The sequence below is a fragment of the Amphiura filiformis genome, chromosome 14 (genome assembly GCF_039555335.1).
Source record: "Amphiura filiformis chromosome 14, Afil_fr2py, whole genome shotgun sequence".
NCBI classification, from domain to species: Eukaryota; Metazoa; Echinodermata; class Ophiuroidea; order Amphilepidida; family Amphiuridae; genus Amphiura; species Amphiura filiformis.
Genome location: NC_092641.1, coordinates 23,715,384 through 23,847,483, shown reverse-complemented (window position 1 = coordinate 23,847,483; position 132,100 = coordinate 23,715,384). Strand labels below are relative to the sequence as shown.

At 37.0% G+C, this 132,100-nt stretch overlaps 1 protein-coding gene and 7 non-coding genes across 8 annotated transcripts; 7 read left to right on the top strand and 1 right to left on the bottom strand.

The window, feature by feature from the left end:
- Positions 1-11,011: 11,011 nt before the first annotated feature.
- LOC140169292 (ankyrin repeat and MYND domain-containing protein 1-like) lies at positions 11,012-74,358 on the top strand. The gene is given in 25 exon segments (XM_072192548.1): positions 11,012-11,091; positions 16,577-16,732; positions 16,734-16,904; positions 17,364-17,510; positions 18,527-19,064; positions 20,491-20,660; positions 21,397-21,642; positions 22,138-22,327; positions 23,309-23,531; positions 24,456-24,475; positions 24,478-24,585; positions 24,588-24,625; positions 25,716-25,803; positions 25,806-25,846; positions 26,526-26,610; positions 26,613-26,680; positions 27,231-27,338; positions 30,384-30,515; positions 31,071-31,178; positions 31,808-31,973; positions 32,890-33,103; positions 38,628-38,639; positions 41,681-41,835; positions 47,592-47,930; positions 74,117-74,358. Coding segments are annotated over 24 exon segments (3,744 nt in total). The 5' UTR covers positions 11,012-11,091; positions 16,577-16,597.
- A 37,560-nt stretch (positions 74,359-111,918) lies between these two features.
- Trnat-ugu (transfer RNA threonine (anticodon UGU)) lies at positions 111,919-111,991 on the top strand. Its single transcript has one exon. It is a non-coding gene; the product is annotated as a tRNA-Thr (tRNA).
- A 65-nt stretch (positions 111,992-112,056) lies between these two features.
- Trnat-ugu (transfer RNA threonine (anticodon UGU)) lies at positions 112,057-112,129 on the top strand. The gene has a single exon. It is a non-coding gene; the product is annotated as a tRNA-Thr (tRNA).
- Positions 112,130-112,194: 65 nt separating this feature from the next.
- On the top strand, positions 112,195-112,267 carry Trnat-ugu (transfer RNA threonine (anticodon UGU)). The gene has a single exon. It is a non-coding gene; the product is annotated as a tRNA-Thr (tRNA).
- Positions 112,268-112,347: 80 nt separating this feature from the next.
- Positions 112,348-112,420, top strand: Trnat-ugu (transfer RNA threonine (anticodon UGU)). The gene has a single exon. It is a non-coding gene; the product is annotated as a tRNA-Thr (tRNA).
- An 83-nt stretch (positions 112,421-112,503) lies between these two features.
- Trnat-ugu (transfer RNA threonine (anticodon UGU)) lies at positions 112,504-112,576 on the top strand. Its single transcript has one exon. It is a non-coding gene; the product is annotated as a tRNA-Thr (tRNA).
- Positions 112,577-112,655: 79 nt separating this feature from the next.
- On the top strand, positions 112,656-112,728 carry Trnat-ugu (transfer RNA threonine (anticodon UGU)). Its single transcript has one exon. It is a non-coding gene; the product is annotated as a tRNA-Thr (tRNA).
- Positions 112,729-117,138: 4,410 nt separating this feature from the next.
- On the bottom strand, positions 117,139-117,211 carry Trnat-ugu (transfer RNA threonine (anticodon UGU)). Its single transcript has one exon. It is a non-coding gene; the product is annotated as a tRNA-Thr (tRNA).
- Between the last annotated feature and the right edge of the window lie 14,889 nt (positions 117,212-132,100).

Below are 132,100 nucleotides of genomic sequence, written 5' to 3'. Positions count from 1 at the left end.
TTCTAACCCACTAACCCTAACCCTAACCCTAACCCTAATCCTAACCCTAACCCTAATCCTAACCCTAACCCTAATAATCCTAACCCTAACCCTAACCCTAACCCCCTAACCCTAACCCTAACCCTAACCCTAACCCTAACCCTAACCCTAACCCTAACCGTAATCCTAACCCTAACCCTAACCCTAACCCTAACCCTAACCCTAACCCTAACCCTAACCCTAACCCTAATCCTAACCCTAATCCTAACCCTAACCCAAACCCTAATCCTAATCCTAACCCTAACCCTAACCCTAACCCTAACCCTAACCCTAACCCTAACCCTAACCCTAACCCTAACCCTAACCCTAACCGTAACCCTAACCCTAATCCTAATCCTAACCCTAACCCTAATCCTCACACTAACCCTAACCCTAACCCTAACCCTAACCCTAACCCTAACCATAATCCTAACCCTAACCCAAACCCAAACCCAAACCCAAACCCAAACCCAAACCCAAACCCAAACCCTAACCCTAACCCTAACCCTAATCCTAACCCTAACCCTAACCCTAACCCTAACCCCTAATCTTAACCCTAATCCTAACCCTAACCCTAACCCTAACCCTAAGCCTAATCCTAACCCTAACCCTAACCCTAACCCTAAGCCTAACCCTAACCCTAACCCTAACCCTAACCCTAACCCTAACCCTAACCCTCACCCTAACCCTAACCCTAACCCTAACCCTAACCCTAACCCTAACCCTAACCCTAAACCTAATCCTAACCCTAACCCTAACCCTAACCCTAACCCTAACCCTAACCCTAACCCTAACCCTAACCCTAACCCTAACCCTAATCCTAACCCTAACCCTAACCCTAACCCTAACCCTCACCCTAATCCTAATCCTAATCCTAACCCTAACCCTAACCCCTAACCCTAACTAACCTAACCCCTAACCCCTAACCCTAATCCTAACCCCTAACCCTAACCCTAACCCCTAACCGGACTAACCCTAACCCTAACCCTAACCCTAACCCTAACCCTAACCCTAACCCTAATCCTAACCCTAACCCTAACCCTAACCCTAACCCTAACCCTAACCCTAACCCTAATCCTAATCCTAACCCTAACCCTAACCCTAATCCTTCAGCTTTTATGAATTCCCGCACTTTTCTTTATTTAAAGCCCATTTTGGAGGCTTTTGTTCAGTGTGCGATTTAGAAAAAGAACAATGAGAAAATTGCATGCACATGTAAATCAGAAAATCTACATGCACATGTAAATCAGAAAATCTACATGCACACCAATATTTTACATGCACCAAATTCATGAATTTTTATCAAGTTTTATGTCAAAATAAAACTTAAAGATATTGAGAAATATAACAAGTTTTACTCACCCATTGAATATGCCAGCGCCACGCCAGTGGGATATGATATTAGTTCCAGTAACTGTAACTCGTCGTACCTAGAGTTACAGTTCACTCTATTATTATCTTTTCCACAAAATAAGAAACATCACAATATGTGGGCTCATTTTGGGCTCTAAGGATGCAGCTGAGCTGAGGAACTCTCTCAAGGACAGTTTGGGCATGCACTGACGATTTTAATCCCATTGTACCAGGGTTTGGGCGTGCTTGGATGATTTTTAATCCCACTGTACTAGTCTATATACTCCCAAAGTTGAGGTAATTGATCAACATTGATCAACATTGATTACATGTACGAGGAGGTATCCAAAAGTTTTTGACATCACCCAGAAGGAAAAGAGCTATATTGATGCAATTTTGACAGTGTAATCACTGGTCCTTATGTACATTATGGTCCAAAAATGGTCTCATTAGTAAGTTTACTTTCTTTACAGGTGGCGCTAGATGGGCAGTAGGCGCATAACCTACAAGATGGAGAAAATTGAGGCATGCAGCATGATTCAGTTCCTGCATATGAAGGGTTAGGCCTGCAATACTCAGAAAATTTATGATGAAATGAAAGCTATCTTTGGTGATGATTGCCCATCATATGGCACTGTTACTTTTTGAAGTGACTACACTGGCAAAATTTCATCAATATAGCTCTTTTCCTTCTGGATGATGTCAAAAACTTTTGGATACCCCCTCGTATGTATTCTGTTGTTTAAATTTGGATGAAAGTTTTTCTGATGAGTCAAATTACTTAGAGGTTAATGACTGTGCATCAGTTGTTTTGAGGGTACCATAATTGTGAAAACTCTAACATTTTACATTTGGAACTGAATATCCTGACCGGCACCTCTCTGGACATTCCAATGTCCAAGCAAAATATTTGGCTTTGTCACAATACGTTACCGTACCTGAAAAATAACTGATGCAAAGTCATTTAAAACCTCATTCACATCCTTCGATTCCATCTGCCATCTGTATGCATATTTAAAAAAAATACAATTTTAACTTTATCTTTTATTGTCCATTTAAAAATTAAATAATTGATAGCGCTTAATCATGCAATATGTAAAAATATGGTATGGTACGGTAGTGGCATCAGTGTGTACATAAATGGTCTGTTCACGTAGATCATGCACCCACAGGCCTCTAGCCTTCATTCGGAGTGGAGAAGGCTAGAGAACAGTGCTCGAAAAAATTTTAATTTCCTGGGAAGCATGCTAAATTTCCCACAATTTATAGCATGTTTTTATATATACAAAAAAGACACAATTTCCCTCCAAGGCTCCAAATACCAGAATTTCCCTCCAAACACCAACATTTCCTGGGAACGAGCTTCCCAAATTCCCCACTTCTAACCCACTAACCCTAACCCTAACCCTAATCCTAACCCTAACCCTAACCCTAACCCTAACCCTAACCCTAACCCTAATCTTAACCCTAATCCTAACCCTAACCCTAACCCTAAGCCTAATCCTAACCCTAACCCTAACCCTAACCCTAAGCCTAATCCTAACCCTAACCCTAACCCTAACCCTAACCCTAATCCTAACCCTAAACCTAATCCTAACCCTAACCCTAACCCTAACCCACTAACCCTAACCCTAACCCTAACCCTAACCCTAACCCTAACCCTAACCTAACCCTAACCCTAACTAACCCTAACCCTAACCGGACCCTAACCCTAACCCTAACCCTAACCCTAACCCTAACCCTAACCCTAACCCTAATCCTAACCCTAACCCTAACCCTAACCCTAACCCTAACCCTAACCCTAATCCTAACCCTAACCCTAACCCTAATCCCCTAACCCTAACCCTAACCCTAACCCTAACCCTAACCCTAACCCTAACCATAACCCTAATCCTAACCCTAACCCTAACCCCTAACCCTAACCCTAACCCTAATCCTAACCCTAACCCTAACCCTAACCCTAATCCTAACCCTAACCCTAACCCTAATCCTAACCCTAACCCTAACCCTAATCCTAACACTAATCCTAACCCTAACTCTAATCCTAACCCTAACCCTAACCCTAACCCTAACCCTAACCCTAATCCTAACAATAACCCTAATCCTAACCCTAACCCTAACCATAACCATAACCATAACCATAACCATAACCATAACCCCTAACCCTAACCCTAACCCTAACCCTAACCCTAACCCTAACCCTAACCCTAACCCTAACCCTAACCCTAACCCTAACCCTAACCCTAACCCCAACCCTAACCCTAACCCTAACCCTAATCCTAACCCTAACCCTAACCCTAACCCTAATCCTAATCCTAACCCTAACCCTAACCCTAACCCTAACCCTAACCATAATCCTAACCCTAACCCTAACCCCTAACCCTAAGGCCCTTTACAATTGATTCTTAGTTTCCTGTTTCCCGCCCGCGTCCAAAGTAGAGAATTGCAAAATATTTAATTATTTTATTTATATTTTGGATTTTCTCTTTTAAAATAACTTTTAATAACTCCCATTTGCTACTTTCTGACTTTGATTATATCAACTATAATGATGAATAAACAAAGAACATAACTGTACCATTACTTATGTATAAAATCAAACATAGTTGTAAAATAATTAAATGCACGCTCCTTGTCAAAACGGGTTGATGTAGGTTGCGACCACTTGTTTTAAAATAAAGAAAATAATAGATAATTAATAATTAATAATTAAAAGTCGCCTCATCCCTTGTTTTCAACCATGAAACAGGAAACTAAGAATTAATTGTTAAGGGCCTAACCCTAACCCTAACCCTAACCCTAACCCTAACCCTAACCCTAACCCTAACCCTAACCCTAACCCTAATCCTAATCCTAACCCTAACCCTAACCCTAACCCTCACTTTCAGGTTCAAAGTACATCGGAGTACATCCTCCTTCTTTTCGTAAACATGACAAAGTGCGATGAACTTCCGTACTTGGCAACGAGAAGCTGTGGCTGGATCGATTATTTTTGATATAGGGGAAAACAGAAGTGCACACTAAATATATTTTTTTTCATAATTCTAAAAATAGGTTAATTTTTTGAATTATATAATTCTGTTGCTACATAAATAAATAGGCAATGACCTATTTTATATTTATATTTAAAATTCTGATAGATTAAAATTGTATTTGAAAATAAAATCTGTATAATTTGGAAAAGTACAAACACACCCCTAAAACAACTATTGGATCAGTCTGCAACGATTCTGTAATGGCGGATCCCTGTGAATGATTTTTGAGACAGTGACAGTCAGCAAATGGGTGTCAGGACGTTTCGCCCCACACCAGTACATACCACTACCAGTTCGCCCCAATACACGTACATACCACTACCACTTCGCCCCAATACACGTACATACCGCGACCAGTTCGCCCCAATACACGTACATACTGCGACCAGTTCGCCCCAATTGACTCACTGTGTAAACTGTAAAGTGCCGTGAATGCAGTGCATGGCATGATGCGGTCATATGGCCAATCAATACAACTTCCAATTGTTTGCATTTATATTCATGTATTTATGGAATAATCAATACGACCTATTCATATACCGGGAAATAATAATTAATACGGTATTATAGTAAAAATTATAGTATTATCATTATTTTCTTCTTATGATAACAATAAAAAATAACTATCATTATTATTAATAGTACTATAAGTATATATTAATCATATCTTAATTATTATTATATTATTGAATCACTTTACATTGTGTTGTTTAATTTGTTTATTTACTGTATAGGCCTATATCTTTAAGCTTTGTAAACAAATTTGACGGTGTTCTATGAATTTTATGCCATTAAAATGTATTTATGTATTTTATGAATTTGTCATGTTTTTACAATCCATTGTTCGTAACTAATACAATTTGTATTTTCGGTAGACAGTATGCAGTGCTGTTTTTAAATAAATGTTGAGTATTTGTAACAATTTGGCTGGTGCTATTAGAAACCCATGTGATTCAGCCCCGAGATTCAGTTGAGCTGACTATGTTTATGTTATGAAAACATTTTATTTTTGATCATGTACTTTTCCATCCATATGGGTTTTTTTTATCGATTATGTTTTTACGACCCCAAGAATTACGGGCCGTGTTTTGAAATTGTGACGTAGGCCTATATCGGGAGGCACGCGAAGAAGAAAAAGTTTGGATTTTGTTTGCAAAACTGATTAAAGCCCAGTAGGCCTATTAATACGATTTCGGTCAAATTTTAATTTGGTTATCCTTTGGCAAAATACCGGGGCAAAATATTATTAGTAACGCGCTCCTTTACCCACATCCAAAGACCCGTCCTTCTTTTTTTTTCACGCAAAAGGCAAATGTTTGCTCCCAAGACAATTTTGTGGGAAAAGTCCTATATGTTCAGATCTGCAGGCAGCCAAAAGATTTTTGGTGTCTTGCAGTGCATGCAACATGCGTTTGAACGTACATACATTATTATATCATCATGCATGGTACTGTATACTTTTAATGTAGGAGTGTGATTTTTGACGCCCTAGGCCTATAAACGTTTAACAATAACACCCCTCCACACCCCGCCCCCCCCACACGCACCCCCACCTACTGAAGCTCACCTTCATTCAGCAGTATAAACACACATGACATACTAGAAGAATTGAGCGCGGAAATGGAAAATGACACTTTTGCGCACATGAATCTGAATTTGAGTTTTCTTTCTCCAATAATTCGAAATGGAAAATCTTTCCCAAATAATTTTGTTTCTTTACTTGGTTAGTTATTCTCTATACAACCACACCCGGTATACCCCCACACACACACACCCCACCACCCCCTCCACCCCACACCCCCACACACCTCGGCACAACACACATCGTCATGATCGGTCACCCATATACTGAAACTTGAAATTTGGCGCAGAAATGGAAAATCACTTTGACACTATGCATATATAAATGTTATTGAAATCTAAAACCAAAGAAAACAACAAGATATTTATTTTAATTTAAGACCAGAGGAAAAAGCTGAAGATGGTATGGAAGAATGGAGTTTCCAACATTAGGCCTACTCATGATAATGGTGTCTTCCATGCATGCAGCATGTATTATAGACATTATTATATCTTCATGCATGGTAATGTATCCGGTAATGTATACTTTTCATGCAAGAATGGGATTTCTGACGTTGTAGGCATACTAAACCTTTTAAAAACAACTATTTTTACACCCCTCCACCCCAAGTTACACAACGCACACCTTCATGAACAGTATTGAACAGAATAAAAGAATTGAGCGCGGAATTGGAAAATGTTACTTTTGCGCGCATAAATCCGAATTTGTGTTTTCTTTCCGCTATATTTCCGTGATTTTCCGTTTTCCAATCATTATGAAGCACTGAAAATTGAAAACAAACATGTTTTATAAGTGTATTTTGTACTATTACCCTTTACTGTAGTAGGCCTAGAATTAATGCTAAAATGGGTTGTTTAATAGTTGATTACTGCCAAATAATCACGTTTCTTTGTTTTATTTTGCAAATCAACACAACAGTTAGACAGTTTACACAGTTTTTTACTATTTTGTGGCATTTTCAAATTTCCGTGGGCAAACCCCGAAGTCCGTGATTTTTTCCGTTTTTCCGTATCACGGAGAAATCGTGGCTTTAATATAGGCCTAATACAATATTTCACACGAGAGATATTCAATTTATTTATTCTCTGAGAACAAACTTTTTCTTCTTCAATTTTGTTTTTACTTTAAAAAAAAGGGCGATAGCCTATTTAATGTTTAAAAATGTCAAAGCTTACATTGAACATACTGCAGTTACTGTCCGTTTTCCTATACACAATACACAGTGCTCTTTCCCATTGACGCGTGACCCCTACAAATAGCCCTACGTTAACAGTATGGGGATATGACTAGTTAACGTCGCTGTGTGAAAAATAACCGGCCAATATTAAAAGTACTCTTCTAAAGTTCTAGAAAATATAGTTTTTAACATGTCCTAAATTTTTAGCTAATTTAGATGTTTGGAAATATTCGTACTTTGGTGTTTTAGTTAATGTTATAGGTAATAGTACATTGCCTAGTTAACGTCGCTGTGTGAAAAATAACCGGCCAATATTAAAAGTACTCTTCTAAAATTCTAGACAATATAGTTTTGTAACATGTCCTAAAAGGGTCGTACTTTTGTGTTTTAGGAAGGACATGTAAACGACAGATAACACCAAAAATATGAAGAAATTATTTCCAAACCGTGTTAAGTCAAAAATCATAAATAATAATGATAATGATAATAATAATGATGATGATAATAATGATAATGCTTATAACCCTACTAGCTATGTAATTATAATAATAACAATATTGCTTTGGAATTAAATCATCAATATATTTTTATATTACTTTTTTTAATCAACATTTATAGTAAATGTTATCAATATTTACAGTAAATTTGATCAATATTCCTAAAAAGATGCACTTTGGCAGGTTTAGACATGAAAGTATAGGTTATATTAACTTAAACACTTGTTCAACTATATAATCCCAGTTAGCTCAATTGGTAGAGCATCAGGCTTGTAAGCAGAAGGTTCCTGGTTCGAATCCCGGTAGGTACTAAGGTAAGTGACTTGTGTAAAATTAAGGTAGTTTGTCTTCGTTGTAAAATAGAGAACCAGGTAATTTAAGACATAAAGTAAGCACAGTATACACAAGTAACTAATCTTTTTTGTTTTTCTCATTGGTATGGTTTCCTCTATACTCCTTTGGGGGGTTGAGCATTTGTCCGAGATGACTCCCAATGAGAGGCATGCATGTTAAGACTCCTGGAGGGGTCAAGTGGGTAGACTCCAATGAGGTGTCATCTAAACTCCCTATGCTAGACTCCTGTAGGGGTCAAGTAAGCAAGACTCCAATGAGGTGTCGTCTAAACTCAGGTTTAGGGGGGTCGAACGTTTGTCCCTGAGATGACACTCAAGAGAGTCTAGCATGTTTGATTCTAGTCGGAGTCAAGAAGGTAGACTCCAATAAGGTGTCAGTTATACTCAAATTAAAGAGTCTGCTTTAACCGATTTAAGTGTCATCTCAGGGACAGAGCTGGACTCTTGTAAAAGGGTCACTTGGACACTTATGCTCGTCGAGTCACCGGCACTAGCTTTGAAGTTCAGCGTGTTCTGCATTAGCTTAGCGTTACTTATAATTTTATTTTTGAAAGTTATTTCATCATGCCGATAGATTATGCTACTGTGCAGCAGTGCGCTGCAATGCGCCGGTGCTCCTTTGTTAAAAGGGAAATCCCTGATTGGACACAGTCAAAGAGCTTTTAAAATCCATTGATAATGACTATTATCATTAACAACCGGAGGGACCTTAAATCAAATTTAAATAATCAAATTTAAATACCGTAATAAGTAATGTGCACACCCGTCTTCCAAATCTAGGTATATCAAACACCCAGATTTGGAAGTTAGGCCTATACGAAGTGGTCCTTTGTTACCAAAAATAAATAGATGTTTGAATTGGTGAATTGGCGCAAGGTATGGTACCTTCGTTGTCTGTGTCATGTGTTTTCTCATATTTTAGTATGAATTCAATACAATAAGTAACCACTCGATGAACAATTATTACGGGTATACTCGACTGACAAATTACATTATTTGATTAACAGTTTGAGCAAGTTTGAATGGCATGAAACTGAGTTTGTCTTACTTTCAGAAAATTAATCTAGAAAATTAGATTAGAGGAATCAATTATTTGCGGTCATGGATATTTCGGGGACAAAATTGTGATATAAAGTGAAATAAGTATTAAAATATTGGTATAGCGAGAGCAATAAATATTTTGCGTAAAGCATCCAATTTTATCATTATTATGTTTTGGATCCAATATTTTCACACATCAAGCTCCCAGATTTGGAAGTTATACGAAGTGGTCCTTTGTTACCAAAAATAAATAGATGTTTGAATTGGTGCCTTCGTTGCATATTTTAGTATGAATTCAATAAAATAAATACCGTAATCACTCGATGAACAATTAAGACAGGTATACTCGACTGACAAATTACATTGATTTTAATTTTAAACAAGTTTGAATGGGGTGAAACTGAGTTCGTCTTACTTTCAGAAAATCTAGAAAATTAAATTAGAGGAATTAATTATTTGCGGTTATGGGTATTTCGGGGGTAAAATTGTGATATAAAATTGGATCGATTGAGCCCATTGGTCGAGCATGGTACCAAGATTTTCAAATTTTGCGTATTCGCCACTCTGCCGTATTCATAACGATATAATCTTGATATTCCGGGAATAATTATGCCAGCTTATGTATTAGCGTATGATATAAATCAATAAATATAGGCCGACATTTGTATTAACATCATCGCCTTAAAATTGTTGGCATATTGAGAGGATTAGGACACATCGTACAATGTAAGATGTGCCGTGGTGTTTAAATCAATCATAATTAGTCCGTGATTGACAGGCAAGTTACAGAAATTAAGAACACAATGAATCATGATAACTGTCAATTACAATGTACAATATATCTGAAACATTATAAAATTATGATTATATAATTAAAATAATAGCATTTCAATTAAAGATATATATCTAATAAGTTATTGTAGAGAGTTGTAACGCGCATATCAAGCTATATGAGGATGAATATATAATTATCTGAGACTAATATTTAAAAATTGTTATATCTTTGATTATTTTAGAACATCACAGTTTAGAATGACCAGAAAACTTTCCTGACAGTTGTTACTATAATAATATTTGGCAAAGAATAACCAAATTAAAATTTGACAGAAATCGTATTAATACTGGACTTTAACTAGTTTTGCAAACAAATTATTGCATTTTTCTTCTTCGCGGCACTACCTCCGGGTCTTAATCAAATTGAGAGCATACTAGGCCTACTTGTCAAGCAATCGATCGTACATCAGTGTGTAAGGCACACGGCCGCGGGCCCGGGGACTTGTCAAGCAAGGTACGCCGTCGGTGTGTTCTGGCACTTTTGCGTGCTTTGGTCATGGTACCATTGATTGAACCAGGATTGAACACATATCACACCCGGCGTTTTCGTGGAAGTGGCAGCAAATATCCGCCGCTTACACGCGGTGCAAAAAGCGGGCAAAAGTCAGTGCACAGCACGGAACCCACAAAACATCTCAAGCTGCTGCTGCCGTTTGTTTTGCTAGTTGTGCACAAAATTGCCAAATATATTTTTTCCAGTCCTTTTAATAGTTTCATTATGTCAAAGAAGATCTTCTCTGATTTAATATGTTTATAGGACTGCAAGTTTTGAAAGTTTTGAACATCAAACTTATTTTAACTGAGTCTGAATCGGTAAAATAAAAATACACAAAACTCGCAAGAGTAAGAGTTTTTTGTTGTTTTTATTTTCTTTTATATAATGTTTTGTTTTGCCATATATTATATAAATTATTACATAGCTATACTGGCGATTTATAAGTAATTTACATCATGTTTAACACTACTAGTACTATGCACGCTACGGCAACGTTATACACGGTGAGTCAATTGGGGCGAACTGGTCGTGGTATGTACGTGTATTGGGGCGAACTGGTCGTGGTATGTAATGTGTATTGGGTGAACTTTTTTGGGGCGAATAGGTTTCGGGGTGAGACGTCTCGCATTCAGCATATGATAGTAAAATTTGTGTTTTCGTCTACAAAATGTGTTTGAAGTGAGGTGATATTTGTGCGATCTCTAGGTTAGTGTTGGAAATTTATGATAAATATGTTGGAAAAGTATATTATGTTGAAATAAAGCCGAAGCCGAAGTAAGCTTAAGCCCCGGGCTTAAGCCTAATTTCCATTGTTTCCCTAAACTTAAAAAAAAAGCAAAGTAAAGCAAAGTAAACTTTGCTATTTCACACATCGCATGATGAAGCCATGTCCATGATCGTCATCAGATCATGAAAATTGAAATTGTAAGCAGGCGGCAGGCCAAGTAAAAAATAAATTCAAAGTAAAAGTAAAAAATAAGTAAAAGGCCAAGTAAAAGATAAATTCAAAAAATAAATTCAAACTTCAAGATCACGGTACCAGGTCCAGAACATAGTTCACCACGTAAACTTATGGCTCAAAATTCGGACCGCTCGCCAATAAGTTTACTGCTTTCTATGTTTTGAAATTTGTTGACGTTTTAACGATCCCCGATTCCCGGTCGCTTATTTTAGCGTGTCACGTCACATGCATGACGCTGGTGGGTACCAACCAAACTTCAGAAAAAAACAAAAAACCTCGATCGCCGATAACGATGTGATATGGGACTTACATAGGATTACACAGAGATATTTCTTGCCAAAATTTGACCATTTCTAGGCAAGTTGGCCCTACTTTGTCTGCGTTATATGAAAAAGGACAGTCTTAAGTAAGTATAAGTGCAACGCTTTTGATGTTTTGATGTTTTGGGAGACTGGGAGGGTTCAGAACAAAAAATGATGGAGCCTATTCTTGACTGTGTAATATTCCTTCAACCAGTTGCCGTGCGGTAACAGTCTTATACGATGGACAGATAGTATCAGCTTGTGAATGAGGACATCGTATAAGTTCCTTGTACTAACCAGGACAGGAGTGGAGAAGTTGCTCTCTGAGCTCAATCCTTCAAAAGCCGCTGGGCCAGATGGAATTCCGAGTCGTATTTTGAAGACGCTTGCTCCTCAACTGGCACCAGTGTTGACATTCATATACAACCAATCTCTTCAATCAGGAGTTTTACCGCAAGATTGGAAATTGGCCAACATTACACCAATCTTCAAGAAGGGAGATAGAGCGGACGCTAAAAACTACAGACCTGTGTCGTTGACGAGTATTTCCTGTAAAACCATGGAACATGCCATCCACAGCCAAATCATGAATCATCTTGACCACCATCGTATCTTATCTGATCAGCAACATGGATTTCGGAAACGGCGTTCATGTGATACACAGCCAAAGTGACAGCTGCTAATCACACATCATGATCTCAGCAGTGCCTTGGACAAGAGAAAGAGCGTGGATGTCATCATACTCGACTTCACAAAGGCATTTGACACCGTGCCTCATCTCCGCCTCCTCTCCAAACTCAAGTACTATGGCATAAACAATCAGTTGCTGTCCTGGATATCTTCCTTTCTTCAAGACCGATCCCAGAGTGTAGTGCTAGAAGGTAGAACTTCATCTGCAGTTTCCGTCGACTCTGGAGTTCCACAGGGAACGGTCCTTGGACCGCTCCTTTTTCTTCTCTACATCAACGACTTACCAGAGGTGTTAACATCAACAGCACGTCTATTTGCAGATAATGCCCTTGTATACCAAACCATTTCTTCACCAACCGATGCTGAAGCTCTCCAAGCTGACCTAGACCATCTTACCAAGTGGCAACACGACTGGCTGGCAGATGCAATTTAATCCAAGCAAGTGTTATGTGATGCATGTATCCAACGCTAGAAGTCAAGTACACCATGACTACAAGCTGAGCAACCAGACACTCGCTGTCGTGAAGTCACATCCATACTTGGGAATCCATCTTCAGGATGATCTAGGATGGAATACTCAGATTGGCTCTGCAACATCCAAAGCAAGCAGAATGCTCGGTGTGGTTCGTCGAAACCTTGAAATTGTCCAGAGAAGTTGAAGGAGACAGCCTACCTCAGCCTTGTTAGACCCCACGTTGAGTACGGCTCCGTGATCTGGGATCCTCACCAGAAGAACAACAAGGCGAAAGTGGAGAAGATCCAGAGAAGTGCTGCTCGCTTTGTCAAATCAAACTATGAACGCACCAAGGGGACGGTAACAACTCTCTTGAAAGACCTTGGGTGGCAGTCGCTGGAGGACCGCAGAAGATCTGCAAGTCTGACCCTGTTGTATAAGATCATCAACGATGAGGTGGACATCCCCAGTGACCGTTACCTAACGCCAGTTACCCGACCTTCTCGCCGCTGCAACTCCAGAAGTTTTATCCAACATCAGACCAGACTCCAAAGTCACAAGTATTCATTCTTCCCACGAACAATACCCCAGTGGAATAACCTCAAAGAAAACATAATCCAAGCTCAAAGTAACCAAGCATTCAAAGCACACCTACAGGCTCAGTAATCACGCTTAATCCCCGCACAAGCTTGGCTGTCATACCCAGACGTTCTGGGTCCTGCCAATATCAGAGTTGAAGTTGAAGTTGAAAAATAAATTCAATTTCAATGACCTTTTACATGTCATGATGATGATGTATTACCTATATCGTCCAAACTTTCTCAAAATTTTTCTCAAAATTTTATCAAAATTTTATCATCACTGCCACTGGCAAATGCATTTTAAACCGGAGAAGTGTTTTGTTATGAGACTCACACATAAAAGATCTGTGTTTCATTTTGACTACACACTGGGTAATTCTATCTTGCAGACAACAAATAGCCATCCAGATCTCGGCGTACCTTAGTCCGAATATTAATCAGACCCAGAACAAAATATTAATTTCTGACATGATCCTGTTCTGGGTCTGAACTGTTTCCATATGAAATCTTGATGGCAAATTGGACAATAGAAGCACATGGTTCTACGTGACAGCTTTTTAATCCCTATTCATGTTACGTGAATCACGCTATTGTGGACCATCCTTCTGATACTTGAGTGTTTGGACAAGCGGGCGGTCTTTTGTCTACCTCTCTGTTTGTAAACAAACCAGGGGTCGAAATCGTCCTCCTCGCTGAATACGAAATTCAGCGTAATAGTACGGCACTAGGCGTACCTAACAATCACTGATAAACTCACCTGGAATAAACACATTGATAATATAACAGCATCCGCAAATCGCACTTTGGGCTTTATACGACTACGTAGAAATTTATATTCATGTCCCCAACATGTGAAAGAGTCAGCATACAAGACACTGGTTCGACCTTTGGTAGAATATTCATCCTCTACATGGGATCCGTATACGCAAGTTCTCAACAACAAGCTTGAAATGGTCCAAAAACGAGCGGCCCGTTTTGTAAGTGGGGATTACAAGTCAAGATCACCGGATTGCATGACAGAGTTACTACGGCAGCTCGATTGGGAGTCACTGCAGTCCAGAAGGAAGTGTAGAAGACTGACCCTACTTCAAAAAGCCATCACTGGTCACCTATCACTACCTGTCGGAAAACTCCTTCAGCCCGCCCCACGTGCGTCACGGCATACCAATTCACAAGCCTTTGAAACATTAGCAGCCACGAAAGACTGCTACAAGAACTCCTATTTCCCACGAACAATAAGAGACTGGAACTCTATACCAGAATCAATAGCCAGTATACAGAACCCAACAGTTTCAAAACAGCCACAGCAAGCCACATTTACAAGCAAGACTAACAAGCATATCATCAGGCGCACACTTCCTGACCGTGTGATTCCCGCAGGGAACGTTGGCCAGTATCAAGTCAAAGTCAAAGTCAAATGTTGCTCGAGAAACACTAGCTCAAGCCTCAACGAATTTGCGTTATATGCTCGAACAACACAACAGGGAGGTGGGAGGCCCTTATAACTCTAGCCTAGAATGTGAAGCTATCGGTGAGCAAATTCTTGGCTAGACTTCTCGAGCAACTTACTATTTGTTATTTTGTTACAAATTTACTATTCACTTCTCTGTGAAAAATTATTTTGCAAAACATGAAAAGGGTTTGTCAACATCATAAAAACGGGGCAGGCCCATTGCCTAGCAATAGCATGCTAGCCGAGTTTCTCTAGCATGGCTCGAAAAAGTGGGGAATTTGGGAAGCTCGTTCCCAGGAAATGTTGGTGTTTGGAGGGAAATTCTGGTATTTGGAGCCTTGGAGGGGAATCGTGTCTTTTTTGTGTATATAAAAACATGCTATTATATCTTGAATTTCATAAAATGAAAATTATTTGATATCAGAAAGACATTCTTCAGTATTCAGAATGCAATTCGATAGGTCTGATGTGCTCTCATGTCCCACAAAAAACGCTGTCGAAAACGCTACTTCCAGTTCCCTTAAGCGCTATCATTTATTTAATTTTTAAATGGACAATAAAAGATAAAGTTAAAATTGTATTTTTGCATACAGATGGATGGAATCGAAGGGATGTGAATGAGGTTTTAAATGACTTTGCATCAGTTATTTTTCAGGTACGGTAACGTATTGTGACAAAGCCAAATATTTTGCTTGGACATTGGAATGTCCAGAGAGGCTGTGCCGGTCAGGATATTCAGTTCCAAATGTAAAATGTTAGAGTTTTCACAATATGGTACCCTTAAAACAACTGATGCACAGTCATTAACCTCTAAGTAATTTGACTCATCAGAAAAACTTTCATCCAAATTTAAACAACAGAATACATGTATGTATTTAACATGGGTTGCAAAGACTCGCTGCTGATCTACCGTACCAAAAAACATTGAGAGCTTGAGATTAGCCTCGAATGCATAACTATGGTACGTACATGGTGTGCAAATATGAAGCTTGGCTTGTCAATCAAAGCCATATTATAACATTTGCTGAGGAGAACGCCCTCAAAAAAAATGTGTAATTCAGGTTTTTACACGATTGTAATGTACTTTAGTAAACAAAGATTCTCTGCAAAAATCAAGACTTTCCAAGGTGCTGTAGTTTTGTCAAAATCCGAAATTTTGAATAAACCGCCTGAATCAGCGTTTTATTATTACGATAGAAATATTAGTCGAACGCGTATGCGATGTCAGCACAGTACTACGTACACGGCGTGCGGGACACACACACACACACGCCAGAGGGTACCATATTACAACCGGGCATGGCGTGACATGCATTGGCGCTAGTTGTAAATTCCGATTTTCTTTGCTTTACCTCACTTGTTCGGCTCAAAATTAAAAGGGGACATATCTGACAGCTAGTAAATGCTAATATTTTATTGAAAATTAATACTAATCTATTTTTAAAGAAATGTTATAATATGGCTTTAATTACCCATTATCATATGCTTTTATCTTATTTAATTTTCTTGTCTTTGAGGAGAATGAAATATTAATCAGTAATGTTCTGCATGGTAGGCATGTATGCTTCAACATAAAAAGTTCAAGTTTTGAAATATTTATTTTCTCAAAATATCGAACCACTGAACCAATACTAGGCTTGTTTGTACTCATTTTGATGCATTTTTCATGCTGATTCCAAATATAGTCATTTTGAATTTAACAAAAATTTTTTTTAACTTGTGGTTGATTTTGTAACTGTTTTTCAATAGGCGAGCATTCCAGTTATCAGGATGCCTTCCAGAGTGGACAGCTGTACCTTCCCACGTTTAAAATCCGCCAGCCAAACCAACATTGATTCATCTCATCATGGCTACAAAAGTGGGGCAACTTTCAGCGGCCATCTCGATGGAATGAAACGCAGCGTGAGGTCAAGGGTCATTCTACTGGCCCAATGGTGACCGCTACACTGGACAGTATGCTGATAATATGAGGCATGGTAAAGGGGAGCAGGTTTGGGGTGATGGAGCTCAGTTTGATGGGGAGTTTGTGCGGGATGCGAGACATGGGAAAGGGAAGCACTCATGGCCTAATGGTGAGGTAAGTTAAACACTTTGTGGTTTGAAAGTATGTGTTGTTGGATTAGAACTTAGCTGTAATTAGAGCCACATCAAAACACCAAGTATAGCCAGTAGTAACCAGCCTGTCCCGAGCCTTATGCTCAATATGCTGACACACTTAGATTTGGACATTGCAAACGGACACGGAGGGAATGGGGTGGCTCTAACTAGAAATGGGAAGTTGGGACGCTACTCACATGCACATGCTCACATGGTCTTATTGTGTGGCCCTTATTAATGCCTTTGATTTTTCCAACATCAGCTTTTGCAGACAATAATTTGTGGCCAGTTGCAATCATAAACAAATGCCTGATGATTGATAATATATTATATTGCAAGTCTATAAAAAATAATAGTAAGCAAAGTTATAGTTAAATGCTTTCTTTTAGTTCCACAGACTGTTTTAACTTTATAGCGCCAAATATTTTGTTCATTACAGAGTTATGAAGGTGATTTCTTCAAGGACCATCGGCATGGTCATGGCGTATACACGTGGCCGGATGGCTCGACATTTCAAGGCACCTTCTATAAAGACTGTCAGGAGGGTTATGGTGTCTTCCAGTTTGCCAATGGAAGCAAGTTTGAGGTTGGTAAACTTCTTATTTTATATGTGTATGTGCCCCAGTTTTGGGGTGAAATTTCAGCAATTTTGGTATTATATAATTTTCACGCCTTCCTTGTCCATTTTGTTTGCAACAAACACAAATGCATCCAACATACATGAATTGGATGCATTTTGGTCATTATTCCCTCAAAAAGCCCCAATTTTGAGAAAATCATCTGTATGAAGAAACCACAATAACTCATATATCCAATATTACTATATTTAGGGTTCTAAACGTTTCCCCACAATGGAAATTGGTTGCCACTATGGTTTCCTAAACACCATTAAGAACACCACTTTCAACTTTAAAAGTCAAGAATTAGATTACCACTCTTGGAAATACTTGCAAAGTAGAAAAACTTGTATCTAGATCTGTTGGATATAACGAACCACCTACAAGGCCAAACTACACCATTTTGCTGTCTTAAGTGCAACTAACCAACAATTACTAAGGGGGCTATCATTTTCTTTGGAAGAGGGGGTCTCAAATATACTGGGGTTCATAAATTTTTGGAAAGAAAAATAGGGGGGTCATAAAATTTTGACCAAATGTAGGGAGTCACTAGGTGACCACAGATAGTGTGATAACTTTATCCAAAAAGATTGATTTCAATACAATTTTAGCCTGTTTAGGGGTAAGGTGTATCGGTGGGAGGGGTGGGTCATACAATTTTAGTTGCCGAAATTGGGGGGGGGTCACAATTTTATTGATGCCAACTTATTGACCCCCCTCTTCCAAAGAAAATGATAGCCCAACACTCTTACAGGACTCAAAGAATATGGTGGTGATAGGGTGGTTCATGCTTTTGTCTAAAATAGCCCCCATGGAATGAGCAACACTTAATGGAGGGGGCAATTTTCTGAGAGAAAATTGATAAAATAGCCCCCATAAAAATACCAATTCTCTGTGACCTCTACTCTTGCCTAAAGTTGCAGATACTGTTTTTCTAGATTTGAATATAAACTAGAGCAAAATGTTTTGTTTTATTAATCAACAGGGTCTCTACAAATCCGGGGAAAGATTCGGTCCAGGGGTCATGACCTACCCAGACGGTCACCAAGACGTAGGCCTATGGTACAAAGAACGCCTTCTCAAACTCTGCACACCCATAGAGGGCGCTTTTACCATGCAAGATCACACAGATTTTGACTACGACCAACAAGAACACGTTTTATCACTAGACCAATCATCACCACCAACTCAAAACCTATTTCTGAACTCGGATCCGGACGGATCTGGGGATGCCGGCAGCAATCTCCGGGAAGCCATGGAAATGTTATCAAGGACTAGATTCTCAACCAACTTTGACAGTTTCCAATCAAGTCAGCAGGATAGTTTTGATCGTGACACTTTGGAATACGATGCCGACGAATATGATAAAGCATTTTTTCCACAACAAAATGGAGACAGTGGTCCAAATAATGTTATTTTTGCTTATAATAACACTCCTTTTCTAATGAACATGCAGAAGCATGCAAAAGACCATAAATATGGAGAAAGTATGGTGGCGTTATCTGCTGAGAAACTTTTTCAAGGTAAAGTTATACGTACCGGTACATAGATTTATGAAAAGGAACTTTGTTCAGGAAGGATTTAAATACAAGAAACAATGGGCTATTCCATTTGAAATCTACACCTTTATGGAAGACATGCCATTAATCTCACACACAGTGGGTGTAGATTTCATATGGAGTCACTCATTCAAGCAATCCCATTTGAAACCCATACTCCATGTCATGTCTTCCATAGGGTGTAACCGTGTATGGATTTGAACTGGAATAGCCCATTGACCATAAACATTGTATCCAAATAACTGACCCATATGTATGCTGATACGGATTCTGCGCCTGCATCGAGGTTGCATAGCTGATTGATTCAGCATGCTAAATGAGGTGTGTCTTAGGCCAAAGTGGTCACCAACTTTCAGTAAAGCACAATGATGTAATTGCTATTTAAATGAGGGCAAGATAGCCGAGCGGTTTATAAGGCGTTGTGCTGTCGGTCAGAAGAATACAATCAGCGAGGGTACAAGCCTTTGGCTTGCCTTAGGTATAAAGAATTCTCTTCCTCTCCCAAAATGTTCCTATTCAGAAATCATACAATTGTGTTCAGTTACTCCACAGAATATAATTGTAGAATTTCTTCTCACCCTCATACACTGCTTAGCACGTGCAAATATTGGTAGTGTATGTGCGACACCTCGTGGTTCGGAAACCACATAAAGCTCTTGGTCCTGTGTACAGGAAGAGTCACCCTGTGCATGTTAATTGTCGGAGCTATTCAAAAAGAAAAGGGGGACCATCCCCAGTTCTGATATATCTGTAATCAATAGGCTCCAGGATCGTTATCCCATGCAACAATACTCAAAATTGAGCTACAGCACGTATATAGGAAGAAAAAAGAAGAAGACTCTGTGACACACAAGAGCCCTACAGCATTTGTCAAGAATTAAGGTAGCAATTGCAAATGAGTGTTAGATTATATTCTTGCAAACATGATCAAACTGAAGTCCTGTTTTAAGGATATCCAAACTATTGACTCAAAATTTTTGAAAAACTCAACCCCTGATCTGTATGACTGTTTTACAATAAGCCCCCAAAAAAGTTTGTTTGCTTGTCCTCCACAACTAGCCAAAACATGACTGTATGCCTTTAATTAGCCTTTAAAATAAATAGCCCATAGTTATGAATTGGGATATTTCTCTACTGTATACCACTTCGTTCATGTTTTTAACAGTTTAGAAGTGTGTAGAAACTGTAAAAAAACTTTGTTGAAAGGAAAAAAAGCAACTTTTTTGGGAATCTCCAAGGTTATGGTCGGTATTCATTTGTACAGTAAAACAAAAAAAAAACACTTTTGTCCAGATTTTCCAGATTAGGGTCAGTTGTTGGAGGACAAGCAAACAATTTTTTTTTTTTTTTTTTAACTAAACATTTAATTGTATGTTTTTACTTGATGAAGGTGATAGATGTCAACATAAAGACAAAGGTCCCATAGAGTTAGCATCAGAAAGACTGATAGAGAACTCGGCCTCGGGTGACTGGACTAGTGTACATGCATCTTTAATGAATGCTGAGGTGAATGTGAATGTAGCAGATAGCACAGGGCATACATCACTCATAGGAGCTTCGGTAAGTAGGGCATAACACTTATAGAAGTTGCATGTATATTTTGATGATTACAAAGACTAACACATGTCCTTATCATTAACTCTACCCTTTTATATCTTAATGGAGTAATTTCCGGGGAGGGGAGTGGGGGAGGGGATACTCCAGGGCTGTTAAGAGTCCCTTTTTCAGCACCTCTGTCACCCAAAGACCCCATATTTTTTTTTAACATTATGCTCTGTCAACCAAAGAACCATTATTTTTTCCATTTGATTATGTCACCCAAAGGCCCTTGTTTTTTCAATTTCAACTGCAGTAACTTTCATTTATCACTGATTTTCTTCCTTAATTTGAAAACACAAAGCCAGTTCAAGCCATTTAGAACTAAAAAGTCAATGTTTCGAGGCATCTGTGAGACTGTTTTGGCACTCACCCAAAGACATTATTTTTAAAAATGGTCATATTTTCACCCAATGCTGCCCTAATTTATGAGCCGTCTCTCACCCAATGACCCAACTTACATTTTTCTCTCACCGAATGCTCCAAATCATACTCCCACCCAATGACCCCTAATTTTTATATCTTTTGCTCTCACCAAAAGCCCTTAGTGTGAAAGTGTCAGCCCTGCACCTAGATCCATTTCATATTGATGTGCCCCCTCCCAGATTCCAGGGCTAAATCTTAAAGGAGATAACACATATTTAGTGCTTCTTAGTATTAAACTTTCTCTTTCTCTGTTTACTAACATTCAATATTACAGGTTAATATGCATGGTAAAATCATCAACTGTCTCCTTGACAATGGCGCCGATGTCAACAAACTCAACAACGAAGGTCTATCAGCCTTAGCAGCCTGTCATGTCCTATTCTATCCGATAGAAGCTTTCCAATACAATATTGCTGAGAGGTATTTGCCTCAACTACCAGGGGAGGAAGGGAAGAGTCTAACGCTATTGGGAGTGAGAGGAGGGAAGGAAAGAGATGGGGCAACAACGGAGAGGAGTATGGTAAGTTGATTCTTGAATGGGCTATTCCAGTTGGGCTATTCCAGTTGATATCCATACACCCCTGTGGAAGACGTGACCTTAATCTTCCACACAGGGAGTGTAGATATCAAATGGAATCCGCCATTCAGGTAAGCCCATTTGAAATCTACACTCTCTGTGTGGAAGATTAAGGTCATGTCTTCCATAGGGGGTATATGTATTTCAACTGGAATAACCCAATGCACCATGCACTGCACATGCCACGTGCATGAAATTATCAGCCAGTCCAAACCCCAGGGATACTCTGCTGTCATGGTCACTCATGTTCCCTGTCCAATATAAACTTTGTAATCTTGATTCATGAGCAGTACAACTCCAGAGAAACACGGCTCAAGACTACTGGGAGACGAAGAGAAGGTCCTATTGATTATTATGCAAGAAGGCAATTGGGGAGAAATCTGTAAGAAAATTAGTAGTAGATGAATCATCATTTTGTAATATATTTTCTTTGTGCAGCCATGGCCTGAAGATGAGGAAGCTGATTTACAAACACCTTGTAGTTCCAGACAAAGTCAACCAGATGGGGATCTCAATGGTGATGATGATGAGGGACAACATCCGGAAGAAGATGAGGAATTGGGAGAGGTTGATCTGGAAGGGGAAGATGAAGATGTTGATGAAGGAGGAGCAGAAATATATGATGAAGGTATGCAGATTTTTTAAGTTAAATTGTTGGTTTATCTGTTGTGTACTAAATAGATTGGGATATTAAAATTGAAAGGAATGGAGGTGGCGCTATCTCAGGAATAGGGACTTTACGTTCTATGCTATTAGGTCAATCAGGCAGTCAGGATTATATCTATGATGTTATGATGGGTTGAATTTTAGGAGATTTAAGATTGTGATGCACTGTAAGAAGGATTTCATGGATACAGGTTGCTCATAAATTTGTGACCAGTTATTACTGGTCAATGGGTTAAAAACTGTGAAAACCATCTCTGTTTCACAAAATTTGAACTGAGCTGGAAGCATTTTCTTTGAAAGAATTGGATCAAATCCAATATTGATTTCCAGAAGTGTTGAGCATCAAAATGTTCAGCAATTTTGGCATGATCAACTTGATGAGATGATTCATGTTATATATCATAGATAAGTTACCATCTGCTAGGCTGATAAGGTCACCTTCCATTCTGGAATATAATCTTGTTGGGGGCCTTTTATGCAGTGGCATAGCTAGCACTTTCAGAGGGTGGGTAAAGGGGGGTTGATGGGGAAGGCAAACTATGAGGAAAATGGCTACTATCCCACAAGGGGTAGGAGGGGTCAAGACTTTTCACAGGAAGGGGCAGCCACTGTGGTTTTGGTCAGTGGTGCCCTGGGTGCTACCTTTAGGGGGCACAGCATCGATTCTGAGCCCCTTCAAGTGATGAAAGCCAAAATTTTTGTGCGCATTTCAGCACGAAATCATTTGAAAGATTATTTTAAGACAGATATTCAACTTCATTATAACCAAAATTAATTAGAGGTATGCCCTATTTGTGTAAATTTTCTCGCACTCTGTACGCAATTGTTCGAGAATTAGGGGGGGGGGCATTATGTATCCTTACCCCTAGTTATGCCACTTCCACTTGTGTTGGTAGTGTAAAATATAAGTAATAAAATCATATTTAAATTTAATTTTAAATAGATGAGGAAGAGCTAAAAGCCAGCCCGGATATACAAAGTACGGTACCACAAGAATTTGAATCAACTGTTAGCATAGAGAATTATGGGATACAGGTCACCGAGGATATGGTAGAGAGAAGCGCCACCGTGATGAGTAAGAACGCCAGGATTGTGAGTGGGAGGACATCCAAATGTAGCGAGCCTAACCTGGATCCGGCAAGGAAGAGAGCTATCCAGAAAGCAGAGTAAGTGGTGTAATACTATTCCAGTTGAAATCCATATATCCCCCTATGGAAGACATGACCTTGATCTCCCTCACAGGGAATATGAATTTCAAATTCACCTGATAATGGATGACTCCATTTGAAGTCTATACCCCCCTGTGAGAGATTAAGATTTATGTCTTCCATAGGGGGTGTGGATTTCAACTGCAATAGCCCAAATGTTATGTATTATGATCTGTGCAATAATTAAATTGGGGATAACAAGAAATTTCAATTTCATACACTAAAAAGATGTGGAAAAGAGCTATGAAAATATATTAAAGTAAGCAAAATTTCCTGCTCAATACATCATATATTTAGACCAATTAAGGTTTAAAAATGGGGTTTCAAAAATATTTTGCATGTGCTGGAGAGTGGGACACATTTTTGAAGGGGGGAACAAGAAGGGGGGAGCAAACAATTTTTCTCACAATAAGGAAAAAGGGGGACAGGCGATTGTTGGTGTACTATTTTGGAAAGTTTACCCTTATCCGGACAAAAAATAGGCAATTTGGCAATCTTCTTGCCGGGATATTTGGTCATTTGGAGGGAAATTTTGCTTTTCTGGATAAAGAAATACATAAGAAATATGGGAAATCCTGCTAAGTTGGAGGGAAATTTATCTCACTTGCCGGGAAATAAACATTTTTTTTCCAGACCTGCACAATTGATTCATGTGTCTTTGATTTTACCAGTTTATCTGCTGTTTGAGCTTTGCATTTGTTCAGAATATATCAACAATATAATTCCTAATTTCCCATTGATGGTTATAACTTATCCATCAGACATGCAAATTTGGAGGCGACTATCCATTTACTAAGCATGAAGTTATCCTTGATGCATTCAGTGTACCCAGCCATCTTCTTTGCCATCAAACATTCGCTTTGCTCCTTAATTATCCATCAGACATGTGAATATGGAGGCAACTATCGTCTACTACTCAAGCGTGGAGCTAATCCCAATGCATCCAGTGTACCCATGCCAGTCATATTCTTTGCCATCAAGGCTGCTGATGTTGATGCTGTGCAGATCTTGTTAGAAAAGGAGCAGCTACTAATGCAAGACTTTCACCTAAGGTAGGAGTTACTATTGGTAATTTTTAAATGCAATCACAGATTAACTTCAAACTTGGTACAGTGATGGTATATGATGGTCTAATGTTCTGTATACTATTGTGTCATGTTAATTACATATTTATGAATATTAATGAGCTCATTTGCATATTTGGCCTGCATTTTCATTAATCCACTCTGTAGCTAAAACACAATCACCGATCAACTTCATTATTATGTTTTCAGGGTTATTAGGAGTTAAGAAAACCTAATAATGATAATATTGATGAAAGCTTATTTCAAGCATGATACCATAACATATCGGATTCGTCATACAAATATCGAACTCGCCGTTGGCTCGTCCGATATTTTTATGACTCATCCGATATGTTATGGTATCATGCTCAGCCATCCAATATTATGTCAAACTTGGTATGATGATAGGATATGGTGACTGGCCTGAAGTGCTGAATAGTTTTGCGTCATTTTATTTGCATTTTATGAATATTAATGAGCTCATTTGCATATTTTGCCTACATTTTCATAAATCTACTCCCCAACTTCAAACTTGGTCTTGTGATAGTATTCTTTATATTTACCAACCTTTGTTGTGGGGGCCACCTTAATAGTTATTACACATGATTGGACGTCAAACACATGCACATTTTGTGTACCACCCCCTCTCCGTATTAAAGTAATAATAATATCCTCATATCGACGGCCTCATTTTTCCTAGAATTTCTACTTTTTGCATAATTGTATTTCCCAATGGTGTACTGAAATACCCTGTGAAAGGCTAAGCCTGAAGTGTTTTTAATTGCAGAAAATATTAAGAGTTGTTTTAAAACCCAGGGATCCCTGGGTTATAAAACCATGTTTAACAATCAAAATATTGGACAAACTAGACGGCTGAAATACCGTGTTGCTTGCTCGACTCAATGATGTATAAACTATGCGTATATCATTTTGTGTCTTTTATGGCGTATTTATACGGCCCTGTGTGCAGCTATAACCGGGGCCCTAGCTATTTTACTATTTATGCTTAGTTTAGAGTCGGTGGGAAAAGGCAATACAAATTTTACATAATCATTAATACTCTCATTTTTTGATACAGAAAGAAGGGCTAGTCCCTCTACACATCGCAAGTGCAATACGAGGACAAGAAGGAGTCCAGATCACCAAGCTTGTCTTAGAAGCAGAGGCGACCCAAATGTCAGAGCTCAGGATATGGATATACAGCATAGTGTAAGTCTTTAATTGTAACACTCAGTTGCTAAAGTTCTATAGATGAGTTGGCTTCTGACGCCAATGCCTGGCAGTATGCGCACGCATCATTACAATTTCTATTGTTTTTTGCCTGGCAGTATGCACGCGCATTGAATTTTGATCAGGGCTTGTGTTTTAAAAAACCAGCCACATCACAGTAAGGCTATTGAACAGTGTAGTGGTTGTATGCGGTGTTCTCAAGCATATCGATATACCAGTCCCTTGCCTTTGTTGATAAACATTGAGGTCAACTTATCTATAAAACATATCCATGTACAAAGTAGTCACTTGTTTTGGAGACTCGACGTTTGAAACCTACTTATCTGGTTTCTTAGTCACAGTGATGACTTGATTCAGCAGCATTGGTGGTGTTTCTTGAAGATGAGGTTTATTTTTGTCAATTTGTTTTAGTTTTGAATACTTATATTGGGCTATTCCCATTGAAATCAATCGCCCCTGTGGAAGACATGACCTTAATTCTTACACGCAGGGGGGTATAGATTTCATATATATTCACCCATTTAGTAACCTCATTTGAAATTCACACTCCCTGTGTGGAAGATTAAGGTCATCTTCCATAGGGGGTGTATGGATTTCAACTGGAATATTCTATTCTATCAAAGTACAGGAAAGTAAACTTGTATCCTCTCTCATACAGGAGACTCCCAAATCCCTAGCATCCAGCCCTAGCAAGCCAAGACCCGGATTAGATGATAGTGTTACAGCTATACTAAGGGAATTAGAGGGCGAGGTGAACATATGGGTGGTAGGACACCGCTCCACATAGCCTGTGATAGGGATGATGACCATGAGGTAGGTACATCTATGTTATTATTGAAGAGATTCATTACAGAAATCAGATTTGAAATCAGTTTTAAAAACTCACTTGTTTTCCATACAGTTTTGGCAATCCTATCTGTTGCCTTTCTCAGTGGTGAATGCCAGTTGAGCCTTTGTTGGATGGATCATAACCAATTGTGAAAGAGAGCCTAATGAATGGTGACAAGACGAGGGGCTTTCCACCTTAGTCACATTTATGACCAATTGATCCAGAGGTCAACTGATGGTTGGGTTTTGAAGCGATCCCTATCTATACTTGCATTTGTCTGTCTTTCATGAATCCACTTTCTTGTTTTCTTAGTTCTTATATTTTCTTTTCGCATTCAAACAGGGTTGAGCACCAAGGGTGCATTTGGATTTTTTTTTGATGATGCAAGCTGCTGAATCTCTCTCTTCCCCTTAACAACAGTATAGGAAATTGTAATTTTATTGTAAACTTTTGAAATATATTTGATTATGAATGCAAAATGAGCATTCATCTCTGGAAATTGTAACAATTCCTACATCTGTGTTTTGTTTTCAGTTGGCAAGACAAGTGGTGCACCTGTTACTAGACAATGGAGCTAATCCTAATGTGTTATGTAATGGACAGTCACCTCTCTCATTGGCCATTGCTAGTGGAAATGATCCGGTAAGTGAAGTATGACAAGACAAGTGGTGCACCTGTTACTAGACAATGGAGCTAATCCTAATGTGTTATGTAATGGACAGTCACCTCTCTCATTGGCCATTGCTAGTGGAAATGATCCGTAAGTGAAGTATGACAAGACAAGTGGTGCACCTGTTACTAGACAATGGAGCTAATCCTAATGTGTTATGTAATGGACAGTCACCTCTCTCATTGGCCATTGCTAGTGGAAATGATCCGTAAGTGAAGTATGACAAGACAAGTGGTGCACCTGTTACTAGACAATGGAGCTAATCCTAATGTGTTATGTAATGGACAGTCACCTCTCTCATTGGCCATTGCTAGTGGAAATGATCCGGTAAGTGAAGTATGACAAGACAAGTGGTGTACCTGTTACTAGACAATGGAGCTAATCCTAATGTGTTATGTAATGGACAGTCACCTCTCTCATTGGCCATTGCTAGTGGAAATGATCCGGTAAGTGAAGTATGACAAGACAAGTGGCGCACCTGTTACTAGAAAATGGAGCGAATCCTAATGTGTTATGTAATGGACAGTCACCTCTCTCATTAGCCATTGCTAGTGGAAATGATCCGGTAAGTGAAGTATGACAAGACAAGTGGTGTACCTGTTACTAGACAATGGAGCTAATCCTAATGTGTTATGTAATGGACAATCACCTCTCTCATTGGCCATTGCTAGTGGAAATGATCCGTAAGTGAAGTATGACAAGACAAGTGGTGCACCTGTTACTAGACAATGGAGCTAATCCTAATGTGTTATGTAATGGACAATCACCTCTCTCATTAGCCATTGCTAGTGGAAATGATCCGGTAAGTGAAGTATGACAAGACAAGTGGTGTACCTGTTACTAGACAATGGAGCTAATCCTAATGTGTTATGTAATGGACAATCACCTCTCTCATTGGCCATTGCTAGTGGAAATGATCCGTAAGTGAAGTATGACAAGACAAGTGGTGCACCTGTTACTAGACAATGGAGCTAATCCTAATGTGTTATGTAATGGACAATCACCTCTCTCATTGGCCATTGCTAGTGGAAATGATCCGGTAAGTGAAGTATGACAAGACAAGTGGTGTACCTGTTACTAGACAATGGAGCTAATCCTAATGTGTTATGTAATGGACAATCACCTCTCTCATTAGCCATTGCTAGTGGAAATGATCCGGTAAGTGAAGTATGACAAGACAAGTGGTGTACCTGTTACTAGACAATGGAGCTAATCCTAATGTGTTATGTAATGGACAATCACCTCTCTCATTGGCCATTGCTAGTGGAAATGATCCGTAAGTGAAGTATGACAAGACAAGTGGTGCACCTGTTACTAGACAATGGAGCTAATCCTAATGTGTTATGTAATGGACAATCACCTCTCTCATTGGCCATTGCTAGTGGAAATGATCCGGTAAGTGAAGTATGACAAGACAAGTGGTGTACCTGTTACTAGACAATGGAGCTAATCCTAATGTGTTATGTAATGGACAATCACCTCTCTCATTGGCCATTGCTAGTGGAAATGATCCGGTAAGTGAAGTATGACAAGACAAGTGGTGCACCTGTTACTAGACAATGGAGCTAATCCTAATGTGTTATGTAATGGACAATCACCTCTCTCATTGGCCATTGCTAGTGGAAATGATCCGGTAAGTGCTGTCATATTCCAAAACGAAATAAGGCAAAAAAAAAGATAGTTTGCTTGTACATAGGCCACTTCACTTTTCTTAGATGAATCGTTCAGTCAGTAACAATTATTTTTTACCCAAAAAATGACCAGCTTGCCAACATTCATGCGTTCTCACTCTGGTCTGCAACTCGCAGAGGACCAGAGACACGATCTGTCACTTCAATACTTGTCAACAACACTTTTGTTTGTACAAACTCCTTGAGGTCTATTGCATGCCACTACAGTGCAGTCTACAGGAACAATCCATTAGTCCGAAAAGGGTTCAAGTTAGGAATAGGGTTGGGGATAAGTTTAAGGTTGAGTTAGCATTAGGGTTAGGGTAAATGTAAGGATTAGAGTTATGGTTATGTTTTGGGTTAGGGTTAGGGTTATGTTTCACATTATGATTATGGCTTAGGTTAGGGTGAAGTTTAGGGTTAGGGTGTATAACTAAGTTATTGGGTTTTCAGACTAATGACCCTTTGGGGCCAGAGCCAAAAATGGTCATCACTCAACCTAAAATTTAGAAATTGTTACAGGAGTGAATTTCACCTCTGGTTTAATAAACCACTTACCAAAGATTATGAATCGGCAAAAAAAAAGTAAAATTTGCCCGTCAATTTTGGAATACAAGCAATAAAATACACACGTAGCGCCCTCTCGGTGTGGCGGGACGGAATTGTTAAATTTAATGTTACTGCATATTTAAAAAGATAGATTTTTTTTGTTTATGGTATTATAAAGGTCTTCTGTATAGACAATTTCAGCACTAAAAAAAATGTCAGTGGACTTTGCAAAAATAAAGAAATAAATTAAAATATGTGTAAAATTCCGTCCCGCCACATTTTGAGGTGATTTTTTTACGTTCCGGAAGGGACGAAAAAAAATTTTTAGTAAAAACTGTCCAAAATATCAACTATTATGGTTATAAACATTCCTGAGTACATAAAAATTGAATTCATCAACTTTGCTAGACTCAAAACCATTTTAACTTCTTCTATTTCAGGCCTTTTGTGGTAGGATGCCAGCAATAATGCTATTTTCAGGGTCTTTGGTGTAAAACACGGCGCCGTCACATTTTGAGATGATTTTTTTTTTTGAGGACTAATTTTCTTGTGTGTGAATGTAGTCTGTAACTTACTTGTTTATATTAAGAACATAAAGAATCCATAAAATAAACAGGCACAGAGCTACAATTTAAAAGGCCTATCAAAATTCCGTCCCGCCACAAACGGGAATTTTGGCTCTGGCCCTTTGGACTATCAACCTGTAATAACATAACCCAGCTTACAGTACACCCTTGGTAAAAACATTGTAGACATTTCAACTTGTACATCTTGATTCTTGCTCTTTACACTCTACAGGCTATAGATGAATTACTATCCTATGGATCCAACCCAAGTTTACCATTGAGTGCAGGTATAGGCAGTGCATTATGTGTAGCTACTAATACAGCATATGAATTCAGAAGAAACTCACAACAAAGGATAGCACTGGTATGTATATAGGTCATATTAGACTAGGAGCTAGCAGCACTGGATTTGCCCCCCCCCCCTGGACTTAACCAAATCAAATTCTTAGGTTCCTTAGATTGTCCCAAACACATTCAAGATGTTCTCAAAATTGAAAAGTGGCTCTCTAAGTGCTTACGGATGAATCAAAGATCAATACAGGGGTCAAATTTCAAACTTGCACAAATTAATTGTGTTACCTACCATACCAAAGTATTCCACTCATCTCAAGGATTCAGAAAAAGTATAGTTTGACCTATAATCTGTGACATACCGCTCTTAACAAAAATGTAAAAAAGAAATTCTAATGTTTTATACTCAAGGCATTGATCTACAAACAATACAGACCTTTTGACCACACCATTTTTAATATTCAATTGGACTTATGGTCAACCAGCAAATAATCTAGGTGGTCGGAAGTGATTTTAAGAAAAGTTTCTTGGGACTCTGTAAATAACTTTTTACTCACAAGTTTAAATCAAGCAACAAAACAGGTGATTTTGTTAACATTATAACTAATTTTTCATTTTTACTTGTTAGATCGACAAGTTAGTGAGAGCAGGAGCAAATATTCTAGCACCAGTTCCAGTGGGGAGCAAGAAGCAGATGGGAACAGCTGTAGATTATGCTTATTGGATGTTCAATCAGGTAAACTTACATGCACATCCTGAATATTAAAGCAGGGAACAACATGTATAACAGCTATAGATTATATTAGGTCATATTTCTTATTAAAAGTTGCCCAGAAGAAGGCAAAACAACAACTGACTAGGATTTTATGTTTTTTGCTGTATAAATGTATAAATCAGCCATTTTTTGGAAAATAGTGTATAAAGAGTACAATGTATAGTCATGACAGAGTCTTCCTCATTGAGATAAAATTCTGTCCTCCATAAGGTTTCATGGGCCAATTCGCATGATAATACAATAAACAGGTGATAGGTATGAATGGTTATGGAATCGATATAGAGACCTATCCCACTGTCATATAAGCTACCTTAGAACTGTCTTCCAACATGGCTGCCATTTCAATTGTTATAATGTTCCAGTTGGTTTATTGCATAGAGTCTATTGATTTTCACTGAAATAAACTGGCATAATGAGCAAGTGAAAAAATGTGGCTTCTTATGATCGTTTGCAAAAAAAAAAAAATTACATAAATATACTTGCCGTCCAACCCTACTTAAAAGTTTGCCCTTAGAAATGCAAAACCCTTGCAATTAATTGTCATATCCTCTGAACGGTTCCAAATGTTCACACTCTGTTTTGCGTTGCAGGATCGTCGGATAGCTCACATGCCATATCACGCCCTCACACATGCCGAGCGTGATACATACAATGCAAGACGAAAGCTGCTTGCTCACTTGGGAGATATTCTGAGGGGATCGGCAGTCAGAAGAGAAAAGGAAAGATTGGATAGAGAGGTGCTGACTGGAGCCAGAAGTAAGTACAATATTGTGAAGTACTTATCGTATCAGTTAAAGGTGAAAAGGTTATTCATAGTATCTACATTGTTGGTATAAGCATCAGAAGATCCATGTTGCTTATCATCATTTAGCAGGAAAAATCTCCTATGTGTTTGTGGCCCCTGAACATGTTAAAAACATAACTGCCAAGCAGTTACATATGAAGTTTTGTTTTAAACATGTTCAGGAGCCAATTACACATAGGAGGTTTTTCCTGCCCAACGACGTTATGGGATCATTCCTTGTTGATGTGAGTTTGTTTTGAGTCACCAGCATTGTCTTTTTCCAGTTTTATTTGTAAGTTTAGAAAGGGAGCTGCATATGTATGTCGGGCCATAGCAATTAATAAAGGTTGAAAAATGAGGCGTGGCCATCATGTGGGGCAGCCAAAATACAAAAATGTGCCTAAATTGAAATAAAGTATAGCAGTTCTTGGGAAGCACGGTGGCCCAATGGTTAGGGCGCGAGCTTCATAATCGAAAGGTTGCGGGTTCGAGCCCCACCACCGCCAGTGTGTTGCGTCCTTGAGCAAGATAGCTTAATTCCCAATTGCTTCACTCCTGCCAGGTGTAAAATGGGGAGCTGCTGGGGGTAATTACAATCGTAAGTCGCTGAGAGTACCTGCGCATCAGTTGCGGACTTGATGAAGCGGAAATGATTCTGATATATCCTAATGGCAGCGGAATAATTGTTGAAGTGTGCTGATAATTAGGTCATGCCTAGCTGAAGCGCACATGGAATCAAACAACAGTTTGTTTTATTTATTTATAATGAAAAAAATTTAAAAAATCAATTCAAATACAAAATTTTAAAAATCAACAACCCTGTGTAGAGGCCATATATTATATACCGTGTATTTTACTAATATACTTGTTATTCATTTAATATACCAGGTGTGAGCCCAAGCCAAGATTTCCTGTACACAGGCGCAGGTGCTAAACCAGATGACATGGATGGGGACAAGCCACTAGTCTTCCATCCAGGCACCCATATTAGTTCCACACCCAAGCCTGATATAGATTCCAAGCAGGTTGCATTCCATGGTGTGACTAAAGACAACCGTGGAGGAGAAGAACCATTGGTTGATAAGGAAGGGGAGGTTATCAGGTGAGTTATGCATAGGGCATTGAATTATATGTATGCTGTGCCAAAAAATTATCCTTATAAATAATTATACTTGGAAAAAAAATTATAATTTTAAAACTAAATCATATTTGGGTACATTATTTTTTTAATAGATTCACTATCTAATCCTGCACATTATGACACCCCATTGAATCCAATGTGACCTCAAGAAGTAAAGTTACAAGCATTTGATTAGACGAAGGTCCAGTTTTCAAGGTGACAAACTGGCCTATAGACGCCTGATTGGGAGCATGCCAAGACGCTGCACAGCTGTGCAATTACGGTGGACACACAAGATATTGATGGGATCAAAAGAACTTAAACAAAAGAAAACTGATTGGTTTCTGCGACAACGCAGCCATCTACCGTTTAACCAATGAAATTCAGCGCTTACAAGCTGAACCACAGCCACTGACTAAGAATGCTTCACTGCCATTTCATCAAATAAACCACAAAATACATGCCTGATAATGCAGTCTTAGCTTGACATTAATCATTTGTATATTTTATTTCATATAATTAATGTTAGCATCCATATGTCTTTTCATTCCATGTCACCAATGCATGCATACTGTGACATTTTGAACTATTACCGTATATTGCTTTTCTGTCGAATTTTGCACCATTCGTTGAACTTACGTATTTTATGCTATGAATCGAATTATATATAGTAGAGACTTGCTCATGAACATTGGAAAAGGTGTGATAAACAATCATTATCCTCGTATACTCCCTCAGGCGTGGCATAAACTTCGTGCCCTTAACATACTCGCTAACTTGAAACCAAGCGAGGGTGTCGAGGTGGTATAAACAAGAAACGATCTATAAGTGTAATTATGATCAGTGCCAGAACTCAAAACATAAAGTTTCAAAGAAATGCACGCTGGGAAGAAAAAAAGACACTTCACGCTTCGTCAACAAACATAATTTGGTTAAAATCAAGCCTATTAGCACTCAATCCCAGAATGCACCTCGCATCAGGCTAGCGCATTGGAATGCCCGTTCGCTTAACGCTAAGCACAAAAAAGGGCACAAATCAGCCTCTTTCTGTGATTTTGCTATTAATCATAAACTGGACATTTTTGCTGTAACCGAGACATGGTTTACTGGAGGAGTAAAGACCATCGCACTCTTGCCGACATCGGCAATACCCTTCCAAATTTTAAGCTGCACCATGTTCCACGGACTTTTAAGCGAGCTGGTGGAGTTGGTGTTCTTATCCGTGATGGGGTGTCTTTTAACATCAATGATAGCCCCACATACAAAGCGTTTGAACACATGGATGTAACTGTTCAATCAAATTCCACCTCGATGCGTCTTGTTGTTATTTATCGACCACCAGAAAACAGCGAAAATCAACTCACTTTCCGCATGTTTCTGGATGAATTCTCCACACTTCTTGAGTCGTTGGTTGTAATTCAAAATCTCCTGATCATTGGTGATCTTAACGTCCATGTTGACGATCCAGATGATCGCGAAGCTGCCTCGTTTTCCAATCTACTCGAGCTATCAGGTCTTCAACAACATATCACTGGACCTACCCATGAGAAAGGACATACGTTGGATCTAATCATATCAAGAAAGGATGACGATCTCGTGATGTCCCCTCAACGCACCATGATTTGCCATCGGATCACTCTGCAATTAAATGCTTTGTCAACATGTTACGACCAGCGCCAAGTGTTAAGCGTGTTGAAACCCGAAGAATTCGTGAGTATCGATACTGAAACATTCACCAAAGACATACACGAGTCAGTTTTGTTAACCTCTCCGTCCGGTGAACTGGAAGATCTTGCACATCAGTTTTCTACAACTCTGTCAGATATTTTGGACATACATGCCCCGTTACTTCAGCGTTCTATAATACTCAGACCTCATGCTCCATGGTACACGGACACTCTCCGTGCTGCTAAACAAGAGAGACGTCGTCTTGAGCGAAAGTGGTTGAAATCGAAACTGGTTGTTGATAAAGAACAGTTTAAGCAACAATGTGTTCAATACAAAGACCTTCTGAATAAAGCGAAGAATGAATTTCATCGTTCTCAGATAACTGACTCAGAGCCTAAAGATCTGTTCAGAGTCGTCGACAAGCTATCTAGTCCTAAGCCCGAAGAAACCTTGCCGTCATATGATTGTCCGAAGGCACTTGCTGACAGCTTTGCACAGTTCTTCGTTGACAAGGTGAAAAACTTCGTGATAGCTTAGACAATAATGTTGACCTGCCAATTTCGACTGAAATCCCGGAAATCTGCTCTCATTCATTCTCCGAAGTTTTTGACTGTTTCAGAGGAAGATGTGCTAAAGATCATAATGTCTGCTTCAATTACATCATGTCGCCTAGATCCCCTTCCAGCTTCGCTCTTAAAGTTGTGCTTACATGACCTGCTGTCGACCATTACTACCATCGTTAATGAATCTCTTTCCACTGGAGTCGCACCCTCGTCCTTTAAGCATGCTTGCATCCGTCCGCTGCTAAAGAAACCTGGCCTGGACAGAGACGTGTACGCCAACTATCGTCCTATCTCCAATTTGCCATATTTAGGCAAAGTTATTGAGAGAGTTGCCGTTCTGCAGCTACAATCTTATCTTACCGACAACCACTTACATTCCCGCATTCAATCCGCTTACAGACGCCATCATAGTACGGAAACCGCCTTATTACGTGTCCAGAATGACATCTTAAGCGCCCTTGATCAGCGCCAAGAGGCTTTTCTAGTCCTCTTGGATTTCTCGGTGCATTTGATACAATTGATCATGGTCTCCTGTTTCGCCGCCTTGCCACACGCTATGGAATACAAGATACTGCCTTAAGCTGGATCCAGTCGTACATGAGTGAACGTACTCAGTCTGTTAGCATCAAAAATGTTCTCTCTGATGCACTGCCATTAATCTCACGGTGTCCCCAGGGATCGGTTGCTGGGCGCTGTTATTTACACTCTATAGTGCGCCTTCATGACCTCATACAATCGCATGGTGTCAGTAGCATAGTATCGCAGATGACACTCAGCTATACTTGACATTCAATCCTGAAGATCGAGAGTCCGCAATAAAGAAGATTGAAACCTGCATTGCTGATATACGTTTTTGGTGTTCAACTAATAAGTTGGTTCTCAATGATAAGAAGACTGAGTTTATCCATTTCTCCTCTCAGTTCAGCAAGTCACCTGCAGTGCATTCCCAATTATCCATCGGTGAAACCGTGATTCAATCTTCACCACGAGCTCGTAATCTCGGAGCTGTTATGGATTCTTCACTCGTATGACAAATCACGTGGATAATCTGTGTAGATCTCCTATGTGTGCCATCAGAAAAATCGATCAGATACGACAATATCTGGATAACAACACGACTTGCAGGCTAGTACATGCTTTTCGTGACATCGCGGCTGGACTCGTCAATTCCCTCTTGTATGGTTTATCTCAATCTGAAATCGCGAAGATCCAACGTGTTCAAAACACCGCCGCTCGTCTTGTTTTGTGTGCATCTCGCCGTGAGCACATTACACCTTTGCTCTGTCAACTGCATTGGTTACCTGTTGAATACAGATCTATGTTTAAGATCCTGTTACTCACATACAAAGCCATGAATGAAATGGCGCCTGCGTTTATTTGTGATCTTGTTAATCTGTATGTTCCTACAAGACCGTTACGATCGTCATGTGCAACACGTCTCCAACTCTTTCGCTCAAACACGAAATTCTACGGTGATAGATCCTTTGTAGTCGCTGCAGCAACTCTGTGGAATCGCCTGCCCGCAGATGTCCGTCAAGCTACATCTCTGCCAATGTTCAAGTCACGATTAAAGACACATCTGTTTCGCCAATGTTTTCATGTTTGATATGTTTTTGCTTTTCGCGAATTTATAAATGGAGCTCTTTTATGCATTATTTAGTGTATCACACCAGGGTGAAGTGCTAGTAACCTCTCCCTGGTGGTTTTTGTCTATGATTTCGTCATCTACTATGTTTGCTCACAGTTTTGCGTGGATTAACCATCACCACAACACTTGGGTGACGTGCTAGCAACCCTCCCCTTGTGTCACTTATCGCTTCATTTTGCATACAGTATATCATTCCATCTGCTTCTGATTAATTTTCATAATATTATTCTGATTTAACTAGAGTGAAGTGCTAGTAACCTCTCCTCTAGTTAATAACGTCATTGTTCTGCATCATGTTAGCATTGCCATCATTTTCTGTGCTTCGTGTATCTTCGTGTCACTCGCATAAATTTTTTCATCATTTGGATCTTGTATACTCATTGTCTGAACTATTACATTGTATTTTGATATTATTGTATTATGAATTATTATGCAAGTTTTGTTATTAATTATGTTTAAAAAAGTGTGCAATATATTTCGCATATTTTGTCTACACCTCGTATAACTCAAGTTCTTCTTGGTTGCTCTCGTGTCGTGTCTTGCTCTTTTTTATTTGAGCATTATACCTGGTGTAGATAATTATGTTTGCTTCGACACTTTGCTATTGTTTGTTGATATTTTGATATTATTGTATTATTAATTATTATGAAAATATTTGTTATCAATTATGTTTTTAAAAAATGTGCATTAATATGTTTCACATAATATTTTGTCTACAAATCGTAATAGTTATTTTTTTTCTTGGTTGCTCTCGTGATGTGTCTTGCTCTTTTCATTTGAGCATTTACCTGGTGTAGATATGTTTGCTTCGCCACTTTGGTATTGTTTGTTGATATTTTGATATTATTGCATTATTAATATTTGTGCAATTTTGGTTATTAATTATGTTTAAAAAAGTGTGCAATATGTTTCGCATAATATTTTGCCTACACCTCGTATAACTCAAGTTATTTTCTTGGTTGTTCTCGTGATTGCTCTGTTCATTTGAGTATTATACCTGGTGTAAATATGTTTGCTTACCACTTTTGGTATTGTTTGCGTTAAAAGTATCCATTTGTTTGGAATTTTTCATATTCAATTTGATTTGTGTTTTGCCATTTTTGATATTGCATTGAATCGATCATGTGTTTAATTGCTTCGCTGTATACTTCATTTTCATTTTGTTGTTTTCTACTCTCGTGTTATCAATGTAGTGTACAGCTTGGCGTTTTTTAAAAGAAAAAATGTGTTTTATGATTCTAATTTCATCTCTGATATTTGTTTGCAGTATATTGCCGTTGTTTATATAAAATTGTTGTTTGGTTAAACTTATTTTGCTTTATTGCTTATGCCGTCACTTTGAACATTTCACTTAGTTGTTTCTCTGCTCATTTTGCATGCATTTTTTCCGTGCAATCCCTTTTGTGCAATGTTCATCGTGTGCCTATTTCATTTTTATTATTTCTTAATGATGTATATTTATAATTCATTGGGTATTTTGTTTTTATGTACACATGTTTTAATTGTAAAGCGCCTTGTGGTCTTTGATGTAATGCGCTATATAAGAATAAATTATTATATATTATTATTATTATACTTGATGTCCTCATCCTGAACATTACATCCACTTCTGATGCAACATATACAGCAAGAGAAAAAGGTAAATTATATGTGTGTGTTTGTGGGGGTGTCTGTTAGTGTCACCAAACAAAGACATTACTGTAAATACTTGATAGTTAGCTTATGTGCTTACTATCAAGCGCTTTTGAAAACATGAAATAGCACACAAATTCCGGCTCTTTACCAACTGAGCTAATGGGGTTGAGACACACATTTGCAGGTTTAATTGTTAAGTATATAACTATGTGTATCGATGATTTGCTCACAACCCTTTACACTTTTGTAGATGGGGCTCTTCGTGTTTGCATGTTTTAAAAGCACTTGATAGTAAGCACTTATGCTAACTGTAAAGTTTTTACGGTATGTGACATTTCATTTACAACCATGGAGAGACACCAAATGAAGATGTTCACAGTTCCCTAATACATTAACAGATTCCTATTACTGTCTCCCCCAGAGAAATACTGCTGCCCAGCTAAAAAAAAAAAAAAAAAAAAAAAGCGCAGTGATTTATAGTGCGCTACGCACAGGCACAACGCCTAGACGTTGATCCACAAGCCTCAGCACACTTTACAGGTTGTCGCTGACCACTATGGCCCACACTCATTGGCTACCTCATTGGTACTCTATAGACACATCGGAATCACATATACACTGGTACTGGACTGGTGCTGTACTAGTAGCCACATAGTAGCTGGGCAGTAGTTTACCTCTAGGGTTGACAGCAATAGGGATCTGGTAGTGTAAGTGCATATGTGTAAAATGTTATTAAGATCTGACCTCATTTGGGGGGGGGTATAGAATCGATGCCATGGTAAGCTAGAATCAAGGTTAGGTGATTAGGTATCTGTGCGTAGCACTATGCCAAGTGTTGTTGAGATGGTTCTCAGTTTAAACTAGAGAGCTCTTATGCTTAGAGAATAAACAATAGCCGGTATCCACTACGATAAAAATATTGGACCTGCCTGTCGTCTATCATAGGTAGAGGATAGGCAAAATAAAAATTCCTATCGTTTATTCTCATTCTTAGTCAGTTAAATATTATTTTAATAACTGTAAACTATTTTTTAAAGCAAAAATTAAGTTACCGTCATAAAAACTCCCCTTTTCTAAAATGAACGAAACTTGTTTACAACTTCACATCTTTTGTTGCGCGTACTGCTAGCGCGTGCGAGTATTCCGCACTGCGTCTACACATACAACGCGATACATACTCGCACCTCTATGAGCGTGTTACGCGTTATCAACACTCATGATGACGTGGGGTCGTCTACAGCCTGATAGACGACACCCAAAATTATGCGATTGTCCAATCAGATTATGTGTCTACTAATAGACCACTCCCACTGACTAAGAATTATTGATAAACTGAGAACCAATTGTTGCTGTAACTGTATCGTTTCGAAGTTACCCTAGAAATGGGTTAGGATTCGGAAGCTCCAGCCATACATCCCTGTCGAAAATTAACCCAAGTAACCTCCCACCCGGCACAGAAAACTTAAGTTTAATTTGATATTTGGGTTTCATAATATGCTGAATGCAAGGAGAAGAACATGGGAGGGGGTGTCTACGTTGAGCGGGGTGTATTTGTGTTCACATTATTCGGTCCTTGCTATATCATATAAGCATGCAAGAAAGGTAGAAATGTGGGAAAAAATCTTGCTTAGACAGTGTGAAGTCCAACTATATTGTTATGTGGTATATCTTTGTGTAATATAAAAAATAAAATGTCCAAGTTACATTTGATTTGACATTGTTGCTTTGGCCTACCACTTTAGCACCGATGACTGCGAGAGTACGGTTATGACCCTTTCTCAAGCAGAGTTGAAAAATAATCCCACTGCCTATAGATGTGTACAAGGGAAGAAAATCAGAATAAGGTTTGCACTAGTGTGCTGTGTGTTTGTATATATAGCATGTAGCCAAAATTTGACATATAGTTTTTGTATGATGTTTGCGAGAAGTCTTGTAACTCTACTGCCTATACATATAGATGTATACTGTGCCAGGGGAAAACAGAATAAGGATTTCTCCGGGAATTTCTCTGGCATGCTGTGTGTTTGTAGATGACATGTGGTCAACATGTATTTAATATGGTTTGTGTGTATAGGATAGCTTGTTTGAGCTAACAAATGTGTGAAATATTTTCCATGATTTCATATAATATTCGCTTCTTAACAATAGAAATAATGATACATGTGTTGGTATTTAGATCTTTGCTGTTCACATTATATGCATAGACAAACATCAAAATAAAATTCTGACACAATGGGCTATTACAAACAGAGTCACCCATTTAGGTAACCCCATTTGAAATTCACACTCCCTGTGTAGAAGATTAATGTCATGTCTTCCATAGGGGTTGTATGGATTTCAACTGGAATAGCCCAATGGGGTTATAAAATAAATGTGATCAAGTCCCTATTACTTGATCGTATTAAACTTGAATCTCAGATTCATTGCCGCCAACATTGGACAAAATTTAAAGTAGAGTTCTAACAGATCTCATAAACACTTGGCATGTATCACAAGCCCCAAACATAATGTTAGTGACAAAATCTCCCACAGAAGATGCTTATAATGCAATATATATGTGTATGGGGGTGGGGTATGGGTGAATGTAATCAAATTGCTTGCCCCCTTGGCCCCTCCCCTTTTATGGCTTTGAAGAAGACAAAATCCTTTTCCCTTTCCTCTCCATGTGCTTATGGTCTTTTCCTTCACCCCCAACTGTTGGGGAACCCAAATTTCAAAACCTTAATTATGTGATAATATGATGTGATCAGGAAATTTATTTGAAATGTTTTTGTATTGTTTTTCTATGACTTACGTTTTTCTATGCCCCAGAAATCTGTCGAAGATTGATGTTCCTTTTGATCTGCTAAAATTACCCCCCCTTCAAAAAAAAAAAAAAAAACCCACCAGGGGGTGAGTTACTACTTGCGATGTGTTTAAAGTTGGGTATAAAATCTGATTTGCTTCACATTATGGAATTATCACATTAAACATTACCCTGCAACATTTTCTCATTTACACATTAAAAAAGATAACACTATCATATATTCTTTGTATCCATCACAGAAAACCACTTTTCAAGTACTGCTATGAGTGTGGCAGGTCATTGGGAGTACGCCTGTCTGCTTGTACCAGATGCAAAGAAGTATACTACTGCAGTAAAGCATGCAAGATTCGAGCTTGGAATGCCCGCCATAAGGAGGAGTGTATCCGTGTTGGAGGTTGGTATTATACTTTTACTGTCTGATTCTACCCAAAATCTGAAAAAGCAACATCAGCATTACAAATTCCTAAAGCATTGTTAAACGGTTTCTGCAGTTTTGGGACACTTTGAACTCTGACCTATCAGGGAAATTGCTTTTATTATTATTCATTAATTTATTATTGGAATAACGTTATCATTAAAATTATTTTAAACAATTAATTTATGAACTAACCATGTTTAAAAAAAATATATTCTAGTAAAACATTTTAAACAATATTTTGTGTGCACAAAAAATCCTTTTCCTGATAGGTCAGAGTGCAAATTGTCCCGCTGCAAAAACTGTCCCAAAAAACATTGCAAATTTTAATACTGATTTGGCTTATAGTCACCCACAAGACCCTCTTGAAAGAAATGGAAAACTGAGATAAATTATCTTGGAGAATAGAAAATAAGAATTTTGTTCAGATTCAGATTTATCATTATTTTGTGTTTTTAGTATTTAGAAGGGGTTGTCAACTCAGGTCCATTAGGCTAAAGATGGTTGGCTGTCCAACATAACTTTTCTGGAGTATGTTTTTTAATCAAAAGTAATATAGTCAAACACTGCTTAATGTTATTACCCACCATTTCATAAAGACCACAGCGGGATGATACAGCAACAACAATATTTCAACAAGCATAAAAAACAATGAAGGAGCAAACTAATAATATATAAATACAACAATTACAAACTCATTTTGGAAACAGGTATGATTTCAAGATATGAAGAGATCTGGCTGTGTGCAGAGCTATTGGGAGTTTGTTCCACAATCTTGGTGCAAAGAAATAAAATAATCTATCAGCAGTGGATTGGAGCTTGATTGAATGTTGTGTTCCACGAGCCAAATAGTATCAGAGGAGCGCAAGCCAGTACGAAATTTACCTTACCAATAAGAAGATACGAATGGGAGCTATGTTATATTACATCCCTTCTTTATGTTTAAACCAAGTTTATTAGAAGTATAAATTAACTGCTATAGGTGCTAAAAACAAAAATATTTATTCTTTAAAAAATAATCTTATCTCAGTTTTATATTTCTTTCATATATACTACTTCATTGCAGTGAAGTGTCTTATTTATTTTCGTTCCTTATTTCAGTTGACACGGTTTTAGATATGCTGCATGCCTACATGTAGCTTCCCTCTGTCGGTTATTGAAGTGGACGAGAGCCCTCACTGTTCTGTTTGTGTACAACAGTCGTGCCCGCTTCTGGCGTTGCTTAGCTTGATCCGCAGCTATCAAAACATTTCACTTAAGCATGTTGTGCTGGTGTATAAAGAAAAGAGTGCCCTCACTTACTGCTAGTATAGCAAATAGTTTATGTGACTCTGGGTTGTGAGTTACTTTTGCCAACAAAATATACAAACCTTTTTAAGTCCCGTGAGGTTTCTCCAACCACAGGCACCCATTAACAAAGTTCTCAATTCTGAAAATATCTATCCAATAGGCCACACAAAAAATGGCACAAGAAAATGGGAAAAACTCTGTGCAGGTTTTTATGTTTTTAAAGTAAAAAATGGCTATTTAAAGTAGTGACTCTTTGTTTTATGATGACTAAAAAACTAAGAAAGGAAATCCCTTAAGAGGGTACTACACCCCTGGCCATTTTTTTGCCTATCTTTGCATTTTCTCAAAAATTATAGCGCATTGGTGACAAGTAAGATATGTATATTATAGGGCAAGGACTACAACTACTGTACTGAAAATTCAGCAACTCAAAGCAAGTAGTTATTGATTTATTGATCAAATATTGGTTTTCCCTCATTTTTGACTGTAACTCCACAACTGTTGTCTGTGCTGAAATAAAATTTCCAGTGCAGTAGTTGTAGTCCTTGCCCCTATAATATACATATCTTACTTGTCCCCAATGCGTTATAATTTTAAAGAAAAATGCAAAAATAGGCAAAAAAATGGCCAGGGGTGTAGTACCCCCTTAAAACCCTGGAAAAAGTGTGCTGAAATATGAATTTCAAAAGCTATGTATGCGGTCTTCTGAGGCAAACCTTTTTTTTGGTTTTGCTTTATAAATTACCTTAGGTAAAAAGGTGGTAGATTTTGTGCAGGACCTTTAAGGGCGGGTATGGAGGGGAGAGAATTGGTGTCTTTTCTAACTCCATTCAGGGCCTAGATTTCGTGCCAGTTTGCGAGAATCAAAAATCATCCGCGTCGCTTCACTTACTACATGATTCAATGAAACAAATCGATTCTCGCAACAAATGTTACGAGAATCAATTAAGTGATTCTCGTCAAAACCAAGGTCAATTCGGTGATTCTCGTCGAATCCGAAGCCCTGCCATTATTGATCAAGTTAAGGTTTTCCAAAGTTCATAAAAGTGATATATTTATTTTTTATAAAGAAAATGGAATGGAAAAATCCCACCATACAGTCAGGTTTGTGTACAATTTTTCCGATTTTGAGTCCCCAAAATATGTGTTTTTTTGCTCCAACATTTTGTGACAACGTAACAAATATGTTCATAGTAAATATTTTCCTTTAACTTTCATCAAGTAGAGGCTTTGGTTTGGAAAATATTTTTACTTATTATATTTTAATTTATTGACCCAAAAGGTAAATAAATTAGTATTTGTATTCAATTTGGCAAAAAAATTGCAAACAGTGAACCACATTTTTAGTTTTTTTTTTTTTTTTTAACTTGCCTCTTGTGGCCGTGTCACATTATGATGTTGTGGCAGTCAACCCATGGTTCAGGGCTAATAGACTTTCTCTCAATAACAATAAAACTAACTCACTTGCACAAGAAAAAAACTTCTGCCGTTAACAATATAATCAATAAATTGTACAGGTACATTTCAAAATTCATTTGTGTCACAGTGGACAGTAAATTTGTTTTCTTTCTCTTCCTCTTTCTCAACTAATTTCACCGGTGTGTCCAGGATCTTTTCCTGCGAAGGGCTCAGCCCCTCTTTCAGAGTTATGCGGAGGGCTTAATGGCTAAAATTGCCAAAAACAGCTGATTTTACATGATTTTTTAACAAAGTGCGGGGCCTTCAGCCCCAAAGCCCCTCCCCGGACACGCCACTGAATTTCTCTATGTATACTTTTTCGTTAACTCTCTTTTCTCTCTCTTGTGTCACCTGCTCTCACTCTCTTTTTTTTCATTGTCTGGATCTCTTTGTATTGTGATCGTTCCTTTTTCCACTCGGGCCAGATTTACCTTTTCCTGGCCTCTGGGCACAGCAATATGATTGGGCCCTGGATTTTCAAATTAAAGTGTTACACCCCCACCCCACCACTGTAACCTACTAAGTTTTTTATCAAGAATTCTTACTTCAAGGTACTTGATTATCCTCAAATGACTTTTCGGGCACAAATGGGCTATTCCATTTAAAATCCACACTACCCCTGTGGAAGATTTAGCTAAATTGTTCCACAGAGGGAGTATGAGTTTTGAATACAATAGACAATGGGGTAACTTCCATTTGAAAAACTCACACCAGTTGTGGAAGATATTGGTCAAGCCATAATACAGGGGGAGTATGGGTTTCAAAATGATTAATCCATGCAGAACAGTTACATTTGAAAAACATACTCCTTCTGTGGCAGATATTTCCAAAATCTTTCCACGTGGTAGTTTGGATTTCAACTGGAATAGCCCAAAGAGCAGGAAGCATGCAACAATTTGTAATGGGGCAAAATTAGGACAATTGTGGCCTAAAACTGGGCCAAAGGAAGATCAATTATATTACAACTATTACCACTTCCTCTTTGTTTATTTAAAAAAAAATTATTTGTTTATTTTTTATTGTCAGTTTTTCCTGATCAAAATGTTGGCCTTCTTAGATCGCAGCCAGGGCCCAGGCCCACTGTGCCCTGTAGTCTATCCTGTCCTGCATATACTGTATTCTTACTTAACATGTCATATTATTTTATTGTGTCTTGTATTTTATATTGGTTTAAGTTTGCACTCTATAAATCAAAAGTTTGTACTCTATAAATCAAAAGTTTGCACTCTATAAATCAAAAGTTTGCTCTCTATAAATAAAAAGTAAATAAATGTAAGCATCTAGAGCCTGTACTGAGATTTATCAAAATACTTAACATTTATTTCGCTGTCACTAGGATATAGCACATCATTTTGCTGCCAACATTCGTAACAACACCAGTATAATTACCTCCTAATAACAGCTCCCCATTGTATACATGGGTAGAGTGGGACAAGCAAGAAAAAATGTCTTGCCTAAGGACGCATCGTGTCAGCCCTGACTGGAGTTTTAACCCACAACCTTGTTGGCAGTCATGAATCAAACACCCTAACCATTAGGCCACCATGATCTAAGGCTCTCACCTAAACGATAATTATGCACTCATCAGGTACCTGATTGAACTTTCTGCCCCCCCCCAAAAAAAAAATTTTGACAAAATTTAAGAAGTCATAGACCCTAAAATTACTTGTTGTTCAAGGTTGGAAACTGGAGAAATGCTGACTTAAACAAAATTGCTAATGTTTTTTTTATCAAAGTTGTACGTTTTAATTTTGCTTCTATTGAAAAGCCAGGGACACATTGAATGTAACTGTTATTTAGGGTCTATAACTTTTTTTCAATTTGTATAAAAAAGAACTTGGGGGATTCGGGTAACTTGTTACTGGGATTTTAACCCATTATACAGTGGCGGCGCTACAGGGGGGAAACTCTGCCCCCAGAAAAATTGAAAAGAGGGGTGAAAAGTCACTTTTAAGCCCAAATTAGGTCAAGGACGGGCGGGTAAGCGGGTACCGGTAATTCATGAGAGCCTTACCATGATCTCTTTTCTTCACTTCTCTCACCTTGTATATGTTTTTGATATTATCATTTGTTTGGTATACATTTTTGTTTTATTCATTTAAGCTTATGTAGTTGTTCTTTATCTGTAACTGTCATGACTTGATCAACTCTTTGCAAGAAGTTTTCTTCATGACACTTATCAACCATTGTGTTTTTATTGTTGTTTATTTTGTATTTTATTTTTATGCTGCTGAATAAATTTGTATAACTGGTCAAAAAATAACTTGATATGCTAAGTTTCTAGTATACTAGCCAGTTGAAACACATACACCCCTATATATAGAAGACATCAACTTTAATCTCCACACAGGGAGTGTAGATTTGAATGGAGTCGCCCATTTAAATAACGCCATTTGAAAGTCACACCCCTGTGTGGAAGATTAAGTTCATGTCTTCCATAGGGGTGTATGGATTTCAAATGGAATAGCCCATTGTAAGATTCGCACAAAAGGATGCCCTCATTATTTATCAAATTTTTGAGTGTGATTGTAATATTCTTAGCTGTAATGAACGGAAATACCCTGCAAAATTAGAAGGCGCTGTATTTGTGACAAAATCAGAGCTTTTAAATAAAATCTTGGGATCCTGGGATTTAATCAGCCAATCAGATTTGCTGATACATGTACATGGATTCATGATCTATGTGCTGGAATGAGAAGGGTTATCACAATTTTATCTCAATAGTTTTGCTCAAAATGAATACGGAATATATCTGATAGTGAAAAACTAACATTTTGTGTTCAAAATACAAATCTTATTTTTAAAGAAGAATAAATCTTTTGATATTGCCTTAGTAGTTTTTGCATCAAATTGATCTGATCGTCTTGGGTTGATGATGCAGCCCAAGCCTTTCTTCATCAATACAAATCTGGTTTTTTATACAAATCATTTGATATTGCTTTAATAGTTAGTACCAAATTGAATCTGATCATCTTTCCATATTTCAGGTCGAAGTCGAAGCCCAAGTCCTTCTTCATCAAATAAAGCAGGTGTGATTGGAGGAGGAGGAACTGGAGGAGGAGGAGGGGGTGGTGGTGGAGGAGAAGGAAGAAGAGGAGCAGATGAAACTGGTAACAGTCTTGCCTCATCTGCAAACAGTGGTGGATCCTATATGAATAAGACTGGTACAGGGAACAAACAAGGTGGAGCTGCGGCAGGACTGACAGGAAGTAGACAAGGGGTCAAAGGTCAGGGGTCAAAGGGTAGTGGACATGGAGGGAAAGTAGGGGATGGTGTGACTGGGAAGGGTACTGCCAGTGGTAGTGGTGGTGGGGGAGGGGGAACAGGTAACAGGGGTGGGTTGCATGGACATGTGGGAAGGAATGATATAACAGAAAATTATAGTTATAATTGAATTTATTTATTGGCTATATTGTTGCATTACAGGAGAACATTAATTTTTCATTGAAATGTTATGTGTAATGCTAGTGCACTATGTCAACTGGGTTATGCCTGAACCAAGACCAAAATGATCGCAACACAAAAGCTACCATAGTTTGCTATCTTTACAGGGGCATGATGGCACAGCAGTCTTATATTTTGACTCATAATCGTGTGGTAGCTTGAGGTCTTGGGTTTGAATCCCTATGGCATCAGTGTGTCACTCCTATTGCCTCTCTCCACCCAGGTGTACAAATGGGTACCAGCTTTATTCAATTCCAGAATAGTAACAGGCTTGCTGTAGAGGAGGTGTAGTGATCCCCTTCCAGCATCATTACATGGAGGAGTCTGCATGGACCAATTGCTTTGAAAGAGAAGTGGGCATTCGGCCTGTGAACACAGGTTTGTCTCCTTTATAACTATCATTCCATAAGGTGTGTGATCCAGTTACCCGGTAGCAATATAACTTGCTGGTGAATTAAAGAAAACCATTTGAATGATATTAATTACTTAACAAGAAAGCTGGGGAGTAAACAGGTTCTTACCAACCTTGGAACAGAGAAAAGAACATCTAAAAGATTAATATCTGTCTTTTCTTAACAAAAAGTGTAGAAATCAAGGAAAACGTTAGCAGTACTAACATAGTAGAAGGATGAATGGGCAAAGTGCCTTTTGCCACTTTCCAGGCTGGTTTGGCTTAGAGTTCTATTTGTATGATGTATGCCTAGATTTAGATGGTTTGATTTTGGTGTGTTGTTATTATCGGTAATAATGTTATGGGCAGTTTCTACCAAACTGAATAACAGGTTGACCTGTGTTAACGTTCTACACGGTTTATATCCTAAGTAGAAACATGACAATAGAGTGATCATACATATTCCAGCTAAAATCCATACACCCCCCCTATGGAAGACATGCCCTTAATCTTAATAATGTACCACACACTCCCTGTGTGGAAGATTAAGGTCATGTCTCCCATGGGAGTGTATGGATTTCAACTGGAATAGCCCATTCGCTTATTCATTATGTATTTATTTCACAACTTACACAAACATTTGTGCAGTGAATTGAAGAAACAATATTAGGTGAAAATTATTAAAGCGGCAAAGTTGAACATAAATTAACAGTCTAACTGGTTACATGGCTGTGTTAATTGGTAAAAATACATATTAAAATATGTAAATAAGCATCAATGAAAAGCAATTTTTCTGTTTATATGAACTTTTGAAAATAAGTAACAATCATGCCAGATGCCAATGTTTGGCAGAATAAGTAGAGTTAGAAAAAGCAATCAGTGAGAAATATATCTTATCAAGTTGACCATAGAACATGATACACTGGGGAGTGTTTCTTGTAATTTGAATGGTTTCCCATGGGTGGTTTTCTCCAAATTTGCTTAAGGATTTAATTCTTAAGGATTTTATGTAAAATATATCCATATTCCGTCCAATTCCATTCCGTCCTGTACTCAATGGGTACACAAACTGTAAAATGATTATTGTAAACTATGTACAGCACTATTTTATTGTATATGTAAATAAGTGATGTGTATGTAGTATACTATGTATAGAGTAAATTCATTTCATGTAAAAAAAAATGTGGCAAATTATTAGGCCAAGTAAAATAAATAACATGTATATCATCCGGACTTTCTCAAAAAATTGTGAGAGAGGCTTTATTATTTGTTAATTTGTTAGTTTGCAAAGGTTTTGTCAACATTAAGAACTGGGAGGCCCCTAATATTTTTGTTATTTCCCTAAAGCCCTAACCCTAGCTGAAGAAAGTGTTTGCAATGTGTTTATAAATGATAATCAAGAACTTCTTAATAATTATGTCTTTTCATCACAACAATTTTAGAAACAAAGTAAGGGAGCAAATAAGAAAGATATTTGAAAATCTCCAAATATCAGCAAGGTGATATACATGTTATTTATTTTATTTGGCATAATCCATAAATGTAAAAATCAAATTTGTCAGTAAATGAGATGTTTGTATAGATCGAAGCTCTTTACATGAACACAGGCTGTATCAAAATACTGGATTGTATGTTACCCATCTGTTTCTGAAAATCCTGCCTTTTCCAAACACACCATTCAATGGGCTCTTCCACTTAAAATCCACACTACCCTCTGGAAGATTTTGGAAATATCTTCCACAGGGGAGTATGTTTTTCAAATGTAACTTGTCAGGGTTAATCATTTTAAAACCCATAGTTCCCCCTGTATTATGGCTTTACCTATGTATTTCCACAACTGGAGTGAGTATTTCAAATGGAAGTTTCAAAATTGTCTATTCTATTCAGAACTCATACTCCCCCTGTGGAAGACTTTAGCTAAATCTTCCACAGGGGTAGTGGGGATTTTGTATGGAATAGCCCAATCTACTTCTAGAAATGACCAGACTATTAAGGTACAACTACAAGGTATAAAGTCAGGTCATTTCATGTTCACCCAGTGGCACGTTTTGGAAGAGGCAGGCTTTTAAAAACACCTGTAATGGATGGAGAGTAATCATTTAGACACAGCCTATATAATGAAGCTGAAATCATGAAACTATATAGGTTCAGCTATAGAACATTGGTCTTCTAGATGGACATGTGCCACAAAATGGACATGTACTACAAATGGATGTATATGCAGTGGGCTATGCCAGTTGATTGAGCCGTTCCAGTTGAAATACATACACCCCCTATGGAAGACATGACCTTAATCTCATATGCAGGGCTTGTGAATTTCAAATTTCAAATGGTGTTGTCTGAACGAGTGACTCCATTTGAAATCTACACCCTCTGTGTGGAAGATTAAGGTCATGTCTTCTATTGGAGCTGTATGGATTTCAACTGGGATAGCCCATTCAGCTAAGTTTGCCAAACCATTTTGATGGCTTACATTAACATTTTTTACTCTGTTGCGGACTCCATAGAGGCCGTCAGCCTTTTGCCATCTAGTGGGTAAAAGCTGGTGAATCAATAAACGGTTGCATTCCCGTCTATTATTGTCATGGGTGCAAATCTGTGTACTCATCTTTAGGTTATCACATGATTTATTTTGTACTCAAAGGTAATTATATCGATGTACCCACAAGATGGCAGAAAATGATGTTAGTCCAAATGTATTCAATTTGTCTAACAAAACTTTGGGCTATTCCAGTTGAAATCCATACACCCCCATGGAGAACATGACCTTAATCTTACAGGGGGTGTAGATTTTGAATGGAGTCACCCATTCAGGTAACCCCATTTGAAATCCACACTCCATGTGTGGGAGATAATAAGGTTATGTCTTTAATAGGGGGTATGGATTTCAACTAGAATAGCACATTTGATAGTCTTTCAAGATTCACTTAAATCACTTTCCAATGGAAGACAAATGGTTCTTTGAGTGAAAGCCAAATTTTGTGAAATTAAATAGCTAGAAACCATGTTTGTTGCAATTGCTATTGAATCCGTCCAAGTTTGTTTGAATCTAACCAAATAAACTAAACTATGTGTGCCTTGATAGTTTTTACAAAACCTGTGTGCAATGTATCATGTCATTTAGAGTGTTGTGTTATGTACAGTACAGTATTAGGTAACAGTTTCATGAATCATGATCTTACAGCCAAAGTGGGGGTCAATTTCGAAAATCAAAGTGACTATAATGACCAAAATATTTTTTTTTATTTGAGATATCAGTGAGGGCAAATTGAAGCAGAAATCACCAAGTTATGAACCAACAACTGATGGAAGATACTGATATAAAAGTTGCAATTTTTCGCTTACTGTGAATGCCAATGTTTTCACAGTAGCATGTCCATTGATTTGCTTCACAAACAAGCAATATAAAAATAATTGAAATCCGTCCAAATCACTAATGATTTGGACTTGAAATATAACATTCATATTGTGGGTCCCTGTTGGTGTGTTCATCAGTTTCCTTAATTCTTAAATCTCACTTTGGCTGTGAGGTCATGATTCATGAACTGCTACCTTATTTATTGTGCTGACTGGGACATAAACAGTCTCACCTCTTTTTCCCCTTGCAGGAAGCTGTCCACCCTGATATTTAGGATTTTTATGCCTTGTGTACTTTTTAGCCCATTTTTAACAATTTCCCCTTGAAAGTTGCCTCCCCCCTTGCCCCCTTTGCCTCCCCCTGTGAAAAGGGGCTGGCTACACCACATGACATAAATCATGCCACGTTTCTAGTGTAGTTTGCAAATGAAAATGAGAAGCAACTTTATGTCATCACCCCAATCCAGGGTTGCCAAAAAAAATAATAAGAATGATAACAATATTAAGCCCAAGTCGTGGATCAAATAATCAAAAAGTCAATGAAAAAGCCCGATTTATTTCTTAACCATTGATTTTGTATGGGACAGAAAATTGTCAAAATTCGCTTGGAAAATCTTCAAAAATCATCCAATGGGGCTATTAAATCGTGGGTTTCGGAACCCTGTCCAACCATAATCTTAACCCTTGCCGTAATTCTAATCTTGCAACATAACCTAATCCTACACTTTATTTAGTAGCCCATGCTTAAAACAATTTCAAAGGGAAAACTAGTATACAAACTGCTGTATATTCCCAGCAAACACAAAACTGGTTATATTTTGGGTTTTGGTAAATACATTTTAATAACATTAAAGGGGCATTTCGTGATCCACAGCCTCATCCCCCACTTTTCTCAAAAAAGTTGAGATTTTTATATCACTGGAAACCTCTGGCTACATAATGTTTATGTACAAAATATTTCTTGCAGATTAATTCGTTTTGCAAAGATATCGTGAAATTTGAATTTCGTTCTGGTGCACCAGAACGAAATTACAACGCATTGTCTATGGAGCAGTGTAATACACATAATCATGCATAACTCGCAAACGCAAAATCGGAATCAACTGAAATTTTGGGAATAGGCTTTTTTCGTGGATATGTACTGAAAAATGTAATAAAAAGAGGATGCTAGGATCACGAAATACTCCTTTAAATGATAGGTTATATAAAGGTCATGAAAACGTTTTGTATGGAAATACATCACAACAACATTTTTAAATTGTTGTCAAAATGTTATTGTAAAACATTTTTGCAGACATTTTCTGCAAACTATTTCGTCAACGCTTAATTAACATTTTAATATGTTACAATATTTTGCAGTAAGATTTCAAAAAATGTTTTTGAATGTTATGAAAAAGTTTTATAGCCTTCATATATCCTTTATATAATCCGAAATTTAAACGTTTTCTGTCAACTTTTTCTAACCTTTGCGAATAATGCCGAAAACATTTTGTGTTTGCTGGGTCACTAACAAGCAACTTTATGTCCAAAATAAAGGAAACTTCACTCTCCCAGTAATTGCACGTGGGCGTACAAAGCATGTTAATGTGAAGTATACAGTTGCAGGTTTAATTCGCTGCCGACCGATCATATTTCCATTTTTAGGTTCCAAGTGAGTTTGGGATGAAAAATATTTGAGTAAAGAATATTCCTTAATAATTATTGTTTCCTGGTACCTTATTATGTGATACCCACATAATAACAGCAACTTTTGTGACTCAATGACATATTACATTTTCATCCGGAATTTCAGATAGGGGAGGAAGTAATAGGTGTTCTTGTGAAATTGTAGAGACAGAATTCCATTTCAGAAATTACTGTCGCACATCCAAGAGATTATTACAGGGCTATGTTTTAGGATTAGGGTGAGGATTGCGACCACTTCTATTCTCCTATACATCTCTGCCTATACACTTATCTTGCAACATTTTGAGAATTCGTCCTTTTAATTTAAGAGAGTGTATATTAGGCCTACCTTATTCTTGCGAAATATGAGAGAAAAAGAAGAACGAGATCTTAGAAAGCGAGCAAGAGGTATCTAGAGATGAGGCAGATGGGAGAGGCAGAGACATAAAATTACAAAAGGTATTAGAGATGAGATACCGGTAATAAATAGCAGGGAGGGGAAGTGTAGCAGATACCCAGCAAAGTTGAGCAAACAAAATGTGTTTAAAACCATAGACTGTAAAAAGTCAGTCTATGTTAAAACGTAAACATGGTAAATGTGTTTTAGTTTGGGAGAAAACATTTTAATAGCATTTAAATGTCGAGTCACATACCGTATTGCTGATGGAAACGTTTTTAAAATGGTTATTATGAAACAATACAACAAAATGTTGTCAAACTTATTGTAATATATTTTTGGCAAACATGTTTGCAAAACATATTGTCAACACATAAAGAACATTATGTAAGAATGTTTTGCAACGAGTTTTCAATGTTACTGGACCGTTTTATACCCTATAGATAACCCGACATTTAATATTTTGTGCTTGTTGGGGAAAATATAGACAAGAAAGACACAATTTCTATGACAAACTATCGTCAGAAAAATGTTTGGCGTTGAACTACTTTGAGCCTTCATCAATGAAGTTGAAACTAATTTGGAAGAAGAAGAAGACTAGAGTAGAACAAATAAATTGAAATAATTGTAAAGCAAAATATCTATCAAATGAACTCGGCATGATAGAAATAAAATTGTAAAATCAATTTTCATCACCTCTTTTAAAAATTCCATTTCAACGCTTTTTACTGCCGCCGTGTTCTACCATGCCAAAAATATAGCATTTAAAGCAGTTGTTCCTCGATATTTAACATCAGTGATGCATCTAACCCGGACACCTATAAGAAAATACCAGTTACTCTACATGCAGCAAATGACAGAACCTTAATAAAGTAACATTCCAACTCTTAAATGTTATTTCTCTGCCGCGCATAAAGCAAGCTAAGCGAACACGCCATGATGTTGTCAAACATGAGCTAAATACCGGTTTCTTCGCCCCAGTCTCGCTGAGATTTCTCCCCATGAAAATCACCGCATTATTCCGCCCTACCTGCCCCAACCTAACACCATTTTCGCCAGCAGCAACATGGGGAATCCCTTGCTTGCCCTATCTAGCTATTACTAGGACTCCATACGAATACAATACAAACGATATCAGTTTAACACTAACTACGCGAAGGCAGATCACGTCCAAAAGTCTGAGATAATAACTTTTTCCCAAAAATTTAAAAAATGTACATTTTCAAGGTCATTTTTGGACTCTCCATGAAAAATGCATTAAAATGAGTAAAAATATCCGTAGTATTAGTTCAGTGGTTGTAAAAATAGGCTGTGATATTTAAAAACAATCACACATTTGGTAAATTTTCTACGCGAAGACCAAAGTGGAAAGCATTGAATTGTATTGCAAAGGAGAACACGCTGTGATTTGCAAGAGCGAAGCAGGGACAGGCAAGACAACCTTAGCGAGATAATCTAGGCTACATCGACGCGAAGTTCCTGGCCCGGGGCTACGGCATCTCACAGTGGCTTCGTAAGCATCGCAGCAAGGATCGCAGCAAGATTTAACTATGTGCGTATTCTATGTTATCCATTGGCAAAAAAGGTGATAATACGTTTATAATCTTTATTTTATTAGACCACAGACCGCCTATAATGTAAACTTAAAGGGAGGTGTAAAGGTGATACATTGTTTTAATTGCTAAACAGTGGCTAAAAGTGATACAAAATGATATTATGGACAAAGTGCAGGATAGATAAAATGTACCCACATAATATAAACTTTCTTAACTTTTACATTGTATATGAAGATATTAGACGAAGTTTGTCATTGTTCCAAATCACATTGTTTTAACAGGAGTGCGAAGAAACGCAATTAGGTTTTTAACAGCTCTGCTATCTACGGAAGATAGCGCAATCGGCACCATAAAGGAATCCTAAAAAGACAACGTTTTAATTGCTAAACAGTGGCTAAAAGTGATACAAAATGATATTATGGACGAAGTGTAGGATAGATAAAATGTACCCACATAATATAAGCTTTCTTAACTTTTACATTGTGTATGAAGATATTAGATGACGTTTGTCATTGTTTCAAATCATCTGCGAAGAAACGTAATTAGGTTTTTAACAGCTCTGCTATCTACGGAAGATAGCGCAATCGACACCATAAAGACACCCTATAAAGACGACGATGAAATTAGTAAGCGTTGTTTTGTTTATAGAAAGTACAAGAAGTAGGATTTACAAAAAGGTTTGTTGATTCATCTGATGTCTTTTCATGGTGAAAATATCAGCCATACCCAACTCTATCTACGACTTTCATCAATATGTCCATCATAATATACCTGATTATAATACCTTTAGTATGTATGCATGTTATGTTGGCATACGTTGATCAGACTTCGGGTGTTTTTTATCTTTACGCCGTCTTACCATCTGTGGCAAATTACAGGTTTCATTCACAACGTATAACTCTATACCAATTTGTTAAACGTGATTACAGAACAAAATATAATAATTTTCAGGAAATGGTTAAGAAACCAACATACCAAAAACGTTATTCATGATAATTTCCAACAAATGAAATACACTATAAAAACCCTTTACAAACAGACGGCGATGGCAGACATCGGGTCCACAAAATTTCAGACAAAATTTCAAAAATTTCAGAATTTTTCATTTTAAAGACCAGATTTGAAATCAGCATGTCAAGTGCATTCGAATAAGTACAAACAAGCCTAGTATTGGTTCAGTGGTTCTTGAGATAACCATGAAAAAATTGTTAGAATTTTGAACTTTCGCAAGATAAAGTGCTACAAGTCGTATTGCAGCACACAAAACAATAATAATAAAATATGAGATAACCTAAGAAAAAGTGCATCCTAGGCAAGTTTTAGTCACGCTATGTCATTACATGGGCGCCATGTGTCTACGCATATACACCAAAATGAATCGGGAAATCTTGCCGTACAAATTTACCTCCATGTTGGACGCCATTATCGTCCTGGAACCCGCTGCTCAAAAATATGGACATGCTGCGAGCAGAAACACGAAACGGAGACGAATTTGAACTTGGCCGCTGTTGTTTCGACTGATTTTAATCCTTTGCAGACGATCTTGAAAATTTTTCAAAAATTTGGTTCGATCTTATAATAAGTGTTGTTATGTAAGGGTTTATTAAAACCAGCCCGTTGTGTCCCTATGTCAAATTTCACTTTTTGAAGCACTCTATCTGAGGGATGAAATCAAAACTCGACCGGCGGTTGACCGCCGGTTCCGTCCGGTTTCCATTGTTTATGCGGTTGACCGCCGGTTCTGCCCGGTTCCTTCCGGTTTCCATTGTTTAGAACAATATAAACCGGACGGAACCGGCGGTCAACCGCCAGTCGAGTTTTGATTTCATCCCTAAATTTGTTCAATTTGGTCAAAAACATTTTATTGCGAAAAAACAAAATAAGCGCATATCCCTTATAGAGGATTAAATTTTCTATAAAAGAAATATCTGGATTTCAAGGTTTGCTTCCTGAAAAATACTGGAATTCCAGTTGCCAATGTTACAGGAAAAAAAGCTTGGAAATGCAAGAGAATGTATAAAAAAATCGTGAAATTGTCCGAAATGAGCCTTTCAAATGGAAATCTGTATATAGCCGCCCTTTAGAATTGACTACCACCTAACAGCTCCTCCATTGCCTGAGTGCATGGAGTACATTACAAGCAAGGCAGGGTCTTAACCAAGGACACAACACATTGGTCTTGACTGGGTTCGAACCGACAAAATTGTGACCATTAGTCGAACGCTCTAACCGTTCGGTTACCTTGCTCAAACGTATAACAATTTTCAATGGTAACTCATTTAAGTTAAGAGCTTACAAAATTCGGAAGGGTTTTAGCGTATAATAGAGAGGTTGCGATTTCCAACGTACAAACGTACGTGCGTGGAATCTATTCAAAATCACTCTCCTGTGACGGGATTTTGAATAGATTCCACGTACGTTCGATGCTACGTTTGGAAATCGCAATCTCTCTAATAACTTTGGGACACTTCCCAAATTCTGTCTGAAAGCGTTCCTCTCTTGCATAAAGGAACGAAGAATATAACTTGGAAGAATGTGTGAGTAGTAACGGATTCAAGAGTTTGAAATTACAAAGGAAGGAAATCTTTTATGGAACCGTATCAGCAATACAATCTAGCTAAGTTAAAACTAGTTTTCTGGATGCTGAAAAAGATTTTGGTAGTTAATAAGTTTGATGTATAGGCATAGAAGATCTATGGTATAGGCAAGCCGGTGAACAGTTGGCGAATTGGATCACCAATATGGCGTCTTATCCCTCAGACATTGATTGTAGACGACCAACACATTTTTAAAATTTCCACAAAAAATGTTAAAAATTCAAAACTTCGTGACGATTTTTGAAATTAGAATGAAAAATCCGTTGAGATGAACACAAACATTACTAGCACTGGTTCAGTGGTTCTTGAGTAAGCTTTATAATTTTAGGAATTATTGTAAAACTTTGGACATTTTGTTTTTATCAAACCCTGCCCATAGCAAACAAATGCGTAATGTTCGAAGCTCTCCAGGTGGCTTCAGTCTGCGGAATAAAAGTGCACTATTTTCTTCCATCCAGGTTCATTTTATTTGATGAGGTATTTTGTACATAACGCATAGGTTTACCAAGAATTGCTCTCAGATTTCAGCGTTGAATTATAATGGCTCACTAAAAACTTAATGGAAAGGCGGTAATTGCATCCATCAGTCTGTAAGAAAAGTTGCAGGCATATTTTTTATCCGTCTTGAGTGGTGGGTTTATTAGTGTGTGGTTTTTGCTCCTGAAAAACAAATTTATATTTATGTACTTCGAAACAGGTACACACTTTAAGAACCTAAATTTTAACACACAAAAAAACGTTTTTAGTATGAATCAAATATTCTTTCAGCTTATCACGGTGAATCCATGAATTTGCTGAACAAAGGTTTCTGTCTTGATCAATGAGAGCTCGGGAGCCATCGGCAAAGAAACGTTTCTGAAATGCAATGTGTTGTATGACCTTTTTAGCAGTCTGCGTATCTTTTGACCATGTACCATCTTAAAAAGAAGTTCACACAATACAAGTAAATAAATGCTTTCTTAATTACTAGGCTATAAACTTCTCGAAACTCGGGAGTTACGCTGATTGGTGCACCTACAGCAATTGGAGCGGAATATAGGCTAATGCTTTTGTAGTATTTAGAGCCTTAATTTGGATTCTTTTACGAAATAACAATTCGTTTTACTGAAAATTATAATATTTCGTAAATACTTAAACCCCTGATGAAGAATTCTTCACTTTAAAGTTGTAAGTTTTGAATGATCAAGTAAACGAGGTTAAGATAATAGCCATAGTATTCTATTATGCCTTAACTTTGGCATCAGAAGTTCGGTATAACAACCCTACCGCATTGCTTATAGTTACACTTTTAATGCAGCTACTAAAATACACTGCAAACATCCAAGCCAAAGTGAGCTTAATTGGACCATACAACGAAATCGAAACCACAAGAAAACCTTACCCAAGTTGTGGACATTATTTGATCATCTGCCTTGCCAAATTGACAAGCAACTGTCGTTACTCACAACACAAGAATTTTTCTGGACTTATTATTTGAATAATTATGATATGATATCGTGGGAAGCCATACCTAATTGATGGTTTATACTCTTGCGTGTATTTTAGTTGATTTGTGGTATTTATGGTAAGCAATGTATCACCGCATCAGTAACAAGAATAGGAAAGTATATTGTGGATTCAAACAATCCGAAGAAACCGGACGCAGGAATTAGAATGGAAGCAATTAAAACTACTCACGCATATTCAAGTTTAACTTATTTATAGAAGTTTAACATCTTACACCATGGTTATCGCAACAGTATTATTTAACTATTCATTATTTGGTAAAATTATTTTTGTAAAGAAAACAGATAACAGAAAAGATTTGATTTATTATTTCTGTAAAGAAACCAAGAAGTAGCAAATTTGGCTAGAATGGACGCACTGAACAACATGTATAGTTATACTAACCAGATACTTTGGTTAATAACCAATTGTTAAAGTATACATACGATGGCAAATTCATTATTTGGTAAAGACATATTTTATATAAATGAAGTCATACCTAATTGATGGTTTATTTTCTTGCGTGTATTTTAGTTGATTTGTGGTATTTATGGTAAGCAATGTATCACCGCATCAGTAACAAGAATAGGAAAGTTTATTGTGGATTCAAACAATCCGAAGAAACCGGACGCAGGAATTAGAATGGAAGCAATTAAAACTACTCATACTCACGCACATTCAAGTTTAACTTATTCCAAGAAGTTTAACATCTTACAATATGGTTATCGCAACAGTATTAGGTAGCTATGTGTTATTTATTATTTGGTAAAATTATTTGTGTAAAGACAAACAGATAACAGAAAAAATTTGATTTGTTGTTTCTGTAAAGAAACCAAGAAGTAGCAAATTTGGCTACAATGGACGCATTGATCAACATCTAGTTACTAACCAGATACTTTGATCAATGATAACCAATTGTTAAAGTATACATATATTATGGAAAATTAAATTAATTATTTGGTAACATTACTGTATTTGGTAAAGACAAGCAGGTAACGCAAAAGAAATATTTTGTATAAATGAAGCCATACCTAATTGATGGTTTATTTTCTTGCGTGTATTTTAGTTGATTTGTGGTATTTATGGTATAGCAATGTATCACCGCATCAGTAACGAGGAAAGTTTATTGCGGATTCAAACAATCCGAAAAAACCGGACGTATGAATTAGTAAAACTGGGTACAATGGAAGCAATTAAAAGTACTCACGCACAGTCAAGTTTAACTTATTCCAACAGTCAGGTAGCTATTTAGTATTTGGTAAAAATAAGACAAACAGATAATAGTTGATTTGTTATTTCTGTAAAGAAACCACGAAGTAGCAAATTTGGCTACAATGTGGCAATGGACGCACTGAACAACATTACTCACCCGATACATACATTGCGTTCTCTTGGTCAACAACCAGATACATTGCGTTCACCTGATCAATAACCAAATAGTTTCAAGTATTTAGTGTGCAAAATTCATTATTTGGTGAAATTATTTGGTAACGACAAGCAGATAACAGAAAAGAGACGAAGGTCATTCCCAGTGTTTACAAATGATTCAGATAAGACACTGAACGCATGTTTTAGTAAATGGCTACGCGCTCAAACACTTTTATCCATTTATCCGGCATTACCCAAACTTACGTTGCATTATATACAAATCCTATTTATACTAGAATACCATTTACATATTTACATTCAAGTTCAATTTAAGCAAACAACCCTTCATCATAGTTATCACAACAGTATTAGGTAACTATTCATTATTTGGTATAATAATTTGGTTAAGAAAAACAGATAACAGAAAGAAACATTGTTTTAATCTCTGCAAATGAAACCAAGAACTCGGATCGGACGTTGTGGCAAATTTGACTGCAATATGGACGCACTAAACAACATCTAGCTACTTAACTTAATTATAATAATGTTTATCTGAAATTAAAACAAAGTAAGAGGGAAAATAATTCGAAGAAGAACTTTCGCAGTGTTTACAAATGATTCAGCTAAGACACTGAACGCGTGTTTTAGTAAATGGCTACAATGGACGCTCTCAAACACTTTCACCCATTGATTGGTATAACCCAACGTATATAATATTATACAATTCTTATTTATACTACAATACAATTTACATTATACATTCAAGTTCAATTTAAGTAAAAAACCATTCATCATAAGTTAGTTATCGCAGCAGTATTAGGTAAGTATTCATTATTTGGTAAATGCAAAACAGATAACAAATAAAAGAAAGATCTCAGACGTGGAAATTTTGCCACAATGGACGCACTGAACAACACCAGTTACTCATACAATACCTTACGTTCTCATGATCAACAACGAAATAATTAACGTAAAGATTCGATGGAATGTCAATAAAAATATATTACACTCTTTTATGCAATTCAGTAATTCACCTTTAGGAAGCTTATAATTCAACAAGTTTGTCATCGTATGACTATAGACTGGACGATGGATGTCACCATTTGTAATGGCGCTAATAATGTTGCATTAATATTGTGGCTACTTTAGACAATGGATGAAAAATTAAAATTAATAATTATACTATTTACATTATACATTCAAGTTCAATTTAGATATAAAACCCTCCATCATAGTTATCGCAGTAGTATCATTTTTTGGTAAATGCAAAACAGATAACAGAAAAGAAAGATCTCAGATGTTGTGGCAAATTTGGCCACAATGGACGCACTGAACAACAGCAGTTACTCATACAATACCTTACGTTCTCATGATCAACAGCCAAATAATTAGCATATACAATAAGTATATGTGGAATGTCAATAAAAAGGATATAACGTTGCTTTTTATGCAATTCAGTAATTCAACTTTAGGAAACTTATAATTCAAGTTTTCCCCGCGTGGCTCTAGAATGGACGATGATGTCACCATTTGTAATGGCGCTAATGATGTTGTATTATTGTTTTGGTTACGTTGGAAATATTGGGTGAATAATTATATTTTTCAACTTTGTTATTGTCTTTAAATTATGTACGTTCTTCTCCCTCGAGGATCTTAATCCACTATCTATAAATGACTGGCATGTTTCCTTGTAGATGGGTTTAAGGACCTTTTGTCGAATTCTAATTGCATAATAATAGGGACACAGGATGCATGCTAACATTACATTACAAGCATTTATATAGCGCATCTATATAAAGAACGATGCGCTTGGAAACACAACAGGAACAATGGAATAAAAAGACAACTAATGCATAAATAACTGAGTTTTGAGAGACTTCTTAAAAGTGCATATGGAATCAGATTTTCTGACAGACTTTGGGAGAGCATTCCATGTTTTGGGAGCAGTATATAACTAATACTTATACAAGCATTACATCCACATTTGCACTGGTCTTAAACCAAACACATTTTAAAGCTTTCATAAAAAAACCTTGACTACTGCTCCAAACGTTACGCAGACTTTTTTGCTACTGATTTTTAAAACCATTTTCTTGCATGGTTTCCGCTTCCTGGCGCGCTCAACCGTGTAGTCTTGCATGTTTCGTAGGGAGAAAACACATGAAGCCCAGCGCTAAGGGCTCTACTAGGCGAGAAACGCGGGCCAAATCGTGACAGATATCTAGGGCGCATAAATTAATCCTCGCCGTGTGTCATCCAAAAGGTCTTAATTTTCAAATAAAATTATCAAAAATTTCAATATTGTAAAATTTTATTCCAATATTTGATATCTACATGAAAAATGCATTTATATGAGTACAAATATGCCAAGTAGTTGTGAAGTAGTTCTTGTGTTATCGCCTTGAAATTTAAGGAAGGATGATTAGAACTTTAAGTTAATACGTTTGGTACGATATGAGCGTGTAAAGCCTTAACATGGCGGCCGGCATGAACGCAGTGGTACATATGTAACTCATGCTATGTGCTCATCAGGACAACGAAAAGAAACGTATCACGAAAAGATACCCTTTAACTATACCATGCCAAGTTAGTGTTATAAAATCATTTTAGTAGTAGTGGTTGCAGAAGTGAGAAGCAAGTAGGGAGATTGGAGTCATTATATAAAATTTTATGAAATATTTGTCATTTTTGTAAATGTGCAATATCCTGAATTCGGTGGCCGAGTGTAGTTTGCTCAATGTCTACAAGGATGAAAATAGACATAAAATCAATGGAATAGAAAAACAGCGCCCGCAGTTGACATAGATGACGGTAAGCAAACATTAACATTAGAATGTAAAATTATATTAAAAAAAGTTTTGTAAAAAAAAAAGAAGTAAAGTACAAGAAAATCATACAAAATTGTTTCCTTGGTACGCTAAGGTAAACAATGCCGTAGCGCGATTTTCAATGCGCCTTTTCCAATTTCCGCCGTACCTCTCAAAATGGCGCTATCTATGTGGGGCTGCGATAATTGCAATTGCTGAGCATTCTGCAGAAGTAATCCGTTATCTTCCGATTATTCTACAATACATAATGGTATATATAAGTTATTGCCTTTGTACTATAGTTACCATCTTTGTGGCTATCGGTATGATGTTCTTGTAGTTATAGATCCAGTGTTACTACGGTGTCCATTGTACATGTATCTCAAGGTCAAACATGCTTTGGCCAGCGCCACGTAGGTTTAGTTGAATGATTCTATACAAAGTATGTTACTATTTTAATTAGCTGTATTTGAAGAGCTTATTTCCAAACCGTGTTAAGTCCATAACCCCATGTGTCTCATTTACTTGTGTGATACAATCACAATTACGTTGACAAGTTTGACATTAGCAACAATGAGTTGTAACATCAACAAGCCATTATTTACCATAAAAATGCTGCATAATAATATGCAGACTATTGTTCTCATTTGGGAAACAAAGGCCTCGAACAGTATTGTTACTGTGCATCCATCCACTGTTTGCTTTGTAATGGTGCATCGAACTGAAATAATAATACCTATAGCTCCACAACCCATTGGAATATCGAACAGGTAAATCAGAAACATGGGTGTGTAGACTTAACACGGTTTGGAAATAAGCTCTTCATTTGTCGCAAATCAACAGAAAGAAGGTTAACAAGAAAAAGAAAAAGAGCAACAACATTAACAACAACGGCAACAAGAAATTAAAAAGTAATAACAAGGATACTATAATTCATTAAGACTTGTCTTAGGTTTTCTGCATTATGTGTAAATATTTCAACGATTTAGCTTCATATATATTATTGAAGATAGAAAAATAGATATACAAATTGCTATGTAAACTTCCTTAATCAATTTTGTCTGTGTATTCATTTGCTCTCATTGGAAAGTCGATTAGCGGCTATTCATTATCCTTACCAAGAGGTTATATATATATATATTAAAATGTTGCGCAACTTACGGCATGCATTTAGTTTCAAGGTCAAACAACCTTTCGCAAGAACAAACGGTTCAGTTCTCTTAGATCTTGTCATCCACCTTGAGAAATTCGCGCGATATCGAACGCTATAGATAAAGTTCTGTTCCCGGGTTCTGTTCCAGGGATTGTTCGGTATTTTATCGGCTAATGGTCTTACTTACATGGTCTGATCTATGATAGGTAGACTTCTTCTAAAATGTAACAAAGAAATTATTCACTGTGTAATTTATATACAAGATAAAGAGTAAAGAGCCTAAAATTGTTTGTTTGTTTGTGTGTTGGGGTGTTTTAAATAATCCTTCCGAAGGAAATTCAACTAAATTCACCTTCAAGTAAATAATGTCTGCAAGAAAATCTGAAATCAGTAGCCAGTGTCTAAGAACTTCAACTTGCAGAAAGTGACATTGGATCAGACAAGTATCATGACAAACCTTTTGGACGGTAAAGTATTTACTATAGGCTTTTGCGTGTCAAGAAAGGACTTACATTATCGGACTCTGCAAATTATCCTGTTAAGTTTGCTATTATTAAATATATACTGTTTTCTATAACTTCTATAACTTATATAAGTTATAGAAAACAGTATATAACCCTTGAACCATGAACAATCCCTCTGAATCAGCAATGTTCTAACTTTATGAACTATAATACTATGGTCTATCGTGTCAAAAGCTTTTGATAAGTCAGATAAACTCCTATAATTATGATAATAGTTTCATTATTATCTACTGTATTATATTTATTTCATCGACAAGATGCATAATTGCCATTTGAGTGGAATGATTGGCTCTAAAACATAATCATTTTGAAGAAGACAAGAATCAGAGAACAAAATGTGTATCATTAGAGGTACAGCGTTAGTGAAAGATAAAGAGGAGTAGGACTATTTGCTTCAGGAATGGATGAAGACAACAAGAACAACGTGTATATGTTTCTTGTATAATACATGTATACTAATGGTCAAATGACTCTCTTCACGTGACACAAAATATATAATACGTCTTAAACAATACTTCAAAGAAACAGAAAGGGTCTCCACAATATTTCGCAATACATTGTCTTCTATGAGCTGAATAGTATAAGCTCCTGATTAAGTGGTACAGGAAATCGATGTCAATGATGATTTGGAAGTTCCACCGCAAAAGATCATCACAATTTCTAGGGTTAAGTAACTTCCACATTACTCAATCTTGTACTAATCATTTTCATTACTAAGATAATGATGAGCAATGGACGTTATAAGCCACAAGCAGTGGTCACTGATGGACTGCGATCAAATTACATCACAAATAATGGATACGAGATGATGATAACATAATGAAGATATCTTAATGCAAAAATACCGCGCGCCACAAAAATTCCCGCCTCGCAGCTGAAAACATAGTCTGCCATACCGTTGTTAATACAGGATGATGTGTAAGTGACCTTTATGGATGATGGACAGATTATCCAGATAGGGTTAATGAAGCAAGCGCCATGAAAATGAACAGCCGTCCATTTTTGTTAATAGTCTATTAATTATGCTGAAATATGAAGCAAATTTCAATTACAAGATGTAGGTTGCATTGGTAAAAAGTTTTAGCTTGCAAGAGTGTATTTGAAACAATAATCTCACCATCTTTCCCCTCATGTTGCCCAGTCCGATCTGTACGTTAGAGCTGGATCAGCAACAAGTTGGCGTTTAATATTTACGCACAAGTTGCCTTCTCTTGAAATATTCCAGAATATTTATATTTTTAAGCAAAAAATGATGCAAAAGGTTGATACGCATTCGTCCAATGGGCTATTCCATTTAAAATCCACACTACCCCTGTGGAAGATTTTGGAAATATCTCCCACAGTGGGAGTATGTTTTTCAAATGTAATTGGTCAGAGTAAATCATTTTGAAACCCATACTCCCTCTGTATTATGGATTTTCCTATATCTTCCACAACTGGAGTGAGTATTTAAAATGGAAGTTAACCAATAATGCCTATTGTATTCGAAACTCATACTCCCTCTGTGTCAGATTTTAGCTAAATCTTCCACAGGGGTAGTGTGAATTTTAATTGGAATAGCCCAACAAAATATCAGGGTTTGTTTATCGATGGATTGCTCTTAGAGAAAAATGGGTTGTTCCATTTGAAATCCAGCACGCCCTGCGGAAGATTTACGAAAAGTTTTAATAAATTTGGGGTTTATTATTTTGAAGCCCATGCTCATGGCTTTACATATATCTTCCACAACTGGAGTGAGTATTTCAAATGGAAGTTACCCAATTGCCTCTTCTATATATCTGAAATCCATACTCCTCCTGTGGAAGACTTTAACCAAATCTTCCACAGGGGGTGTAGATTTCAAATGTATAGCCCAATGTGAGAAGGAAATGGTTTCATGACTTTTGTATCTTTTGTATTTAATTTGACATGGACGCAGTACCCGACGTAGTAAAATCTATGCAGAGCAACAGAAGAGATTAAAGTACCTGTTGAATTTTGAACACATTTTGAACCTGTTTTATTGACCATTCAGTGCGCAACCAAAATATTAATTAAAAGCACATTGCTCAAACAATAATACATATATTTCTATATCTCGACAACTCACTTATGCCTTAAAAAGAAGAAATCTGAATTTAGATGCATTTTAGAGCGTTCTGGTACAGGAAATCAGATATTGGGCCTATGGGCTATACAGTTGGAATCCATAGACTTCCCTATTCCAGTTGGAAAGTTGGAATCTATACACCCATATGGAAGATATGCCTTTGATCTCCCTCACAGGGATTGTGAATTTCAAATGGTTACCTGAATGGGTGACTCCGTTTGAAAGCTACATCCCTCTGTGGGAGATTAATATCATGTCTTCCAAAGGGGGTGTATGGATTTCAAGTGCAGTGCCCCATTGTCCTTGAACGAGAAACTGAACAGAAGCAGAATATCAGATCGCACAGAATGGGGACCAGAATTAGATTATATTCTACTATATCACGACTATAGTTTTTAAAAGCCATTTCAGATTCAATCCCAGTCCCCGTGCTTACAGAATTGCCTCAGACACCGGCTTTTTCTAAAAGCACAGACCCTGAAATGTCTAACTTTCACCAGTAAAATGGCAAAGAAAGTTGTTTACTACTTTTCTATTTTGGCCTAGGGGTGGTAGCCATTCTTAGACAAACACCAATCGGACATGTTGCAGGCCTAAGTCGGTAGAATACTTTTAAACCCAATATGCACCAGAACGTCATGACAAGGTCTAGCAGGCTAAATATATCAGCCAAGGCTGGGGCTGGCTACCGGCAAGGAAAATGACTCCAAGTCTGATATTGAACCATATTCTCAAAATATAATTAATAAAAAAACCTGCAATTAATTAAAATGAGCTGGCTGATAAGGGAAGGGGTAACAGAAAGTTTATGGAAATTAAGTAAACATTGTGTAAGATTAAAATCTCTTGAAAAGGCAAGTTGTAGTCAACTAATTACAGTGTATTTTCATTTCATTAATGATTCAAAACAAATAAAAGATCAAGAGACAGTCGTTTTTCGAATTGTGTTTAGTATTCACTATTAGTAGGTTATTGTGCCATGGAGTCGAGAGATGAAATGAAGATTATCTCCGGGCAACCCCGGATAATAACGTTAAATTGTTAAATTTAGTCAAGAAAAACAAGTAATTGACAATATAAAAGGAAAAACAGGAAGTAAAATTTTGTTGAGGGGTCAAAAAACTGTGCCCTGATCTCGATATTGCCCCATAGAATATGTAGATCGGTATGAGACATACACAAATGGCGCTCCCTACAAACATGTGTTTAGTATCCGGCACATCTATTCAGTGCCTCCGGAACCTGGACCCGGCACCCCCAATAGTTTTGGCGAGGGATCCCAAGTACTCTAAGCCCCCAATAATTTAAGATACAATTCATAATTTTAGGGTAAAATTCATATTGTTATTGTTAAACTACCTGCTAAATAATTGCGCTAATCATGCTAATATTTCATAAAGGAATATAATAGATATGTCGAATGTCTGCATGGTAAAAATTGAAGCTGTGGAGAGGAGACGGAAAGATTATCAAAATGGTGAAGATTTGGGAAGAGACGCGACAAGATGGCAGAAGAGCATAAGGGGGAAATGAGATTGGGGCTCGCTACCACTGCTACCCAAAAAAATTGCCGCACACGTTCAGCTACAGCAAGTGATTTTCTTTGTAACTGGGGTCCAGCCTGCCAAAAAGTGTCTAATAAATACATTTGGTGTCCATTTTTATTGTCCCTGTAATATTTTAGAGCGATCGTTAGTATTAAGATTATTATGGAAACTTTTTAGCGCAAACATCCGTCAATGTAGACACTAAAACAGCGATAAAAATCGAATTTTCTTGTCGTGTGGAGCAGTTACAATAACCATTATAACCCAGACAAAAGTATTTTTCAATTGTAATTACAATAATTCCACAAATAAAAGCGATATTATCAATATTTAATATTATTAAAGTGTATGTCCATGAACTCATCAAATCGGAAGTATTGGTGCCATATTTGGCTTCAGGTTAACACAACCTGCTGAAGGTGGTTCCTAGTCTCAGCCAAAAACTTAGGGGCACTATGGTGTAACCCAATGTGCCTTTAGCATATAAATATGCCTGGGCATGAGGCTATGGTTGGTTTCTCGTCTTCCCACGGTCCTGATTGTTTTGCTGTAGAAGCACCCTAGAGGTTGTCACGTTTTGCGGAGCGTCTTAAAAGCCTGAACCAAGGCTATACCTAGCGGCCTACAAGTACCAGTCATATAGCCTGTTCACCGGCCAATAAACTCAGCCGCTGAAACTCTTCTGACAACGACCGTGAAAAAAGGTTTACCGGAGCAAAGACCATAAAGATATGGTTTGTGACCGAAGTCAGTTAATTTTGTGGTGATTCAGATACCGGAGTAGCTTTAGAGAAGTAATCGCAACTCCCATGCAACCACAATCCTAACCCGAACCTTAATCTTGCTCTGGACCTTATTCTAACCCTAATCCTAACTCTAACCACAATCCTATCCTTAACACCTAACTGTAATTATCCATTACCATAACCATACACTCTTAAAAATGAGGTGCAACTTAGAAACGTTTTGTCGTGCAGGGAGCACCACCAGGAAAAAGGTTATCCAAAAGTTCTTTATATATGTTGAGGAACCCAGAAGTCCCTAATGGAACCAATAGGGTCCTTTAAAGAACCTTTAATGGTTCTTTGAAGAGCATTACCCCTTTTAAAGAGTGTATTCCTAACCTTTTGAATATCTAACTGTAACCCTAATTTTTAACTCTAACCCTAACCAGTAGCCCTTACATTAAAATCTAACCGTAACCCTAAGATGTAACCGTAACCCTAACGCTTTAACCTTGAAACCTAACCGTAAACATTTAACCCTAAAACGTAACCCTATTCTTATTCTCTTGGCCAGTTGCCGTTATTTGGAAGTTGTGCAAAATACAAACTGTGGCTGTGGGAACCTCTGACAAATATGACAAGGGCTGAAAATAAGAAGAACCAGAAAATCCAATGTCGTGATGATCATCGTAAAACTGTCTTTTAGAAATCAAGTTTGATCCTGTTTAACTCATGCGCAATTTCACAAACACCTTGGTGAAAATCGGCTTAGTGTATTCAGCAGGAGTGCCATGCCAACCATTTACTTGTCACTTGCACATGTATAGGGGATAACTTTGTTTCAAATGACCCCCTCCCCCAACACACCCACACCCCCTTCTGGCAGTGTGAATCTTCTACCTCTCATGCTGAAATTTAGCCTCAAATCCATTGTGTATTTGGTTGCCAGTAATTGTGATGCACTAACTTACTCAAGATGTGACGAAATTGCATCATATTGTCTGAATTTGACAAAATTAAAATGTTGCCAAAATAGATTTTGTATCATTTTGTTGAAGTTGTTTTTTACGATAGATTCTAAAGATTTCACCGTAAAAATACCTAACCAATGCTAAAGAAATCAATGTGATGCAGCATTTTGTGCATGCGACAATGGTCATGGTTGTTGTCGTGTTTGTTTATTGGATATTGCCGATTTAAAGGGGTTGTTCTTGTACTTCTTGCGTAAGTCTTGCTGTTGTTAATGTTGCTGACATTGATGTTAGTTTTGTGGTTGCTGTAATATGCATGTCGTTCTCGTTGTTCCATCGTTTTTTCTCGTATTTCTGACGCGATTTGTAGCACCTGGATCATGATTCCTTTGTCCTCGGTCTTTCAACTACATCCACATTTGCATGTTTGAGAGGACATTTTCTTCTCTTACCAATATCTCTGGAACGAATGCGTTGCCAAGAGAGCAAAGGGGCTGTTGATTCCATATGGGACATCTTTACACCTCAACTCCCTCTCCGCGTGCCATTGTGGGATGCTGGCCGCTGTAATTTTTAGATTTTAGATTTTTTGCCCCTTTTTTGACCATTTTCAGCAAGAGTCTCCCCATTGAAAGTCCCCTTCCCAACCCTCGGCGTCTCTGCTCTAGAAAAGCGTTAACAAAGTAGTTGATATTAATTCAATGTAAAAAAGACAAATTCTACCGAAAAACCTTGTTTATGATTCAAAAAGCCCCGCTAAAAATGAGGAATAGTTGGCATAGTTCAACCCGTATATGGGTAGAATTTGTTGTAAATTGACACATCGAGCAGAATAATAGTACTTTAAACAAACAATAATCAGTCGAACAGTTTGTTAAATGTCATATTCCATGAAGTAGTAAACAGGAAGGCCAAAAGTTTAAAATAAAGATATTTGTTATTAATAATTATTGTACTTTACTTGCCGGAAATGTCTGTGTTTTGGGCTTTATTTTAAGTGCAGGCATTACGGCGACTACTTTGAAGTGCCTACAGGCCAAAAACCACGAATTTGTCACAACCACTGGAACCATGATTATGATTTGATACAGGCTCTATGACTTGGTCACCAATTTATCTTACACGGAACTACCTGCCTCACGAACTTTGAGATAAACTTCTTCTTTCATGCGCTGGGTATTGGTATTGCGTTTCAATTTTTATGGCCGCAGGAAAGGGTTAGATTCTTATATATTTCTTACAACACTGTTTGCCATTTGCAATTAGTTTTTTAATATGCTTTCACTTTATGATCTGTACCATTTCTATCTCAGCATATTGACTTAAACAATAAAAAACATTATGCAACCACATTTCTTGTTAGTTTGTTTATAGGCGGATTTGGGCGTCCTCTACTTAGAATGGCAGAAAACACAATAGCAAAACACAACTAATCTTAACTGGCATAAAATGACCTTGACAATATTCTGACATTTCTGACATCTGATATTGGGCCCGTGATATTGGGCTGTTCTTCCACAGGGGTGTAACAAATATATTTAGATTTTTATATTAAATCTTAATTTCAGGAATTGAATAATTTAAAATACTTGAAATTTAAGTAACAGAAGAAAGATATGCCGCCCCTGTTATCAACATTACTACAATGATCATGGGCATCCAACATAAAAATCTTAAGTACCTTTGCGCGCCTTTTGCCGCGCTGTACAATAATTATAGTCCATTGTTTTTCTTGTGTGGAATACACAAACAACAGCAACAACAACAACTGCTACTACTTCAATTGCAACAATTGCCAACTGCAACAATATTTTTAGTGTGCACTGTTTGACCGTTTTTAGCGTAATTATTGGACGATCGTGATTGGAAATCGGACCTACCACTCAAAAAAAATTTTTTTAAGATACAAACAAAGCTACCCACCACCCCAAATACTCTAACATTTTAGAATAGTTACTTATAATAACTTGGATGAGAACCTTTTTATCTAGAGTGGGGACCTAGTTTCAGCCAGGATTTTACATTGGAGCTTGAACCTCTTTTTAACTGGGGTGGGAAACAGGAATCTAACAGCCCGATGTATCAGGCAGGTGAAGTTTTGAAGGATTCGTAACAACCGTAACTCAAAATTATTCGCTATATTTGTTCAATAATATCAAGACTCTTTGTTTAGATTTGAAAGTGCTTCAATCACCTGTTGTGCTTTTGTATCGGATAGTCATAATAGTGTTCACCCTTAAATTGTGATTCATTAAAGCGGAAAAACAATATATGATGTCGGTGTGCAGGTGGGTGCATGGATGGTGGTAGCAAGGTTATGTTGGAAAATTGGACCGATTTTCTCGGTAAAGGTTTGCCGCAAGTTTGCAAAACGATCCTTAACAATTACTCAGCTCTCGTAGAAACATTCGGCAGAGTGTTTGGAATTTGAGAATGGGTCAGAAAGTGCAACCACCACATCTTGAGTAACGGATAATTGACTTGAAACAATGGTGATCCCAGTGTTCAGGTGGGTGTAAACAAGGAAATCTAGTACCGGAAAACGTACCAGTAGTTTGGCAATATTTGCCGCGACGATTTATTCTGTACCATGAATACAATTGTCGCAATCTACAAGAATAGTCATTCGGTGTTCATCAGGTAGGATTGAAAGGAAAAGTCGGTTGCCGGAAAGCGGACATGTAGCTTGGGGAAGTTTGCCGCGACGCGACGATTCCTCCACCACCTTGTCCACAATTATCGTTGATGATAATTTCGCTTTTTTACAAGCCCTGGACCGACTTGCGTTAAAAAAAAAAGGTCAAAAAGTGCAACTGACAGAAGTTGAATTTAAAAATTGATATTCGACCCTATCTGATTGATGTAATGATAATAGACACATACCAAGATATATTTCTAGATTTGTAAAAAAAAAAAGTGCAAGTAGTACGTCGTTCCATCGGCTTCCCATGGCGGAGAATATTTACAAGGTCAGGGCTAGACCAATGATTTGCTCAGCACTATCTCAGCATGGCCAGCTTACCACTGCTATTTTAACTTAAATTTTTACAAAAAGATCACGACCTTCTTCTTCATCCAGGCAAACATGGTGTTAAAATTTACATTTAAAACTTGAAATACTAACCGGGAAAGCTGCGTGAAGGGGAAGGAATGTATCTTGTGCGTATGTTTCATGTGTCCGCGTGAATGTTGCTGTGATGTTTAATAGCAACATATATGAGCAGTTGTATTGTGGCAATTGAGTAGAATAACGTTATATGTGTCTTCCCCGCGCGTTTTAAACCGTTATCCATAAGCATTATGGTTACCTGTGGTGTCCTGGCTTGAAATGTGGGTTATCAGGGAAATATGAAACTCTAACTCTGGACGGAAAATTTAGTAAAAGAGTATCATCAGAATGAAAAATAAAACTGACAATGTATATTGCACCCTAAAGTTAGAAGTAAAACCTTTGAAACGGGAACAGAAGGAAGAAGGATGAAGAATTCCTTAAATCTTGAAAAAAAGGAGGAGGAAGAGGGTAATGATACTGATATCGATGAAGAAGACAGGAAGGACAATAAAGAGGATAGTTGGAAGAAGAAAGAAGGCGAAGTACAAAAGAAGTACAAAACAACTTGTGAAAGAGCAGTAAACGATGGTAAAGAGGAACAGCAGACAGGAAGAGAATCAAGATGACAAAAAATAGACGAACAAAATGAAGAAGAACAGAAGTAGAATTAGATACGATCAGATTTGATCAAAGTGAAGATAGAAATGACAGAAGTGAACAGATATTGAAAGTTTGACAAAACTCGTTAAAGACGTTCCGTGGTCGATTAACTACCCGTGATGCAACGCTGCTGGAAGACTGGTATTTGTACACCATATGCTGGCGATTAACACAACTTAATTGAAATAGTCAGTTGGCGCAATTTTCTATATTGCAATTAATATTAGTATGGCGCCAAGAAATCGTCTGCTTACAGAACAGCCGCATTTTACACATGCAGAAATTCCTTTTATGTCAATCTGACAATGAAATTGGAATTGAACTTGAAAAAAGTTTCGGATTACGTTGATCTGTGTGAAACCGGAGAGAACTAGCACAATTTGTTTTCCTTTTTGTTAATACCGTTATTTCTCTTGCTTGTGGGATTTGACGAATAGATTGCCTGATTTTCATATGTGAAGGTTTCTTCCATGTGAACATACACAGAAATGAGAAAAGTGAGAAAAGTTCTCTTTTCTTACCTTTGACAAGTTTCAAATAACTGCAAAATATGAGAAATAGACCTTTTTTTATTATGACCTTGAAGTCCTTTTCAGCCAGTAAGTAAAAGAAGGCAACGAATTATGATTTGTAACCCAGACCTCTGTTCAGTAATCGATATACCTTGCACATTTTGTTGCCATACTTCGATGTTTTCCAAAATCGCGCTCTAAAATGTGGATGAATAATTTTTTATATCATTATATACAATGATCTGTTTCATGTAAAAGTGATCTTGATCAGAACTGTTGATTTTTAGCTGCGCACTTTCTTCATGGTCGATCTTATGTTGAAAAACAAATCACGAACGTTGTTCAACTTTTTCAATCTTTGTATTAAATTTATTGCTACATTGCGTTCGTACGTCAAGAAGGCAACGAAGTATGATTTCCAACGCAGACTTCAGTTCAGTAATCGATACATTGTGCATGTTGCTACCATATTTCGATGATTTTCCGAAATCGCTCTCTAAAATGTTGCTGAATAACCTTTTAAAGGATTATATACAATCATTAGTTTTATTTGATGTAAAGGTGATCTTGATCAGAACTGTTGACGAAAATGAGATTTTTAGCTGCGCACTTTCTTCATGGTCGATCTTATGTTGAAAAACAAACCACGAACGTTGTTCAACTTTTTCAATGTTTGTATTAAATTTATTGCTACACTGCGTTCGTACGTCAAGAAGGCAACAAAGTATGATTTCCAACGCAGACTTCAGTTCAATAATCGATACATTGTGCATGTTGTTGCCATATTTCGATGGTTTCCAAAATAGCTATCTAAAATGTTGATGAATAATCTTTTAATGGATTACAATTATCTCTTTGATGTAAAAGTAATCTTGATTTGAACTGTAGGCGAAAATGTGATTTTTAGCTGCGCACTTTCTGCATGATCGATCCTATGTTGAAAAACAAAACACGACCGTTGTTCAACTTGTTCAATGTTGTTGTTTTTTTGTTGTTGCTACATTGCGTTCGTGCGTCAAACACTTTTAGAAATGTCATAGCTTAAAACTTCGGCAAGAACACTGACAAGAAACAATAGGAATGTTATTAAACTAAACTAAACGATAAATTACTAAAGCAAAACAGAAGGAACGAAAATTTAAAAAAATGTGCACACAAAATAATACCCTGCTTTTGTGTAGCAACCAGTTTATATTAAACAATGACAGGCAATCATCGCCGCAGTACTCAAATTATGAAGGAAGTTCTTCCGCTCAGAAACACCAGGACCATAGTGATATCTTGATGTAATGAAATGAAATGACTTTTAAGTAACAGAAGAAAGATATCCCTATTATCAGCATTACTACAATCATGACAATGGTCATGGGCATCCAACATAAATATCTAAAGTACCTTTATGCGCCTTACGTTGCACTATACAATAATTATTGTCCATTGTTTTTCTTGTGTGAAATACACAAGCAACTGCAGCAACAACAACAACTGCTACTACTTCAACTGCAACATTTACCAACTACAACAATATTTCAGTGTGCATTTATTTGACTGTCTACCTATAAAATAGCATAATTTTAGAAGATCATGATTGGAAATCTAAAAAAAGATATAAACAAAGCTACCCACCACCCCAAAAACTCTTAACATTTTATGATAGTGACTTCTTTTAACCGCTTAAAACTTCGGCAAGAAAACTGACAAAAAACAATAGGAATGTTGGAGCGATCTTTTATGCAGACAAGTTTATTAAACTAAACTAAACGATAAATTACTAAAGCAAAACAGAAGGAACGAAAAGAAAAAAAAATTGCACACAAAAAAATACCCTGCTTTTGTGTAGCAACCAGTTTATATAAAACAATGACAGGCAATCATCGCCGCAGTACTCAAATTATGAAGGAAGTTCTTCCCGCTCAGAAACACCAGGACCATAGTGATATCTTGATGTAATGAAATGAAATGACTTTTAACTAACAGAAGAAAGATATCCCTATTATCAGCATTACTACAATCATGACAATGGTCATGGGCATCCAACATAAAAAATCTAAAGTACCTTTACGCGCCTTACGTTGCACTATGCAGTAATTATTGTCCATTGTTTTCTTGTGTGAAATACACAAACAACTGCAGCAACAACAACAACTGCTACTACGAGGGTTGGTCAATAATATCCCGCAACCATTATTTATCTCCGCTCATGCATGACTTAGATGACTGTTACTTACGATCAATAAAGTTTGTACCTTTGTCTTTCAAAACGCACAACGATTAGTATCAGAGTACATTTAATTACGTAATCTCATTTGCATAAAGTCATTGCTATAATGTACAGTCCCTCATTTCAAATATATAGTTTTGGTTTCTCTTTTGTTCAGAAACCAAAAATCAAGGGATTAAAAAGTAGAGCTGATCTGATCTGCAATCATAACACTATTATGCTGGGAGGACACAGTATAGGGTATATAACCAGAAGTATACAATAGCCTATTGTGCTAACATAATTATTATCATGATTGATATCGGAAATCTATATCTCGCGGACGACAGTTGATGCTCTCTGTCGAAGGTAGGTGGCATATTACACTCACGAGTTCTAGGCCTAGAAATCATATACATGCGCGTATACTGAAGGATGGGGTGGGGTGGGGAATTTCATTTTATTTTTGTATGAAACATAAACGATGCATGGAGATGATTTGATTATGAATTAGTTTATTATCCCCGGAAGCACAACCCATACCTCTTTAAGAGGGGCTCCCCTCCCTATATAACCACCTCTTTCCTAAATTACCACTTTCCCTCCTCCTCCCTACATTCGATATCTTCATCTCGAGCTCTCCTCCCCTTCTCTTTCACTTCCAATGCTCTCTCTCTCATATGTTTCTCTCTCTCCCGGCCCATATCCCCCTTGCCCTCCACCCCCCCCCCCCCCCACACACACACACACCCCAATCTTCTCCCCTCTATCTTCTACTTTTTGCAGTAAAAATTGCTTCAGTAAAAGTCATTAGGTTATTAGAGGTCATATAATGGCCTTCCATCGATTCTGGTACATGGGATTAAGGACATTAATCGATTTTGTTTATAGCACCTATACAATTACAGTAGTGGCCCCTTTTGTAATGTCGGATGCAAATATTTCGATGGTCTATATATTTTCACAGTGAAATCAGCTTAGGCTATTTCGTAGTCTCAAGCCAATGCTTTCAAACTAAATCAATGCTTTCAAATGTAGACTGTTTTGTTCGACTTCTCTGCTCGTGAATATTGCACTGCGAAATTTAAACATTTCTTTTGTATACTTAGATCAGGTAACTCGAAAATCCTGTAATTTTATTCGTCACACCACTTATAAGAAACTGAAACCAAAACCGAAACTACCTGTCACAAATGTTTAGTTTTAAACAAAAGGTAGAAACAAAGAGTTCGATATCTTGTGATTCAAGTGGTTAGGCAGGACAATAGGAAACCACGTGACCAAAACCAAAACCAAAACTAAAACTATATATTTGAAATGAGGCACTGACAATTGTCAACATTGGCGAGAAATTTGAATTGGCTTTGAGGACCGTGTAATAAAAAGAAGCAGAAGTAAGGACCAAAGCAGTTTACAAGGCTTATTTTTGGTATGAGGTAATCTGAGTATATTCAATTGATAATTGTGAAAGAAGAAATGTATCCGTCAAGAGATGAGGAAAGGGACCGTCTTTGAACTTCACCAGAAATAGGCCTATAACAACAAGCAAAAATGGTGTGAAAATCGCGAAAAAGAGCCCACACGGCAGAAGAAAGAATCCAAATTATCTCCAAAATAAAACAAAACCAAATATGGTTATTGGTATGGTATTAGAGATCATAGTCAGGACAATAGAATTTGTTGCAACAAAAATAGAAATATGCGCATGCGTTGATGGTATGCATGGTTGAAAGTACAAAAAATGTATGAAAAAAGTAAAAATTCATCAAAAACGCGCTAAAAATATGACTAATACAAGGTTTGCGGAACAGTAGCTGTGTGAGTGAATTACTATACCAAGTCTTATGCTAAAATTAGTCACACCTTTCGAAATTCAAATTTCTTATTCAATCCAGAGCCTCTCTATGGTGTGCTACTTTAATTACAAAAACAAGACCTTTTGAAATTAAGGGTTCATTAAGAAAGAAATGTTTATGTTTTCACCACTGGGATCTCCCTTTTTTATAATCAGTAGATACCCAATCAAACCAAGTACCATTGATTAAATTTTGTCATCGATTAATCTTTCTATCTCTTATTATGTAAAGAACAATGGGTGATCAAGCCTACTCAAAATTGGAGATATTCAACACGATTTCTTTTATTTAATAAAATGTATTATGTCTAAAAAGAGTCCAGCATCATGCCTATGTTATCGGTCTATAAAGCTGCAAAAACCGTGCCAGATTCTATACTTTTATTCTCGAGATATTTAGAATTATGTAACAATACCTCAATTTGGCGCGAGATTTTCTTGACTACTTTTCACCATAAATCAGGCAGTGCCCATACGCTATTGTGTTTATGCTAATGTCATTACGTAATTAAGCATTCAGCATCGCTAATACATATTCGTTTTGAAAGACAAAAGTACAAACTTGAATTTAGCGTAAGTAACAGCCATCCAAGTCATGCATGAGCGGAGATACACCATAGTTGCGGGAACTTATTGACCAGCCCTCGTACTTCAGCTGCAACAACTACCAACTACAACAACAAATAATTAGGGTGATTACGTAACTGATACATGCTTGAACCACATTTTGTTGTTTGTTCTCAAAATTAGCAATGAGCGTAGCAGGCTGACGATATAGGGAATTGACGAGTAAAACCGGGATATCAGGCTTAGTCTTTCTTGCACAAAGTAGAAATTCGAGCAAATCACACATTATTGCTATAAAGTATGCTATACTTGAACGCATATACCTAAAAGTAATGATTAAAAATATGCTATTCAAATGTTCAACGAAATTATTTATACTTATGAAGTCAAAAGAAGTTAGAAGGATGGCCCGAATGGGTGAATGTCATATCGAGGGGTCATAATTATGTCATATCGAGAGCCAAAAAGCCCTAAATACAAAAACGCCATTTAATCCTTTTGGCTCTCACATATTCAAGACATGCATTAGTGTTGCACTTAGGGCTTTACATTTTCACTGATAACAGCGCCGTAGAAGTAATGATGTAACAGGATTAATTACCAAAGCGACAGATGAATACAATTTTGAATGTATCGCCCGCACTAGACCTACGCTGTAATTCTGCATCGCCTTATTGATTATCAAAGAATAGGCAAAATGCCTGGATCGGAATTCTAAAGAAATTTCATATTATGCTGAGTTGCTAACATCACTCCCACCTGTACGATTAGTGTCTTTGAAAAGAGCGGTACTATATTTAATCTGTGATTGCACACATACACAGACAAGACAGGTGATGAATGCAGATTGTTTGTAGTGCAGGGCAATACATTCAAAAATTGTATTCATCTATTGTTACGGTATATTGATCCTGTTACATCACTACTTCTTGACCTCTACAAATAGTGTATGTTAGAAGTATAGGCAATTGCCTAGTTAACGTCACTGTGTGAAAAATAACCGGCCAATATTTAAAGTACTCTTCTGAAATTCTAGAAAATATAGTTTTGTAACATGTCCTAAATTTTTAGCTAATTTAGATGTTTGGAAATATTCGCACTTTGGTGTTTTAGTGTATGTTATAGGTAATAGGACATTGCCTTGTTAACGTCACTGTGTGAAAAATAACCGGCCAATATTTAAAGTACTCTTCTGAAATTCTAGAAAATATAGTTTTGTAACATGTCCTAAATTTTTAGTTAATTTAGGTGTTTGGAAATATTCGCACTTTGGTGTTTTAAGAAGGATATGTAAACGACAGATAAACACCAAAAAATATGAAGAAATTATTTCCAAACCGTGTTACGGTCCACAGCCATTATGTTTCTCATTTTCAAGAATGCTGGTTAACAATTATGCACACCATTGTCTCATTTCGTGAACAAAGGCCCACACAGTATTGTTACTGCTATTGTTATTGCTTTGTAATCGTTCACCCAGCTGAAACTATAATACCAGCTCATTGCTCATTGCAGAGGTAAAACAGAAACATGTGTAGTGTGGATTTAACCAGAGAAGTTAAGGTGTCCAGTGTTATAAGGATTATTTTGGTACCAAAATTTCATTTTGACCAAAAATGCACTTAGAGCCTTTCGGCTCTGACCCCTCGATATGCTGTAGATACACACATCTTTATACAAATCATAAAATTGTCAATACATTTGAAGCATTTGGCTGTTTGGTTGAATACATCAAAATATAGTCACAAACTTTCCGTCAATTTACCCACTAATAAAAACAATAGATATTATGATTAAGTTTAGGTTAAAAAATGGGTGAGTAATATGAGTGTTGCACGTCAGGCCTAAGTGGGAGGTCTTAGATGCCAATTCGTCCTAAACAGGTGCCCATAGCGATGTACAGATTGGAGCCACTGTGCCTTTCAAAACATTATCTCACTTGAGGTTATTCAATATGATATAATAATAGCCATAGAATAACACGGGAAGGTAAATATACAATTAAATTCTACGGAGGGAGTCAAAGAGAGAGAAAACGTTGGGAATAATGCCAGATTAGCCTATGAATTGTACATTTAAAGAGAAAGAAGTTATAATTACTAACTTATTTATTGGCAATTTTGTGGCTTTTGTCTAAGGCAAAATAACCTTATCATGATGACAGTTTAAGAAGAATTAATACTTTAAAATATCAATTCCTACAAATTTATAGGGAAGAAGTCAGCAAAGAGGTGTTTTAAATGTACATTTAAGTTAATTGAATCAACAGCATAACATAATTATGTATAATACATCTACAAACACTTGCAATATCGATGAAACAGAAGAATTCTGCAAACTGTAAGTTGAACATTAAGGGTACTACACCCCTGGCCAATTTTGTGCCTATTTTTGCATTTTTCTCAAAAATTATAGCGCATTGGTGACAAGTAAGATATGTATATTATAGGAGCAAGGACTACAACTGTTGCACTGACAATTCAGCAACTCAAGGCAAGTAGTTATTGATTTATTGATCAAATAGTGGTTTTCCCTCATTCCTGACTGTAACTCCACAATTGTTGTCCGTGTTGAAATAAAATTTCCAGTGCAGTAGTTGTAGTCCTTGCCCCTACAAAATACATATCTTACTTGTCACCAATACGCTAAATTTTTGAGAAAATGCAAAATATGCACAAAATTGGGCAGGTGTAGTACCTCTTAATCCTGTCGAATTCACATTATGTACTAGATGACAATAACTCAGATCAGGCTAACAACTGTATCTTGACTTATTTGGAATAATGGAGATCCGTCTGAAAGTAGAGCGACGAAGAAACTGTATAAATCCACAAATGTCCAGATGAGAACCAACATCAGCATGTCTTTCAAGTTCTAATATTTAATACTGAGCAGTATATTTCATTATTTCCCAATAGCATTATTAATTTGTCAAGTGCAAAAACTTGTATCTTTGATAGTAGCTCAAAAGGATATAGTTGACAATGGTTGATGTCAAGATATCAAAGTTTATAACACCATCTACCCGTCAAGTTATTTTCGCTGATGCAAACGATGTAACTGCAATTAGCTCGAGACATCTGGTGCTTAATTGAAGTGCGCTAGTGCCATCATAGCGTCTAAGTGCGATCTATACGTTATGCCTCGCTGGGGTAAGCTTTACGGGGTTGCAGTCACACACTTCGGGTATATTATGTGTACCTGGGATTTACAGTTATACAGATTTATGAAACTTTCAGAATCAAGCACATTTCAAGTTGAGAACAGAACATTGGTAAATTAAGTGGTGTGAGAAATAAAAGTATCTCTAACCTTGGTAACCTTAAGCATTACAAATATTTCATTTTCAGTTCCGATTTGTTTGAGTAACCTGTATGACTTCTGGATAACCTCTATAGCATTCCCCCACCATACCCCTTAAACCTTCTACGACCTTTCCCCGCCCTCCCCTAAAACAAACTCGCCCGTGGGCGAGCATTTGATTTGGCGATAATAAGTCAATTTGTTAAAGTGCTATATATCGACTTTCATCCTTTCAGCATTTCTTCCTTAAAATTAGTTAAAATAGAATCCCCAGTAATCATATCAATTGCACATTTTCGCGCCAAATGGTCTAAACTTTCACTTAAAATAGTGTGAAACTGACTAAATTTACGCGCTGCGGCCGGTGATATGCCTGTAAAACTGGGCCGAACTAAATTGCTCACTGGGCAGTCACCCATTCCCCCCTCCCCCTCCCCGACATACACACCACAATATATAGGAGGTGGGTACATTTACACTCAAAAATCGTCCTGCAACATGTGCAATGTTTTGTAAATATTGATAGCCAATCTCGGTACTAAACACGTCTACGTTTAGAATCATTTATTCCTGTATTGAGGTCCGTTCTGATACCGGGTTAAAAAAAATTGTAACTGCAAATGACCTCTATGACCATGGTGACCTTCCCCCACCCTGCCCTATACAACCCCACCTATAGGCATGGTCCGTTTTCGGCAAGAAAACGTCAAAACTAAACACACCTGGTTTATGAGAAGTTACCGCAGCGATTTTCACACTTTTGCTGGGAGATGGAAATTTTACGTCTGCAGAGAAAAATAATATTATGTAGAAATTATACAAGATGTGTAAATATTAAGGTGGGTTGGAGGGGAGCATAAAGGAGATCCTAAGGCTTGATATATGGGGTGTAATTTCCGCCCCACGTGCATGATTCCTTAGGAGGGGAAAAGCGCCAAACCATTTCATTTTATATAGACTATTGGCCTTAACTAAAGAAATGCAAGACCTGTAGAAATATAGATACGATCATTGGCTTTCTTGACTTATTTCCTGTAAGATTAACGTATTAATGTCCAGAAATACACTGCAGTTAAAATGGCTAAAACTGGAAAATATGGCGTCATATAAAATCCTTGCACTTACACAGATGACAATTTCCAAAACGGTGCTGCTCCTATCACTAATTCCCTTTCTGCATGAACAGTTATTCCTATATTGCTGTTACACTGCCATTGCCAGATGTGTTTCATCAACCAGACTTCAGCAAGTCAACATAATAGTATGTATATCTCCCCTTTTTGGAAAAGATGCGTACCTTGGCGTACGCCAAATCTCCTTTGTTATTATTGGATTGATAGCATATTGGCTACACAAAACAAACAACTGGTTCGCATGTACCCTTCCTTGAATACACGTAGCTGTACCGTATGTAATCACATGCAATAAACATCAGATGCAACACAATTCAATAATAAAATAAAATAATGTGCTTGAAATTGGGGAAAGATCAAACAAATTAGGAGAGTTTGTGTAACTTAATAATTTTCGTCGGATTGAATTGGTTAAAGTTTGTTTATTCATAACGTCTCCCAATCAGAAGCGTCCAAGAGCTATGTTGGTTGATATGGTCTAGGATGAAATGATGCAAACAATTTGAAGTAAGTTGTTTAAACCTTTTGCTATTTTTTAAGGGAAGTCTCCCAAGGTTCTTTTTGTAAGTTGAACGTAATCCTCCCCACGGTTATTTGATGTAATGTAAAACTGTGTCATTTTAAAGAAAAGTTGAACAATGATGGCGCTATTTATCTTAAATTTTGTTTGCATCTTTACAGGGGATTGACACTTGTGTAATGATATTAAAACATCAGAAAAAATACTGACAAATGGCAAGGACATTTTCAAACAAATTATCATGCAATGTAAGGAATAAGGGTCATATTGTTGGCTAATTTAAATTTAAAATATATGTAAATAGCGCCCTCAATGTGCACACAAATAATACAGTTTATAGAATAAAAATTGTCACAAAAAGGCAGAAAAAGATGAATTAGTTGGAAAAGAAACAAAAATCTATGTAAAAAAAAGAGTTGTAAATATGTAAATGTTAGTGTGATACTTGTTGGTATTGTTTAGGTCTAGAATTTAGTTTTTGTTTTGAAAATTTAATAAATGATCACATCAAACAACCGTGTCCCAAACCAGCCGCTTGCAAATACGCAGAGTTATGGAGTTGAGTTGTGAGAAGGCATAACGTCGTCGACAATAATGCCCTTTGAGATGTTTTGATTCGATGACGGTAACTCAAGTTGTTATTACAAGGCATCCAAAAGTCAAGAAAACTTGTCGACCTCATTTTTTTGTTTTCTCATCGGCCTCAAGTCAGGTCCCGTATGTGTTGTAATGAGATGGAGAGGCCAGCCAAGTTCAGATTTATTTCGATGTTACCTCAAGCTATCGAGAATGTCATTCATAGAAAATATGCACCTGTATTCGGAGAGAGAACCTTGAAAATGTTACTGTTTGGGGGGAACGTGTAGCATAAAATTCTGCTTATTTTTGAATCATATTGTGTCAACGTTGAAAGTTTAACGTATATCAGCCTAATTTCAATCTTACTGTACGTTGAGATTTGGTTGCAATATGGGCAATTAAATAGTTAGGGAGCAAGATGAAATCCCGTGAATATTCTATGGTGAAAGCAAACCACCGGTCTAGATACCTTTAGAGGGTCATAAAGAACAGGAAAAAACTTGTTGCCAAAAATCTAATCCTGTAGGGGAGTGTTTTAGCGCTCTTTTTTTCAAAATGGCCGCCAAAAATATCAAAAATGCCCCAAACAGGCTTGATTAGACAATGTTTTTGTGATGAAAGGATACCAAATGTCTAGATAATATTCATGAAGTCTCATCAGAACAAATAAAACAAATTTTGTCACTTTTCAAATCCAATATGGCTGCCATATGGTGAAAAATTCAAACTGGCGGCCAGGTCCCGTATGTGTTCTAATGAGATGGAGAGGCCAGCCAAGTTCAGATATATTTCGATGTTACCTCAAGCTATCGAGAATGTCAGTCATAGAAAATATGCACCTGTATTGGGAGACAGAACCTTGAAAATGTTACTTTTTTGAGAGGGGAGGTGTGTAGCATAACGTTTTGCTTATACCACCATCCAGATTTCTCATTATATTTAAGTATATTTTTAATAAACTATATCAAAGTTAAGTGAACTTATGCTTGTTATATAAGAGATACAAGTTGAGTGAACAGTTATTAGAGCTTTTTGTAATATATGAAACTGTTTGAATCATAATTATTGTATCAAGATTGAAAATTTAACGTTGAGATTTCAGCTTTATTTCAGCCGTACTGTACATTGAAATTTGGTTGAAATCAAGTCAATTGAACTGCAACCTCTAACATGAGATTTCAACGTTGTATTAACGTTGAATTGACGTTAACATACAATCTTTTCTCAACATTGCTATAGGTTGAAATTAGGTTAAGCTTCAACGTTGCTTCAACGTGCGTTGAAATCATAATAGAGAGATTGCGATTTCCAAACGTACGTATCCAACGTACGTGGAATCTATTCAAAACCATTCTCCTGTGACGGGATTTTGAATAGACTCCACGTACGTTACGCTACGTTTGGAATCATGTGCTCAATGGCAACACTTACAAATTGAAAAGAAAAATTGAAATTATGAGAAAGTATTGTGTCTTCGTGTTAATACATTTCTGAGCTTTTCTGCATGACCCCTTATATTGCCAGACATGCTAGTCTTGAAATCTATATAGCAAGATGAACAAAATGTTTCCCTTAAGTAATGAAGCAATTTCCCTAGGCGTTTACTAAACTTTTCCCCTTAAGTCTTAAGGACCTCATACCTCCCTAATATTATTTCCTATTTGTGATGCCAATTTTCTCGCTATCACGAAAACATTGCTTTTTGGTCAAATAAAGTAATAGAACGATCTGTATGCACTATCTAAACTAAAGAATATTCATAGGACATGTAGGATAATGTCTTGCAATTCCTCAGTTCTTAAAATCCCAAAATTCATTAAAAACTCTTTGAATCTTGCAAAATGCAAGTGTTTCTGCAAAGTATTGAAGCAATTTCCCTAAGGCATTTACTATTAGCTTTCCTTTCTTACGTTTAAGGGACCTCATGCCTCTTGTATATTATTTACTTAATTGATACCAATTTTCTGGCTACCAAGAATTTTTATAAGCTCTTACCTTTTACCATGAGAAATTTGGGTACGTGAGAATAAAGTTGGAACTCTTAATTGGTTTTAAGTCAATTAAGGTTCGGAAACAATATGGCATGCGTAAATATGCATGGTACAAAAGGCAACTGCTTAACCCAAAAGTAAAATAGTGTGAAAGATGAGAGCCCAAATTAACAGTATCCCACCTTACCCCATCAAAATTAAGATAATTTCAGAAGATGAAGAAATGCATATTTTTCTCAAACTTTCTAAATACAATGTTAAGCCTGAGATATATTTCATTTATTGATGTAAGCAAGCAAGTGCTGTTCTATGTCTGGAAGGGGTTCTCCGTGGTTGAAGGCGTATTTATGGGGATGTGTCACAGTTTTGGGTACCTTTTCAGCGATTTTGGTGAATCTCCCAATATTTTGATAGTGGGATGGTCCATACAATCATTCCCCAATGTTGATGCCTGAATGCGGGTATCTGACCAAATTAACCACTGTCTGTGGTTCTTCACTGCGATACACATTTTCCCTTCTGATATCCAAACACTTAGCTATTTAGCTTGGGATAAGAATGTTTTAGTGATGGCTATGATAAAAAAAAATTGATAAAATCGGACCACCCAGCCTTAAATTTTAATATTTAGGTCTTTGACCAGTCATATTTCTGATGGAAACAGAGAACATGAAGACTTCCACTGATAAAATAAAAAGAATGCTATTCTCTCTCTCTCTCTAGGTGCCATATCCTAAGACGTTGGCGATCATGTCATGCCACAATTCTCTGTTATAAGCCATCTCCAGAAGCTCTGTCGCTTTATGTTCAGCTCCCCTTTCTTTTTGCCAGTCTTTCAGATTTGATAACCACATCACTCTCTTCCTGCCTCTGCTCCTTGTTCCTTCTATTCTTCCTGTCAATACTAGGTTCTCGAAACCATCCTTTCTGAGGATATGACCAAGGAATTTGAGCTGCTTAACTCTGATTTCACGTAACAGCTTCCTGTTCACATTTGCTCTTCTTAGGACATCGTCATTAGACACTTTATCAGTCCACGGGATCTTCATCATTCTTCTAAGGAACCACATCTCGCAGCTCTCCAATCTTCTTTTAATGTCTGTTGTTATTGACCATGCTTCACTTCCATACATTAATACAGGGACGACATAGCAGTTGAGTACCCGAATTCTGGTCTCCATACCGAGGGCACTGTTTTTAGGATCTTGTCTAACTTTGAGAACGCAGACTTAGCCAGTGCAATCCTTCTCTTAATCTCCTTAATACATCTGGCATCTTCTGTGATTAGACTGCCAAGGTAGTTGAAGGAGGAAACTTGCTTAATTCTTTGATCTTTCACCTTCAATATGCATGTTGGGCTTTCAGTCTTTGATACCACCATACATTCTGTCTTCTTGCAATTTAAAGATAAACCTTTCCTCTCACTTTCCTGAACCACCACATCAAGAAGCCTTTGCAGATCCTCCTCAGACTCAGCTAATAGGACAGTGTCATCTGCATATCTTATGTTCGTGATGTTATGTCCACCTATAATTGAAATTTTTGATAAAATCGGACCACCCAGCCTTAAATTTTCATATTTAGGTCTTTGACAAGTCATATTTCTGATGGAAACAGAGAACATGACGACTTCCACTGATAAAATAAATGAATGCTATTAATTTGCTCAAATAACCACAACGGAATTCAATGGAGTATTACTTCCACAATGTCCATTGCTACAGCTAGCACAAAATGATATGAGATATGTTGATATGATAACAAAACCAAACAAAACCATAGTAACGATTCACTGAAAATACACATGATGATTATAATTCAGAAGTCTGATCTTCAATATCATTCACAGTGACACAGTTAGTAAAATGCTATTCGACTTAGGACAAATGATGGTATTGGGTATACGTGTATATGGAACCTCATCCATCTCTTCTAAAACTTACCACAAAGATACGCGATCGGTTTGGCAGAAAAACCGCAAAGTAATCTGTATTTGAAACCGGTTGGCTGCCCCTTGCCCGATGATATACACGTATACATGCCCCAATTGCTGCTTATCTACTCTACTTAATGGTGGCTCTGAAAAGAGTCGTTTAAACTAAGTACAATATCCGCTAACAGGTTGGTGGCTTTGAAAAGCGTCGTAAAAAGTAAGTTGCCGCTTATCGACCTGAGATTCCGTGGCTCTGATTGAAAAGTTTTATATACTTAATTGGTAGAGCGCTTCTTCACTTTTGTGTCATTGCCCCGGTCTTTGGGTCACTGTGATCGGATGTTAAGCTACCGTACTGGTTACTTGTGGCTTCGGATCCAGCGGTATTGGTCTGGACATGCTGGAGGTCATTGTCACATAACTCTGGAATACCCTTTCTCTATATCTTTTTTATTTTAAGGAAACTTTTACAAGGTTCGTTTTGTAATAGTAGCGTAGAAGAAGTTTCTATCGATAAATATGGTAAATATCTTCTAAACGAACTGTGTCAGCAGAACCGATACTGTAGTATAGGCTAGATAATAAGAACGGTTACATTTTGAGTCACAAAAATAATCCACATTTCTTTCAGATGGTATGTCACAGAAAGTACACTGTCCCTATCTTCATCACCCATCGGGAGTATCCATAGATTACTCGCTAATAATTGTTAGTTTTGTTTTTAGTTTTTAGTTTTGCATCTGTCTCCTGTGTATATTTCAAGATGAAAATTAACACATATTGCATTATTTTTGATATTGGAAACGTCATGATCACATACCACAGTTATTTGGTGGGTAGTGTTGGATTATCTATGTCATGACGCGGACTACTTTCAAGTTGAAATTATTGTGTAAAGATTTCTTCATAGACAAAGGGTCCCGGATTCAATCTTCACTGGGGTATTGAGTTGGGAAAAAAATGAGTCTGAATATATTTAAGAAATAAAGGGTAATGCATTATCCTTTACACGCAAATAATGTGTCCGAGGCAGTAAAAACGTAAATAACGAGGACACATTATTTGCGTGTAAAGGATAATGCTGCACCCTTTATTTCTATTCTATTACCACAAAACAGTGCGATTTAAAGAGAAAATATCACATTTTTTGCCTAAATATTTCATGTTGTTTACCTCAAGGTGGAGAGACTACGCGTAGCCAAAGCGTAAGTGACAGCGAGTATCGCAGAACGCGTAACCAAGCGTAATGCTTTGCGTAGAATGCGTAACGACGCTAATATACTGCATCGCGCTTGGCTGTGCGCTGTGATGCGAGAAGAACATAAAGTTCGTTAACTTTATTGCTAATTAATGGTCTTTCACGTGACGCGTTTCAACAAATCACAGTGCGCGATTTTGAATAATGGGTCGTGGGGGTAATAGAATTGGTAATATGGCTTTCCCATTGTAAATTTATAATGAGTAAACAAACCTTGAAACTAGACCGTACTCCGTCCTTCGGAGGGGACGTAAAGCGGGTTGGTTCCTTGTGCAAAAAGTGATAATTATACATGTATATTGCAATTAATTTTCGAATTTTTGACTTGAGAAGAATGGGATGTAGCCCTGATTGGGCTATTCCATTTAAAATCCAAACTACCCCTGTAGAAGATTTAGCTAAAGTCCTCCACAGAGGGAGTATAAGTTTCAAATAGAACATCAATTGGGTAACGATCACTCCAATTGTAAAAAAATATAGGTAAAGCCATAATACAGGGGAAGAATGGAATGAGTTTCAAAATTATTACCTCTGCCCACGGACTCGGTGACCAATTACAATTGAAAAACATACTCCCTCTGTGGAATGTATTTCTAAAATCTTCCACAGCGGTAGTGTGGATTTTAAATAGAATACCCCATTGTCCCATGTTCCATAACTCCTTGGACTATTGGACGTTTCTGGCAAATGCCGAATTGAAATAAATTAAGTTCAAAATCGTATAATATTTTATATACCGCAAAAATGAGAGTGCCTCCAAAGATTACAGGGTTAAATTTGATATCATATTTATATACATTAAATGAAATTCTTCTTGTGCAATATCATAATAACGTCGGCTGTACTCTTGAAGCTCTGTAAATAATATAAATATGAAATATCAAAGCTATAATTGATTCCTCAATAATTTGATCAGTTAACTCAGACACAGCTGTCATATTGGAAAAATCACTATGTGCTCATATCCCGCATAAAACAACCATGACCACTATCAAATTTTACAATTTTTTTGAAAAATTTCGGAATTTTCACTTCTTATGGTAATATTCGGATTCTACATGAAAAATGCATTAAAATGAGTACAAACAAGCCTAGCATTGGTTCAGTAGTTCTTTTGATAGATTGTTAAATTTTGCGCAGAGGTCCGTTTTTGTACGGTGAAAACTGATGCTGCGAACACAGTGCTAAATATTACCATTCGCCACATCATCTAACCAAACCATTTGCTTTAAACACAACACGCAATGTTGTCAAAGATCGGCACGCAACAGATTATAGTTATTTTACCATCTAATCTAAGCCTACTATGTGGTCTCTTAGTCTTGGCACGAAATTTGTCATAACCATAGAAGAGATCACTTGCTTAAAGCGCTGAATCTCCAACCGTGTATTAAATAGTATTAACAAGCGAGACACTGGTGTTCTTCAATGTATTATAATCTTATGTTGCAAAGAACGTTTTCCAGTTCTTATTGCCCGTAGAGTACTATCGTATATGAATACGATAGTACTGCAGATATCATTTCACTGAGTTTGTTTGTTTGTTTTTTTGTTTATTAAATTGTAATCGTGGTAACTAAAAGTTCATTCCTATACATCCAACGTATAACACTAAAAGACACAACAATTACCAAAGTTTCGGAAATTTACACAACATTTCGTAAATTTGTACAGAGTTTTGCACTTTTGCCCAAGCTAGACTGACAACTTTGCCAATTTGTTTTGGCTAAATTGTCGCCTTTTTGTGCAACTTTTCCCCAAAGTTTGTGTAAGTTTGAGTAACTTTGCACAACTATGTAAAACGTTTATCGTGCAACTTAAAACACGTTGTGCAATTTTGGACATTTGACCGAAATGTCCAAAGTTAGGCAATGCGACATTTTCTCCTTTGACATGGCATAGAATGCCGATGGTTCCAAAGTTTGACCGATAGTAATTTTGTCTAAAATGGCTAAAAGTTCGGTAATCATGGTAATACTATATTCGCACCTTTTACACGGGCATAGAATGCCGATAGTAGAGAGATTGCGAAATTTACGTGAAACGTGACACGGGAACGCGAACAGCAAGCTACATTAGTCGAAAATCGGTTATTATGCCCTCTAGAGAGTGAAATCTATTGTGAATTGGTCAATCGTGGAATTACCGTAAGGCGATTACGTTGCGGTTGGTAGCAAAAAATCACGTTCCAAAATGACAAAAACACGCATTATAAAATGCAGAAAAATGTTATGTTTATCATGTTATGAAACGAATCAAAGTATCCTAATAGAACAAGTAGAGTCCGACATGTAATAAAATCCATTTTGGTGGTTATAATTTGATCTCGTATAGACAAGAAGAAGTGAACAAATTTCGATTTTTTTCGACGCGAATTCGAACGGGCAGATTGCCTATTCATTTGTGTGTGGAAAATGCCGTCCAAAAATCAGCTTGCGAAGAGGCGTTTTAGGCAAGATTGTGTCGTGTTACGGCATAAATGCGGTATAATTGTCTGTTTGGGACGGGGAACAGAAGTTCGTGCAACGCTATTTTTCGCCTTGCTTTTTCGTTGTGCATTAAACAACTGTCAAAGTGTTTTGCTTATGGATACTATTCAGCAAACTCCAAAATGTTTTTAAAACATGATAATGCATGTGTTTTGGTTTTAGTTAAAACGTTTTGATAACATATCGATGTATGTTTATATAAAACATTATGAAAACTCGTGTTATACTGAAAAAAATAATACAACAACATTTTAAGCCAAAATTCGAAATGCAAATATCATTTGGCAAACATATTTAAGTGTCTATTGTGTTAGAACGTTTATCAGCAAGTTTAGAACAAAGGGTTTTTTGTATGTTATTAAAACTTTTAATGCCCTTGACCCTCACATAACCTTTAACCCGACATTTAACGTTTTCTGTAATATATTTGTGTTTGCTGGGTAGTAATCGAACTAGGCATATTAGATTATCTATTTTCATTTTGCTTTAGAAAGTAAACAGGGTATTATTTATATGATAATGGAGTTTGTTTCTTGTTATTCGAATAATATACACCAAGAATTCCTAGGCATCCAACACCAAACTCTGTTTAGATTATTTAGACAAATAGCATACACGTGTGAACATAGGCCTATACTCATTTTCCAATAGCCCGCAAAACTCAAATATCGCTAATCTGGACTGAATGCTTAGAGCATTATAGATACAGCCAGTCGTATTTGCATATCAATACCGAGGAAAGTAGTTCGATGAAAGAAGATAATCTTCTCTGGTTCGATGCACCCAAGGTGAATCAATGGGTGCTTCCTATTACCTTTAGATTATTTGTCTCAGCATAGCGCCATCATGATTGCAATTGCGTTTACACGTAGTCTTGGTTCAGACTCTATGCGGCTATCACGAACATACTAGGAACGACGAGTGTTAGGACCGACACAAACTGGCTGTGTAGGAGGCTAGTTTGGATGTGAACGCGACTATGACGTTCTACCGCAAAATGCAGAAATCCGTAACCCGTATGGCGTTTGCAGTGAACGCCTCTCCGCAATCTCTCTAGTGTCGAATTTTGAACGTTAATTTTGTTTTCTGTATTTCTATTTTGAAACAGGGCCTAGAATCCCGATAATGACGATTTTGACCGGTTTTGACCGATAATTTTGTCGAAAATGTCCTAAATTAGGCAATACGATATTTTCTCTTTTATACGAAGCATAAAATGCCGATAGTGACGAATTTGACCTGTAATTTTGTCGAAAATATCCGCAGTTTGAGATAAACCAACATTTCTCCTTTGACATGGGCCTAGAATGCCAATCATCATTTTTGACCGGTACTTTTGTCCAAAGTGTCCAAAGGTAGGCAATAAGACATTCTCTCCTTTGATACGGGGCATAAAATGCCGAGAGTGACGATTTTTGGTGGCTGTTAATTTTGTCAAAAATGTCCAAAGTTAAGTAATGCGACATTATCTCCTTTGACGCGGACCTATAACTCCAAAGTTAAGCAATACGACATTCTTTCATTTTATACGGGGGCATAGAATGTCGATTTTGTGACCGATATTTTTGTCAAAACTGTCCAGAGTTAGGCAATACAACTTAATCTCCTTTGATACGGGGCATAGAATGCCGAGAGTAACGAATTTTGGCCGGTAATTTTGTCATAAATGTCCAAAGTTAGGTAATACGACATTCTCTCCTTTGGCGAGGGCCTATAATGCCGATAATGGCGATTTTTGGTGGATATGTTTTTCTCCAAAGTGTCCAAAGTTAGGCAATACGACATTCTTTCACTTTATACGGAGCATAGAATGCCAATTTTGTCATAAATGTCCAAAAGTAGGCAATTCGACATTATCGCCTTTGATACGGGGCATAGAATGCCGAGAGTGACGAATTTTGTCAAGATGTCGAAAGTTAGGCAATGCGACATTATCGTCTTTGATACGGGGCATATAATGCAGTGAGTGACGAACTTTGGCCGGTAACTTTGTTAAAATGTCCAAAGTTAGGTAATACGACATTCTCTCCTTTGACAGAGCACAGAATGCCGGTTATGACGATTTTTGAAAGCTAATTTAGTCCAAAAATGTCCAAAGTTAGGCAATATTTTTAGGCGATATTTTCTCTTTTGATACCGGCCAAGAATTACGATAATGACGATTTTAACCTATCATTTTGTCGAAAATATCCGCAGTTTGAGGTAAAACCCCTTTTCCCTTGACATGGGCTAATGCCGGTAGTGACGATTTTCGACCGGTATTTTTGTCCAAAGTGTCCAAAGGTAGGCAACTCAACATTTCCTCCATTGATAATTTTGTATCTAAAGTTAGGTAATACGACATTCTCTCCTTATAATGGCGATAATGACGATTAATGGTCGATTATGTTTTTCTCCAAAGTGTCCAAATGTTAGGCAATACGACATTCTGTCATTTTATACGGGGCATTTTGTGACCGGTAATGTTGTCAAAACTATCCAAAGTTGGACAATACGACATTATCTTCTTTGATACGGCGAGAGTGACGAATTTTGGCCGGTAATTTTGTCAAAACTGTAAAATACCGATAGTGATCGATTTTCGACCGGCACTTTTCTCCAAAGTGTCCAAATTTAGATAATAGAGAGATTGCGAAATTTACGTGAAACGTGACACGGGAACGCGAACAGCAAGCTACATTAGTCGAAAATCGGTTATTATGCCCTCTAGAGAGTGAAATCTATTGTGAATTGGTCAATCGTGGAATTACCGTAAGGCGATTACGTTGCGGTTGGTAGCAAAAAATCACGTTCCAAAATGACAAAAACACGCATTATAAAATGCAGAAAAATGTTATGTTTATCATGTTATGAAACGAATCAAAGTATCCTAATAGAACAAGTAGAGTCCGACATGTAATAAAATCCATTTTGGTGGTTATAATTTGATCTCGTATAGACAAGAAGAAGTGAACAAATTTCGATTTTTTTCGACGCGAATTCGAACGGGCAGATTGCCTATTCATTTGTGTGTGGAAAATGCCGTCCAAAAATCAGCTTGCGAAGAGGCGTTTTAGGCAAGATTGTGTCGTGTTACGGCATAAATGCGGTATAATTGTCTGTTTGGGACGGGGAACAGAAGTTCGTGCAACGCTATTTTTCGCCTTGCTTTTTCGTTGTGCATTAAACAACTGTCAAAGTGTTTTGCTTATGGATACTATTCAGCAAACTCCAAAATGTTTTTAAAACATGATAATGCATGTGTTTTTGGTTTTAGTTAAAACGTTTTGATAACATATCGATGTATGTTTATATAAACATTATGAAAACTCGTGTTATACTGAAAAAAAATAATACAACAACATTTTAAGCCAAAATTCGAAATGCAAATATCATTTGGCAAACATATTTAAGTGTCTATTGTGTTAGAACGTTTATCAGCAAGTTTAGAACAAAGGGTTTTTTGAATGTTATTAAAACTTTTAATGCCCTTGACCCTCACATAACCTTTAACCCGACATTTAACGTTTTCTGTAATATATTTGTGTTTGCTGGGTAGTAATCGAACTAGGCATATTAGATTATCTATTTTCATTTTGCTTTAGAAAGTAAACAGGGTATTATTTATATGATAATGGAGTTTGTTTCTTGTTATTCGAATAATATACACCAAGAATTCCTAGGCATCCAACACCAAACTCTGTTTAGATTATTTAGACAAATAGCATACACGTGTGAACATAGGCCTATACTCATTTTCCAATAGCCCGCAAAACTCAAATATCGCTAATCTGGACTGAATGCTTAGAGCATTATAGATACAGCCAGTCGTATTTGCATATCAATACCGAGGAAAGTAGTTCGATGAAAGAAGATAATCTTCTCTGGTTCGATGCACCCAAGGTGAATCAATGGGTGCTTCCTATTACCTTTAGATTATTTGTCTCAGCATAGCGCCATCATGATTGCAATTGCGTTTACACGTAGTCTTGGTTCAGACTCTATGCGGCTATCACGAACATACTAGGAACGACGAGTGTTAGGACCGACACAAACTGGCTGTGTAGGAGGCTAGTTTGGATGTGAACGGGACTATGACGTTCTACCGCAAAATGCAGAAATCCGTAACCCGTATGGCGTTTGCAGTGAACGCCTCTCCGCAATCTCTCTAGTATGACATTTTGTCCTTTAATACGGGCATAAAGTGCCGAGAGTGACGATTTTTGGTCGGTAATCATGGTAATCTTAATCTATTCAAAGTATACAAGTTAGGCATTACCACATACTCTCCTTCACAGAATGCCGATAGTGACAATTTACGGTGTAGATAATTTTGTCCAAAGTGTCCAAAGTTAGGCAATACGATTCTCGGGCCATAGAATGCCGATAGTGACGATTTGTAGCCGATAATGTTGTCGAAATGTCTTAAGTTGGATAAAACTATATTCCAATGTGACATGGGGCTCTGAATGACGATAGTGCCGATTTTTGGCATGCAATGCTGGTCAGGCGCTTCGCGAATTCGCCACACCGATCCGTGTAAATTCGTCAACCTTATACGTAACATCTTTGCCGACGACACGCAATATTTGCCATATTTTGTTATTATGTAATGCTTTTGTGGCAATTAAAAACTTTTGTGATGTACTTTTCTCAAGCTCTTGTAGATTTTGGAAGAGGAATCCTTCCCAGATATATCTTCGCGAAATGTATGTAGATAATTCATGACAATGCATTAACCGTGGCAACGGGTGAACTATGATGAAGGTTATTGGCATAAAACAAAAGGTTCCCGATATGAAAATGCCAAAATCTGTTTGTCTATGCCCAATACCCCAGCGGCCATCTTCCGATTAGACCAGGCCTTTCTCACGCATATAACAATGACTTACAAATGGCAAAAGGTCTTGAAAATGTTGAACCATTTTCTCCACAATTGTCCAGACCTTTACCAGAAGAACTCGTGAACCAATACTAGGCTTGTTTGTACTCATTTTACACCATTTTGCATGGAGATTTCAAAAATGCATATCAAAATGTAAAATGTTTACTTTTTTGTCAAATGTAACGATATATTTCATATATTTAGACCAATACACCACTTAGACACACGCATGTAGAAGGACATATCATGCTCTATTCGGTTGAGATGTATCAGTGGCGTGAAGCTCTCACCTGTATTATGGCAAGACTAAAGTGCTGCAGGCATTGGGTGTATTACTTTACATAGAGATGAAACTCTAGCTGTTTGAGTCCCAAAACAACGCCCAGGTAAAAAGAGAGAAAAAAATGGAAAGTGTCATGATGGAGGCTTTGTCGGTTTATCAAGGTTGATAACGAAGATCCACGAGCCGATTTTATCTTGTTTTATCAAAAAAATTGCGGTTTGAGAAATGCATTTTGACAGACATGGAAGACAATGATTGGTCAATTTCTAAATCTTCTGTTGTTATCAGTATATGGTCGCATTCCCTCCACCCTTAAATACAAAACTTGTGATTTCTTCTATCCTGGCTGCTCCCCAAGCAGAACAAAAACACAACCGAAAAGCCCAAAGTTTTGGGAGTGAAATGCCAAAGTTTCGGCAAAATTTCCTATTTTGTCCCCCCATCCCCCCAAAACCAATTCCTGGTAATCCAACTGGCCATTGTTCTATTTTTGTGTTGAAAACGATCATAATATTGAATTATAAGCGAGAATTTGTTTAGTTTGCTGTAGATCGGATAAGAAATGAAATGCACAAAGCTCATATAGCTACTGGACCGGTTATGATTTGCATTTGCCGTAAGATCAGACATGGCTATAGATGACGTAAACATCGTCTGTATGTAAAAGTTTACCATCAGCAAGTTGGGCGCCAAATATACACTCCAAATACAAAAATATAGTGCTTTTGATACGATACCTTAATAATAAAACGGTAGAGCGTTTAAGGGATCTAGAATGAGCGTTTATTGCGTTTCGACAGTATTTTTTGTGGGACATGAGAGCACCTCAGACCTATCGAATTGCATTCTGAATACGAAGCATGTCTTTCTGATATCAAATAATTTTCAATTTTTGAAAATCACAATATAATACAAATTTTATGACAAATTATAAAAATTTGATATTTTTCAAATTTTGATATATAACAGTCCTCGAAGTAAATTATATAAATCTAATGATATATTCTTAAAAGTGTATGTAGCTGGGAGGAAAAGCCGACGGTCAATTGAAAATTTTGACCTTTCATATTGAAGATATGGATTTTTTCCCAAAAAGACCTAATATTTTTTGGTGTTTTGGGAAAAAAAATCCATATCTTCAATACGAAAGGTCAAAATTTTCAATTGATCGTCGGCTTTTCATCCCACCTACATACACTTTAAGTATAAATCATCAGATTTATAAAGTTTACTTCGAGTACTGTTAAATATCAAAAATATCAATTTTAATGATTTGCCATAAAATCTGTATTAAATTGCGAATTTCAAAAAATCAAAATTATTTGATATCAGAAGGACATTCTTCGCATTCAGAATGCAATTCGATATGTCTGATGTGCTCTAATGTCCCAAAATAAATACTGTCCAAACGTTCATAATACCCCACCCCTTAAGAATGAAAAAAATGCGTCAATTGGAGGCAAAAACGTTTCCTTCGCGGACGTCAGTTTACGGTATATACACGCTTGTGTCTGTGTACCATTTTCCTATCCGCAATAATCTCCCAAATCGATGTATTTAAAATAACGATCCTCCGGGTTAAAAAAAAAACCCACAGAATTCGCGCACAGAATATCATTTTCATATCTTCGTTTTGTAGAGATAACCGGTCTGTCAAGTTTTAACGATTTTAACACAACAGGTACATGTGCAGGGTGAGTTAAAATGATATGTATACCCAAATTTATAAAATATCGTGAAGATGCAAGAATTACACGATAAGCGAGGCTATAGTTTGATCAGCAATACTCTATCATAAGAATGTCCAAGATCCCAGAAAATAAGTAAAGTTAAGACTATATCAGTGCTTTGTTTTAAGGGTAGACGAGGTATTGTTGGTCGAAGCAACCTAAGAATCGATTTTCCATTATCTAGATCAATATATTATTGAAAATTAACACCTTGATGTTTTGCAAAAGTTCATTCTACAAATCGTATACTTTGCAAACTTGCTTAATTTATTGTTGTTAATGAGCTATGTACATTTTACAAAAGTGTTGTTGTTTCAGCCCTCTTTACAACGTAACTTAAGAACCGCAGCACCTATAAAAGTATATCTGTGATATTTTAATTCTTCTACACGCTCGCTATGAATTGAGCAATGCAGTTTTTGCCAAAGCTCACTACCATTCGTCAGATGCTGTGAACTACCAAATCACAACAGTTTAAAATAATTAATAATCTTAATGGTTTTAAGGAACTAAATATTCAATTGGTGTAGAATATTTAGTTCCTTAAAACCCGGCATGCATGGCACGATTGACAAAATTTGGCAATTTAATTTCCTCTTTTTATTTCCAAAGTTAGGCTACTTGACATGATTTACATTATTTTAATAAAGCATTTTGTTGAGGTTTCCGATAATAGGCCCTACATGATCATGATGATTAAATACACGAGTTTGACATTGTTAGTGTCTTCTTATAAGACGTTTATAATTTCAAACCTAAGAAGACATTTCCAAATCGTGAATCATACTGCCGCGCGACAGCGAGTTGTCTTGCATCCCCCCGCAACTCCCGCAGGCGAGGAAGCAAGTGCGACCTCATGCGGCGAGCACAGTTAGAACCATTTAATGTTCCTCAACAGAGAGGGGTACAAATAAAACCAAAGTAGTTTTACAAATATCCTCTCCCACACCCCCAATTAAGCTAAGCACACAAACTATAAAGTATTCATAGATATATACCTATTGAAAATAATATCATATCATTACATTATCAGACATGTTTAAATGTCGCCTTAAATGTTAACAAGAACGCAGACTTTCCTGAACCAGGATTCACACTTTACAATAACTAGCGGGACACCCGCGCTACGCGCGGGTCCCCGCTAGATGAGTAAATGGGAGCGTTCACTAAAACAGGAGGAATTACTGAACAGGCAGAATCATTGAAAAGGTAAATTTTATTTATCTGAACCTGACCATCTTTAAGCCTACGTTTCCATTTTAACTTCTTTCTTTCTTTTTAGTTTTTTCTACATGGGCCAATTTTGTTCCATTAAAAAAAAAAAATTCTGCTGCTATTAAGCTTCCGATTTTCCGTTACCATGTTTTTTATTTATTCAACCCCGTTCCCGTTATTTTCTAAATCTGTCCTTTCTTACATTTCCATTTTAGCTTCTATTTTATTTGCTGCATAGCTTGTGATTTCCCGTTTTCATGTTATTTATTTAATTCTGTCCTCAGTTTAATAGCTTTTTTATTTAAACTTCCTGATTTTATTATAGCTTTTTTTTCCCTTACATTTCCTGAGGAGTTTCTTTCTTTCCTTCTTTAGCCTATTTTATTCCCGGTTTCATTTTGTGACTTAGTATAACCCACATACTCGTACAGCCTGTTTGTCCTCATTTTGTTTTCTTTTTTATTTATAGTAGGCCTACCTCGTCATGTTGTTTGTACTTTTTAACACACATCTGTTTCCCGTATTTATTACGCTACGGTCGTTCACCCGTAATATCATTCATTACGTGACTCTGCGTCGTTTACGCGTGCCATGGCGTAGTGCTGCGTTACCCGCGCGGTATCGCTGCGCTACGCGAGCGGCTTGGCATTAGATACGCCCGTGCGACGCGCAGGCCTAGCTTAGTAACTGACTCCTCTTTTTGTTTACCTTGGATAGCAACGGACCACATTTTCACTGATTTTGAGGCCAATTCTTGACCGTTTTCAACCAAATAAAGTTTACACACGTCCCCGTATATTCATCGATCTCCCGTATGAATTTGGCGACATTTGGATCGAAACTGACGGAGCCTTTATAGGCATACATAGATAGATAGATACATACATACAACATTTCCCTATTTATAGTAAGACTAGCGGGACACCCGCGCTTCGCGCGGGTCCCCGCTAGATAAGTAAACGGAAGCGTTCACTCAAACAGGAGGAATTACTGTACAGGCTAGGTAGACTCATTGAAAATTCCTCATTCCTTCCGAATCCTTACGATTTTTATCATCTTGGTAATCTCGTATCCCCATCCTGTTAAACCACAACCCCGTACCCGTAATCCATCCAAAGTAGGCCTACATTTTTATGTCGTTCATTCTTTTCTTTTCCCCCTCCCGTACCCTTATGATATTTATGTCTTCGTAGGCCTAATCCCGTTATCCCATATTGTCCCGTACACCATAACCCCGAGCGTTGGCTATGCGCACGCCGCACCCGTGCGTGCAAGTCAAGTGGCGCGAGTCGTGTACGCCGACGCGCTAACGGCGCGGTTTATGCTAGACATGTAGACGCGTTGGTTGGCATAGGCCGTAAAGAAACAACCGCTATAAATTTGCCCCAAAACCCCACTTTTTACTGATTTTGAGGCCAATTCTTGACCGTTTTCAACCAAATAAATTTTAAACACATTGTCGTATATTCCTCGATCTCCCGTATGAATTTGGCGACATTTTGATCTAAACTGACGGAGCTTTTGCGTGGACACACATACAACATTTCCCTATTTATAGTAAGATTCGCGGACCCGGTGTGATCATGGTGTGGTGTATAGGCATACACCCACATCCAATATGCATAATGGCCGCTTTGAATTGCATTAATTAAAAGTGCCAGAACTGTTTAATTATTCATGCAAGAAAAAGTATATATTTTTGGTAGGAAGTTAGCCATGGAATCTAAATAATTATACACTGTAAAAATGGTGTCTTGGCGTCATAATTATGTAAGACATGTCTTGGCAATAGACGTGTCTTGAACAATAGAAATAAAAGAAAATTGAACCAATAAAAACATAATCTAAGACACAAAGACACGTCTTCCAGCCATACATGTCTCCCAATTGATGACAAAAGACACGTCTTAGAAACCCGAAATGTCTTGCATAAAAACATGACTTGTGAATAAGTGTATTGCAAAGAGACGTTACATTTGAACATATCTTGTACAGAGACATGACTTAGTGTCTAAATAGATACATATCTCCCAATTGATGACACATATAAAAAGTGTCTTTTACCAAGACACCATTTTTACAGTGTAGGTCTTCAAACAACATACCGTATTTTGAGAAAATCACACATACATGTGCATAAACCAATTTGCCCCAAATGACTTGGAACACAGTACCACCGGTACTAAGAATCACGTAGTTTGCCTCCACCCGAAGGTGCGACTCCAAGCCATTACCAAATATTTGAATCATCGGTTATCATTTTTGCGGTCGATCATCATCCTTAGGTAAATAATTCGATATAAAACTAACGGTATTTAACATTCGGTTATAAAACTATAAGAACAGCATTATACATTTATATTAAATTTTGATGAAACTTTTTATCAAACTTTTAAGGCATTTCGACACTAATAAGGAGATCTTTTCAAAATAAAAAAGCCGAGTGTTCACGAAAAATCAAATCAATAAAATTGAATATTTCTTGACATCTCTTCGTGTCTGCTGACAAATTCACCAGTTTTGTTAATCCATCTGTTTCCATGGTAATTACAGGGACATAGTGACGGCACTGTCAATTTATCGAAATTTTTTTGTTCCAATTACCAGAAAATAACCCTATCTATGCGTACAGCATGAAATAAAACTGTTTAAAATATCAAAATTGCGTATAATTATTTAAAAGATACATTAAAAGAATATTATTCCAATGAATATGCATATTAAGCCCATATTGTTTTGTTTTAAGTGGTCTTTGTATAAGGATTAAATTATATTTTGGTTAAATTGAGCAATTTTTTTTTTTTTTTTTCTTCCAAAGCGAAACTAATAGAGAAAGAATTAAATGATGCACAATCCAAGGTCAGAATAGCCGCTGCGATCAAACATGGATTCTCGGAGAGAATTAAAGACTAGACGGCAGGGGGCGCCCTCGACACCTGTTCAAGTCGGCCAGAAACTTGGCTTTTATATTTCCAGGACGCTTGCTGTATTTCAATTTACAATATTGGCTCTTAGTTCATTAAAGCAAATAAATGAGGTGCAAGTAAGTCGAAGCTCCCAGCTGGCAATAAGAGAATTGTCTGCACGCGATAGGTGTAAATGCCATGGGGATGAGCCGGGTAAACTTGGCGGGACCTGGAAAGCATGCTTTATGTGAGGGTGTGCATTTTAACACCTTTATTGTAAAACGCAACGCGTGATTTGAACAAATACTGGTAGTTTTGGCATTTTCATATGCACTGCTTCTTGAAAAACCACTGTTTATGAAATTGAAACGAAAATATTAAACGTTATTGTATGACGAAGCGTGATTTATATCAAAATATCGGTAGTTGTGGCATTTCAAAATGGGCTGCTTTTTGAAAAACTGGTGCACATGGAATTGAAAAGAAACGAAGATGAAATCAATATAAATTATACGCATCTACACTTGTAAATTTATATAGCATTATATATATGTTTTAATTTAGACGGTAGTTTTGAATCAGCCTGGATGACACTGGTTCATATCTTGAATATGAAAAGGCAGGCAGATGACCCATGATAAAGACCTCGTTACAGCCGGTTCCGATTGTCGGTTACGCTGCCTTGATTGTCCTGTAAAACTGCCCGACCCGCTATCTACCCCCTTAACCAGATCCTTATATCTGGCTGATTTTCGGAGTGTCTCCGATTTCATCTGTTAACATGCATGTTTAATGCCTTTATGTTTGACATTAAAAAAAAGAAGAGAAAAAAAGAAAGAAAAAAATATCTGCTGGCGATACTTGGCTTTTATGTGAAAGGGTGGATGAAGAGTGAATTGTACGGGGTTATATTGAGTCTAGGACTGAAAAGATAGGGGTGCCCAAAACCATATTACTATAACAAACCAGCAAGTTTAAGAAAAAAGACTAATAATTTTGATTTTTTTTTCGGAAGCTTTGATTTTTTGGAAGACACGTGCCAAACTGTTTGATATTGAAAAGGCTTTTTATCCTAATGATTGCCAAAACCGCATCCCGAATGCTGTTTTAAAAAGGTTTGTGTGATCGAATTATTTCAATTCAATTCATTTCAATTTATAATTATTGTCATGTTCATAACATATATATGACAAATTCATTCATGATCAGTCATTGTTTCCACATTCATGATGTACTGGGACACATACATAAACACGATTGTCAATGTTGGGCTTTTTCGGTATAAAAAAGCCCTGTCTGGTCGAAGAAGAATATAAAACCTCTCTCGATGAAATAAATTAAAAACTGAAGAGACCCAACTTCTTTGAACCAAAGTTTGATCTCGCATGTTCGTGATGACACAATACAATTGTGCATAAAGCTTCTTATAGCGTTTATAAATATAATATATTAATAATTTGTAGGCCTACTTCTTGACATAAGGCTTAATTATTCTTATGTCGGCAAGTTAAAAAGACTCTGGTATTGAATAAAATTAAAAGAAGTCGCGTGGCTCCATGCGTATAGTTTTTGCGGTTCGCAGGAGCGTGAATCTAGCACGATTTCTTGACCTTATATTTCACGGGTTTTGAATCGAAGAAATAAACGGGGCCGATTATAATTTAGCCTGCCTACGCGTGTATGTATTAATTTTGTGGGTAACAAAAAATGGTCACAATAGTATTTAAAAGAGTTATAATTAAAGTTTAATAATTATGTTACACGCGCTTAAATACATTAGATCCGCGCATTTACCCCCATATGTCTGATTTGAAAGTTTGTGACTTTTCTTATAAATTGTCAACATTTTTAAAGAATTTAAGATTATGTTCGTATAATTACAATTTAATTTAAGGAACTTTTCGCTTCAGTATAATTATAAGTGCATCTGCCAATCGTGATCTGATTGACTAGATTTGGAAGAGACGGGTCAGCTGAATAGTGATGCTATGATAAAACATGCAAAAATAAGTGTTTTCATCCTTTCTTTTAAAATGGATGAACAGAATTTTATTCTCAGTTAGGTCGAACATTTCAATTACAAAAATTTAGGTTTGTAATTTTCTAATTTCGTAAAGAATTCCATCTGCAAGAATGCCCGGGCAAGTATGCCTCTAAGGTCCGATTTCTCAAAGCTTAGCTAGTGGTCAGGCTTCCTAAGCCAGCAGGCTAGCCCTACCAATGTGGATCCATTTTATTGATTTATCTTTCTAGGTGATGTATGATGTGAAATTGTAAGCACCAGTACGTATGACTATAAATTTGGGCTTAAGCCTGATGGCTTACGAAAACTGAATACTAGCCATGCTTTGAGAAACCGGCCCTAAATAACTTTTGACGAAAGAGACAAAAGGCAGACACCCTCCACAAAACAATATTTGGAGTTTGAGCAACTATTCCCTGACTATATTTCTGATGTAGGCCTATTATTGTAAAACCCAATGTATTCTAACGTTTTCGTGGATGGTGTCTGCCTTTTGTTTCTGTTGTCAAAATAAGCACTCTACATTTTACAATGTTTTAGAGGCATATAATGCTTGTAGATGTAATTCTGCGGTATTCTATCTGGAGTATTCAAATGGCATAGCGAGGCCCATTACACGAAAACGCACTTCGCACTGTGCTAAATAATATCATTTGAAATAACACACTTTACTTTGTTTGTTTTGTATTATTGGTCAACCTAGTTCCAGTTGTTCTTGCATGATTTCTTTAATTTTAGACACTAAACTTAGCTTTAAATTAGCCTAGTATCTTGAAACCTCTTTTTGCCACACGCATGCAAAGACAAACCTCACAAGCGATATTTGATTGAATAAATTTTGACATCTATTTCTTCCAGTTTTCTTGATCATATCGCTAGCAGGATCGGTAGGAGTTCGCACCTGTTGCGTTCCATGTATAAGTCGTCCCCATGTCGTCTTGGCCTTGTCCTTGAATCGTCTTCACGCAGCTGGAGAATGCTGCCACAAAAGTACAGTCATACTTCAACTTCGACATAATTTCTGTTTTGGCGTGCCCAGTAGGGGAGGTGTTATAGCGCCCTCTCTAAAGTTTATCTACTGAAGACGAACATTTGGCGACGACGATTGGATGCACTTGCAGTGATTCGTTAAATCGGAAAATCTATTTTTTAAAATAGTCAATGATCAAATGTTTGCACTTTTGAAAGAAGTCATGGGCTGATGCTAGGTTTTAACTAACAAATTGGTATTTTTGAGATAATGGCTTTTAAAAAGATCATACAAACAACAGAATAAAAAGAAAATTTTGTAGGAATTGCCGATTTTGTTTCATGGGCATAACTTTGAGCACGACGAAGTGAAAGCAATAACATTGAACTTTACAAAATTGCGCATTCGACATATTACCTTTATTCTTTAATTTCTCGCTGATTCCGATTCGTTTCTACACACTTATGGTATCATTGCATCATAATACAGCTAACAACATTCACCATACGCTCATATCAGTGCTGTGATCAAGCAATATCTGTCTAAAGTCGGACATATTCAATTTTCAGTTTCTTATTGAAATTGGTCAATCAGTTCAAAAGATATGAGCAATTTTAAAGAGTTTCCAATAGGAAACAAAAGGAAATATTTCCTTTATCTTTAAATCAGTATTTCCGACTTCTGACTGATTTTGCTTGTTCACATCACTGATATCTACAATCTAAAATATTACCGTTATTTTCCTGCACTTTTCCGTAACCATAGTAAACTCAACAGTTGATTTGCCGTAAAATTAATTACCATTTCACAGAAAATAGGAATGTTAGCACCGTTAGACTGTATTGTTGTTGTTTTTCTGTGTGTGAAATGTTGCATCTACCGATTTTTAAAATAGTATAATAGCCTAATAAACCTTTATCTATTTATGTGTTGCTCTTCTCAAAAGATTTGAGAAAATATGCTGATTTACTTGCCAACGTCGTCACTAACCCGGTCAGCGGAATCTCCTACATTATTTCATTCTCTTGTAATTATTTTGTTATAGGGTCAAAAGTGTATCAAACACCGACTAAAATAAGTCTGTCTCCGTTTTCATTCAGCATAACCTTTCAAATTCGAAAATTTTACAACTAACGTGTAAAAGAGTTTGTCGCATTTCTTTAAACGATCAAAGGGAACGTTAAAAAGTGAAATAGACTGATAACTTAGAAGAAAGGGACATATTGTTTAAGTTCAACATGTTTACAAGACCGGAAAACTTCAAAACAGAAAGTTTGTTGCGAGTTCAATGAGTCGCACTCATTATAACGGTCATTTTAGGATTGTTATTTTTCAATTTAAAATTTATACATTGTGATCGTTGAGGAGTGTTGAAATCGGCACGAACAATTAAGATTTAAGGTAGTGATGGGCGACCTCTGCTCATTGAGGCACGGAAAGAGCACGAACAACCATGACAACCTTAGTTTTTGGGGACGTAGTCATGGGCGACCTTGTCTACTTCCTTGTCGGCTGTTTTAGGCAAAATTATTCAGATATAAACCAATAAACCAATAGATTGCACTCAGAATAGTTTTTTTTGGGGGGGGTGCTGAAATTGGGAAAATATTCCTGAAAATGGGTAACCATTCTGCGATATTTTTTTTGTCCTGGCTGGAGAGAAACTTTCCTTTTTTTTTTTTTTCCTTTTTTTTAACATAAAACCATATTTGGGTATTTTTTAAAATTTAATTATGCATTATCTAATCCTACACATTATGGCACCCAATTGATTCCAATGTGACCTCAAGAAGTAAAGTTACAATTACAAGCATTTGATTAGACGAAAGTCCAGCTTTAAAAGTGACAAACTGGCCTAAACAAGTCGAAAAGATTCCAACAAGCGCAACAAAGAGACAACACAGTTTTTATTTCAGTTTTTTCTTCTCTGTACTTTTCATAACTTTTATTTTATTTTTCAGTTTTTTTCTTTCAGTTTTCATGTATTCCTTTCGTTTTAAATTTGTTCAAAAGCGCGCATAAATTTAAATAAGCCACAAACCAGAAGTATGGTCCATGGATTTTTGAATATAAGCAAGTTTGTCACTTTTGAAACGGGACCTTCGTCTTATCAAATGCTTGTAACTTTATTTCTTGAGGTCACATTGGATTCAATCGGGTGTCTCAATGTGCAGGATAAAATGATACATCTATTAGAAAAAAAATTACCCAAATGTGGTTTAGTTTTAAATTAGGGTTTTTTCAAGTGTTCGGATACTTTTTTGGCGCAGTATTATAAACCACATGCCTTTAAGGGAAGGGGTATGAACGTTTGGACAGTATTTATTGTGGGACATTAGAGCACATCAGACATATCGAATTGCATTCTGAATACGAAGAATGTCATTCTGATATCAAATAATTTTGATTTTTGAAATTCGCAATGTAATACACATTTTAAATCATTAAAAATTGATATTTTTGATATTTAACAGTACTCGAAGTAAACTTTATAAATCTGATGATTTATACTTAAAGTGTATGTAGGTGGGATGAAAAGCCGACGATTAATTGACAAATTTGACCTTTCGTATTGAAGATATGCATTTTTTCCCCAAAACACACAAAAAAAATTAGGGCTTTTTGGGAAAAAATCCATATCTTCAATATGAAAGGTCAAAATTTTCAATTGATCGTCGGCTTTTCCTCCCAGCTACATACACTTTAAGAATATATCATTAGATTTATAAAATTTACTTCGAGGACTGTTATATATCAAAAATCAAAAAATGAAAATTATTTGATATCAGATATACATGCTTCGTACAGAATGCAATTCGATACGTCTGAGGTGCTCTCATGTCCCCTAAAAATACTGTCGAAACGCTCAAAACGCTCATTCCAGATCCCTTAACGTCTCAATCAAGATTTTTCTAAATTGTTCACATTTCAATTTCAGCAAAACCTGGTAAGAATGTTTTTTTCTTATTCTTGTTCGCAATATGAGTGACATAGAGAAAGTGACGAAGGTCATGCACTATGCGCTCCGACCTCATAACGCCCTTTATGAAATTGTAAAATATACCTCGAGGAACCAAAGATATCGTGTTTATCATAGCCTATTTTGTTCCCACGCCGACTTTCATATTTTCCCTCCAACTCATAAAAATATGCTTCAAAACGTGCGCTACACAGAGAACCTAATTGTTTTCTGTCTTAGTGTGGATATCTGATGGGAAGTAAATAATTATGTATTTGTGATACATGCATGTATTATATAGGCACCTTGCCGAAGAATGACCCAATTAAAGCCATAATGTGTGATTTGCTCCACAGCAACGCCCTCATTTTTGTCGAATTTCTTCTTCTTGCACCATTGTAATGACCAGTGGTGTACAAAAATGCTCTGTGAAAGACTAAGCCTGAAGTGCTTTAATTACAGTAAAATTTAACATTTATAATAAAACCGGAGGTCTGGTGAAATAGCGCGTTAGCGCCGCTTGAGCTCTGTAGCTAATTAGTAAATTGCGAGCTATTTGCGATTTTATGCTTTTATGCCGCTAATAGCGTTAATAACATGCTAATAGCAAAACTTTTCTATTTTGTGCTAATGGTAACAAACCAATTGCGCGCTATTTGCCATTTTATGTTATTTGGGTGTTAATGCCGATAATAACGCCGATAGCGTGCTTATGCTAATGACGCTATAATAACGTGCTAATTAATAGTGCAGATAGTGCAATAATGACGCTAATAACTTGCACATTAACCTGAGGTGTGCTAATAACATTATTAGCGCTAATAGCAGTTATTAGCACGTCATTTGTAATTATGTTAATAACGTCATTAGCGTGTCATTTGAAAATGTGTTAAAAGTGAAACGCAGTATAAGGAATGCTATTAGCACTAATAGCGTTATTATCGCGAGGTGTGCTAATTATATCATTAGCGCTATTAGCGTTTCGTTTGCAAAATTGAAATATTTCTTTTGGTCTTTACCTAGCTGGGGGGTTTTCAACCCCCCAAGCTAGGTACTGTAATGCTATCCGATTCTTCTTTCTTCTTCTGGCAACAAATTTCAAAATGCTTCTCCTCCTACATGTTACACCCTACAATTACGTAACTTGCACATATGTATCGCCTATATCCAGTGCCCATATGGTGCAAACAGAATTGGGATCAAAGGTCATTAAAGGGGCATTTTCGGTATATAACCAAATATCTTCAAAATGCTTCTTCTGCCACATATTACATAGCACAATGACGTCACTTACACAAGTGTATCAGCTTTACCCAGTGCCCATACCTTGCACACAGAATTGGGGTCAAAGGTCATTAAGGGGTAAAATCTTACAATTGCATTATCTGGACATCTGTAAGGAGTATGGGGCTCAAACTCGATACAATAAATCTCATGACCAGGGGAACATTTTGCGGGGGTCAGGTCAAAGGTCATGCAGAGGTCAAATTTTAGAAACGCATTTCCTGGACATCTGTAAGGGGTATGGGGCTCAAACTTGGTGACAACAAACTTAATGATCAGGGGAACATGTTGGAACACTTTGCAGGGGTCAGGTCAAAGGTTATCTGGGGTCAAATCTTTATAACTTCATTTTCTGGATATCTGCAAGGGGTATGGGGCTCAAACGCAGTGACAACAAATCTCATGACCAGGGGAACATTTTGCAGGGGTCAGGTCAAAGGTCATGTAGAGGTCAAATTTTCTAAATGCATTTTCTGGACATCTGTTAGGGGTACGGGGCTCAAACTCCACAACAACAAACTTACTGACCTGGGGAACATTTTGGAACACTGTGCAAGGGTCATGTCAAAGGTCATCTGGGGTCAAATCATAGAATTTCATTTTCTGGATATCTGTAAGAGGTACGGGGCTCAAACATGGTGACAACAAACCTCAAGACCAGGGGAACATTATGGAACATCATGCATAGTTCAGGTCAAAGGTCATCTGGGGTCAAATCTTAGAATTGAATTTTTTGGACATCTGTTAGGAGTACGGGACTCAAACTCGGTGAAAACAAACCCCATGACCAGGGAAGCATTTTTGGAACATTTTGTAGGGGTCAGATACCTTCACAACACCAACATGCCCCAGCTAGGTTTGTGGTCTATGACCACCATTTGCCACTAGTTTTCCTTCTTATTTTATATATTAATGTTTTTATATGTTTTCTGACAGCTTTGTTCCAACACAAGCCTCCATAGCTCAGTGGTTAGAGCACTGGTCTTGTAAACCAGGGGTCATGAGTTCGAATCTCATTGGAGGCTGACGAACTTGTCTATTAATTTTGTTATTTCATATTAATGGTAGTTTTGAAATTTACAGCACCGAAGCCTCCATAGCTCAGTGGTTAGAGCACTGGTCTTGTAAACCAGGGGTCATGAGTTCGAATCTCATTGGAGGCTGACGAACTTGTCTATTAATTTTGTTATTTCATATTAATGGTAGTTTTGAAATTTACAGCACCGAAGCCTCCATAGCTCAGTGGTTAGAGCACTGGTCTTGTAAACCAGGGGTCGTGAGTTCGAATCTCACTGGAGGCTGCCGAACACTGTGTCTTTTTTTTTCTTATTTTATTTAGTAATGTTTTTATAGCTTTTCTGACAACTTCGTTTCAACACTAGCCTCCATAGCTCAGTGGTTAGAGCACTGGTCTTGTAAACCAGGGGTCGTGAGTTCGAATCTCACTGGAGGCTGACGAACACTGTGTCTTTTTTTTTTTTCTTATTTTATTTAGTAATGTTTTTATAGCTTTTCTGACAACTTCGTTTCAACACTAGCCTCCATAGCTCAGTGGTTAGAGCACTGGTCTTGTAAACCAGGGGTCGTGAGTTCGAATCTCACTGGAGGCTGTTGAGCAATATGCCTTTTTTTTCTTATTTCATTTAGAAATGTTTTTATAGCTTTTCTGGCAGTTTTATATCAACACAAGCCTCCATAGCTCAGTGGTTAGAGCACTGGTCTTGTAAACCAGGGGTCGTGAGTTCGAATCTCACTAGAGGCTGTCTATTTTCTTCTTATTTCATTTAGTAATGTTTTTATAACTTTTCTGGCAGCTTCGTATTAACACAAACCTCCATAGCTCAGTGGATAAAGGTGCGATGATGGTTATTTAGCTCACTAGCAAAATTGCAAATTGCGCGGTATTTGCAATTTTCTGTTTTTTCCACGTTAATAGCGCTAATATCGCCGATAGCGTGATAATAGCAAACCAGTGCTATTTCGTGCTAATTGTGGTGAACCAATTGCGCGCTATTACCAAAACTGCTAAAAATGTTCTCGGCATGGTAAGCGATATTAGCGCTAATATCATTAATAGCGGTCATTACCGTAATGCGTGCTATTAGCGCTATTAGCATGAGTCGTGCTATTTTCATCACTAACGCTATTAGCACTCATTAGCATATCACTTGCAAAAGTTCTAAAAAATAGCGCTAATAGCATTCATTAGCGCGAGGTGTGCTATTAGCGCTAATGCTACTAGCGCTATTAGCGCAAATAGCGTAGTGTGTGCTAATAGCGATATTAGCGCTCATTAGTGTATCGTTTGCAAATTTTAAAATTGATCATTTTCTACGGATGGTAGGTGCTATTAGCGCTATTAGCGCTAATAGCACTCATTAGCGTAAGATGCGCTATTAGCGTAAGGCGTGCTATTAGCGCTATTAGCGCTAACACCGACAGGTATGCTAATAACAATATTATAACCCATTGTATTATGTGCCAAATGGTTCATTTTCTGCAAATGGTAGACGATGTTAGCGCTAATAGCACTAATAGCACTCATTAGCGCGAGGTGCGCTATTAGCGCTAATAGCGTAAGGTGTGCTACAAGCGCTATTACCGCCAATAGCGTAATGTGTGCTAATACCGATATTAGCGCTCATTAGTGTATCGTTTGCAAAATTTAAAATTGACCATTTTCTACGGATGGTAGGTGCTATTAGCGCTATTAGCGCTAATAGCACTCATTAGCGTGAGATGTGCTATTAGCGCTAATAGCGTAAGGCGTGCTATTAGCGCTATTAGCGCTAATACCGACAGGTATGCTAATAACGATTTTACAACTCATTGTATTATGTGCCAAATTGTTCATTTTCTGCAAATTAGCGCTAATAGCACATCTCACGCTAATGAGTGCTATATAGCGCTAATAGCACTTACCATCCGTAGACAATGATAAATTTTAAATTTTGCAAACGATATACTAATGAGCGCTAATATCGCTATTAGCACACACTACGCTATTAGCGCTAATAGCACTAATAGCGCTAATAGCACTCATTAGCGCGAAGTGCTAAATGGGCCCCGCAGGGCAACAAAGCTAGTGAGACCTCTGTCCCCACCATCAACAAAAAACACAAAGGTCGCAGGGCTGGCAGGCCCCAGGCTTTTGACTCCCATACGACAACTAAACACTCCAAGTGAGTTCCAATATAAAAGGCCCCCGCAGGGCAAGAAACTTAGTGTGACCGCTGTCCCCACCATCAGCAAAAAACATCAAGGCCGCAGGGCCGGCAGGCCTGAGGCCGGTGACTCCATACGACAAGTAAACACTCCAAGTGAGTTCCAATATAAAAGGGCCCTGCAGGGCAACAAAGCTAGTGTGACCGCTGTCCCCACCATCAACAAAAAACATCAAGGCCGCAGGGCTGGCAGGCCTGAGGCCGGAGACTCCATACGACAACTAAACACTCCAAGTGAGTTCAAATATAAAAGGGCCCCGCAGTCAAAAAACTTAGTGTGACCGCTGTCCCCACCATCAGCAACAAACATCAAGGCCGCAGGGCCGGCAGGCGCGAGGCCGGTGACTCCCATACGACAACTAAACACTCAAAGTGAGTTCCAATATAAAAGGGCCCCGCAGGGCAACAAAGCTAGTGTGACCGCTGTCCCCACCATCAACAAGAAATATCAAGGCCGCTGGGCCGGCACGCCTGAGGCCGGAGACTCCCATACGACAACTAAACACTCCAAGTGAGTTCCAATATAAAAGGGCCCCGCAGGGCAAGAAAGCTAGTGAGACCTCTGTCCCCACCATCAACAAAAACATCAAGGCCGCAGGGCCGGCAGGCCTGAGGCCAGAGACTCCATACGACAACTAAACACTCCAAGTGAGTTCAAATATAAAGGGGCCCCGCAGGGCAAAAAGCTAGTGTGACCGCTGTCCCCACCATCAACAAGAAATATCAAGGCCGCTGGGCCGGCACGCCTGAGGCCGGAGACTCCCATACGACAACTAAACACTCTAAGTGAGTTCCAATATAAAAGGGCCCCGCAGGGCAACAAAGCTAGTGTGACCACTGACCACTAATAGCACGCTTTCCCTAGACTTAGGATCTTTAAAAAAAAAAAAAAGAAAAAAAAAAAAAGCGCAGTGATTTATAGTGCGCTACGCACAGGCACAACGCCTAGACGTTGATCCACAAGCCTCAGCACACTTTACAGGATGTCGCTGACCACTACGGCCCACATCATTCCACAAACCATTAAACAACAAATCAGGGACTTTGCTGCTTCAAGAGCGCACACCCTAGACATTCCACAAATAACCATCGCAACCAGGATCAGCTCCCCGAGTTTCGTACGGGTTACAACGAGACAAATTAGCAGTGAGTTCCTTGTCCAGGGAATTTCAAGCTAACTCAATTTTCTTTCCACGTGAGCGTACTAGGCACCGCCAGGGTTCGAACCCACAACCTCTCGCACCACAGTCGAACGCCTTATCGATTGAGCTAACTTGACTGCCATTTTTAGATTTAGCACAATTGCATATGACGTGCTATTATTTGCTATTAGCGCTAATAGCGCTATTAGCGCTAATAGCACACTGTCCCTAGACTAAGAATCTTTTTACACTTAGCAGAATAGCATATGACGTGCTATTAATTGCTATTAGCGCTAATAGCGCTAATAGCACGCTTTCCCTAGACTTAGAATCTTTTTAGATTTAGCACAATTGCATATGACGTGCTATTATTTGCTATTAGCACTAATAGCGATATTAGCGCTAATAGCACGCTTTCCCTAGACTTAGAATCTTTCTACATTTAGCACAATTGCATATGACGTGCTATTAATTGCTATTAGCGCTAATAGCGCTAATAGCACGCTTTCCCTAGACTTACAAACTTTTTAGATTTAGCACAATTGAATATGACGTGCTATTAGCACTAATAGCGCTAATAGCACACTGTCCCTAGACTTACAAACTTTTTACATTTAGCACAATTGCATATGACGTGCTATTATTTGCTATTAGCGCTAATAGCGTTATTAGCGCTAATAGCACGCTTTCCCTAGACTTACAATCTTGTTAGATTTAGCACAATTGCATATGACGTGCTATTATTTGCTATTAGCGCTAATAGCACTATTAGCGCTAATAGCACGCTGTTTCTAGACTTAGAATCTTTTTACATTTAGTACAATTGCATATGAAGTGCTATTAATTGCTATTAGCGCTAATAGCACGCTTTCCCTAGACTTACAATCTTTTTAGATTTAGCACAATTGCATATGACGTGCTATTATTTGCTATTAGCGCTAATAGCGCTATTAGCCTTTATAGCACGCTGTCTCTAGACTTAGAATCTTTTTACATTTAGTACAATTGCATATGAAGTGCTATTAATTGCTATTAGCGCTAATAGCGCTATTAGCGCTAATAGCACGCTTTCCCTAGACTTACAAACTTTTTAGAATTAGCACAATTGCATATGACGTGCTATTAATTGCTATTAGCACTAATAGCGCTATTAGCGCTAATAGCACGCTTTCCCTAGACTTAGAATCTTTTTAGATTTAGCACAATTGCATATGACGTGCTATTAATTGCTATTAGCGCTATTGAAATATTTGCAAATGAGGCACTAATAACTGCTAAAACGCTAAAAGTGGTTTGGTAATAGCAGTTTTAACGGATTTTTCATTAGCGTTGCTATTAGCGCTATAATGCATAGAGATAGCATACTAAATTAAATGCTAATAGCATCTGTAGCATAATAGCGCTAATTCTGCTAAAAGCCATCATCGCACCTTCCTCGCTCAGTGGATAGAGCACTGATCTTGTAAACCAGGGGTCGTAAGTTTGAATGTCACTGGAGGCTGTCAAGAATTATGTCTTTTTCGCCAGCCCATAGGGCTGGTACCTGTTTCTGAGATGGGGTTTGTGTACACTAAAGATTAGCTAAGATTATAGCCTTCTTCTATTGGTATGAATTATTTTTTTTACTTCTCGTGGTGGAAAATTCCAACTGAAACAAAAATTACTGATTTTACTAATGTTTGGATTCGCGATGTACCCAAAGCAGTCGATACGTTTTCTTGTGCGATCACATAATTTATATTTAATAAAAACTGAGACTGTGTCGAATAATGCAACAAAACTTTTAAAAATCCATGTGAGTCCGGCAGCCTCCAGTGAGATTCGAACTCACGACCCCTGGTTTACAAGACCAGTGCTCTAACCACTGAGCTATGGAGGCTTTTGTGTTAAAACGAAGCTGCTAGATCAGAAAAGCTATAAAAACAGTATTAAATGAATAATGAATAAGCCAAATATTTTTACAAGGTCATATTATCTTATATCTTAAAATCCTGTGCATCAAAATGTACCAAAATTACACAGGATTACTTCAATACTCTACTCTAAACACATATCAGTAACCAAGCAGTTGTGCAACTGACACAGCAGCAAAATGCACTGACATTGAACAACTTCAGCCCCGTTCCACTCCACTGACTCTTTGGAAATTGTCATCTGTGTAAGGATCTTATACGCATTTCTTACAGATTTCTTGTGCTGGGTGCCATGTATTGGGCTGTGAATGTGGTCCAGGAATCTGTTCCATGTCAGCGCATTTTACTGTTGTGTCAGTTGGACAACTGCTTGGTTACTGACATGTGTTTAGGGTAGAGTTTTGAAGTAATCCTGTGTGTAATTTTGGTTCATTTTGATGCACAGGATTTTAAGATATGACCTTGTGAATAATTATAAGTTTCTTTTTTAGCTTAGTGTAGGCTATATTGAAATGTCGCAAATAAATAAATAAAAATATATCTGCTTGGAGGGGATGCGTGTCGATTGCTAGAATAGCCCAGTTCAAGTGAAATGTGTCAATATCTTCTGGAATAGCGTAAAAACTCGATAGTTAGCATATGTGCTTACTATCGAGTGCTTTTAAAACATGCAAGCATGAAGAGAAGCCATCCACAAAAGTGTAAAGGGCTTTGAGCAAATCATCGATACACGTAGTTATATACGAACAAGTAAACCTGCAAATGTGTGTCTCAACTCCATTAGCTCAGTTGGTAAAGCGCCGGACTTTGGTACAATTTCATGTTTTTAAAAGCGCTCGATAGTAACCACATATGCTAACTATCGAGTTTTTACGGACCTAATTTTCAACCTATAAAACGTACAAATAATAGCACTATCTATTTCAAGTGGTCACTGACACCATGACACGACCAACTAAAAATGATGATAATTTTATTTTGAGGTTGTCTAAGTTATACGAGTTAGCCAAAGGCTTGATTTCTGACTAGCGAGATGAGTGTGTTCATAATAGCGATAATATTTCGTCATTCGTTTCGTATCTGCGTCAAAGCGATGGCTGCTCTATAGGTAAATTGCGATGTTCATACCTAAAAATATATTAGCATATTGTCATTTCATCAGTAGCGTAGCAGGGGCAGGAGTAGCAGAGTGCCAGCTGACAAAAAATGAAAGAGAAAAGTGACCCCCTGACAAAAATTTGAAAGAGAAAATCGAGAAGGCAAAGGAAAAGAAAAGGGACAAGGAGCCCAAAATGTATAAAATACCAATTTTCTCCCAATAACATGAATAAAGCCCCTTTTTTTAAAGTTCGAAGACTTTACATAATTATACAGTCTCTCTAAAAAGCCGGTATATGTACATCCCAATGATAAATACCGGGTCAAAATGAAGCAACCGGGAAATCCCGATTTTGTCCTCGAAATTTTTATTTTGCCCCACCAAGAAAGCTGGTTACGCCCCTGCATTTCATATTACATGATAATTTGATAAGTCAACCAAAGCAGTTTTTAGTGCCCTTTCTTTCATCCCGTGACGTACTATGATATTTCGCCCTCATTTGGTCCACGGATTTAAGGAGATACCTTACAAACCCGGGGGGGGGGTTCTTCCTGGTTGAAGGTATACGGGGATGTGCCACGGTTTTGGGGTACCTTTTCAGCGATTTTGGTATATCGATGGGTGGGTTTTCAGTGGAGACCAATGCGCCCAATTGGGCGCATTTGGGCAAAAGTGCCCTTAAAGCGCCCAATTATGGCAAATTTGGATGCTTTTTGGGTGCTTTTTCTTGAAAATTGGTATACTGATAGGTAGCAAAAACAGCAAAAAGTAGGTAGGCCTATAGAGAAAGTCAGCATCCGAAAGTCTGCGTGGCACACCCCCGTACAAAATTTTTCGAAGAACCCCCCCCCCCCCGGGCTTACAAAAGAGTTAAATGTTTTGTATATAGAAACCACCCCACTACAACTACATTTTAAAAATATTGTCAAATGTTATTTGTTTGTTTGTTTGTTTTTTGTTTGTTTGTTTGTTTGTTTTTTTGCAAACGAAAACAAAAACCACAACAATTTGTTAGCACTTATCATTAGAATGTTTTGCAGCAAATTTACAAAATGTTATCAAAACGTTTGTAACTATGTACCCTTTGTATTTTATAAGCGTGATATTGCTTCGGCAACTTTGTTGAGTAATATTATACATGTTATAGAAATAGAAACAACCCGATATTTAAACATTTTCTGACAATCTTTGTTAACCTTTTTGGAATGATTTAGAAAACGTTTTGTGTTTACCAAGTACGGAAGTAACTAAGGGCCATGCGGTTCTTTTTTTTAAAGGAATACACGGCAGCCATTGCTGGCATTTCAGTTACATTTTTCTTGCACAAGCATCGTCAGTTTGTGAGTATTCGCCGCTAGCGTATTGTGTTATGAGAGCTCTGTTTTCAAACGGGATGCCATCGACCTAAACGACCTCAAAAACTAAGGTCAAAAGAAGCTTCATATTCAGGAGATAATCAACAACATATTATTTAACAGATAATATGTCATATATACCGGTATGCATTATTGAAATCGGTATTAAAACAAACTTTAGGCGTTTGAATATTGTTATAACACCCAAGCTTGGAATGTTTTTACTTGTTTTAAACTTTTTAAAGCACATTAGAGTATAATTCTTTAGCTTATAGCAATATGAGCCATCACAATTATATTCAAACACTATCTTATACTATTTTATGTTGCTTGTCAGCCACATTACATGAGCGGATATCAATTTATGTACTTCTTGGACATCAGGGAAGGTTGCACAGGATCATAATCATGATCTGAGTGATGATGGTGACATAAAATATCCTCTTTCTTTGTGGAGCAAGTCAAGGAATAGTCTACTTCGTCATATTCTAAGATCAAATGATCTCATCTATGTCATCTCACAATAAAATTGCATCTAGGAACCACTCCCATTCAAAAACTGCAAAGCCCCGAATCATATACGTATTAACAGAGAAGACGTCTTTTCTGGTAGCCTATTCATTACATTTTAGTTTGACACCCCGGATATGGAAAGTTTACCTTGAGTACCATGTAGTAAATTCTTATTTTTTTTACATATTATGGTCGCTTAAAGTGACTAAAAGTAAGAAAAACAGAACATTTCTAAAAACATAAATTGGTTTCATGCTTAAACCATTAATGTTAAGGTATAAGAATGCAAGGCCTAATAGGCTCACCATGGTTACATGTTCTCTGTTGATATCTTATATGGTTGACAACATCGCTTCGTCCATATGGATGTATACCGTATGTCAGTCACATAATACACAATTCAAGGGACATTATGATTACGATTTGTAATAACATTCAAATGTTGCACATGTTCGAACTTCTCAGTTTTTGCATCTGTAGATAATTCCACAATTCCACACTGAGTTATTTTCGCTCATATACCTATATATCTTGTCGGGGAGAAATTCCCGCCGATATATAAGATCACAGTTACGGTAATAACAATAGTAAAGCTTACTCCTTGATGTAAACACCGGCTTTCATTTGCAATAATGTTCCAACGATGTTATTTGTTTAAGTCATTAAATTGTTCATATATGTAAATAAAAACAATGATAAAATAATGATTTAAGTTATTTAATTTCGCTCATACCTTGTCGGGGAAATTCCCGCCGATAAAAGATCATTAGAAACGGTAAGATCTTAGCTTGATATCTGTTAAATGCCGTTGGCTGGGTGTCTGTATTACGATGTCTCAATTGTCAACTATTTAAACGTTTTCTTTTATCAGTGTATCATACCATTGACAAGTTCTTTTACACCTATGTCAATCTACTGATGTCCTACCTTTCCACAAAAAACGAACAAAGTCGGAAAATTCATATTAAAGATTGTTTCAGGTTTAAAATTATACAACTTTAATATTTGTTATAATATATTGCTTGTACTAAATGGCATATGTATTCCATCCCTTAAAGATGAATAGTATACTAAAATTTCCTTTGTATTATATTGTTTTCTAGCATGATTAATTGATTATATCTTGAAAGGTGTCGTTGCGACTTAAGTTGGGTTTTGTATACGAGCAGTTGGCTGTGCAGATCCAGCGCACAGTTCGCCTTCATGTTGGGCCGTCTCTCCCTGCCGAGATACTGCTGCGAATCTCTGTTGGTATGATTAGCACACTGCGCGTGAATCTTCATGGAATCTGCAATAGCCGTGAGCTAAAACAACGCAATTCTTGTCTGCATGTATATCTCATGCACAGACCCATATGTACGATTTTAATGTTATCAATAGATATGTGTTATCTTTTAGATACGAATTATGAATAAAATGAATTCTATTTTTAAAGGAACTTGCCAAAATCGGCGAGGTTAACAAATATTTTACATGAAACACACAGGGGGTTTACCATCAGGCATGTATGGATGCGCGAGTATCATGTAGGATCAAGCTGCGATGTCTATTGATGAAATCATTATCTCTGCTATCTACTTGAGATCGAGTTATTGATGACCTACCTGGAGGGAAATTAGTGATAAGATGGTAATTGGTGATTGGTTCTGATGATAATGATGATGATGATAATGATGATGATGATGATGATGATGATGATGATGATGATGATGATGAGGAGGAGGAGGAGGAGGAGGAGGAGGAGGAGGAGGAGGAGGAGGATAGGAGGAGAAGGAGAAGAGGAGGAGAAGGAGGATAGGGGAGAAGAAGAAGAAAAAGAAGAGGAGGAGGAGGAGAAGGAGAAGGATATGGAGGATTAATTTGATGGAAAGCCAAATATCAAATATGTTAATTGGAAATAAGCTTGATCAATCATCAATAATAGAATAAAATCAATCAATCCCTAAATCAGCGTCAGGAGGGGGAGGAGGAAGAAGAGAGGATGAGGAAGAGGGAAAGGAAGATGAGGATGGAAAGAGGAGGAGGAAGGAAGAGGAGTGGATGAAGAGGAGAAGAAAGGTGAGCAGAAGCAGGAGGAGGAGTAAGAGGAGGAGGGCAGCAGGAGGAGTAAGAGGAGTAGGGGAGGAGTAAGAGGAGGAGGGCAGCAGGAGGAGTAGGGGGAGGAGTAAGAGGAGGAGGGGAGCAGGAGGAGTAAGAGGAGTAGAGGAGGAGTAAGAGGAGGAGGGGTAGGAGAAGGAAGAGGAGTAAGAGATGGAGGAGGAGGGGAAGAAGAGGTGGGATCTGCTGAGGGAGGAGGGGGCTACAAAGGGGGGAAAGATGGGTAAGAGCAGAGGAGAAGGATCGAAGAAGAAGACATCTTTCGTGAAAAAAATATGATTCAGGACCGTCTCCATCCAGAGCCGTGATATTGTTGCGCCTTTGCTGTTACCACACGGGGCGTCTCCATATCACCAAGACTGATCGCGCATCACGTTTACGCTATTAATAGGTATGTCACAGTGGCTGCACAATAATTCTGCTACACTGTGCATGCAAGCATAACAGTGAATTGAAAAGGGCGCGCTTCAAATTTGGCCAATTTTAGAAAACATCCATGTCGATAAATGAATTTCTTCATATGCTTCATTTATCAAAATTGTTTGAATTTTTAATATATGGTGTGTGAAGCCTTCCCGAGGCTACCATCGGGTCCCAAAAAATTAAAAATTGTTTTGTTTAAGAACTACTGCCTGTTTTTATGGATTTTTGAAGATCGCTCATAAATCAGTAAATATAGGCCTACTGAAGTAAAGGAACTACCACCATTTAGCTGAAATACTAATCTTTCTTAGCATGTAAATTAATTCCGTCGACAACAAATGAAACACTTCCCTAAAACCAGTTGAAGCAAAACATTAATCAATGTTTTTTTTAGGGAGTAATTTTCCAAACCACAATAGCTCTAAGCCATTGTGTGTGTCCAAGGCCATACTATTTTTGTATACGCGGTTCAGTAAAATTGCTGTTCGTTTTACCGATTATCCTCCCATGTTAATCCAGATGACAAAATGTTAATTTAAAGTCTCATTGCAACTGAATTTTAATTTTTAATTTTCGGACTTGGCTTTGAGTAATGGTGACACATACCATGTTTACAGTAAAAATGAAAATTATATTCCAGACACCGTCAAAATGTCAAACTTTTAATTTTTTTGTATTGTTTTTAAATAATTAACTGCAGTTCATTTATTCAACCTCATAACAGGATCATACTTAAAGATTTATGATGAATGAACAGACGTTCATTAAATATTGAAAAAAAACCAAAATTACTCATGCCTAATTTACATAATAATATCATAAATACATAATTAGCTGTAATTACCTAATTTGCATAATTAATTACTTTTTGTGTATTTTTTGTCATCAATTAAAAGAACTTTGTATACATATGTGTGCAAAAAAAACCGCACCTTTATATCATGTACGGTTTTCTATTGGCATCAATTTTGCATATTAATAAGCTGAACTTAGTCATTTTTTGAGATTTAATTTGTCTGCAGATTGGCCGAAATGGCTAAAATAGTATATTTGATTAATTTATTATAATTATTCAATGATGGATTTTTTAATTTTGTTTTCTGTAACGAAGTCAGGAAAGATAGGCATTTAACATGTGCTATTTAAATTAACGCTGTTTTTCCAAGCAAGCGTCCAAATAAACCTTCAAAATCTCGAAATGTGCCAATTTTGTCATTACAGCCATTTGTGGCAGGATTTCATTCCATCTACGAGCATCTTTAAATTGACATTACATCACAATGCATTGACCGACTTCAATTCTGTTTTTTGATTTTTGATGCTTTAATAAAGCTTAATAATGTAGGAACATTAAATAACGCGTTTCTGCTGCGATTATTTTTGAGGTGATATACCTACTATTAATGGAAGTGGACCTCGAATGATATGAGCATATTAAAGTATCATCAAAGAATTATAATTATATGAATTGAAAAAGAAGCTGGAATAAATGTCAATATGAAAAGATTATGTTATGAAGGTTATTAATTTAATTTTTTTTTTCAGGATCAACTAACTTGTAGGAAAGTAGTCTTAATATCATATCCATTTGACCGAATTAAACTGCTGTCTACTGAAGATGGATCAATGATAAACTACCCGATGTTTTGTGCTTATATAGTGATAATGCTTACGCAATAAGAATCAATTCCCTTACTCTTTTAAATGGAAAGATTGGGGTGATGGAAAAACCTAAATTAAGATTGAGAAATCAGTCTTGAAAATTGAAAATTCAAACTAAATTCCATTGCATTTCAATCTAATTTTAGACTTTTCCCGCAACACAATCTTTAAGATTGATTTTTTCAATATTTGGTTTTAAGAGAGTAACTGGGCATAAAACCATAGCTGGTTTATCTTATTTTAATGCAAACATGCAAATAATATTATTCATAAGAATAAAATTATATATCTTTTTCTTTCTTTTTTCATTTATTTTAGTCAAAATGTGTACCACATCAAATAATACTCAAATGCACACACTTTTCACCATGTCTACCTGTTTTTGATATATCATAATTATATCGGTCGAGACAAAAACATGTACCAAAAACCAAAACCAAGTTTTCATGGAAAGGTACGCTGAACTTTCCTGGAGTGGTATATGATACAAGCAGCCAGGTTAAAAGCATCAAACGAAAATGTCAGAGTAGATTAACACAAACTGGGACTTTTGAAATGTTGCCGGATCACATACACATGAAGAACACAAGACACGATCAACAACACTCGTAGTTGGGTGGTTTCAAGTCACATCGGATACGGAAGACATTGAATTAGCGAGGCATTATCCGTGCGACATTGACGTTGGTATTATGAACTTGAGCAATGGACGGGATGGGAGGTATCCCATGGTGCAATGCGTCAGGATGATCATGTGATCAACATGATGAAGGATGGGCGAGTTAGTTAGTTCAGTTAGTTAGTTAGTTAGTTAGTTAGTTAGTTAGTTAGTTAGTTAGTTAGTTAGTTAGTTAGTTAGTTAGTTAGTTAGTTAGTTAGTTAGTTAGTTAGTTAGTTAGTTAAGATCATAAAAGACTTGTTGGAGGACATCTGTGTGTCTTAGATTGTGTTGTATACTATAATTGTATAATAAAGACCGAATTAAAAAGACTATAGTTTGCGGGAGTCTGACGTCATGCCAAAGGCGCGGCGTGATTGGTTGCTGACCTGCGCAATACAGCGATTTTGGTCTGGTTGACAGGACGTCATACGCAACTATTCTATTTAATTCTGTCTTCAATTATAATCGTTTCTATTTTCTTTAATTTCTGTTCTAGGAAGGTGGAGGTATTGCCATGACATGCTGCTAAGACACCAGTTGTACAGTGCAGAAATACGGCATGAACCTCCTGGCTGGCATGGAAGACCTGAAAAGGACCCCGTCACTGTGATTGACAATAATATATTTTATGAAAAAATATACCGAAATACAAAAATATGAAGAGAAAAAACTTCGAAAAATAACACCTTTCAGGACCACAATACAGCTGGTCTTACCGATGAGATCATGGATATGTTGAGACACTTTATACATGTAGTCACGTGATTTAATCCAAGTTGCCGTATTGCATGACGGGATTGATCACTTGACTTATTATCACGTTTGAAATATCATGATTGTATTTCACCTTATGCACATAACATTTTTGATTTAGGCCTATATTTTCATGTTTATCGTAGTTCACAGCTGCTCCTGTTTTTGGTCCAGTCAAATTATATGATTTGAATTCAGGCAAAAAGATGCATCAATGTTGGTACATTTGGTTTATGAGATAATAACAACAGTCACGCAGCGATACCGCTGTATATGAGTGCCAATTTATTTATGAAATTGTCTTGCATCAGTGATAGCAGATCTGTTTTTACTAGGTCGTCCCATGCTGAAACACGCTCTAATTGTGACAAGACCGTGATTTGTGTATTTTTACTATTAAGCATATAGATTTAAAATGGTTGCTGATATTAATATTTGACCACTCATTTTATTGTGAAAATGCAGTGGCTCTCTGGGTCCAGCTTTATCATGATCATTTGGTACGCATGGAAAACAGAAAAATGAACATAATTAATAATATTATGAGTTCATTTTCACGAACCTGCTAAAGGCTTATGACCAACAAGCGTTAATAACAGCCTCTCTTGGCACGAGTATTCTAAAAAATGTATCAGTATAAAATGATGCTAGGATATGCGATACTCGTTATTTTCAAAATGAAAGAGCACCAATTATAGTTTGTTGTCATAAAATTACTGTTCAAAAACAGAGGACAAAATGCTCAATTATTAATCCTTTATATCTTAAGCATATCGTCACATTTTCTTTTTTGATTTCGATTACTAGTATCAATATATCAGTACAACAACAAAGAAGCAAATTGGTTTTCAAGTATTTTTGTCGATGCAACATACCAGTTATACATCGCAAAGAAAATCGCCTTTTAATATTTGTAAAACAATTAATTTTTCGATAAAGATATGCCTCTACGGATTTTCATATAACATAATATGTATTATGTCCTCCGTTCTTCAACAAATAGTTCATTACATTACAGAACCTTTTCTTGTATGCATTATGCAATTGGGTTTTAGGAAGAAGAAAGGATTTAGCGATTGGAAAAGTTCGTTTATAATCCTTAAGGACACGAAAAAGAAGGAATTTTATAATTTACAGACCTTAGGAATCAATGCAAGGAAGAAACATGCTGGGAAACATCAAATAGTTCGCTCACTTTTTCTGATATACATGGTAGAGGGGACAATTAACCAAAAAGGTTCTATAAAGGTCAAAATGGTTCTATAAATGGTTTAAAAAAACCCTTATTATAAGAACCTTATATGGTTCTTTCAGTTTATAGAACTGTTTCATGATGGAGGTTTCCATATAGAGGACAAAAAGGTTCTTTAAGGTTTATAAGAACCTTCAAGGGTTCTTTCAGTGTATAGAACTTTTCGTGATGGAGGTTTGCATAATAGAGGACAAAAAAGTGTTCTTTGAGGCTCTTTAGAGTGAAGAAAGGTTCCAACTCGTACCTATAACTCTGAGAGTAAAAATATGACGAGTCCGTTCTACGTCTTGACCCACATCTCCCTCTTCATACCTTCAAATTACTATTATTTTTCGCCTGTGGCTTCGGCCCAGTTCAATCACAGTGAACTCCATACCTCGTGCAATACCTATCGGATCAGATAGCAGAGCAAATGCCGGAACTTTCATGTCGCAGAATCTGACACTAACAGAATTATCTGTCGAAGGTAAGAGATTACCTATAGCAAGGATAGGCTAGATAAATTGTGACAAGATGCGAAGATAAAATATACACCTAGCTTAAACTTGGCCTTAGAAGCAGGCATCGGTGCTCATGAAAATATAGGCCTAAGATCTCAAAGAGATCCTGCTCAAATGGACCATCTTGGCAAGTAGATCCAATAGTGCAACCCGGGAGTGCAACTATAGACTAAACTATAGTTTTCAACATGATCAAAATACAAATACGAATGGTAAACATAAAAGTTAACCTATAGCAGGGACCTATAGCAAGTAAATCAAGCTTAAATCAAGGAAAAATAGTTGGCACACCTTGACAATATGTTGGAACTCTTCATTGCCGCTTTGATAGTTCAGTGAAATTATTATGTTTGATGAGAACTACTAAGCCTTCCCCTATACCCCTCCACACTTTCTCCCTCAATCGATTGCAGTATATTGCATAACGTTACATAACATTTCATTACATTACATTGCATTACATTACGTTCCATTACATTACACTACATCACATTACATTATATTACATTACATTGCATTACATTACGTTCCATTACATCACATCACATCACATCACATCACATCACATCACATCACAATACATTACATTACATTACATTACATTATATTACAATACATTACATCACATCACATCACATCACATCACATTACATTACATTACATCACATCACATCACATCACATCACAATACATTGCATTACATTACATCACATCACATCACATTACATCACATTACATTACATTACATTACATTACGTTCCATTACATTACATTACATTATATTACATCACATCACATCACATCACATCACATTACATTACATTACATTACATTACATTACATTACATCACATCACATCACATCACATCACATCACATCACATCACATCACAATACATTACATTACATTACATTACATTGTATTACAATACATTACATTACGTTCCATTACATTACATTACATTATATTACATCACATCACATCACATCACATTACATCACATTATATCACATCACATCACATCACATTACATTACATTACATTACATTACATTACATTACATTACATTACATCACATTACATTATATTACATTACATTGCATTACGTTCCATTACATTACATTACATTATATTACATCACATCACATCACATCACATCACATTACATTACATTATATCACATCACATCACATCACATCACATCACATCACATCACATCACAATACATTGCATTACATTACATCACATTACATTACATTACGTTCCATTACATTACACTACATCACATTACATTACATTACATTACATCACATCACATTACATTACATCACATCACATCACATCACATCACATCACATCACATTTCATTACATTACATTACATATATAACATTACATATATAACATTACATATATAACATTACATATAACAATTAAGGGATCTGGAATGAGTGTTTTGAGTGTTTCGACAGTATTTTTGTGGGGCATGAGAGCACATCAGACATATCGAATTGCATTCTGAATACGAATAATGTCTTTCTGATATCAATTAATTTTCATTTTTTATGACAAATTATTAAAATTTGATATTTTTCACATTTTTGTATATTGTCCTCGAAGTAAATTTGATAAATCTAATGATATATTCTTAAAGTGTATGTAGCTGGGAGGAAAAGCCGACGATCAATTGAAAATTTTGACCTTTCATATTGAAGATATGGATTATTTTCCCAAAAAGACCTAATTTTTGTTGGTGTTTTGGGAAAAAAATCATATCTTCAGTACGAAAGGCCAAAATTTTCAATTGATCGTCGGCTTTTCATCCCACCTACATACACTTTAAGTATAAATCATCAGATTTATAAAGTTTACTTCGAGTACTGTTAAATATCAAAAATATCAATTTACATTTGCCATAAAATGTGTATTACATTGCGAATTTCAAAAAATCAAAATTATTTGATATCAGAAGGCCATTCTTCGTATTCAGAATGCAATTCGATATGTCTGATGTGCTCTAATGTCCCACAATAAATACTGTTCAAACGTTCATACCCCAGCCCTGAAAGCTTATACCCTATACATAAAATTATAGAGAAAAACAGACAAAAATGTTTTCATCTTCAAAGTTTCGTCCATGCAAATGAACATTTGAAAAACCAGAAATAATCCATGCAATTACAATTTACCGGTTAATAACCTTACTTAATTTCAATCAAAAAACCGAGACTTGCCCTTGTTTAAAACGTTTACATTTAAATGTATCACAGTGTACAACATAAGTCAATCATGTAATGATTTTACCAACATCACTCATTCATTGTTTTGCATCCGATAATCACGAAGAAGATGACTTCAAGATCAGAAACTCAAGGCCAATGACACATAAATCTTACATTTCTGTATAAAAATACAGACCTAAAGACCGTCACCTTTGCGATGAACGCGAGGTCATTGACTCTGTGGATGCCTTTAAGTGTGAGGTATGGTACACAGACCCTCCCACCCAATATTTACCCCCACACCCAGCCTAGAAATGCCTTGTGCTAGTTGCATTGCATTGTCCATCAGTGCCTGATGCATGCCGCATCGGAATTAGGACTTAAAGGCACAGTGAGAGATTTTGGCAAAACTTCAGAATAATTGTCACCACGCATCCCGAAATATTAGGATTAGAGTTGGGGTTTATAGAATTATTACTCAAGCTTTAGGGTTAATATTATAAGGTTAGTGTCAAGCAGGGATGTAGAAAGAATTTTTGTCCTCAGAGGCAAAGTTTATATTTTTGTTTTCTCCCTATCCTCTTTTCTCCCATGGCATTTCTTCCCCCAATTTCTGCACCTCTGGGTCAAGATTAGGGTTAGGGATAAAGAAAGTAATAGGGTTAGGATGATGGCTGGGTGTGACAACCAGTATTCTGTAGTCATGATAGTTGCTCCAGATATTTTGAAACTAGCGATTACTTTTTTTCTTTTTAAGACTAACTGTTACATGTTTCTATTATTTGTTTGTGTTTGTGGATATACAGGATAATGGAAACAAATCTCGAAAACACAATTTTTTATTTTTCTTATTAAAAATTATGGGGATCAAGAAAAGACTTTTTTTTATTTAGGTATAATGGTGATAGATTATACAATGCGGCCTTAACATTTGATTACTTAAAAACGCAACTTATTTGACAATACAAAATCATGCACTGTATAAATAATCAATAATTTCATATATCTGGTTCTGGAAAGGATTCCAAAATACAAGTTTCTTTCTGTTACCAATAGAATCCAATAAATAAAAATCACGTAAAAACCACCCTCGCTCAAAAATGTCCAAATGTCCCTTTAAACGCCACTTATTCGAGCCTGAAGCTTCCAAAGACAGATTGTTCAATGATCATCCTTAGATGATTTTCACACATGCTATCCTATGCCACATTTCAGCCCTCCGGATAAGTCGCCGGCTTATACCATTTTTCTTCTGTTTTTGTGCCTTACACCTACCGCACGAGACAACCCAGAACCGTGGCAGAGTATCGGAACGTGCTACTTGAGTTATTTTAAGAAATAAACATTCAACTGATTTTAAAACCCAAAATTATTAGTTGAAAGAGCACTCAATTGTTTTGCGGGTATGGTGCAAAAACCAAACTAATTTTTAAACAATTATCTGATGAATTTTGGTAACTGTCACAGTTGAACTGTGCTATAAATATATAAACTGCAAAAAAAATCTACACATGTAATATGATACATCAACTGATGACATGACTGAGGCATAGTCATATTATTATTTTCTTATTACATGTACCTCATGTGACTCTCTTTACAGCGTATACAGTTTTATTTTAGGCAGCATAAAATCAATGTTTTGGTTCTCGTCCAGAGGATTTTCATGAATTGATGAGGAAGGTAGTTTTTTTTCAATATAAAATTAGCATTTTCAGTAGTTTTCGGTTTTATTTAACAGTGCTAGTCTGCTCGAGGAAAGGAGGGTGTCCATTTTTTCAATTATGAGATTCTGAGGGATAAACCACCTAGAGTACCACAAAAAGTCTTGGAAGTGATCCATATTCTCTAATAAACTCCAAAGTCTAAAAATGTTTGAAAAATATTAAAAAAGAACAAACTTGAAATCTGACAACTCCCAGAAATTGAGCAGGGAGGGGACGAGAACCCAAACATTAATTTTTTTCGGCCTTAATATCATACATGTCATTGTTTTATCCTGTATTGTGTTTAGTATTAAGTTTACTATTTGGGTACACTGTAAAAAATAACAGTGAAATTTACAGTAAAATACTGTAAAAAAGGCTAATTATTTACAGTATTTGGCTGTAATTGATAAAAACAGGCAAATACTGTATTTTTAGTTTAAATTATCTAGGCCTATCAAAGCTGAAATTAAAATTGGAGTTATAATTCAACGTTTAAGCAATATCAATATCATCACTACACTGTAAGAATGGTCACTTATACGATTAAGTAGGCCTACTAAATATCACGTGACTAAATTTTACAGTAAAAGTGTGTGCAGCCAATCTGCCA